The 144,179-nt window shown below is 40.2% G+C and overlaps 2 protein-coding genes across 4 annotated transcripts in view; both read right to left on the bottom strand.

The window, feature by feature from the left end:
* Positions 1 to 17,640: 17,640 nt before the first annotated feature.
* FBLN5 (fibulin 5) lies at positions 17,641 to 95,534 on the bottom strand. The gene is made up of 11 exons (XM_089522408.1): positions 95,293 to 95,534; positions 88,061 to 88,115; positions 84,943 to 84,994; positions 81,505 to 81,753; positions 51,553 to 51,675; positions 50,053 to 50,169; positions 45,836 to 45,955; positions 35,879 to 35,998; positions 29,175 to 29,301; positions 25,615 to 25,807; positions 17,641 to 23,768 (listed from the first exon to the last, which is right to left on the bottom strand). Exons 1-11 carry the CDS (start codon positions 95,307 to 95,309, stop codon positions 23,607 to 23,609), a joined length of 1,335 nt encoding a protein of 444 aa, XP_089378534.1. The 5' UTR covers positions 95,310 to 95,534; the 3' UTR covers positions 17,641 to 23,606.
* Positions 95,535 to 114,437: 18,903 nt separating this feature from the next.
* TRIP11 (thyroid hormone receptor interactor 11) overlaps positions 114,438 to 144,179 on the bottom strand; it is a 59,039-nt gene continuing 29,297 nt past the window's right edge. For 2 of the 3 annotated variants that reach the window (XM_089522398.1, XM_089522397.1), the window contains 10 exons: positions 142,481 to 142,621; positions 142,202 to 142,395; positions 137,946 to 138,109; positions 137,663 to 137,766; positions 137,216 to 137,315; positions 125,045 to 125,126; positions 122,389 to 122,503; positions 121,365 to 121,487; positions 119,162 to 119,306; positions 114,438 to 117,013 (listed from right to left, as the gene is read on the bottom strand). In XM_089522398.1, the coding sequence (XP_089378524.1) occupies positions 116,793 to 117,013; positions 119,162 to 119,306; positions 121,365 to 121,487; positions 122,389 to 122,503; positions 125,045 to 125,126; positions 137,216 to 137,315; positions 137,663 to 137,766; positions 137,946 to 138,109; positions 142,202 to 142,395; positions 142,481 to 142,621 (1,389 nt within the window). In that variant the 3' untranslated portion in view covers positions 114,438 to 116,792. Of the gene's footprint in view, positions 117,014 to 119,161; positions 119,307 to 121,364; positions 121,488 to 122,388; positions 122,504 to 125,044; positions 125,127 to 137,215; positions 137,316 to 137,662; positions 137,767 to 137,945; positions 138,110 to 142,201; positions 142,396 to 142,480; positions 142,622 to 144,179 lie in introns of those variants that run through there. The other variant, XM_089522399.1, reaches the window with a different exon arrangement.

Consider the following 144,179-nt stretch of genomic DNA (forward strand, 5'->3'; position numbering starts at 1 on the left):
CCCCTCAGGGGCCATCAAGCTCATAATTATAATAATAATAGTAATGGTTCCCTCAGGGGCCATCAGGCTCATAATAATAATAATAATAATGGTGATGATAATGATGATGGTTTCCCTCAGGGGTTGTCAAGTTAACAACAACAACAATGTTCATTACCCGCCTCTCCCCATGGATCAAGCCTAGGAACAACAACAACAACAATAAACTTATTTATTAATGGCCCACCTCTCCCCATGGATCGAGGCAGGGAATAACAACGAAACAACAATTGCAACAGCACCAATTATCATTATTATTGTTGTTGTTATTTCTTAGCCACCTCTCCATGGATTGAGACAGGAAAGAACAACAAAAACACCAACAATAACACCAATAATAATAATAATAATTTCTTATCTGCCTCCCCATGGATCGAGGCGGGGAACAACAGTGAATCAACAATTGTGACAACAGCAATAACAATAATAACAACAATATTTATTTCTTATCCAGCTCTTCTCATGGATCAAGGCAGGGAACAACAACAACTCATGGATGGAGGCGGGGGGTGGGGACAATAAATCATTTAAAAACATCAGTTAAACACATTACTTAAAACATGCAACAGTTTAAAAGGAGAAATAAAACATACACATTTTAAAATAGTTTTTATTTAAGATGATGATGATGATGATGATGATGATGATGATGTAGTTTAATGAAGCCTAAGAGCTTTCCCAAAAGGATTCCCAAAGCCCCTCCCTAAATAACAGCATCATAACACTGTAGTGGTATTAGATCTCCAGAGTCATAGTCCAATGTTCAAACCACTACAACACCACGCTGGCTCTCATATTAGCGTGTGTGCTGTGCGCCTTCAAGTCATTTCCGACTTAGTGGCAAATCTTGCCAAGAAAACCTTCTCAAGAAATGACCTGAAGGCACACAACAACAACATCCTATTACAGGGTAAATTAGGAATGACATAGATCCACGAAAAGCATAGTAATACTAAAGTCTGAGAAAGAAAAGAATCCATCAAACTGATTTGTAAGCTAATTCCTACCAAGGGAACCGATCATGGGGTTTTCTTGGCAAGTTTCCTCAGAGGGGAGTTTGCCAAGGCCTTCCTCTGAGGCTGAGAGTATGTGATTTGCCCAAGGTCTCATGGCTGAGCTGTGAATCGAACCCTGGTCTTCAGAGTCATAGTCCAACCCTTAAACCATGACTTTCAGCTTCAGAGGATGGCAGTGGCAAACCCTCTCACTCTGAAGAAACTTGCCAAGAAACCCCATGATAGGGTTGCCTTAGGGTTGCCATAAGTTGGGAATGTTTTGAAGGCAACAACACAGAGACACACAGATGCACCCATGACGATCAGGGCTTACGCTGGGTCTTTTTCTGCCACAAGCTGCGCACCTTTCCTATGCCATCCATGGCTCTTTAAACTTGTGCTTCTTTCTCCCATCTTTGAGCTCAGTGGTCTATATCACTGACTATTTTCTAGTTCTCTCTTATTCGCACAGCTTGCTTTCTGTTCCTACAGGGCAGATTTGTCTGATTTATCCCATTCCCCCATTGTGGCTCCTGATAAGCTGGACCTCTTCTTTCCAGTCTTTGTCTCCAGCCTGAGCCTCGCTAAACAAACTGGCTAGAACTTTTTCTTGTTTCTCACTTCTGGTAAGATTTGTCCCACACAAATAATAGAGCAGGTTTTAGGTCGGTGCGTGCGCCAAAACAAAGAGCTCTTCTTGCACAAGACAGGGAACCCTGGCTTCTTTTCCCCAAGGGCTGCAAGAAGGTGCAGCAGCTGCTCTTCTTCCTTTCTCAAGCTGGTGCCTCAGAGGCACGAAACTTGAACTTTCTTACCTGCCATGGGCTGTCTCCACATCTTTTGAACTGGATGCAGTAGCCTTTCCAGTGGGCCCAAAAGTCAGAGAAATATTCTGCAAGTACTGGAATTTCGAGGTCTGCAGTAATTTATTCATTTACAGAGATCTTGTAGCACTTTGGAGACTAACTGAAAGAAAGACGTTGGTGGCATGAGCTTTCGTAGACTTCAGTCTACTTTCATTGTACTTCCTCAGATGCATACTAATATGGTTATATCTTTGAATTGTTCATTTACAGGTTTATCAGGAGCATGGTAGAGGAGCCAAGGAATTTTCCAATTAAATCCAATTTGTCAGACTGAGCTTAGGGGGCTTGGAGCCTGTACTGCATATAAATGTGTTGGTTAAATAAATATCATTAGGAGAATAAGAATGAACGTCATTAGTAGATTTTATTTTATTTGGGTATCTGTCCACAAGTGAAAAGATATTTACACCAAATAAACAAAAATAGCAAACTCATAGAAAGGTGGGTTGTCAGCAACACTCATCTAGGGGAGGTGCTGGGTTATTTATAGCCCACTCAGGTCTTACAATTAGGTGCTCCCTAATTGCAGCGTGCTTCCTATACAAATGCTCTGGATGTCTGCAACTTTCTTTGTCTTGACTTCTCTGCCGTGGGAGGCTTAGATAAGTCCTCTGCTGGGAACCCTGCTTCTGTGGCTCCTGGGGCCTCTGTTCCTGTGGCATGTCATCTGGGCTCTCAGATGTTCTATCAGAGCCTTTGTTCTCTCATTCAGAGTCCATCCCATGTCCTGGAGGCAGGGCATGATACCCCCCTTCAGACTTTTTTTAAACTCACATTTTGCTCCCTATCTTCCCGAAATACCCAGAGCCCTCCTTTACAGTTCTGGGTGACTGTTTTTCCACTGTACCATTGGTATTAGTTCCTGTGTTTGCCTTCTTGTACTTACAATACAGCAATACTATTTACATCACCTTGTTTGCTCTGCCTCCTGTGCTATAATGTTCATTAAAATAAGGGAAGTCATAATTGTGCAGTTATGCAGTTTCATAAATACATAATAATGTAACACTATTATGGAAGCACCGCCATTCCTGGCCCAGATTGAGAAGATGAACATATAGCCCATCATTCCACCATTCTTTTCTATACTGTCCCCTATGTACCAACAGTTGCCTTGTGGTGCTTTCATCTTTACACTTTTGTATAGTTACTCTTTATAGGCAAACCTCCATTAACAAAGCCTCTGACAAAGACACTGCTTTTAACGAAGTTATTTTTCTGCCTGCCAAGCCTATACTTTTTTTCCTTGTCCTCAGTCTACTTGGGAGCTTATTTTGCAGAATCAGTATTGAATTCTGGGTGGCAGCGCCACTGGGGTGACCTTGAGCAAGTCACATGCTCTCAGCCTCAGGGAAAGCTGTGGCAAACCTCCGAACAAATCTTGCCAAGAAATCCCCATGATAAGGTCACTTTAGGCTAGGGTCACCATAAATCAGAAACAAATTGAAGGAAGACAACAACAGCAGCAATAATTAAGAACAACATTAATGAAATTTCTATTATGTAAATTTGAATTTATCCAAGGATTTGATGCTTCTGTAACCATAGCCTATTAGATCCTGAAATGGTGATCTTTTGGTTTCCTCTCACTTTCTCGAAAGTTTATCAGATTACTCATCTTACCGATGACTTTCAGTTTTGAAGCCCAATTATGTGGCAACAGACACAACAAAAAATGCTCCTGACAAATGTCTGAAAAGACTAAAATAAGGAAAGGGTATGACAAAAATAGCACTGCAAATCAGGTAGAAGGTCATTCACAATAGCTGGAAAATGTTACTTCCTCATTTTGTCCACTTCACTTTGAGACAGTCATGCCTCTAAGTATGTTTCTAGTTATCTGGAAATAATACTCAAACCTTGGTAGCAAGTAACTACCTTACCTGTAACTATTTATTTATTTATGTATTAACACTTTATTGATTACTGAAACAAATGATTGCTAATCTCCATCACTCACAGCACATTGTTGCAATACCATTTCACATTTTGAGATATAAGAATATAAACAGATACAATGATATTTTAGAAAAAACTAAAGAGGTTGACTATCACTTATCCAAAATGCACTTATCCAAAAGTGTTGCATATTTTAATTTCCCCCCCAGATTTTAGAATACTTATATTTGCATATATGTATATAATGAGGTACCTTGGAGATGAGACGCAAGTCTAAACATGAAATTTACACCTTATGCACATTGCCTGAAAGTAATTTTATACAATATTTTTAATAATTTTGCACATGAAACAAAGTCTGTGTACACCGAACCCTCAGAAAATAAAAGTGTCACTATGTCAGCCTCCCATGAAAAAAGTTTTAGTTTTTTGAATATTTCTGATATCAAAATTCCAGATAAGGGAGGCTCAACCTGTAGTTAGTGGGTGTGTTATGGTATACATAACATTACTCTTTGAGTAACTGGGGGACAATATTCGTGTTTTTTTCCAAAAACAATGCAATGACTGGTAGTGTTCTTACTTTTGAGGGTATAAGCAATAATGTTCATTCCTCCTAAAAATTGGCTTTTGCAAGGGAATGTTTGGACATTTTTGTAAATGTAAATTGTATTTTTTAAAAACAATTTAAAAGGAAACAGAATAGGATATTTGCAAGAGTAATGCATCCCCCCCCCCCCCCAGTGTTAGCACATGCAGGGGGTAATCCAGCTGATCTAAAACAAATCTGAAAGTCTGTAAAATGCCTAAATACCTTGAACGCACCAGATCTTATCTCATCCTAGAAGCTAAGTAGGGTCAGCCCTGGTTAGTACTTGGATGAAAGACTGCCAGGGAATACCAGGTGCTATAGACAATATTTCAGAGGAATGCTATGGCAAACCACCTGTGAGTACTCTTTACCTAAGAAAACCTCATGAAATTTATAGGGTCGCCAGAAGTCAACAGACTTGGAAGCACACACAAACACACATACAATGTGGCAATACCTTAAGAGGTCATACAAAAAGGCACAAATATTCTCACTGGTAGCTCTGAGAACCAAAGTTTCTCAAACAAGCAAATATATCTTAAAAACATGCAGGAGGAAATTAGGAGGTGTGACAATAAAGTTAGAGTCAATCATCTATATATTATCTTCAGATGGTGTGTACGAAAGAGTCACAGATGTAGCGGCCAATGGGCCTTAGCTCACTAGGAACCAAAAAAGAGAGTAAATAATGAGTGATGGAAACGGTGATAAATATTTTTTTTAAAAAATAATAATAATGGCCAATGTGTATTTAACCACTTTTTAAAAATAACATCACAAACTCTGAACTCATTGACTATTTGCCGCCTGATTTCTAGGGCATTTTAATAAAGTTTTTATTGGTGATAATAAAAAAAAATCAGGGTGCACCTAATCAAAGAGTGTCTGGCATCTTCATCCGCTTTCAACTCTTAAAATTAGAAACTGATGTTAATGTCATAGCTTTATGGTGTAGATGTGCTTTGCAAAAAGTAAAAAAATCATATTAAATTCTTAAGTACAGTAATACATCTGAGAGTTCACTGAGCCCCAGCCCAACCCAATATTTGACTTAAGCCTCTTACATACAAACAATTTTTGATGTTTCAAACCTAAATTAGGTTAGCACATATTTTATTTATGTACTTTAATATTCTGGAATGAAATGTCACAATATTTTAAACTAAATTGCTTTACAAAAACACACATTTCATTTATTTTTTGGTTACTATCCTGGCAGATGGGCGTTATCTCAAACGCAAAAGGTTGGATATCTAGAGAAACATTAATTATGATATTAATAATCTTTGTTGTTGTTTGTAGTTGTTGTTGTGTACCCTCAGATCGTTTCCAACATATGATGTCCCTATCACAGACAGATGACCCTAAGGCAAATTTATCACATATCTTGCCAAGGTATTATCAGAAGGATTTGCCTTTGCCTTCCTTAGAGGCTGACAGAATGTGATTTGCCAAACATGGCTGACTGGGGAATTGAACCCTTGTCTCCATAATCATAGTCCAACTCTTGAACCACTACATCACACTGCCTTACCTACTAGAAATCTAAACTAGAAATGAATTAAACATTTGGATAAAGGTCACACTATGGCTTTCAAGTAATAAGTGGGGCTGTTTTTTGCATTCATGAATCATCTGAGAGATTCTGGAAGTATTTTTTTTTTAACTTTTGAAATGCAATAACCACTGAGAAGTAACAGTAACAGATAAGCCAGCCCACTGGCCCTGATCAGTAACCAGCATAGAGAATCAGTTTTCAAAGAGATGGGCATCTTAGTCTAGAGATGCATCTACACTGTAGAAATAATGCAGTTTAACTCCTGGAAAGCAAGACAAGAGGCAGCCCCCCTCCCATTATAGATTAATAGCCCCAGAGTGCATCTTTGCAGTAGAAATAATGCAGTTTGACCCTACTTTAAGCACTATTGCTCCATCCTATGGAAACTCGGTATTTGTACTTTTACAATTCTTTAGCCTTCTCTGCAAAAGGATATGTATACACAGGGGAAAAGGTCTGTGCTTTCCCTGGTCTTGCGTCATCTTGTATGGACAACAAAGGTCATTGGCCTTGGGCTGTGATCAGCCAGTCCGGATACTGATTCAGAATTTCCGGCCTGATCCTGGCCCAAAGAGACCTTGTTGTTGTTGTTATTGAATGCCTTCAAGTTGTCTCTGATTTATGGTGACCTTAAGGCAAACTGTCATGGGGTTATCATAGCAATATTTGTTCAAAGGAAGTTTGCTATTGCCTTCCCCTGAGGCCAAGAGCATGTGACTTGCCCAAGGGCACTCAGTGGGTTTCATGGCTGAGCAGGGAATTGAACCCTGGTCTTCATAGTCACAGTCCAATACTCAAACTCTAACCCATGGCAAAAAGACCAGTGTTTGCTGCAGAGTTTCCTTGAAAGTCCATGGCAACAGAAGGCACACTGCATAGCTCCACATGCCCATTATCTGCCTCCACCATCACATCTTCTCAGAAGACCCCATCATGGCTTGTGATGTCAGATAGGAGTGCCAGGCCACATGGGTGTAGCCAGGTGCCCCCCTTCTGCCCTTATACAGGCTGTGAAGATGGTCTTCTGAGAAGACACATTGACAGAGGCAGGTAAGAGATGCACGGTGGCAGCAACTTTATGGTGTGATGGCGGACAACATGTAAACACCCACCAGTCACCACACCAGCCCAGAGCCTAACCCGGGTCAGACCCAGGGGAAAGAAAACATGGGCTTGGCACATGCTATTCTGCCCATTCCCTTAGGACTAAAGAGTGCTGGTGCCTCACACAACTAATCCCAAGATTCTGTAAGAATGATCCATAGCTGTTAATGTGATGAAATGCATTAGATGCACCCTAGAACAGCATTAAAAAAAGTGTGTGGGAGTAATCTAGTAGCACTTTAAAATTATATTCCTTATGGGATGCTACTAGATTCCTCCTCTCCTTTTTTTTTCCAGAATACTGAATGTTGTTTTTTTCCTTAGAAAAGAGAAATAGAAAACTGAAGGATGTGCCTGAACTCCTTGCAAGTTATCAGATCATGGAGGATGGTATAATTGGCTAAAATCCCGAACAGAACGTCAAGTGAACATAAACAACATTTGTTCCCTCTAATACCTAACCTAAATGGTTGAGTGGCTGTCAGTTTGGAAGCAAAATTGGCTGTGCAATTGCCTTGTAGCCAGTTTAGCCTCCAAACCAAATAGACACACTTAAGTTTGGCATTTATATATCATTCCATTGCTGCATACCATAAATTAAACAGGAAACGTCACACCAATGTAAAACAGTCTGATAGGAATCTGTGAATCTCTAGAATGAACAGATTGTTGATGGGACATTTGTAAGTTGGGGGCAAAGAAAAGGAAAAAGAGGAGGAAAAAAAGAGGGAATTGGCTTGCTCACATTCCTAGCAACTATTTTGTAGGGCAGGATGGGCAACATGAAACCCTGGGGCCACATGCAGTCTCTAAGCACACTCCCAGATTTCCTCAACCCCAAGGCTTGTCTTGAAACTGTCTGGAAGCAGCTGTTCATCTTTTAAATAGGTTGCAGGGCACCGTTATACTGGTTAATATATAACTTCTTTCCCCCAAAAAATCCAGAAGTAGATTTCCATCTACTCCTCTTTTTCAGCGGAACTACTGTATAGTCACAAGTGTAGAATGCTGACTTCCAGACCTACCAAAGTTGTCCACACTTGATATAAGGAGATTAATGTTGAAGAAATGTGTTCTACAGGATTTAAAATAAAAAATCCTTGATCTGCACTACCGTATATTGGAATCTTTCAAAAGAAAGTATTGGGGGAAATGCACTTTGCATACGGCCCAAAGTTTAACACTTCCTTGTCATTGGGAAGCTTTTGTTGATCTGGTTCTTGGCTGGAATCCTCTATGGCGGTTATGATTGTGTGACCATGTAACACACTCATTTCTGTTACATATTCACATTCTCAACACAGACACTACTTTAGGGGCTGTGTAGAGTCCGTGAAAGTCCCTCAGATGTGTTCCTCTGTTGATCAGGAACCATCTGACTGATATTCCCACCACTTCCCCTCTCATGAGCGATCTCAGACACTTGAGTGATGTCCAGTGCAAGTTGGAATTGCAACACGAACCCTGAGGCTGCCTGTTTCACTGGATATTGCCCACAGGAGGTGCGGAAATGACAGTCAGATGCTTCCTGAGCAACAGAGGAACAGACATCCGTTGAATGCTGGCCGCTGCTTCCCAATAAGTGGGGATGGGGTGTGTGTGTTGGGATGAGGTTCAGTACATAGCGAACAACAGCAGACAGGTACACAACGTCCAAAGTAGAAATTACACATATGAGAAAAAACAGAAAAAACATTATCTTTCCCATATGTGTCATTTCTACTTTGTATGTCTGCTGTTGATCAGTAGTCTTCATATATTAGGGGTCTTTTGGTGGATCACGGTGGTGTTCAAGCCATGGTATTCCCCGTCACTATGTATGGATGTGAGAGCTGGACAGTGAAAAAAGTGAATAGAAAGAAAACTCATTTGAGATGTGGTGCTGGAGAAGAGTGCTGATAATACTGTGGACAGCCAAAAAGATAAACAAATTGGTCCTGGAAAAGATCAAGCCAGAAGTATCCCTGGAAACCAAGATGGTTAAATTGAGGTTGTTATACTTTGGCCATGTCATGAGACAGCAGGACTCATTAGAAAAGCCAATAATGCTAGGAAGGGTAGAACATAGCAGAAAGAGAGGAAGACTATACACCAGATGGCTGGATGGAATTAGGGAGGCCACGGTCATGAATCTACAAAACCTAAGCAGAGCAGTGGAAGACAGGGGGTCTTGGAGCGGTCTCATCCACAGGGTGCCCACGAGTCAAGGTTGACTTGAGGGCAGCTAATAAAAACAAAGTGTTGTTTACTATGCAGCACCATCACTACAGGGGTCACACATACATAAATTCCATTCCAAATTCTGGCTATCATTATTACTATTGTTATTATATTTGCTTTTATATTTATATTTTTGCCCTACATTTTTCCCAGTCTGGGAACATCTCAAAAGTTAAAACAGATTCCACTTAAAAATATATAATTAAGCTATCAATAAAATTAAAAGCAGTTACAAGCTACTCATTAAAAAGAACAACAAATGTAAACACCACAGCTCCTGAAAAGTCATTTCCCCTTGAGCAGTCAGTGCTCACAGGCCTGCTGAAAAAAAGTTCTTCACCTTCTTTCTGAAGGATAGCAAAAAGGATAGACTCATAGAGGGAAGTGTGGCTCTTTGGGGGGAGGCACAAAATGAGGCCTTTGTGAGCCCCCATAAGAATTCTGTTTCCTCCAAATGAAATGTTCCCGGTTCCAAATTGTATTGCAGTCCCTTGAAACTTCAGTGGAGCATGTAGAAACAGACTTTATACATCCCAAGCAAAGGGGCATGCAAAATGACCAAGGGAATATGAACCGAGAAAAGTGAAGATTTGTAGGTGTGAATGATTTTGACTTTGTCACTCTTCAATTCTCCCAATTTATAGTAACATTTCATAGGGGACAGAATGCTTATTTGGGTGGGCCAGTGCCTTCATATTGCCCCCTGCTGCACAGTTATAGCACTCCATTTTAACTATTCCATTTTAACTGTTGGGGTTCCATCTTATGAAACTGTAGGATATCTAGTTTTGTAACAAGGTGTCTACTAATGTCCCTTGAACTACTGTACCAGATTTCTCTAACAAGAGACTTTTAAGTACATTAAATACAGTACCCAGGAATCTCTGGAATGGAGTCAAATGCAGTAAAACTGGGACCAAGCTGCAATTTGCTTCCATCTGTAGCCAGAGCAGTTTGGTGCTGCACTGACAGGCTAGACTGCATCCTACAGAATCCTGGGATTTATTCAGGCTGGGAGAGTGTGACTTGCCCAAGGTCACCCAGTGAGGTGCCCATGGCTGAGTGGGAATTTGAACCCTGGTCTCCAGAGCCATAGAATCGTAGAATCATGTACCCCATGCTGGCTTTCACATGCCTGCACAATCATAACATACACAAATCTGCCCATGTAGTAGGGTGGAGCTGCATTCTAAATGCAGCTCCATTATCATGGATGTGAGGGCAGCAGATCTGATTTTAATCTTTTGCATGTTAGCATAAGGACTGGGCTGCAAACACGGCAGCTTTTGTGTTCTAAATGACTGGATTCTTTGAAAGCATTGTCAACCCTGAGGGATCCACTGTAGCTGGACAGAGCTGATTTACCAGATTTAATAAAGAGGGGTGCTATGACTATGATTGTGCTCTGGCTAAGAAACAAAATTATTTCCTGTGAAATGAGCAAACACCCCACTACCTAAGGTGTATTCCTAACTATTCAGTTGTCAGAACTATTTTCATGCCTGGATGTAACAAGAGCCAGTTTTTTATTCAGGGAAGAAGAGGAACTTCATTTGAGATCAAGCTAATTTTCAATGCATGCCTGACCCATGATATAATGCAAAATGTCTGTGGGTGTTGAAACATTAACTCAATCAGACTGAGAAAAGAATTTTCTTCATACTCCCTTTAAGGACTTAAATGACCCTTTACTGCCCGTCTCTCAGTCTCTCCATCTGCTTCTTTACAAGTATAGCTTACACCTGATTCCTAGCCAGAGCACAATCATAGTCATAGCACCCTTCTTTATTAAATCTAGTAAATCAGCTCTGTCCAGCTACAGTGGATCCCTCAGGGTTGACCTTGGGCAACAGTAGATCTTTTAGAATTAACATGCAAAGTCCCATAATAGCATGTTCCAAAATATTTTAAGTTGAACTAGAAACTAGTCATTTGCAAGAAAACACAAAAGATTACCTTTGGGTTTTTAGTTATTTATTTAAACCAAACATATATATTTAGGAAAGGTTATACCTCTGTGATAGAGGACTTGAGCTATGCAGAAAAGATTCCAGGTTCTATTCCAGCATATCCATTTTAAAAAGGCCTCTTTCTTGAGGCTGCCAGTCAGAGCAGGCAGTATTGAATTAGGTGGACAAATAGTTTGATCTGGTATCAGACAGCTTCTATACGGTATCTCATCTCACCAGCAAAGCCTCGAGGCAGCTAATAAAATATACACAATTGATAACAATAACCAATCTCAGCAACTAAAAACAGCAGGTAAAAATGAGTAAGATAATTGCATCAACTTCTGCCCGATCTTGGAAGCTAAGCAGGATTATCCCTGGTTAGTACTTGGATGGGAGACAACCAAGTAATACCAGGTGCTGTAGGCTAAATTTCAGAGGAAGGCAGGGACAAACCATTTCTGGGTATTCCTTGTTTAAGAAAACCCTATACAATTTATGAAGTCATTATAGGTTAAAAGGTGACTTGAAGGTACACCCAACCATCTAGAACATTTGGTAATTTGGCAAATGTACATCCTTGTTTTTCTCTCTGAATTTACACCACCAAATTGATCTCTCCTATCAGTCTCCCTGGTCACTAAGTTTATTGGATGAGGCACTCATGATGGTCTCCCATTGTCCTGGGATCTATTTTGAAAGACTGTGAAACTCAAAATGTTCTTTGAGAGTATTGGCTCCTTCTCTATGGCAACTTAAGTTAGGCATGAACATGGGTTCTGTCCTGAACCCAGTGCTACTCAACATCTTTATCAATGACTCAGATGATGGAATACAGGGCATACTTACCAAATTTGCAGATGACACCAAATTAGGAGGGGTAGCTAATACAGTACTCCAGAACTGAACTGAATTGATTTGAATCAAGATTAGTAGAAAACTGCAGTAACTTGATGGTAGGATACAAATGCATGCATAGTCTGCTTTCCTCGAGATTCCTAATTGCTCAGTAATTCTGCAGCTTTTAAAATCTTCCTTGGCTCGGGACACTTTTCCTTCAGGATACTTTTCCTTCAACATGGCTCTAACTTACTTTGGCCTTATGTCACTTCTGACCTTTCCATTTCACCAATATCTTGACAAATTGATGCCTCCTTCCTCCATAGATTTGTCCAGTCTCCTTATAAATCCACCCAAGTTAGCCTCCATCATTAAATCTTGCAACAGTGAATTGCATAGCTTAACTGTGCATTGTATGATGTACCTCCTACTATTTGTTTATTATCTGTTGCCCTTCAGCTTCAGTGACTAACATCAGCTTCTAGTATTATGGGGCTGAGCAGATGGGCCAAGAGAGGATGGACTGAGTGTGTGCTATTCTGGCCTAGGTGCTCAGCTGGGTTGGTCCCTGGGATGGTGTAGGGATGGGGGGGAGTGTACACACCCTCCCCGTGCTGCTCTGGGTCCCACTAGCAGTGTGAGCGCCTTACTTTGCCATGCCATCACTCCTACTCTGCAGCCCCTCCCCCCCCCCCATTACCATGTCTCATGCAGAAACATGGCACCTCACTACAGCCACATTTCTACATCAGTCATGGTGACAGGATGCTTCACAGTAGGAGCAACGGCATGGCAAGGTAAGGAGTGCAGGGGCCATTTAAACAGCTAGGGTTCCAGGAAAACTCTGCAGCAAACTGAAGTAAAGGTTGTTTAGCCCAGGTTCAGGCCAGATCCACTGGATCCGTGTCTGGACTGTCAGGATCTGGCCTGATCCTGGCCCTGGGATTTCGGCATCTAAACAGGATGACATCCCGTTCAGACAACCCCTATGAGAGAGAGATAAATCTCCCTATCCATTTTCTCTAAAGCAGACATTATTACATATACTTCTATCATTTCTCCCTGTATTCACCTTTTTTCTAAGCTAAATAGCCCCTGAAATTGTAATCTTTTATTGCAGAGGAGTTACTGCATTCATGCCTTGATCATTTTGATTGCCTTTATTTTTTGCCCCTTTTCCAGCAATAATCATTGGGGTTTTTTTTTCAGATGCAGTGATGAGAACTCTACAATATATTCCAGGAGTGAAGTTGTATTCATGGTGGATTTGTGTAACATCAGTATAATATTGGATTCCTTTTCCAATTATGCCTGACATGGAATCTGGCTGCTTCTTTTTTTCTTTTTTATGGCAGATTCAAAATGGGGCTGGCACATCCCCAAGATCCCTTTCCTGTATTGTTGCTTACTAGCTCAGATCCCATCAGTGTAAATGTGAAGGTTTTGCTCCACTTTTAGCGCCTTGCTTACTGTGAACCAATTTCCTGTTTTCGTACCTGTCTTGAAGATGACCTTTCAGAGCTCTTCTTAATCCATTTTTTGTTTGTTTGAAATCATTCTGCATCATCATTAACCATGGCTACCTCATTAAAAGTCAAGGTCATTTAGAAACAAACTGAAAAGAACCACTCCAACACAGTTTTCCCCAGGGATGCTACAACTTACTTCCTGCTATTATATGTTTTATTTGCAGCACATCCAGATACAGGAAGAGAGTTCAACCTGTCACTTCTTACTCCCACCTCAGCAAAAAAATTATTTTTAAAAAGTTGTAATTAAAAAACGATGGGGTATGTGTGAAGTCGAAGGTTTTCATGGCCGGCATTCATAGTTTTTTGTGGGTTTTTCAGGCTATGTGGCCATGTTCTAGAAGAGTTTCTTCTTGACGTTTTGTCAGCATCTGTGGCTGGCATAAAGATCCTATAGAATTCTAGGATTTGCAGTTTAGGGTGGGACATTTAGGATTCTCAGTCAGAGAACTCTAGTACTTGGTAAACTATAGCAAGCATAGCTCCACCATGCCTAGACCCTGTCTGGGAATGCTGCCAACACACACTCACATGGCTGATAAGAGCCTGCTCGGCAAAAGGTAAACAAGCCGAACTGCCAAAAAGCAGTTCCTCCAGCAACAGTGCCAAACGAAGTCCGAAGAGAGTAAGCCACAAGCCAGTCCAAAGTTCAGGATTATAGAGACCAATACTACCAGTCCAGTCTGAGGTCAAGAATACCAAAGAGTTGGTCAGTGAGTCTGGTCCGAGGTCAAGGATTCCAAGGCAGTCAAAGGTCTAGGAGGCAAGGAGTCAGATCCAGCAATGTTCGCTAATGAGAACAAATAGTCTCTGACAAGGGAGCTCAGCGTCTGCCAGGTGTCTTATATCTAGCTACCTTATCACAGCTGCTGATTGCCTAATGAGCGTTTCTCAGCAAGCCTCTTGGAATGCCAAAAGCACACCCTTTCTGATCTCCTCTGGCTAAAGGTAGGAACCTCAATGCTCTGCTGCTCTATGTCTCCCAAGTCTGGCACTTCTACTGAGGCAAGGCTGGGCTGCTGAGCCCCAGACTCCACTGGAGGAAATCCCACAGAGCTAGGGTCTGGCTGAGCCAAATCCACTGGGGCTGGGAGAGCAGAGCTGGGACCTGGCAGGGCAGAACTGGGGCCTGGCACAGCCTCAGGTTCTTCCTGCACCTGAGGAGCCGAGTCCTCTGAGTCCTCCTCCGAGTCTTCCTCGTGGCTGGCCATGACAGGTCCAGAAACAGATGAAAGCATGTCCCTCAATGCCAACAGCCACTGCCCTGGCCTCAGAGGGAGAGAAGAAGAGTCAGTATCTCTGTGATTTAATCCCTTCCCACACTGCTATCCCCTTTTCCTTTTGTATCGTGTCAAGTGTCATGTGCAGTGATGGCAAAATAAATAATAATAATAATAATAATAATAATAATAATAATATAGCCTCTGAGATTCCATAGCCTGTTTCATGGCAGTTAAAGTGGAATCATAGCATAATAATTGTGTAATATGAAAAAGCCTCAGTGTTTTAATGGAAGAAGTGAAATTTGTGTGTTAAACCAAGAGTGAAATATGGGGAAGAGTAGTGTGGGTGTGAGTTTCCTGAGTCAGAACTCAAACTCTTAGCTATTATACTAGCTACAAATTAACTATTTATACTGAAAGAAAACAAATTAAACATTCTTGAAACCTTTGATAATCAAACACATTTCTATTTATAGATCTGAAGCTGACTTTATAAGTCTATCTTTAAAGGCATTCAACTTTCAACCTTTTAACTATGGGATACAAGTGAGCAGTAATATATAGCAGGGGAAGATCATTAGAATAGTTGGTTCTGCATATCCGGATTGTTTTAAAGAAATCCTTCATCAAGTGCATGATTCAGCGTTAATATGTTTATTGTGTAGTATAGGAGAGGTTGTTGAACATGGGTGGCACTTGAAGCTAGCAACAGGGATGTTCATTTGTATTTGAAACCACTAAAGATCCTTATCAGCATTGTGAATAACTTGTAAATCCAACATATCCTGATCACTGTCAGACTGGCAAGGCATATGTTATCACAGTCACGCATGCAAGTTATCTGGGGAGATGTTTTTTTAAAAAATGACAATTGTAGAACTAGGGTTTTTTAGTGTATATAGAAAGGCAGTAAATTTATGAGTTCTGGTGCATTCCAGGTTTACTCTAATAAACCTTCAGACAAGAGCATTCCACTGAAAGAAATATTTAGAGTGACTATGTCTGTCATGCAAACAAACTGGAACTAGTACTACTAGTACTTGCTAAATGTAATACCACGAAATAAAGAATAACAATTGGTTAATGACTGAGTTTTCAGAAAATGAAATAGGAATTTGTGATCCTCAGATTGCATATCCCTTATCTCCAGACAGCATAAAGTGATTCAAAACTACTTCAGCTCTGAATGTCCCAAGGAAGACAGGTCCCAATCCCAACACCTTAAAGTTTAAATTGCTTTCAAAGGGACAGGCAGCCCAAGCCTACCCACATATATGTGTTTTACACACAAACACACACACACACACACACACGTATGTATGGTTGGATACAGACCACCCAAAGCGGGCGGTCTCCTGCCGCCCTAGTTTGCTTCGTGGGGAAGCTATAGCCTCCAAACCGTGGGGCTTCCCCACAGAGCAAAAAGAACCCTTAATAATTGGGTTCTTTATGCGGCGCCATTGTGACGCCGCAATGCACCAATGGCGCACTTGCAGCATCACAATGGCACCGGGATGTGGGGATGCTAAGCATCTGCCACGTCAAAATGGCAGCACCCATGTGTACTGAGTGCCGCCATTTTAACGTACAGATTAAGTACTAGGGTTGTGGGGCGTATATTAGCAGCGCCCCGGGGCAACCCTAGTACGTATGCAGGCCGGTGCTTTCACCGGTCTGTACAGTACCTATGTTATATGTACTCAAACACAAGCCTGGTTGAGTTCATTGGGGCTTTTTATCAAGTAAAGTGTGCATGGGGTTATAGTACAGTGCGATCCTAGGCTCACTCTAACATAAGTCCCAGTGTAATGAATGGAAATTACTCCTAGTAAAATGTGCTTAGAAATGCAAAATTACTTGCAGTTAATTTTAGTTGGTTGTTTTTTGTGTGTGTGTGTGTGTGTGTGTGTGTGTGTATGTGGCCATGTTGTAGAAGAGTTTACTCCTGATGTTTCGCCAGCATCTGTGGCTGGCATCTTTAGAGAAGATGCCAGCCACAGATGGTGGCAAAACATCAGGAATAAACTCTTCTAGAACATGGCCACATAGCCCCCCCCCCCCAAAAAAAAAAACCAACACAAAAAACTATGGATGTCGGCCATGAAAGCCTTTGACTTCACATAATTTTAGTTTGTTTGAAATGATCAGTAGACTAATTCAATACGTTGACTGAGCTATCTAATCTTAGTTGGACTGAAGTTACTTGGTTGGACTGCAACATTTATCTGTGGAAGTAAATAAGCAGTAGCTGCCTTGATGTCTTCACCTTCTTCTCACTGCTCACTGTCACTTTCCTCTGATCCCTAAATAGGATCATAGGGTCTTTAGGGGACTGCTGGGAAAGAACAAAGTTACAGAAATCAGGCAGAGAAATCTTTGAGTAAGCTGTCTCTGGCTGGTTTTCTGCAACCTTTGTCTCCCTAATCAGACCTAATATTAAGAGCCTTATCCCACAAGAAAACAAAGCTGAAATGAAGCTGGACAGTAGTGGCTTTCCCCAAGTCATACCACACGCCATCATAGCACTTATGTTTTCTTCCCACAAGAGACAATCATCAAGGTGGCTTTTTTTTCTAGCCAAAAAAATCAGTTTGAGAATAGATTCGCTTTGATGAACATCTCCTGCAGGAAGAGAAATTAAGTGCTACGATGTCATGCAGAAGTCATGGCAAAAGGCACTACTCTCTGGTTCTGGTTGTGCTTTCTTTTCTTGTGTGATAAGGCTCTAAGTGCAAAACACGTATTAGTGCAACACACTGAAATACTGCACATGTATGCATTATTAGAATATGCTTTGCTTTTAAAACAGTGTTCATAACAACAGAGCTCACTTATAATTTTATTGAAAATGAAATTTTCATACTTTTTTTTACAACAGGTTTAACAAACAGTCCCACATTGACATCTTCAATGCCGTGTTCCTTCACAATCTTTTAAAAAAAATAAGATAAGAATTTTTAAAAGTTTGGTTTCATATAGAAATTAGTAAGGCGTTGTGCATGAAAGAATCAGAAACGTTGAAGTCACCTCGCATAAATTACACGATCTCTTTTGTGATGCAAAATAATTAGGGAAGAAAGGAAATGTGAGACAGTCTGGATTATGAAGAGGGGGAGCTGAGAACAAGAAAGAGTAGCCAAGGCTACCTTGAGGAAGCATGAATAGTCTGTTCTGGTAATAATAACATGGATATCAATAGCTGGGATCACTTGGGACCGGGAATGAATGTATCCTCCATGCCAGTGTCTTCCCATTGCACCCCTTTCTTTTGTCCCATCTGAGGAAATAATCATTTTGCTCCTGTCGGGGAATAAAGTGCTATACTGGGGACACGTATGTTGGGGGATCTCCTGACATCTGGTGGTCTGGTTCTAACTAAAAAGAGTGCGTTGGAGAGGTATAATTCCTTCCAGGTATATATCCTGCCTGTCTTAAAGAAGGCTATTGTGCTGTTATTCGTTAATTACCAGACTTGCATTGGAGCAAGGAAAGTATAGGTTTCTTTTCCTAACAGAAGTGCTTGTGGATCTGGAAACCAGGCCTGTTTTACTGAGTTTGGTTGGCTTGTTTGTGGAAATAAAATTAATTTCACAATATCTGCCAAAATTCCCAAAATTGAAGGGGTGGGGGAGTTCTGCTGTCAAACTTTCAATGCCATTGCAAAAATGCCTTGGGACACCAGAGGGCATTCATCAGCGTTTGTCTAACTGTTAGTCCTCGCTTGTCCAGAGACAAATGTACACACTCTATTTGATACAGTGAACAAATGCCTAAGTTGCCCAAAGTATTCTAGTAGTGATCTACTATAAAATGGCTGGAGGTATAGAATTGTATACTCAGGCTACTGATGAATCTTTGTCTGAAGAAAAAAACAACTCTCTAGCTCACCAATTTTAATATTTAACATTTTAACACTGGTTTTATAATTAGTTTCCTTATAGCAGAGCTTATTGTAGTTGACAAGGATAGCTGCTAGACCTTTTTTAATCATTCCTAGCTTTCTGGTGTAGAAGTAAGATTTCTCCTCTTGAAGTATGGCTTTTGACTCCTAGACTGCACCCACACTGCAGAAATAGGCAGACACCACTTTAACTACCATGGCTCAATGCTATGGAATTCAGGGATGTTTTTGAGATATATTTAGCCTTCTCTGTCAGAGTGCTCTGGTGCCACAAGAAACTACGTATCTCTGGATTCCATAGCATTGAGCCATGGCAGTTAAAGTGGTGTCAAACTGGATTATTTCTGCAGTGTCAATGCAACCCTAGTCTCTATTGTTTCAAACAATTAGGCTATGATTTAAATAGTTCAATATTCTTGGCTAGCTTCAGAAATCTAAAACAAATTATAATACTGATAATGGCATGATCTGGTTCACTGTGGGCATAATGCACACAAAGCATCATTCTAAGATTCAAGAGTCCTGTATCACTGACTTCAACATTTGTGGGTGCACATACATGCTTTGTGATTTGTTCTTAAAACATAGGCTTTGGGTTGAAATGTTCTGCAGTAGCAATTTTTAAAAAAATTCCTATTCTTTTCTGGGTCTTCAAAGGGAAAGAAGATGTAGACCTTTCATAGACTTGGTCTACTTTCTCAGATACATCTGAGGAAGTAGGCTAAGCCTGCATCTGCACTGCAGAAATGATACCACTTTAACTGCCAGGCTCAATGCTATGGGAATCCATCGTTTATTGTGGCACCAGAGCTCTCTGACAGAGAAGGCTAAATATCTCACAAAACTACAACACCCAGAATTCCGTGGCATAGACACATGGCAGTTAAAGCTGTGTCAACCTGGATTATTTCTGCAGTGCAGATGCAGCCCAAATCTACAAAAGTTTATGATCCTTTTGCATGCTAATGTTCCATACTAACACAGCTATGTGTCTGATTTTTATGGGTCTTGCTATTACAAAGTTCCAATTTTTTTCTTTAAAAAACCCCATTAGATTCGCATACAATGAGAACATACAAATATTGCTGATATGCAGCATAAATATATTACAATTTATAGTCACTGTATATCAACAAAAATTAACTGAGTTCACACTGCAGCAAGACCAAAGGCACAGGAAAATCTGGTCTCTGTGGTTGAAATAAAGAAGTACAAAGACATGTTATTTTGGTTTTATAGGATGCCCTATATTTTTTAACTTTTAAATTCTGTCTAGACACTTCAGAATCTTAGTGGGAATGAACTAATCAGTTCTTCAGATGTTTTTAGATTATGAATCTGAATGGTGGCTGCGTGTTTTAAAATCAAATTCAAACAACTGGACAAACATACTAAGGATAAGATACAAGTCTTCACAGTTCCAAGATGAAATACATCTTGGTGACACAGTATGTTGGTCTGTATAAAGTACTCTGATGAGGCCTATCTGGATACTCTCCAGATTAAGTAACTATCTAAACTGTGAGAAAGATAAAAGCTCAATAAGATACTGACAAAGCACGAACTCATGTCTCATGGTTTTTATAACTGTACGCAACCAGCATGATCAGTTGAGCAATTTTCTTTCAGAAGTCCTACAGAAATGAATTAGGACCATCCAAGTGTTCAAATGTATTTTATTTACTTACTGATTTCCATGTGTTTTTTTTCAGGGAAGTTTTCACAGAGGATTCACTTGTGAACTGATAATATCTTCTCCATAATTTCATAAGAACATTTTACCTGGAATTATTATGGCCTTCTCAGGGGACAATGCAAGAATTGTGTCTAACCATCTGCACTTAGGTAGTTCTAGAAAGACTTGGATTCTGTTATGACAGTCTGTCATCCTATAATACAATGAAAGGGAGTACCTTTATGTTAATCATTGCACGTGTTTGCTCAAAAAATGAATTTACCCAGTTATTGCAAATGGCAAACTGAGAGTTGTGGAGTTGAAAGCCATTTCACAAGCAATGGGTATGTATGTTGATGTTACACAATGAATTCACAAAGACCTAAAATGCAGCTCCAAACTATGGTTTAAAATGGCAAGCAGAGGTAAAAGGGAGCCACCTCTGTTTCTAAGCTAACCAGTTCCTTATTTGCTCTGAACTAGTGAAACTAGTCTTTAAATTGTAGTTTAATAACAAGCCAGGAGTATAAAAAGAGTTTTCTCCTTCTTTGTATTAACAAACTATAGGTTTATACCAAGAAGTGAATCCTTCACATCTCTTCACAATCCCAATGGAGGAGAAGGCAAGGGGAAGTGCATGAGCCCATGGTTGCCAGCTCCTCATGCACTGAATGGTAAAACTATATACTGTTAAACCCCCAAAAGGCATAAATGTGGGAAGAATCTATAATAATGTCTCATGCTTCTTAAATTCATACCAGTCACTTCCATCATATGTGAGTTATATAAACCGTCCTTGATGTGTTGGTTCAACAATGTGTTTATGCTAAGACATTTTTTTATGAAACCACATTTAATTGCTTAAGGTGGAGGTTACTCAAAGTCCAAACCTGTATCTACCCAAACAGAATCTCCTTATTTCCTTTTGATTTGTACATCTTTTGCTTGCTTCAAATTAGAGCTTGCTGAGATGAAAAAAATGCTGAAGCCAAAACAGAAATTGAGTCCATAAAGATTAACATGTTAAATAATGTATAGGTTAGGCATAACTGGATCAGAACCACAATCTGTTATGTGATCACACTATTCAGGGCTTAGGGTAGGCAAAGAACTAACAAGGATATAGAACTGTCATGAACCACTTAAATGCATATAGTTTGTTGATAAGTAATCTAGTTCTGTCAGAAAACAGTTTACAAACCCAAGTAAAATAAAACAATTAAAAAATCCTGAGTTCCCAAAGTCACTGAAGGAATCTATTATTTTTACTGAAATCTATTGAAATGATTTAATATTATATATATTCCTACTGATGCTGGAAATCAAATCTAAACAACAATGGAAAGACAAATGTTGTGCATAAGAAAGAAGCTGTAGTCACAAATGTATTCCTTATATGATTCATTTCAGGTTTTGCTTCTATAAACATGTCTCCAACTTAGGTTTTTCTAAAATCTAGGAGCGTCATTGTCTACATCATCATATCTCAGTGGGTTTGTTTTCAAGCCCTGGATGCATAGGCTGCTGTGCTACCATTGAAATTCAACCATTTTAGATGTGCATTCAGAGACTAAACTTACATAATGCATAGCCAGTTCATGTTAGCTAAATGCTATGGTAGCTCAATCACAACAGCAGTCTAATTGAATCAGAAGAATGAAATGTTTCATGTGAACTCACAGCAAATAAATGTTATGTGATAATAATGGCTTGTTTAGGGTATAAATTATTACATATAAATGTATATATAGAGCTACAGAACTTCTGGCTCCCTTCTTCACAGAAAAATGTTCTGTGTACATGGCTTTGTATGGGCATAGAGTATTTCTTTTCTGTGAAGAATTGAACAAATAAGTGTCTTATATTAAGTCAGATCACTTAATATAAGCTGTTTTATACTAAGTCCGACCACCCAGGACGCACTAGATTCAGGCCGTAGCCTATTTCCTTCAATTCTACTTATCCAGAAGAAAGGATCTTTTGACCTTCCAGAAGCTTTGGCCTGCAATTCCCATCAACTCCATCCAATATGGCTATGGGAACTGTAGTCCAGAACTTCTGCACAGCCAACATTCCCATCTGATAATTAGAGAATCTGGAAACCTTGGTTATCTCTTTTTTCATATCACAGTTGTTCCTACTCACAGAAGAGAACAAAGAAGAGCTCTGAATGCAGAGCATGTCTATAGCAGTTGAAAAGTGACCTGTGGCTACATGTGTATTTTCATGCACTACAATAAAGCTCAATATCTAATTGCAGGCTGCCTTGTGGTTGGCCATTTGGGAGCCTGAAATATAAATGGATTATCAGGCCATATAGATTTTGCAATAGGTATGTTCAATGGACTTCCCAATTTCTCCCCCTCAGAAATTAATGACTTTATTGCTGTAATCTAAGGAGCTACTTAATGTGTACCCAACAGCTGGGATGGGGTTGTTTAATTTTTAAAACTGAGCATCAAACCTGTGCCATATTACAAACTACTTGTGATTTTTTTCCATTTTAAAGAAAAGTAGGTCCTCATTGCATAGGTAGGTTCAAAAAGTAAACGTCTTAGGTATGTGTTGGTACTATGGATCCTCACCAATGATTTCGGGGATTAAAGAACCCAGACTGAAAGGAAGGATAATTTCTTGGAGATGTGCAAACAAAAGAGGGCCAATATGAGACAGTTTTTGATTGAGATAACATAGAAGGATGAGAAATGAGAATTCCGGATATTTTTGAAAGAGTGGCTGATGATTTCCCCAATTCCACAGTTGTTTTGTTTGCATTTTTGCCTTCTGTTAAAGGAAGGAAAAAGAACAGAGCCAAAGCTAGCTTTTCCCATGGTTTTGCTGGTGCTTTTGCTAAGCAGCATTGCCGTTATAAAGGTGGAGAGCTTCACAGTTTAAGCTTATAATCACACTCTAAAAAGTGTTTGGAAAGCAAGACAAAAGCTTCTTAAGAGCACATGATCAATGAAAACAAAACAAAACAAATTGCCTAAAAAATCCATTGAGATTTAAAAGCTCAGGCAGTTTCAAACCTTGAGGAGGCCTGGGCCATCACTGTAACATGAGCCACTGTGACAACTTTTAATACTGATTTCATGTTGAGTTATTAGATGCACTGACTCCTGAGAAGAAAGTTTTGGCAGAAAAGGGATGATGTCCTTTTCGACTGTTAATTTTTCTTTCTTTCTTTTTTTTAGGAAAGCAATGAAATTCTAAAGTTTAGAAGGGATACTGTGACACATATATCCTCAGGCGAATGACAGAGCTTCCTCTGAAGTTGATGACAGTGTTAACAGTAACCATCTCCAAGTCCAACTCAATCTCACGTGGCCCCTTCAAAGGACGAGTCATCACTAATGTGGCACTGATCGGTCCAGTTTGCTATAAGGGAAACATATAAAAAAGAGATTGAGTTTCTCCACACTTGGTACAGTCACTGAAACACATCTTTGTAGGTTGAATAAGAACTATTTGATAATATCCACATTTTCATGGGCAGAGATGTGTGTTTGAGTTGTTTTATTTTGTTTTGGATAGCTATAGAAATCCAGTTTCCTTGAGAGATCATCAAAGTTTGAGTGCAAACCTTTCATGGAAATGACTTAAAATCTCTTTATTTAAGGTTTATGTTTAATAATCAGATTACATGGAGATTATTTTCCACTGTGTTTCAGATCTTGTCTTTGGGACCATAAAACAGGTTACATTTCTGAATTAGTGGATTAAGAACCATGTCTGTAATGATGACACAAGCTTCTAGGTGATGCTTAGGGAGCCCTGATGGTGCAGTGATTAAATGCGGATACTGCAGCCACAATGTTGTAAATTAGATCCTAGAGGAGGGCTCCAAGGTCCACCCAGCTTTCCATCCTTTCATAGGTTGCTAAAATGAGTACCCAGCTTGCTGGGAGCAATTGGCTTACACATTGTAAACCACTTAGGGAATGCTAGTATATAAATGTTTTTGTGGGTTTTTTGGGCTATGAGGCTGTGTTCTAGAAGAGTTTGTTCTTGATGTTTCACCAGCAGCTGTGGCTGGCATAGTATAGAAATGTACTTACTATTGCTATTGCTAGGTGGACTGACTTCCTGTTTTTGGAACATTCATTCATTACTTGTCCTAGCTAATCATATAAACATGAATTAAAAGCTATTGCATTGGACTAACTAAAGGCTGCAGATCCTATCTGATCTTGGAAGTTAAGCAGGATCAACACAGGTTAGTATTTGGATGGGAGACCATGAATGAATGCCGGGTGCTCTAGGCTATATTTCAGAGGAAGGAACTGCTGCAACCCACCCTGAGTATTCCTTGCATTAGAAAACCCAGTGAAATTCATGGGGTTGTCATAAGTCTAAAGGTGACTTGAAGACACATTAGGGAGCTTATCAGACAAAGAAATAATCCATCTTACTTCTTCCGTATTCAATTCAGGCTCCGGGATGCCTCTGGATGTTATCAGACCTAAACTGCCATTGATTTAGCTGTGATGCCACCACCTGGATGCATCCTGAGTCGAAGCCTTTTTTGAAGTTGGAGCCAGGCTTTGACCTGGGATGCATCTGAGCACCGGCATCACAGCTTGATTGACAGCAATTTAGGTCTGATAACATCCGGAAGCATCCCAGATCCTGAGTTGAATTTAGAAGAGGTAAGACTGCTTATTTCGTCGTCTGATAAGCTCCACACCCACACCACCACACCCCCCAGAAGATGCAACACAAGTTTTGAAAGTCCAATCGGGGCTTTTGAACTCCAGGGCTTTAGTGCAGTTTTTCCCGAAAGTTATTTGTCTAATTACATGTGGCAAGCCAAAATAACCCCTCTGTGACCAAGTAAGAAAGCAGCAGCCACATCTTCTGCCATCAGACCATTAGTATTCTACACGTAATTGACAGGCTGCAGTCTTATATAAACCAACCTGGAACTTAATGGGATTTACATCTGACTAGTCATGCACATAACTCTGCAGTTACTGATGCATGGCAGGTCAGCTCTAATAAAGCAGTTTGAGAACTACTGTATTTGTTTTTACAGAATTTACATGTTTGCAAGGCTGTATTACACACATATATCATGAAAATTATAGACTCTTTGGTTACTGAAGAGCTAAGTGACGGAACATCACCTACTTGCAGCTTGATTTTATGATTTCATGTTTTATACAGCATTGTCCTAAAATAAGTGAGTAAATTAAGTGAACATCGTGTCCCAAATCAGACTCACCCGCATGTAGAACTCTCTGCCTTCATTTCCTGATTTGATCTGGAAGATGTAATAAGCACCAGGGTAGCGGGAAGTGGCTTGCATTTGAAATATATCAGAGGGCACTGTTCGTCCCGACACATCCATGTCTCTGTACAAGATGGTGAATGGCTGATCTCTACAACCAGGATTCTCAGCTGGACACATACAGTGACTGGAAGAGCAAAATCATCATCATTGTCATTTTCCTCATCATTATGATCATTATCATTAACAACAAAGTTCAGTGGCACCCTCAGCTGCAATTCTGTACATTAGCATTCCCCTTCCTAATGCCTACTAGATGTGTTAGACTCTAACTCCTGTCATCACAGCTGGTGGTACAATGGGAGGTGCAGTCAAACACATGTCAAGGGCATGGGATTGGGGAAGGCTGCTGTACACAGTTATTTGACAGAAAGTCCCATTGAACTCTGTAGAAGAAATGTATAGATACATTCTTCCCTCCGTATCCACAGATTCTTTCTCCGTGGATTCAAACATCCATGGTTTGAAAATATTTTTTAAAATATATAAATTCCAAAAAGTAAACCTGGATTTTGCAATATCATATAATGAACATCATTTTACTATGCTGTAATAATGAGGAGCCCTCTCATTATCAGAGCTTTCTCCCCAGGTAACAAAGGATTAAATATGAGAGGATATGCAGTTACAGTACATTTTTATGAAGCTCAGCATCATGGAGGTAACAAGATAGCAATTGCCCAGTGAGAAGACCTGCCAGGCAGAAGCGGGAAGCTTTGTGAGGATTCTGAGCAGATGTTATTTAAAGTGCAAGGGCTCTTTGTCTCCGACTCTCTCACTAAACACCATGGAGTGCTGAAACAAAGGAACATCTAAAGCAGGGGCTCCATTTTGAGTCCCTGTTCCCAGCTATCCCATGAACATCAAAAACCACAAATCCCATCAGATCTGTGAGTAAAATTAAAAGAATGTACAGCCAGTCGCATGAGGATATTTTGATTCTTTTCTTGATTTGGCTGAAATGTTTTACTCTGTACCTTATACTTTCTAATCTGTGCCTGAAGAAGGAGACAGTTCTTCATGTGAAGAGATAGTCTTTTATATAGGATTTTGTTACTTAGAACATAGTCTTCCGTTAAAAGTACTTTGTCTCTCTCACACTCCTTTTCATGACCCTGAGCTCAGTCTGGCCCTTCCCCAGGATTTGAGAAAGGGAGGGAAGCATGTCTGTAGCATCATAGACAGAAAGAGCAAGTGGAATTCCCAGCAATGTCCTGTTGCTTTGTAAAGAGGGAGGACTCAAAGCAATAGGTGGTGGAGGCGAGAGTTAATTAGACTAAAAAGATGGTCTCAAGAGGTCCCATCCAGCTCAGGCAAAAGCAGGAGGGGGGCCCAATGGAGCCTCACATATCTCATTGGACTTAATGAGATTTTAGCATCCATGGATGGTCCTGGAACCAAACCCTAGAAGATATCAAGGGCCCATTGTATTAACAATTTTATTATGTCAGATGCTTTCAGAGGTTAGTCCACATCCTCTTGTAATATAGAGTCAGTTTGTGTGTCAGATGTGTGTTGGAGTGGGTAGATTTTATGCTGGTTGTACTGCTTTTGTTTTAAGCCTCTTCTGAATTATAAGTTTTGCACATTGTTCAAAGGACTCTGTTAATGAGCAGTATATAAATGTCATAAAATGATATAAAATATCCCCTTGGTTCTGTACTTCCACTTTTTACAACAGTATGGCCTGTTACAGACTGCCAAAATAAAGCTGCTTCAGGTCTCTTTGGAGGAATGCTATTTAAATGATGCATGGGTCCTAAGAGTCCGGAGGTCGCGCCAAAGCCACACTCCATTCCTAAGCACTGGAGTGCAGCTTTGGTGCAGCTTCCGGATTCTTAGGATGCATGCATCATTTAAACAGTATACCTCCAAAGAGACCCGAAGCAGCTTTATTTTGGCAGTCTGTAACAGGCCTATGTATCCTATCACACTACACAAAAGATAGTCAATACACCTGTGAGGTCACTCATCCCTTAATTAACAAGTGTATGATAAATATTACTGCGACTCATATCAAGTTATATTCCACAGTAAATCTTATCTAAACTAATGCATGGACATCATTTATTCTTAACTATCTTTAAATTCATTATTTGGGACAAAGCCTTGCATGTGTGATCAATAAGCATTTTATTGAATATTCCCATGACTAAAGTGACTTTACATTTCTAGTCACCGAGAGAATCTATTCACATAATTACAGTTGATCTGATTGTACTATATTGACATTCCACAAATGTCTCCAGCCCGTGCCTTTTATATCCAGGGTTTGTGAGTGTTTATAGCTTAATGGGAGAACACTTGCTTTTAAAATGTCAATGTTATGTACTACCTCTAATATATATATATATCTGCAGAGAACCAGTGTGGTTTGACTAGGACTCCTGAAGACCAGGATTTGAATTCCTGTTCAGCCATGGAAACCCACTTCAGCAAGTCACATGCTCTCGGCCTCAGTAGAAGGCTCCCTCTGAACAAATGTTGTTTTAGAGTCACCATAAGTTGGAAATGAGCCTCCCAGCACCTGTTTTTCTGCTGGAGGGAAGCCGCAGCCGCCAAACTGTGCGGCTTCCCGCTGGCGGAAAAAGAATCCATGAAAAGCGGGGTTATTTTACGCCACAGTGGGGCACTGGTTATGCAAGCCCTGCGCGGCACTTGCGTAACAATGCTCATGTGTACAGGGCGCTGCCATTGTGACACCCTCGTCACGTGCTAGGGTTGAGGGGCAATGTGGGCGGAGCACCCCGAGGCAAACCTAGCATGGGATGAGGATGTTGCAAAGGACCGGTCTGTACCGGCCCAATGTTCGGTAATCTCTCTTGAGTCCCAAACTAGGGAAAAGGCAGGATGATCAGGATGGTGGTGGTGGCAATTAACAACAACTCAAGACTTGTAACTGATAAATGAAGAGCAGAAATGGGAATCACTTAGCTCTCCATATGTTGTTTTATTGCAAGTGTCAGAAATCCTAGTTAACATATTGAGTGGAGAGTAATGCTGTGAACTGTAGTACAACAACATCTGGAGGGTCACATGAATACCATGTATGATGCAGACCATGGTGGGTATGAATTCTGAGCATGATGGATATGCGAAGTGACTGAAAATATGCAACACACTTCATGCAGACCAACATCTTATATATTCAGAATACAATTTCAGGTTTTACACCATAAGAATTGCATTGTATGCAATTATGTAAGTTGTGGTCTGTTCATACATTATAGCAAGAAACCTGAGTTGACCACCAAGTATGATCTTAATAAGGACTCACAGCTAATCCTAACTTTCTGATTAACATAGTCATGTGACACCCATTTGTTTGTCACATTCTCATTTTAAATGTACACATTTAAAAGTATTGTGAGAAGACATTCTAAAATCACTATTATGTACGGTCAGCAGCTGTAATTAAGATCTGGTAAGTATCCAATAAAAACATGTCCCATCAAAAATGGCAAATGCCCTTCTTCTTCTAAGATTTTACTTACTTTTCACTGATCAAGATATAAGGTTCCTCACATCTTACTGGGTTTAGGCATTTGAATCCCCCTTGAATGTTGAAGCATGTTTGCTGCAAGGTGCAAGTGTGGTTCCCAACCTCACATTCATTAATATCTAAAATGGAAAAAAGGTTTTTTCAATTATGTATTTTAATAAACCATTTAGCAGTTATAAAACTATTAATAAAAGATCTTGTAGCACCTTCAAGACTGGATGAAAGAAATTTTATCATTAGCTTTCATGGACTTAATTTACTTCAGATGCACAGCTATGTCTTTGAAAACTATTGATATAAATGAAACCATGCAAGTAGAGTTGCCAGACATAAAACTGGAGAGGACTCCTGTACCTTTAAAGGCTGGGTAAAAGTGGGAATTTCAGCATGCGTAGTTTGTCATGCAAGCAGGTAACAAGAAGCAATACTTCTTCTACACAACCATTAAACGTACAAGAATCATCTCAACTTTTCACTCTGGCAACCTGATTTAAAGGTTCTGCTTCTGCAGTATACACAATCCCACATACAGCACAGTATGGTATAGTGGTCAGAGCATTGGATTAGGGCCTGGGAGATGCGGGTTTGAAAGACTATTCTTTGTAAAGCTCAGTTCCCGAATTGAAACCCTCAGCTGAATCTACCTACCAAACAGGATTCCAGGGAGGAGAAACAGAGTAATTAAGCCCTGATCATTTTGAAAGAACATGATTTGCTGTAGCTGTTAATGGCTGTGAAGTCAACTTCAATTTATGACGGGCCTTTTCATGAAATATCTCCAGACTCAGGGTCATGGCTTCCTTGATTGAGTTTAGCCACCTGTAATGGGGTTCCTCTTCCCTGTTGCTTTCTACCTTGCCAAGTATCATTGTCCTTCCTGGTGAATCATGTCTTCTCTTGATACCGCCAAAGTACTACAGTTTCAGTTTAATCATCTTGACTTCTAGGGACAGTCAAGCTTGATTTACTCCAGGATCCTTATTCTTTTCTTCCTTCCTTCCTTCCTTTCTTTCTTTCATTTTTTTGCAGGATACTGTCCCTGGCTTCAGTCCAAAGTTCTCCTAGTTCCTGGTCAGTTAGGCTTGATAGTGCAAATCTCTTTTTTACACTATCTTTAAATTCCATATAGATGTTCTTCAGATTGTATTTTGAAATGATGATTGGTTTATTGTTCCGCTTTAGCTTTACTCTAATTTTTGACATTAGCAGTTTATGATCTGTGTCACAATGTGTTCTGGTATTGTTTTGAGCTTCTCCATCTTCTGCTTCCAATTATGTATTTTATCTGCTTTCTGTATTGGCCACCGGGTGATGTCCATGTATACAGTTGCCTCTTTAGTTGCTTGAAGAATGTGTTTGTGTTGAAGAAATTTTTGGCTTCACAAAATTCAATCAGTTGGTTTCCTGATTCATTTCTTGATCCCAAGCCCAGTTCTCCTGCAATGTTTGGTTCTGCTCTGTTTGCTACTTTTTGAGCTCCAATCACCTAGGATTACAAATATGTCCTGATTTTGTGTATGAGTGTGAGCAATTTCCTCCTGGACTCCAGTGTAGTATCTTTCAATGTCCTCATCTTCTGCCTCTGTCGTTGGATCATAAACCTGAATTATGGTTATACTGATGGATTTTCCCTGAGGTTTTATTGCTATGATTCAGCCAGACCTTGCATTATATCCCTTGACTGCTTTTGCTACATCTTTCCTCTCTCTTAATGCCACTTAATTTCTTCTCAGATTTTCATTTCCCAAGTAAAACATTGTGTAATGGTCTTACTCAAAATGTCCCATTTCTGTCCACTTTAGCTCATTCATCTCAAGTATTGCAATGTTTACACTTTCCATTTCTTGTTTTGCTATGTCTAGCTTCCATTTATTCATGCTTTTCACATTCCATGATCCTTTAATATATGTTGTGCAAATCTGGACTTTCATTTCACCTCTGAGCATGCCAACAGCTGGATGTCCTTTCCACTTAGGCCCAGTTGCAGTATTAGCCACTGTACTACTTGTACTTGTCCTCTGCTCTTCCCCAATAGTTCACTGAATGCCTTCCAACCTGGGAGTGTCATTTTCTGGTACTATCTCTTATTTTGTTTTGGATTGTCTCATCACAAGGTTTTCAAAGTAGAAGGATTCAGAAGTGGTATACCATTGCCTTCTTCTGTGCATTACTAACAAGTGTTAGCTATAGCATTGCTACTGTATCGGTACCAGTGCCTCCACCAGTGTAAACTCCCACTGCACCTGCTACCCAGTAGCTGTTTGGCGATTTAGTCTGGCTCCTCAGCAAAAGCCTGTCTGACATGGGAGACCCTACCAGCAGCAGTGATACCAGCAGCATAACCTCTTGCCTCATAGGAACACACAGTTTTATCATCATGGAAAGATACTGCCATGGTGGAAAAGATATGATAGAAAGCAGGAAAGGGGGATAAACCAGCCATCTATCGCACAAAATTCATTAACTAAGTACAGCCTCGCTTTGCTTTTATTTTTAGAATGCGAAGGAATGCCAAAAATTAAAATCAGCTAGGAAAAACTATGCAACAGTTTCTTATGGCATGTACCAACAGTGTGCCAAAACAGTGTGGGAGACTAAAAGGAAAGAGAGTGATTATTTACTTATTAATTTTCAGTGACAACTGATTGTATGGTCCATGGTGACTGATGCTATTACCAACCAGGACACATCTTATGGTCAGGGTGAGAGAGCAACAAGATATCTAAGAGTATCTGGGAGTGGCAGATGGCAAATACTTTGCACAGAGACAGTGAGTTTAGGAAAAGAAGGGGTAAAAGGGTTGTTTTTTTCTTATAGGATCCCAGTGGAAGTTGCTGGCTTTTGAGAGAAACCAATATTGACTTAATGACTAATACTGTCTAGTTACTTGCTTACTCTGCCATGATCAACTTATATATTTATACAAGAAAGAAAGAAACTTATGAAAATGCTGTAATTTCCATGTGATCTCTCTCTCTCTCTTATCCAAAAGGAAATTAAACCCTCCAGCAACAGCACCTGGGTTGCTTGGACAGTGGAGAGTACCCAACAATGCAGTTTTTGGATGCTGAAATTAGACAGCACTGTGGCCAAAACAGGATTGTTAACCGCTAATTCCATTTTATGTTTCTGCCTTAGCTGTGAAGAATTCATGTGAAGATGGTAATCAGATAATGGGCAGAAGTGAGCAATGATTTTGCCAAAATATCTATATTAATCACATATCACATCTGCCATCTGATTTTCTCATTTGGTACGCCAGTGTAGATTTGGCCAAGAAACAAAAATGTTAGTCTGGTTTTTGCCATGTGTGGCCCTGAATGTATCCAAATGGAAGGAAGAAAGGACAGTAAAGGCTGTGATGATCCAGCATCCTGCAAATGTGACATTTCCATATGTCATGAAATTTACCCCTGACCAGTTCAAAATTCAAATTTTATTTCATTAAATGTACAGAACTTAAATAGAGGGCAACAAAACAAGTGCATGATTTTGAAGTCTCTCCATGATTTTGATTTCCATGCTACACCTAAAAAGGTGAGCACAGTTCATGGAAAATTATTGTTCTTAGAAAGTTACAAGGGCATGATAGGGGAATTTCAGCACAGAATAAGTAAAGAGATAGTAGAGGAACACCTTGTTAATCTAAATGAATTTAAGTCTCCGGGACCAGATGAACTCCATCCAAGGGTATTAAAAGAACTGGCAAAAGTAATATCGGAGCCATTGGCAATCATATTTGAAAACTCCTGGAGAACAGGAGAGATCCCAGCAGACTGGCGAAGGGCAAACGTTGTCCCCATCTTAAAAAGGGGAAAAAAGAGGATCCCAACAATTATCGTCCAGTTAGTCTGACATCAGTTCTAGGAAAGATTCTGGAGCAGATCATTAAACAGAGAGTCTGTGAACATCTAGAAGGCAATGCCATAATCACAAAAAGTCAACATGGGTTTCAGAGAAACAAGTCATGCCAGACAAATCTAATCTCTTTCGTGGATAAAATTACCAGCTTGGTAGATGAAGGGAATGCTGTGGATATAGTATATCTTGATTTCAGTAAGGCCTTTGACAAGGTTTCCCATGACATTCTTGCAAACAAGCTTGTAAAATGTGGGCTAGACAAAGGAACTGTTAAATGGATCTGTAATTGGTTGACCGGCCGAACCCAAAGGGTGCTCAACAATGGCTCCTTTTCATCCTGGAGAGAAGTGACCAGTGGGGTCCCACAGGGCTCTGTCCTGAGCCCAGTGCTATTCAACATCTTTATCAATGACCTGGATGACAGAATTGGGAGCATACTTATCAAATTTGCAGATGACACCAAATTAGGGGGAATAGCTAATACCCCAGAGGACAGGATCAAGATTCAAAATGACCTGAATAGACTAGAAAGCTGGGCCAAAGCTAACAAAATGAAATTCAACACAGAGAAATGTAAGGTACTGCACTTAGGGCGGAAAAATAAAATGCACAGATATAGGATGGGTGACACCTGGCTCAATGAAACTACGTGTGAAAGGGATCTAGGAGTCCAAGTAGATCACAAATTGAACATGAGTGAACAGTGTGATGCGGCAGCTAAAAAGGCCAATGCTATTTTAGGCTGCATCAATAGAAGTATAGTGTCTAGATCAAGAGAAGTAATAGTGCCACTGTATTCTGCTTTGGTCAGGCCCCACCTAGAATATTGTGTCCAGTTCTGGGCACCACAATTCAGAAAGGACATTGAGAAACTGGAGCGTGTCCAAAGGAGGGCGACAAAAATGGTGAAGGGTCTGGAAACCATGCCCTATGAGGAACGACTTAGGGAGCTGGGGATGTTTAGCCTGGAGAAAAGAAGGTTAAGAGGTGATATGATAGCCCTGTTTAAATATTTGAAAGGATGTCATATTGAGGAGGGAGCAAGCTTGTTTTCTGCTGCTCCAGAGAACAGGACCCGGAACAATGGATGCAAGCTACAGGAAAAGAGATTCCACCTGAACATTAGGAGGAACTTCCTGACAGTAAGGGCTGTTCGACAGTGGAATGCACTTCCTCGGAAGGTGATAGAGTCTCCTTCCTTGGAGGTCTTTAAACAGAGGCTGGATGGCCATCTGTCAGGGATGCTTTGATTTGGATTTCCTGCATGGCAGGGGGTTGGACTGGATGGCCCTAGTGGTCTCTTCCAACTCTACGATTCTATGATTCTATGATTCTATGATTTGGCTAAAAGAGGTGGGATTATGCCCTCTTTCATCTTTCCTGCCCTATGTTTTCTGCCCTAACAGATGAATGTTGTTAGCCTTTGTTAGACTGTCTATTGCTAATGATAGCTAATAGACCATAATTGTGAAATCATTCATCTAAGACTCATTTGTGCTGGTTCCTTCCATGTCATTGCAAAAATATACAACATATAAAGTGGCAAGTCTATAGAATCATAGAGTTGGAACAGACCACAAGGGCCATCCAGTCAAACTCCCTGCTAAATAGGAATACACAGTCAAAACAGTCCAGAATATACATAATGTGAGTCAACAAGCACTTCCTTGAATGAAGCTGTACTTTTCATCACAAGGTTTATACTACTGTTTCTCCATCGTGCCATGTCCTTGCATGTGCAATAGATTGTGTATAGAATTAAACTTGTGTTGATTTGTTTTAAGACTTACCAGGCTGGCCCAAGATATTTTACCAAATGGAGGCAAAGGACACGGTGATTCCTCATCTCTAGTCCATGTACAGAAATGAGTGGAACAGCCACTGAATCTTAGTTTTGATGGGATAGTACCTTCTACTACACTTGATAGAGCAGGCTAGTTTAGGGACCCCGAACAGAAGGTGTGACTTACATAGCTTTCCCAGTCAGAAGAGAAAAACAGCCATAGAGTTCAAGAGAAAAAGCCAAGGGGGTGCCACTGCTTCCTCCACAGTATTTGAGTTGGTCACCTCACTCTAAATTATGATAGAATCAGCTTGGATGACTTTTCTACAGAGTCCATTTGTTTTCAGACTAGGAAAGGAAGGAGACTTGCTAGTCTTGATATTTCACCAAGTAGGTTCTTAGGAAAATTGGGGACTTCTGGGACATAAACACGCAAATATATTTAAATAAGAGTACTTTATTTTTATACCCATTTTAAATCCTGTATAGAGCACAATGGAGGAAAAACCTTCTGAAAAGGAAGTTGCAGAGCAACAGCTTAGTTCTGCCAAGTCAGTCAGTCAACACCTCTTTTCAATTGCACTTGCCAGAGGGAAATACTCATAGATACACAAAAAAACAGTGTCCTAGACTTGAAACATGGTTACTTGGTAAAGTATTTTAATACTTTCACTGCTGTCCAAAGCTCAGTAGTAAACAAGACCATGTTTAAATACAGGGTCAGCTTTTTCTGTTAAGTTAATTGGGAGGTTTGCCTCTTTCATAGTTGGAGCAGAAAAAGGAATTGTCATGGGACCTGTTGTGTAACCTTTCATTGCACTGGAGAATGGTTGCTTGTGCCAGAAAGCCCATTAGTTTTAATGATGCTGCTCACATAGTTGCACAACAGCTGTAAGCATGTATTTCTTACAATAAAAATTGTGCCATTACTTAGATTTTATGTTGCAAAGCCTGGTGACATTTTTGCTTCCTTTATCATCATTCTCTTTCTTGAAAAATGGCTAATGCGTCCTTTGTTTGTTTTTAAAATACAGTTGGTAAAATATTCTTACCCTGGCATCGGGTATCATCAAGCAGAACATAGCCAGCAGGGCAAAAGCAGTAGTAACTGCCTGGCTGGTTGACACATTCATGCTGACAAAGAAATTCTGAGAAGCTGCATTCATCCATATCTGTAAATTTAAAAATAGAAAAGGGTAATAATTAATTCACAATATGTTCTTTGACTGTTATAGTCAATGTAAGCAAGTGTTCTAACTTACATTTATTTCCTATCATCTTCTACAAGCCCAGTATTATGATAGTTTTGGCATTGCCTTAATACAGGAATGGGAATAATGCAGACCTCCAGAAGTTGCTGAACTGCGATTTCCAGCAAACCTAGCCACATAACCAATTATGAGAAAAGCTGGGAGTTGTAGTCCAACATCACCAAGAGGATTGAATAATTCCTACTCCTGCCCTAAAGTCTTGGGTTTTAGTAGAGGCTGGATGTACCACCAGCCGCAACCCATCCCACAAACACAAATCAGCTCACATAGACAGAGTAGCCCATTTCCCATCACCCAAAATAGTGACCTCATATATGTGTCCCATCATACACAATTGTTGGAATAGCTGGTTTTGTGTGACAGGTGTATGCTGCCCTTCAGAATTTCTCCATTCTGTGTGTGTACATGCCTTCAAGTCACCTCTTGATGTGGTGGAGGCTCCAGTAAAGACTGTTGAGCTCCAGTAAAGAGTAAAACGTGAGTATATAACGTGTGGAATTTGTCTGTATGAAGTGTCTGAGATTTGTGGGTTTTGCAATCTGTCCAGTGTGTACTTTTAAATCCTAATCCTATAGTGTTTGCGCCTGTTGAAATTGTGCTTGTGGTCTTTTGTTGTTTTGTGTCTAAGGATGGCTGAGGGAGGTAAAACTCCTTTGGATTACATTAGGAAAGGCATGGGGAAACGTTTGAAAAAGGAGCGATTAATCTTTTTGTGTAAAGATGTTTGGAGTCAGATTTTGCGAAATTGGCCGAGAGAGGGTAGTATAGATATTGACATTGTCTTGCAGTTGTATTCTAAAACATTGGAGCCAGAAAGAGGGTTACTCAATGATTATTTGTATATTTTCTATTGGTATAAGACTGTTGGAAAAAGCCCACCTGGGTTGAATAATTGCAGAGAATTGGTGTTTAAAAAGGATGAGAGATTAACTAGTATTAAAGAAGCTGTGTTCAAGGTTCAGATTGATTTGGTCCAAATTGTGGAAGAGATAGAAAAGATAGAGATAGACTCTGTAGAGAGAGGTGCAAATCAGGGAAGAAGGCCCCCACATGACAAGAAAAGAGGATTTTGAATTAGCTTTGTGTGTTAGACAGTGGCCAGGAGCAACCCAGAGGTAGAAACTTGTTGTTTGGGGAAATTGAAATTGTTTAAATTATAAAAATTGGAAATTGCCTTTGTGTATATTGTAGATAAATTTTGGAAAATTGGTGTTTTAACTTGAGGTTTTCATGATTTTAAATGATCAGTGCCTTTGGGAAAGTTCTGCCCTAAATTTGAATGCATACCCATTTAAAGCCAAAGGAAAATCTAAATTGAATTTTAAGCCTGTGCCTTCCCAGAGACATTGCAAATTCTTTTGTCAGTGAAAGTTTTAAGAAGATGGGCAGAAATAAGTGCTTTATAGTGTTGTTGTTATGGCATAGTAATAATAAAATAGTGAGTTTTAAGCTTAGCCAGTAAGCTTCAGCTGTGGCCTGATTTTGTGAACTGGACTGTGGTTGGAAGTTATCTAAGAGTGGAGAAAATTGTGAGAAAGATAAAAGAAAGTGTTTGAAGGTATGAGGATGTGAAAATGATGGTGTGTAAAAGGAGAATGGTTTGGATAATGGTTGGAAAATGTTTACAGAGGAAAGTATAAACAAGGTTTGAATTGAAATTGAAGGCTCAAGAATGTTGCAGAAGGTTTGAGTATGTTTAAGTGGCTGAGAAAGATTTAGAAATGAGTTTGGTGCAGATGGACAAGCGGTTTGAGTTCTGGCTGGAGTTAGAGAGAGAAAGGGGGGTTAGGGAAAGCCCACGGTTTGCATTTTAAAACTTTTCCTTTGGCTAAAGCTAAAGCAAAAGTAGAAGCTATGTTGGAAAGAAAACCTGGAATGGAGTTTCGTGTTGCCAATCTGGTGACTTTCACACCAAAATGGGTACTTTTCAGAGCCTTTGGTGTGATTTCGGTGATTGGTTTTAATAATAATTTTGAAAGTTAAATATTTGGTGAGTTTTGGCCAAACGTTTGGGGAATTATCTTCGAGGCTTGTTGGCTACACTGTTTGTGAGAGGTTTTTTCCTGGCTGTGGCTAAAGGAGATGGAGCAGCACAGCGTTGTAAGTTGTAAGTTCAAAGCTTGTTTTAAAAAAATGTTTCCTCTTCCCCTCTGGCTTAGACTTTTGTAGACTATTTTTAAAGGCAAAGGATTTTTTCTTAAGTTCATAGAATAGATGTTGTGCTTTAGACTTAGATGAAAAAATAGTAAATGTCTTGTTAAGGGTGATCTATGAAGATGCTTGTTAAAAGAGATTGCATTAAGCTGGTTTGTTTTTCTTTGAGTGGAAAGTGTGTGTGTTTGTAGAGAGAGTTCATATTACATGAATAGCAGCCAGACTGGATTCTATCTGACCAGAGAATGCAAGCTTGTTTTTGATATTTTTAAATTTACAGGCAAGCAGCTTTTTGCTCAATATTTTGTTTTTATTTTCTGGCCTCAAGATGCTCTCATGGGTTTTTAAAATGAAGTTTAAGTTGTGCCTTTGGGAATTTATATATGTTTTTTTTAAATGCAATTGTTTTTCATTGTGCTTTTTGGGTTTTAAATTATTGACCTGCAATCTTCTGATTGGCAATCCAGCTAAATTATTTTTCCAATTAAAGTTGATAAGATTAGTGTGTTAGGCCTGAATTCTTTTGAAGCCTGGGGAAAAGTTAGGATGTTTTGGTTTTGTAAGGCTACAGCTGTGCTAGGCTGAAACAGCTGTTGCAATCGTGAGCATTCGCCTGAGGTCATGCAAAGTTTTGCTGCTGCCTGGTTAGAATTGGTTTATTTTTTTATTTTTTGAGTTTTAAGTTGTGATCCATGAGTTTCCTGGCCTATTCCTTGGCCTATTGAATTTTCGCTTTTTCTGAATATTGTGTGCTTGTTTTGTACTTATTTCAACTGCTAATTTTTGAGGCCATAGCTTTTGTATTTTTGAGCTCAAAGATGCCTGCAAAGTCTTACCAATGTCATGTTAAATTGGCTTGTTTTAAATCATTTTTTTGTTCCTGGTTTTAATTTTTAATTTTGCTCTTGAATATTTTGATTTGTTTTGATTCTTGCTTATTGACTGCAATAATTTTTTTTTTTTTTTAATTTCTGGCCTAAAGTTTTTGAAATGATTTTTTGTTATAACAGATGCTGAGAACTATTTTTATATTTTTAAGTTTTGAGAATGGCCCATCCATGATGTTTTTGGTTTTGTATATTGTTTTAGCTTTAATTTTTATTTTTATTTTTATAATATCTAAATGTATTTTTGAAAGCACCCAAAGTTTCTTTTTGTGATTTTGGAACCCAAAGATCCAGAATATAATTGTTATATTCTGGTTAATTAGTGATTGTCAATTTGATTTACACTCATTGAAATTTATAATTTTTGTTATTTTGAAAAAATAACATGGCGAGCCAGTTGATCCTATGTTGAATTATTATGTGGTTCTGGAATGGAATAAAGAACGATATGAAAGTATTAAAGAGATTGGTATTCTACTATATTGTAGCAAGAGAAAATTTGGAAACATTTTACAAATTTAAATTCTGGTTTCCACTGCCAGATTTATCTTAATTCCAAGCTAGAATATATCATTTTGGCCTGAGAGGAGTGACTAAAAAAAGAGCATGAACTGATTTTTTGAGTCCTGAGTAAAAAGTAAAGAAGTCACTCTATCATAGTTTTGTTTTTCCTGTTCCCTGTTCTGTTGTCAAACTGTTGTGGATTCAAATGAGATAAAGCTGTGAGTACATTGGGTCAGAGTTAAAGTTTCATATTCAGTATGTACATGTAAATGCAGTCTGTAAAATTAAGGTTACATATGTATTTAAAAAAAGCATTCAAAAGGTCCAAAGATGCAGGCATAGATAAAAACCTAAAGCATAAAGAGCTCAGAATGACCCAAGAATGATCCAGGGGATCTGTTGTTAGTTAGAGTTAGCAGTGAGACATAAATTCTAGAAGAGAAATATCTTAGCAAAGCCTATAAGAGGGGAGTTAATGAAATGTGGCTAAAGTATACCTTTAATGTATTCATAACATTCTAATAACTTGTCAATTAGTATTTTTCAGTTTTTTGCTTTTCCTTTGCCTGGGAAAAGGGGGGGCACAGACAAGAGGAACGAAGTTTAAGCCCCACTTACAACCGGAAGCTGAGTGGGCTCTACTTCGCCATCAATCAAGAAAAGCTAGGCTGCACCTTTCCAGGACTTCAGGTGCTCTACGCCAGTTCCTCTGAAAGAAAGATTTCAAATGCTCTCTATCACCCCTTTTCTCTTTTATGATTTCCTATATGTTTGTTATAAGTGATGCACAAAAATAATAAAAAGAATACACATACAGGTGCATGTCCCATTTTCACACCCCGGAAGCTGAAATGGGCACCACCTTGGACTTCAATCAAGTTTGAGCTGAAGCGCCATCAAAATATTATTTTTTTCAGAGACATTGCCTCTTTTTCTTGTCTATATTCCTTGTTTGTGTTCTCTATTCATGTTTCTGTTTGTTGTCTGAGGTTTTTATAAGTGATTAATGCTAAAAGTGATAAAGTTCAATCATACATATTCTCAAATCAAATCACATCCCAAAACATAAGCCTACATATACATGCACATATGTTCCTGACATAAGCAATAACATATGATTTTCACAATAAAGTTAATAAAGCAATCCTATTAAAAAGAAGAAATAAGCTCATCAAGCTCCATGATCAAAGACATAATTGTGTTTGTCGTCAGGATTCCTATTGTTAACTGTGGAATTGGCATGAAATTCAAGTCAAGCATGGTAAGTTTTTTCTCAGGACGCTCTTTGAAAGGAGGGAGACTTTTATACATCTGGAGATAGTCTTAAAGTGTGAAGGCCAGATCTATTCTGATTAAATGGCATTACACAACAAGAGCTATTCCATAGTGATCTCCCTGAGGAAACGTGAGATGGAAGATGCCCCTGGAGTGGAGGAACATCTGAAACATGGTGGCACCCTGGGCATTCCTATTCTGTTATGAGAGTAGTCCAGAGAGGCATAGTAACAGTTGCTTGGCAAGAGTCTGTAATATCAGGCTAAAAATTATAGTTTCTCAATGAGAGGTGATTCTGACAGCAGATACAATATTCTTTATAGTGGAGTTTTCCTACTGAATCATGAAACAAATACACAATACATCACTATTAGAAGATTAGCTTGGTGGCAAGAGTAAACTCCAGAGAATCAGATCCAACAAAAGTGTCAAAGGGTTAAAAGCAATGAGAATATGTGTGTTTGACTAATGCTATACACTGTCTTTCTGAAATTGGACCAACTGGAAGATGTTATTGCCTGGTGATGGTAAGAATATTAATATTTTGGTAACTGCTAGACAGGTTTGTTTTGTTCTGAGTTTAGAGTGTCATATAAACATAGTTAATAGTTGATAGTATCATGCAATATGAATACTGATGAAACATCAAAAGGGGGGAATGTGGTGGAAATATTCCTTGTTGAAATAAAAAACTATAGAAAGATGGAGTCACCTTTGTCAGCCAGAGAGATGGTTTTTGAAATAAAGGCTTGGAGTTTAGAAAAACTAGAGCAAAGGAATAATGAGTGCATCTTGACCTGGATGGAAGCTGGCACCAGTAAAAAAGACATAACATAAACTACTGAGATAAGGACATTCAGAAGCAAGGTTAGGAGGAAAGCTACTGAATTCCTACAGGAGAGGGTAAGGAGTGATGATGCAGTTTTAATGTATGCATGTATTTCTGTTCTGATTGTAAGAATTCTGTATGTTTAAATTGTAATTAGCCAATCAGGTGTATTGAAGAAGCTTCTTTGTCTTGAATAATATAGAAAGAGCCATTTTGTCTTGTTCGGGGTCTCAGCTTTTGGAACTTGAATTCCACTGAGTTCATTGTTTTCCTTTGTCGACAATTGGAAATAAACTTATGGATTTTCAATTACTAGGTCCTCTTGCCAATCCTATTAGGTTGACCCCTTGAATTTCATAGGTTTTTTTTGGAAGGAATATAATATGACTCCCCCATATCCATGAGAGATATGTTCCCAGACTTACACCAGATAGTGAAAATTGCAAATCCTGTGTTTCTGGCAGATGGTGACCACAGTCATCCTGGAGAATCTCCAGATGCTTAGACAGACCTCCCCCCAGGAGACAGGTAAGTGAAACCAAGGGTACCTAAATGGCTTGGGCCGAGGGTACTTGGAGGACCGCCTCTCCCCATATAATCCGCCTCGCACACTCAGAACTTCCGGGACTAAATTGTTGGAGGTCCCTAGGTCTAACTTTGTACGGACCTCACAGAGTGCTTTTGCTATTGCTGCCCCTTCATTCTGGAATAAGCTCCCTGCAGAGCTTCGCTCCGCCGCCTCATTAGCTGTCTTCAAGAAACAAATCAAAATGTATCTATTCCGGCTGGCTTTCCCACCTTAGATTGTCTGTTTATTTTCCTGCCCTCTTTTTTCCCTTTCGACCCCGGACCGATGTAAACTAATCTTCTCCTTTTCCTTGCCCTTGACATGTGTATTTTATTGTTTTCCTGTTCCTGTTTTTTGTAGTAATGTTTTTAACTGTTATATTGAATTTTTATCCTGTATTGAAATGTTTTAAAAATTTGTAAACCGCCCTGATCATATCTATGGAAGGGCGGGGTAGAAATAAAATTTATTATTATTATTATTATTATTAAGGGTACCAATTGCACAAATAGGGGCAGTCATACTGTACTCAGAGGTGGTTTGCCATGGTCTTCCTCTGAAATATAGCCTATAGCACCTACAGCCCACTGGCCTCCCATCCAAGTATTAGCCAGGCCTGAACCTGCTAACCTTCTAAGAATGGACAGAAGCTGGTGCCTTCAAAGTATTTAGGCCCTGGCTCACATCTAAAACCACACATATGAATCACTCAGACTTTGTGTGCTCATCTCTGCCCATGCTTGAAGCTTACCTTTGCAAAGAATCTTTTTCTTTAATGAAATATTCTGATTTCTTCTTGTGCCAGTATAAACACTCCCCCTCCCATCCTCATATTAGAACTGGATTGTGCAAAATATGACCATAAAATATGACTAGTTACATTATCATGCTAGTCCAATAAATTATTTCACAACATGAGGATGATGAAGCAATCTTTTAAAACTTTTGATTGAAACCAGATTTAAATGCATTTGCTTGACACATTTGAGAAGATGTGCAAAACTCTTAGCTCCTCAAGAAGTGCATAGAACCAAAGTCATTCTGAGGAGAAGGCAAGCTGCTTTGTAACTAGATATGTTTCTGTCCTCCCATTGCTGTCAAAAGATCAAGTTATAAAGCAGCTTGCCTTCTCCTCAGTTTAGCTTACTCCTCCAGTAACTAAGAAACAGATAGAAACTCACTCTCCCTACATAGTTTAATATTTATCAGCATACCATACTGGAAGCACTGTAACTGTAACTTTAAATCCTTAATTTAAAAGACTGAAACTTTAATTAAATTCTTATTCTCCTTTTGGATGACAAAAAGCAATAGTTAGATTAAGAATTAGAGGACCAGTGTGGTGTAGTGGTTTCTGCATTATTCTAGGATTTGGGAAGATCATGGTTTGAGTTTCCCTTCGGCTATGGAAACCCACTGGGTGATCCTGGCTTCCTCTCTCCATCTCAGAGGAAACCAGACCTCCTATGAACAAATCTTGCCATACCTATACATATTTTAGTTTGTAAGTATATGACCAAAACATGTCAGTTTTTTAAAAAGTATAATACCTAGCCATTTTTGGCATAACAAGAAGAACAATCATGTCAGAATTTGAGCTTAGCTCTGAAGAAATTTAGTGCCAGTACTGTTCACCTTTTATTTCGTTCTGTGCTCCCTGCAAATATTAAATGAAGTTGGATTCTGGACAAAAGAACATAGCTAGTAATGATCACAGTTATGCTGTGCCAAATTAAGAAAACTCATTGCCAGATCCTCAGGTAATGTGCCAAAAGTAAGGACCGGGGATGAGATATATGTACTCTTGAGACAGCACAACATTACAGGAAAAAGTGCTACTGTGGGGAGATTAAGACCCAGACAGAAGGCAGCTGTACCTTTTTAGATGCTGGCTCTTCAGTGTTGGTTTCCTTTTTAAAACTAGCCTAAGTGGTGCTACCCTGCCCCACTGGATCGGGTCCCCACATACCACATGTTCTTTTGACTGTTAGCTAGGCAGTGTTGCATTTCCAGGAAAAGATTTATTTTTTCGAGAGCCTAAGTAGACTCCCTCATTTAACTAGGCACAAGGGACCTTTTCAGAACAGAAAGAGGCTTAACTAGTCATTTTCAAATTAAACCAAGTGCTTAAAGTGATAAAACTGGACAAACATAAAAGCACTCGCTACAGTCACATAATCTTTATTGCAGCCATATGCTTTAAATCATTGCCTGCTGTCATTACAGTCATTACCACTTACATATTTGTACATTCTTCATTAATTCAACTGTGAAAAGCCAAGGAAACTGTAGTCTAGCAAGGTAAGCATAACGCATATGGCTACCTGATACAGTCCAGACTAGCAGCTAACTTTTACATCCATGCATTAAAAGAACGATGTCCTTCACTAACATACCAGAGGGCAGCAGGCTAGCAGAAGGAATGAATAGTTGGTCACATTTACACAAAGCACACATAGATCTATTCTCCAACAGCTCACCACTATTTGTCACCATTTCTTCTGGTGCCTACTCATTGTCCACTCAAACACACAATACTGCAGCAACAATGTCACTTCTGTGTGAGCAGAGAAATGTATGTAGGGCGCATCCAGACTGACTGAAAACTCCCAGATTTTGTTCCTGTTCATCCCTATTTTATTGTTGTTGTTGTGTGCCTTCAAGCCACTTCTGATCTACTGCATCCCTAAGATGAACCTACCATGGAATTTTCTTGGCAAGATTTGTCTGGAAGAGGTTTTCCGTGGCCTTCCCCTGAGGCTGAGAGCATGTGACTTGCCACAGGTCGCCTCGTGAGTTTCATGGCCAAGCAGAGAATTGAACCCTGGTCTCCAGAGTCATAGTCCGACACTCAAACCACTAAGCCATGCTGACTCTCCGTGTGTGTGAGTGTGTGTGTTCAAAATCCTGACTCACAGACGCCAGCTCAAATAAAAGGCTCTTAAGATGCTCCTGGCAGCCTGTGACAATCTTACTGTTCAGATCTGAAGAACAAGTATGCTCTCTGCACTATACAGTATTGGCAATTGCTGTTGGATACACAGAAGATGTCCACTCAGCTAAACTCTCAAATGTATTATTTTACTTCTGACTGTATAACTTTTGCTGACCACTGAGCTGATGATGGTAGCAATTGTCACATATTGTGTAATGCTGCTGTGGCTGCTGCTATCTTGAATCACACCACATATTTGCAATGTCCAAAGAATGGTTACGGAGCTTGGAGTTTGTGCAAGATTGCCTCAGTTGAGGGTTTTTTTTTAAGATTTAGTATTTGACTGTTTCTTGGACAGTTTGCCACTAGTAGAATTTTTTTTTTATTATTATTATTTGGCTACTTAACTAATTGTAATAGGAATTCCCATTGTAGTCTTGTGGAGACGATGTTCTTGCCAATCTCTCAGTTACATAACTGTTATCTTCTACATAACGATCATGAGAAATAAATATTAAGGGGATACGAAGAAGTGTATCTTTCCCTTCCAAAATCCAAGGTAATTGTGACCCACAGCTTTACTTACCACTACAACTAATGCCATCGGCTTCCAATTCATAACCAGGGTCACAGCGGCAAAGAAATGATCCATAGGCGTTGACACAGTTTTGTACGCAAGGGTTGGTAGTTGTACATTCATTCACATCTGTGGGAAACCAATACTTAGAATATCAATTCTTACTTTTTTCAATTTGCATTTAAAATACAATTTTAAACAGGAATAAAAAAAAAGAACAAATAAGCAGAATATCGCACACATAACACTGACAAAATAATTATATTTTTATCTTGTCATATCCCAGGATAACAATGTATTTAAACAGTACAAAATATGAAATATTTAAATATTAAAACAAAATACCATCAGTACACCAGCTACCGTGTGTGTGTGTGTGTGTGTGCGTGCGTGCGTGCACCATGTCATTTGTTGACTTATGGCAGTCCCATGAATTTCATGGGGTTTTCTTAGGCAAGTACCCACTTTCAAATATTATTTCCAGAGTATGTGCCAATAAAAGATGTGAGCAGAGCTGTGAACATGTTAGAGACATATATATTTTAACCAGTATATTCTCCTTGTCCATTTGATTGCATTCGTTTGGTCTATTTCATGTATTTGCTGAGCAGACTATATTTTTCAAGAGGACAGTGCAGATTGTTAATAATTAATATTTACATTTTATAGTATTGTTTTAACCTTGCTATAGTAATATTTTATTAATTTTATAATCTTGTTTGTGGTTTTAGATTGTGCGCCGTAGGCAGGCTCTCTTTTCATTTTTGGATTGTTGTAAAGCCTATGGCGCTATATAAATAAATGTAATAATAATAATAATTGTTGCACAGAACATCATTTTTCATAAAAGAAAAAGACAAAAGAGATAAAAGAAAAAGATTTGTCAAATTTTGTTTAAAGAAGTGACTTTATAAATCCAAACCAGTAACTTGAATGGCTGCCAGAAGCCCATTGGAAGCCAATAGAGGCTCTGGAGAAGACCTGAGTGGCTGTGCAAGGATACTGTTCTAATCACAATAACCAGTTCATACATCCAGTTTTGATTATTAAACAGGACCTTATAATTCAGACCACAGGAGATTTTGCACAGGTAGCCTGAAAGATGTCAGGTGAAACTCTGCTCAAAGCATCATCATCTAGCTCTGGCTTAACTGAAAGAGAGCTACCAGGAGACCAACAACCCAAGCCAGATTCTTCCTTGCATTAATGAGCCTGAGTAGACCTTTATACTTTATGACACCTATGAAAACCTTTATCAGGTTGCCCATTGAACACTTAAGATATCTATGTCTTAATAGTTGCAGACCAGCTTTACCTTGTGTCCCCTTGTCCTCAACTGTATAGTAACAGATACTACTTTGTATTACGCTAGAGAACTTCCCAGTCAGAGGCCCTTTAAACTGGAGATTCTAGGGACTGAATGCAGGACCTTTTACAAGCAAAACATGTGCTCAACTGCTGGGCTACTGACCCATGACAAACAGAAAAAATTGCTGGTTTTTGCTGAAGTATGCTCGTGGAAGATGATTATAACACCCTTCAGATGGAAAGTAAGGGAAAATGTATGAGTCGCTTGGGCATTCTTTTTACACTTCATAGAAAGTAGGAATTCATCCTGCTTTTCTGTGTCAAAATGTCTCTGTATGTAAATCCAGAGTTCAATGTACTGCTAAGAGAGATACAGACAACAAGTCACCATCTACTAAAATCCTCAAAAGTAGCACTCCTCACACCATAGCACACCCGAGACTCTAACAGACAAACAAAGCTTCAGTACTGTAAAAGCTCAGTTTACCACTGTAACATCTTGAAAAGATTGTGCTTGCTCTGTTTGGGATCAGACCAATATGGCAAACAAAACTGAAGTGATTCCTGCAGGTGCTTCCTTGTTTATCTACTAATTTTAAGGCTCCAACTGTTTTAATCATAACAAAATCTGGCCAAAAGCAGCAGGATGAAATGAGAGAGGAAAGGGCAATTCATAAAGGCTTGTGACTGCTATGCATTGTAGTCTTAACCCTCAAGATCATCTATTGTTAACAGATTTCCCCACCCCTTAGGGCAGCTTTGATAATTTTGCAGCTGAAGAGCCAGAACAAGGAATTCCATCGCCCACAAACAAATAAAAAATCACAATAAGTTGTCTGCAGCAAAACACAGAAACAGACACATGTTTTAGGGCTATATATAACTTGTGTTCACAAAAGAGGATAATGAAATTGCACAGAAAATGAAAGAATTCTTTTCATCTTTCTCTCTACACTGCAGAAAATACAAGGCAGATACATGTGTCTGACCAAATAAGTCTGAAGGGTGGGCAGTCTAATGCTATTTTATGTTACTTTTTTGGTGGGGGGAACCTAGGAAATGCCCATTGTATTAGCTTACTGCCTGTTCTGGAAAGCATTTTTAAAGTTAAAATTATCAGCTGTATAGAAGAACAAGTCTTGCTGGAAATAAATCAACATGGCTTCTGCAAAGATAAATGATTTTTTTGAGAATGGCAGTAAACATGGGCTGAAGTGATAGACCTTGTCAAAACCATTTTGGACAAAATCTCTTGAAAAAGTCTGATAATCAACAGAGAAAAAAGAGATCCTTCTATGTATAAGTAACTGGTTTAAAAAACTGAAAACAGAAATACAAATAAAATAGCAATTCTTGCACTGGACAGTTTCAAAGAGTGGGGTTCCTCAAAAATCTTTCTTAGGACTAGTGTTTTGTAAGTTGTTCATAAATGATTTAGGGTTAGCAGCAAGTGATGAAACATTCAGATTATTTAACATGGTTAATACAAAAAGGAGATTGTGAAGAGCACTGAAAGTGTGTCTCCAAACAAAGCTAATAAACATTAAAATGACAAATTTAGTTCAGTTTCAGAAACTGTGAAGTTATATTTACTGGGGCAAAAAGTCCCCACTATATATTTACACTGATCAGATCAGAGCTGGTGGTGACTATAATTGGTTTGACAGTGCAGTGTAAATGTTGAACTTCTTATGGCATCCTGTTAGTAGCATATGCACATGTAAACCAACCTGCAGTCATTTCCTGGCCAATATGGAAGCTGGTATTTCTCTTCCATCTTCCACACCAACCAAAACTTTGCCCTTGAATGACCATAGACCTGCTGCAGCCCTGCCTCTTGGCCACTGTTTGCTTGTTGGAGAGGTAAGAAAATTGGAGAAGTATCTGGCTGTGTCTGCACAGCCAGATGCAAAATGATTACATCATTTGCAGAGACATAGACAGATGATTTTCTCTTGCCTCACTCTACTTTCTACCAGCCACAGAATGGCTATGGAGGGCTGCACTGACTCAGTGGTAAGTCTGGAAGGTGGTGAATGTGCAGCTGTAGCATAGTTTGTTGTTGTTCTTATTCAATGAGTCAATCTCGACCCGTGGCAACCCTGTGGACGAGGTATCTCCAAGGAGTTTATTTTTGGTCCATTCTGGGCTCAGTAAACTGTCGGCAAGCTGTCACCATGCCATTGCCCAACCATCATCCATCCTTGAGCTGGGCTACCCTACTTTGCTTTGCCGGAAGCTTTCCGACAGAGATAAATCAGGTGGCTGAGCCTGGCCCAGGGATGGGTGATGGTCGGGTGGTGGCATGGCAAAGGCTTGCCAACAGTTTAGCATGTGATAAAATCCATTTCCCCTTGCTCACGCATGTCCCCAACATCAACCCATACCCAGAACGGACCAAAAAGTGCATGCGATAAACTCACAAAACTCCCTATCCTCCACTGCTTTGCTTAGTTCTTGCAAAGTCATACCTGTGACCTCCTTAATAGAGTCCACCCATTTATCTTGCAGTCTTTCTCTCTTTCTACCTCCCTCCACCTTTCCTAGCATTATTGTTTTTTCCAGTGAGTCATGCCTTCTCATGTACGACAGCCTCAGTTTTGTCATCTTGGCTTCCAGGAAGATTTTTGGCTTGATCTGCTTTAGGACCCATTTGTATGTCTTTTGGGCTATACAATTGGCATGTCTTTAAAGGGGGATTAGGTAATTTTTGAATATTCGCACATATGTGTCAAGATGGCTATATATCATCTCCAGTATCAGAAGCACTACACTTTTGTAGTACAGAAGGGTACTATACTGAGTACAGAAGCACTCATGTCCTACTTGTGAGTTTCCCACAGATATCAGGAGGGATAATAAAGGAACCAAATGTCTTTGTCCTGATCCAACACATTTCTTTGTTATATTCTTAATACCTTGGCATGATCTTCCATCTTCATTCAAGATAAATCCTGGATTGCATGTACAGGAGTAGGAGCCAGGTACATTGGCACACAGCTGGTGACAGTAACCAAAGCGACATTCATCTATGTCTGGAAAAAATGTGAATTACAAGTAAGACTAGGAGTTCTATTTGTTGTTTTTAAACAAAACTGATAATAAAGCTGTTCGCAGACACATCTATTAACATCTAATATTTTCAAACAATGTCAACTATACATCTTATCAGTGTTCAACAAACATCTTATTCAAACCCCTCAGAAAGCACACATTTATTTCCCAATAAAACCTTGCCCTCTGTCTTTACTACTGGCATGTCCATGCAGGTTCCAGAGGCCTTTTTGCTTTCAGCACAGATTACTCCATCAATGCAGTGGTCACATTTATGCCATCACACTGTCTGAATTTTTCACTTGAAGCTGAAACTTTGTGCACCACTTCAAACCTTCAAAAGGTACACTGAATAGTAGCAAGATGTTGGAGCCTCTGACATGCAAGCTGCATTGAAAAATGAAACGGTCCTTAAATTAAAATCTAAACTCACTGAACAAGGACGGTATTTGCCATTAGTGCCTCCAGCCAAATTGCACACTACATCAAGATGTACTTAGCAGCTATGTCCTTTCCTTTTTGTACTATGTGCAGGAGTTTTATTGGGACTGGGAGACACCTACATCCCTACACTGAGAGATAACGCTTAATACGTGTCACCTATTCAGCTGTGATTTTACTAGGAATCAACAAACCCCCTACTTATTTGGGAGTCAGTGAGAGGAATTCTCATTTGGTGCTTTCTTGGTCTTTTTACATTGCTCAAATTATATAATTATTGAAATGTAAATTATTAATTTACATTTCTCAAAGAAAAAATGACAATCTCTTCATGAGGAGAGGTTTTAATTTCTTCTTTGGCAGGAGGGGTGTGGGTGGCCAGAAGCCAGCTTCTCCCTGCCCCTGCCAGCCAAAGAAGAAATGACAATATCCTCTTCTTGGCATTCTCCTTTCTTTTTTTGGCAGGTTCAAAGGGCTTGCAGAGGTCAGAAGGCAGCATAATTGTGGCGGTGCAGAAATCAGATCACACAGCCTGGCTCACCAAAGCAGCACTAAAGTACTAATGCAGAAAACTTGTGAAAAAGATTGATACATGACCAGTATGCTTCTGTTATTAAACTAGTGCTATTGTGGTGAGACAGTAGGTAGATGTGATAACATCCTCTCTCTTTTTTTGGTACTTTTTATTTGTTTTATTTGTTTATCACCTTGGGAGCCCTTGTGGGCTAGAAGGTGATACAGAAATACTATGAATAAACAAATAAGTTCCCTTCTGTTTCATCCATTTTACTGACACTAGTCTCCTTACCCCCTTATGAAAGTATGATGGTCCAAGTCAAACGTTATCTCCAACCCATCAAATAAAAAATGCAAACAAAAATTTCAAAGAAAATTAATTCATTTCACCCTACAGAATACCATACCTAAGCACTGGCCTTCTAAAAGCCAGTATCCATCAGTACAGGAGCAAGTATATCCTCCTTCAGTGTTGATACAGATTTGGGTGGGGTTGCACTGGTGTGATTCTGATGCACATTCATCAACATCTGCAATACAGAAAATAATAAAGGATTACATTATTATTCAGACACAAATAGCATTTGCTTTAATTGTGGGGTTCCATTCCTATGATCAAGCATATAAACCCTGCATCTGAGAAAGAAATCAAGATGAATGCCATTACAGTCGCCCCTTCTTATCCACGGATTTTTTATACATGGATTCAAGCATACACGGTTTGAAAATGTTCAAAAAAAAGTATAAATTTCAAATATCAAGCCTTGATTTTTCATTTTTTTATAAGGGACACCATTTTGCTATGCATTATATATAATGAGACTTGAGCATACACGGATTTTGTTATACACGGAGGATCTTGGAACTGAACCCCAGCGTATAACAAGGGTCCACTGTATATCTTTTGAACTGTCTTAACCACAGGCTCTAAGGCATTGAAAATAACAGGCTATTGCACTTCCCATGTCAAGGTATTGAGTGGATAAAATCACTGGAAAATCAGGAGAAACATGTCTGCCCAACAGATGCTCCTTCTCTTTCAGGGCTGACTCAACAACAGAGGTTTCTTTGGTTTCAAGTTACATCTACTGGTTGCTTTTCTGGTAAATAACATTTCTGAACTCATACCAACTGGGAACCATTAATAAAAAAAGCCTTCTCTAATTAGACATTTCATTTGCCTGCTCTCCAGGGTATTAGGGCTATAGTCCCAAACATATTTCTGGCTGGATGCTAAGCATGTTTCTTAGAAAGAAATCCCCCGAGTTAAATGGAATTCATAAAAACTTTTTTTGTATGTTTACTAATGATTTTCTCTGCATTTAGCAGGGCTTACCTCCAACTAAGTGTGCACAGAAATGAAGTTTTACTCTTTAGTAAGTGCATGCAAGTCTGCAACCAAAAATGAAAATTACATACATGGTTAGGATCACATTAGATGATACTTTAAATTTAGATCCAAAGAACAAGATTCAAAAATGCTTTTCAAATGTAAGTGCATTTCTGAATTCTGTTGTTTGGATTTTCAATATCTTTTTTAAAAACTAAAGATAGCTCTGGGAATGCTAATTTGGCTCAGAACTACAAGGGGAAAGGGATAGTTAGCTGTTTGCCCTGTCCAGGTTTTGGTTGAAATTTTCCACTCCTATTTTGTACCTCCTGGCTTCCTGTCCACGGAAATTCAAGACTATGAATGGGAAGCCCGCAAACTAGGAGGGACAAGTGTATTTGCATATACATGATGAGATATCTTGGAGATGGGACCCAAGTCTAAACATGATATTAATTTATGCTTCATATACACCTTATACACATAGCCTGAAAGTAATTTTTGCATAAAATCTTTAATAATTTTGAGTATGAAACAAAGTTGATGTACACTGAACCATCAGAAAGCAAAGGTGTCACTATCTCAGCTATCCATGTGGATAATTTTGAGTATTTGGGATTTTGGAATTCCAGATAAGGAAGATTCAACCTGCATAGAAAGTGGGTGGTGATTAGAAGAGATACCTAACCAGTATGCTTCATAATGTAAATAATAAACATGGCTATCTAAAGTCCCATAAGGTCAGGAAATCCTTCCTATGAATGATGAACCTGTGCTAAACACAGTGCTGTATACTGTAACTACAAAAAGAAGACGTAGGAGGAACAGAACGATGATCTGCAACTGCTGCTGAACCTTTTTCTTGCCTCCTTACAGAATCATAGAGTTGGAAGAGACCACAAGAGCTACCCAGTCCAACCCCTTGCCATACAGGAACTCACAATCAAAGCACCCCCAACAGAAGGCCATCCAGCCTCTGTTTAAAGATATCCAAAGAAGGAGACTTCACCAGCCTCTGAGGAAGTGTGTTCCACTGTCGAACATCTCTTACTGTCAGGAAGTTCCTCCTAATATTTAGGTGGAATCTCTTTTCCTGTAGTTTGCACCCATTGCTCTGTGTCCTAGGACCGGAACAGACTGGCTCTAAAAGCCAGCTTTCTGGTGGCTTGGGGCGTGGCATTTAGACACCACTTCCCCCAAGACGTCTTGAAGCTACCTTGCTGCCCAGACATGCACAGTTTTATGATGCTCCGGTGGCATGGCATTTACATGTCGCATGCTGCCAGAGCATCATGAAGCCACCATGGGAGAGCGGCGGGATGGGAAAAACAGGCTGAAAAAGGAGCAGATCTTTGCTGCTCCTTTTTTGGCTGGCTTCAAGGCAGATTGGGGCCGTGGCATGTGTTTGCTGCGGCCCCAATCCATCTTTGAAAAAGGCAGCTTCAAGCCACCCCTTCCGCCCATCTGTTTCACCCCCTAGTCTCTGGAGCAGGAGAAAACAAGCTTGCTCCATCTTCAGTATGACACCCCTTCAAATATTTAAACAGGCCTATCACATCACCAGCTCCCTAAATCACTCCTCATAGGGCATGGTTTCCAGACTTTTCACCATTGTGGTTTTCCTCTTCTTGACACACTGGACAGATGTAACACAGATATTGTACATCTGTCACTTTATAATGTCAAATCAAAGTAGGTGATAAAGGTGAACCAAAACATGTAACAGGAAAATAGTAGAGATGCCCATTCTACTAAAACATAGCATCATGTTTTAGCCTTACTGGCTACATTGGACCTTGCAGGGGAAAACATATAAGTGCTCCAAGGACATTCTTTGGCAAATATTTTGTTCCTTGGAAAATTACAAGCAAGAGTAAACGGGCTACGGGGTATTGTACAAACATCACTTCCCTATTCAATTGCATAGTATATTATACAAATATGGGAATAAACTGCTTGGTTTTGTGCAGCCAAGTTCTGTTGAACATAACTGAAAGATATATCCAGAATAATGTTTAACAAGTTTCTGCTGCTTTTCACCTTCAGTATCTTGGATAAGGATGAGGATTAAGTAATGTCAATGCCAATTTCGATATGTCCCATGGATAAGTCCAGGGTATAACCTAGCAGCATGTAACAAAGGATGTACAGGATGAAGCAAAGGAAAATGATGGCAAAAACTTGCAAAATTCCAACAGGTATAACTGGCTGTGGTTACCCTAAAGGCTGAATGGATGAGGAGGGAACTATGGTAAATAATGGCTATCTGATGTGTGGGGAAGCTACCAGGCACAGGTAGGGCTACAACAATGTACACACATCACAAAGGATGCATATGCAAAGCAAAGAAAATGGTGACGGCAAATGATTAGCAGTGATTATAACCTTCAACTTTAATGTGATAACTTTGCCTGATTTTAACCTACAAAACCTGACAAACATACACACATCTCTTATCCAGATCCTTCCAAGATCAATTTCTCTCAGCATTCCTTTGAGAGGAAATGCCAAAGAATGATCCACCAATATTCATGGGCGTAAGGTGTAAGTTCACTCTGTGCCTGTTTGTTCTGTTCCTAGGTGTATCTGGTGTGCTATAACAGACTATGAAGATCATTGTATTCGCTTCACTGCCAGGATAGACCCGGGATGTAACTTTCTTAAGGCAGATCTTATCACATTCACCCATCGCTGGGAAGTATGCAGCCCATATACACCCTGGGCTTCTCCAGACGTGTCCTGCATCTTTTCAAGAATGGGAAAATCCCATTCTCGAAAAGCTGTGAGAGAAGCCCAGCATATGGGCTGCATACTGCCCAGCAATGGCTAAATGCGATAAGATCTGCCTTAAGGAAGTTACATCCCAGGTCCATCCCAAAATGATGAAGTCTGATTGAGCAGGGGTTGTTCCCTATGTGTTCTCCCTTCTAGGAAGCTTAGAGAAATCATTAGTGGAAAGACAGCTAGTCAATTTCTCCAGATGGCTAGTCAATTTCTCCAAATGGCGATCAGTTTACATTCCCACTAAGGCATAAAATTCTTGATGGTACGTTCAAACTGAGTCATTAAAGACTTTGTTCCAAGCCTTTTGGAAGGCCGACATATTACTGAATGCATTTGAGAGCACCTTTAAATTGTTTGCACTGCTCTTAAAGACATTACATTTGTCTTCTCATGTATAATATAGCATCATGATCTGTTGCATTTTAAATTTACATCTATCTGCATAACCTGAAACTTATATAACAGGAACAAGCTGCAAACAAAAAAGAAAGCCAGCGGTATCCTTTCACAACAGGAGCAAAACCTGTACAGCTCATTGCAAGAAATGCCACATCAAGGATTAATGAGGGAATTATTAAGATATAGACAGACACTTTTCTTAGTGGTAAGTAAGTAGAAACTACTGTTCTAACCTAACAGTTCGAACTGTGAACAAAACAGATGGTATATGGGTGCATGAAAATAAATAATTTATATGGCATTTGAATACAGGGCAGATCTATAAATGGCTATTAACTATATGTTTTGTGAGACATGCAACTATGTGGAGTGCTCTCTCCAGCAATGGCATTTTCTAAAATATTTATTTCAATTCCATTCAGGACACTCTTTTTCCAAGTATTCTGGTCACACTTGCTCCCAGTGAGTTGGTATTCTGTGACAAATGAGCATGATTAGTCTTCACTGAATGTTTGGAGGATAACTATTATACTCCTGTCCTTAAAAGTCTGTCAAGTCCTTTCTCACCTACCCCTTGTTTATGGATGGTATCAGTCTGGCTATATATGCATCATAAGAGAAGGCTAAATGTCTCACAAAACAGTTCCCAGAATTCTCTAGCATTGAGCCAGGGCAGTTAAAAACGGTCTGAAACTGGATTATTTCTACAGTGTGTTTTGGACTGGACCAGACGGAGAAGATAAATTCACTGTTCACATATATGATAACTGAATTGTTGCTGTGTTTTTATGCAAGGGTTCAGAGAGAATATTCATGTAATTCACTCCTTGCTTAGGAAAGAAGAGACTACTATTATCAAATGAATGGTTTATTTGTTCAAACCCTGAAATGAACAGTATGTTGATATATAATAATTGCTATTTAAATACACAATTAAGGCTGTATTCAGACTGATTAGAAAGATCAGAAAGTCCCAGATTTTGTCCCTGTTCTTTCAGATTTTGGAGAACCATACAGATTTTGTTTGCCCTAGGTCCTAGTATGATCAGAGACTTTTATACCAGCTCCCTGGTATCGGTTTACTTTAGCCAAGTAGGAAAAGGGAAAGAACAGGAACAAAATCTGGGAGTTTCAAATCAGTCTGGATGAGCCCATTCTAGTGATGCAATCCATTCCTAGCCCTCTCCTCTACATGTTGATGGCTAGAGGTATGTTCGTATGTTGATGTGTCTCTGCCGATCTCCTGAGGAAATCCACCAGCGATTCTCCAACTCATAATATAAGAGCGAGAAAGCACCAAATCAGAGGATTCTGTGGAAAGGTTGGGTTAGAAGATTATTTTTGACCTCCTGCATTTAAAACTGCTAGTTTCATGGTGAGGATATTAAAGTATCAGAGGTCCTTCTCAGTGGCTCTTCCCAGGCTGTGAAGTTCCCTCCCATGGGAGACTATGCTGGCCAACTTTGTTCTCCTTTCTTTCTTTTTTGTTATACTTTATTTTTCTTCAAACATAAGCATATCTATCCAATAATATACGTTAGAATTTACTTAGTAACATAAAACACTACCGCTAAAACACAACTTCCTCAATGTCTCTTGCAATGTCTCCTTTCTTCCCGACCATGTCTATTGGAATTTATTGTTCTTTTATTCTTTTATGATATATTCCCATATATCTCAGTAGTCACAAAGTTTTATACTCATGTGATGCAAGGGATTTTTCTTCCCCTTGCAAGTTCATCTTATTTCTCTGTCATCCTATTACTCTACCTATAGTTTAGTTCCATCCGTTCTTGCAAAACTCATTTTACCATCTTTCTTTTTCAATTACGTTCATACCTTTCTGATAATTTTTCATTTCTGATAATTTTAGCAGCCAATCATCTATTGTCAGAAGGTCATTTTTTCCCTATTATTGTGCTACCAAAAGTCTTGCCACTGTTATCATATAAAGTAAAATTCTCCAGTATTTCCTGTCTATATAAGGTGGGATCTTATTTAGTACATTGAGTAAATAGATTTCCAGTCTGAGTTCATAGTTTATTTAAATATCTTTTCAATCATTATGTGTATCTTTTCCCAAAAGACCGTTAATTTTGGGCATCGCCACCACATATGAAACCTCCCTTCTCTTGGCATTTCCAACATTCATTAGAATTTGTCTTACAGTTGGCTCTCCTTATAGGTGGAAGATCAAGAAAGAAAATGCCCATTGCTCACCATTAATGGAGCAGGAGCAGGTTAAGAAAGGCTTGAAGATATAGAAAGCAGGAAAAAGAAAGCAGAAAAGAGGAGATAGATAAAAGAAGAAAAGTAAACAATGAGTTAACAATGGAATTATAGACTTTTTAATAGGGGTCTGTCACCCATCTGGAAACAACAAGCTGATACTGTTACTGAATAAACAACAATGGTTGTTGCTTAATTCCTACAATGTCTAATTAATTGTAATTGGGTGAAGGATTTTGTGTGTATGCACCATATTTGAAGGCAGCAAATTCTATTAACTGACTGTCTCGTGTGAAAATATATGCCATTTTTTCATTTAGCTCCCCATCAGCTTTACTCGATGATGTGACATTCTAGTAATATATGAAAGGGAGAAAAAAAATACACTCTATTCACGTCCACCACACCAGTATTTTAGAAATGCCCTCAGTGCCCACTTTGGGACACAAGACTGTATTGTAGTTTTGCACAGTAAAGAGAATCTCTCTGAAGATGCCAGCCACAGAAGCTGGCAAAACATCAGGAATAAACTCTTCTAGAACATGGCCACATAGCCCAAAACCCCCACAAAAAACTATAGATTCAGGCTATTTCCATTCCTTTTCACCAATAGTTAGAAGTTTTTTTAAAAAATAAATGGCTACAGGGTAACTTAAAGGAACATGAATCAGTGTGGGACAAATCAGCAAATGTTGTCAATCTGGACGATCCCCCTAAATGCTTAGGTGGGGTTAAATGAAAAATAAATGCTTCCTCCCTAGGGAGTCTAGAAGCCCCCCCCCCCCCCCCCCCATGGTTATCCAGCTGACAAAGATCTTAATATTCAGACAGGCTTTTGGCAACTGACTGACTCTAGAGGAAGGAGACTTTAACGAGTGGGTGTTGTAGTTTTCATTTGTTTGATTTTAAATTGTTCAAAATGATCTTAACATGCACAACAAATATTTCACCTGTTGCGTGCCATTTAATCCAGCATTGCACCTCACTATAGCCTGCTACTCTTCCTATGTGCCCTGTGCTCTGCACTCTCCCATATTTGCAGAACCTCCTTTCATACCTTGTTCCATGGAAGCAACAATGGAAGCCAACATGAAGATAAGTGGCAATGTCCAGGCCTTTCTCAAGTGTTACCACGTGAAGCAGTCAAATTAGTTGTTCCTGGTAGGCTCCTGCACCCTTGCCAACTTCAGAGCAAACAGTTATTGAACAGGTGAGGATGTGCTTAACAAAGAATGATAATCATGATGAGCACATTGCACCTACAAATCTGTTGACTGCTGAACAATTGCACAAGGCAAGAAAGTCATTCTCAGATCTCTGGTTGGTTAATCAATAGCACTTTCTGGATCTCTCTCGTCCTGAGTACTGTGGGCCAAACTCATTTTACAAAATCTCTCTATCTGTCATGCCCCACTTCCAGAACATGAAAATGGACTCTAACTCAGGGACTGAAGCAGAGGACATGGTGGGACCTACTGTTGAACCAAAGCAGGACTAAGTTTCAGAACCACAAGTCTTAGATACAGACCAGCGAGCAGTACCAGCTCTTGCAGAGAGTCCTGCCATTCAGATACATAACAACTTATGCACAGGGGCCATGCTAATCTTCTCTGTATCTCTGAGGGCTTAAGGAGGGCTCAGAGAATTTATAAGTAGCAGCAATTAATTAGGCAGCAACTATAAATTCTATAAATGATCTATAAATTCACAGCCCTGCTCTCCAGGAGTTGTCAGAGGTTCTTGAACTCTGTGTTTGACCTGGATTGTGTTTGCCAACTCTAAACACCATTTTCTTGACTTGGACACTGAGGAACTCTCTTGCTGCACCAGAAACTTGTGAATGAATTTTGTTTGGGACTTAAGGTTTTTGTTTATTAATTAAAAATTATAAGCTGTTCTGTTACTTTGATTGCTCATAAGCTGCGTCTCTGCTATCAGCTGTGTAGCAAACAGACTTTGGTTGGTTGCCTGGACTGTATGTGGAATGGAACAGTATCTGGACAACAGGACCTCTTTTAAACTCCACCTCCTGAGAATGGAAAGAGAAAGGAGAGTGACTGCACTGGGGCCTCAAAGGGCATTTGACACCTGTGAAGGGGAGCAGTGAGCAAAGCCAACTCAGGACACAGCCAACACTCAAGACACTGACTGAGTCCGCTTCACTAGCACTTCTTTTCCCTTGTTTTCTGACATTCTTTTAGAGATGAGGTCTCCACACTTATACACATCATTCCACACTCTATAGTGTTGACTTTGGCCAGGCTCCCCAGTAAAAGCGAGTCTTCGGTTGAGGTGGTCTCAGATTGTCCACCTCACCTTGTCTGGGTGACCTATATACCTCCAGTCCATCAGTCCTAAAGCTTAGTTTACTTCAATTATAAACTCTTGAATCACAAACTGTATACTGTATTCTGTAAAAATCTAATGTACTTTCCCACTATATATCAAAATGATACTAATACTGCACTTTGGAAACTGGCTAACATTTTTCTGGTAATGCATAATCCCCAGACATTGGCATGAAGGATCTTGAAGAATTATGTTGGAAAAGGTGAATTTGTCGTTGATGTCTGTGATCACACCATCTTTGCCAGTTGCCTCAAGGGAAATCCTGACTGGCTCTGAAAAAAGAAGGCTGCCCATTCTTGTTTGGCCAGGGTAATGTGATCTTTGGCCTTGTGGAAGCCAGGCAGTTTACCCAGAGAAAACAAATTGCTTTTCAAATTTCATTCAATTTTTGGGTCTGTTCCTCAGCCAGATGTACTTCTAGTGCAATCCTTATAAAGCTACAATTATTCTTCTCTAGGAAATGTGACTTTGGAGCTTCTTTAAAAGCAAAGACATTGTGATGGATAAAAGCCAGTCCTGGAGAAACATCCTTGAAAATCATTGGCTTGAAGGTTGTAACATCTGTGTCCTCATTACCATTAAATGACCCAAAGCTGTGCAATGTTCCTTTCAAACTTACACACTACAAAGCCTTCTCCTTTTTTTCCTTTCTGTTTCTCCCCATCCTTTTTGTTTTGGCTTGTTTCAAGTGACATTGTCAACTTAAAATGCCTTCAATCCCAGCTCAAATAATAGCTCATTTTAGTTCAAATGTAGTATTTGTTCATTATAAAATGCTGTTCCACTTTTGAAAAACTCACAAATAAATGAAAAAGACCCATCTACATACAATACACCGAGTTCCCTTTTGTTTACCACTGATTTTTTTCCATTTAGCTTACTAACAAAATGCAACCACAGAGGTTGCAAAATACAGCCGAACATTGCCATGGGCAGGGCTTTTAGAAAAGAAGCTATATGGATTTTTCATTATAACAACACAAAATAGCACCTCACATAACATTTGGGTGAACATTGGCACAACCCTCAATAGCCAATATCCTACTCTAATAGGTCTATAAAATAAGTACAACTGTTACATCATTTCTATTTATGTACAGATACAATTAGGAACAGAAGAACAGGGTGGGCAACTTGTGGTCCATCAGGCTTGGACCATAACTCCCATCAGCCTTGACTGTGGACCCCTGTTCACCCTCATCGTCCTTCTGTTATGCCTCTGCATCAAACTGTAAGTCCATAAGGGGTATGAGGTTTTTTGGTTGCACTGGCTTTTGGTAAAATGTCACAAACCTAATGGCCTTCCATGAAACTTACAATAACAATGCATAGCTAGGGCTGCCAGAATGAAGACTGGAGAAGGCTCTTGCACCTTTAATGGTTTTGTCGAAGAGAAATTTTCACCAGGTGGTGCTTATTACCTGGTTGCATGAGAAACAACACCTGCTGAAAATCCCTGTTCTAATCAATCATTAAGGGTACCTATCCCGTGCCAGTTTTCACTTTAGCAATGCTAAATACTGTTGGTCAAACTACATGTTACAGTGAGCCTCTGCAATATTAGCCCAACAGCATTTCCTTAATTGCATCCAGAAGCAAATGATGTTCTTATTCCTGCCACTCTTAGCTGTTTTCTCCCTGTAACTCCTCAATAGGTACTTTTTAGTTCAGATCTGTGATTATCTCATAAATATGGATCAGACCCTGTGAGAATGTACGAAGAGCCATGCAAGATCCCAGAAACAACTGGTTGCATACCTAATCCAGCATTCTGTTCACATTTGGCCTTATTCGCTTACAGTTGTAAATTGCTTAGACACTGTTAGTTCAGTATGAAGAGGTATATAAGTGAAGCTGTTTGTTTTGTTTGTTTATTGTATGACAAAAGAGAGACGAGAGACTGCGAGATAGACGTGGCTTTCTGCTTGCCTTCCTGCATGACATCGTAGTACTTCTGTTCTCCCTCCAGAAGGAGCTGGTCATCAAAGTATGGCTTTTGTCAAACAGATTTTTCCAGCAGGACAAAAGGCATGTGTTTACCATCATCAATCTTGGCAGTAGAGTGAAAGTGCTTCATGAGCACGTAGGAAGGTAAGCTAGAACCTGCTTCTATCTTACTGCCTGTCATCTTTCTTTTGTAATGCAATAAGGCCCATAGTAATCAACTAGTTGTTTATAGGAAGCCTGGCAGCAGGATATTAGAGCAGCTCCTCCACTTTGCATTCCCTCAGTATCTGGAACATCTGCTTTTAATACTGAAATAGGGGCAGAGACAAGAAGAAACCTGGAGAGATTGTGGAAACAGAGTATTAGACACACCATTCTATTCTGTTCTTTCTCTGCTAAAGACACTGTTTCTTGCAATGCAATGTATTTGCAGGAGAAAGGGGACTTCTGCTCAATCATTATACACAACTGTAGTTTAACGTAGTTGCGTTTATAGTCTATACAAAACAGCAGTTAAAATCTGTCTGCTTTAGCACAAATGTTAACTTTCAGGTCACAAAGGGTACTTTAATATATTTATACAGTATTATAAATAAATGGATTAATAATGTAATATGTTCTGAAACAAGACAGTGAATGCCATTAGGCTTTGGGCCACAGTTAATCCACATAATGATGGGAAATATAGCCAGGAAACAATGCCAAACTGCCTCAGATTGAGCCAGAAAACAATCTTTTACAGAAACATTTTCAACACTAATATGATCCTATCAACAAGTACTTCAGAGTTAATAAAGCATTGAATGCTTGACTGCAAAAGATGTGAGGGAAAATACTTGGGATTTACATCTCATTTGTGTGCATATCCCAGTCCTAAACTATCATATACTAACTGGAGAATACTATGTAGAGAGATCTTGTAGCACCTTTGAGACTATCTGAAAGAAAGAAGTTGGCAGCATGAGCTTTTATAGACTTCAGTCTACTTCCTCAGATGCTTCCTCAGATGCTCATGCTGCCAAGTTCTTTCTTTCAGTTAGTCTCAAAGGTGCTACAAGATCTCTCTACATACTGATTCTACAGACTAACATGGCAGTACCTTCGGAGGATACTGCATTATTTACTGAAATCTTCACAAATGTCTGTCTTTTTGAAGATCTATGACCCCATTGGCCCACTATGGACATGGGCAACTGTAGGGTGGCAAAGACACATACATGCATCCCAAGATTGAGTAGTAGTGCTTGTAGAATTCAACATTCAATGCAAATTGTGCTGGCAGTGTTCTCCATATTTATTTTGAAAGAAACAAACTTGATTCTCCCTTTCAGGTAATTTAGCCAAAATAAATAAAGTGATAGCTGTGATTGATATTTAGTAAAGTAAAACATGGCTAAACCACTTCTAAATGTTACTTGAGTACTCCTTAGCATTCCTGAGGCAAGTATTCCTTGCCTAAGAAAACCCTAGGACATTTATGGGGTTGCCATAAGTCGACAGACAATTTGAAAGCACATACACATAAAGTAGAACCAACCATAACAGCATTTTAAATCAGACAAAGCCTAGAGTGCAAACCCACAGTCTGGAGAATCTTTAAGCCCCATTCCCACACCACCCTCTTTTTAAGGAAATGATTGCTGCTACAGATAGAATAATCCAATATTTTAGTGTACCTGTGATTAGGAAATAATTAACATGTTCTGGGCCTAAATACCCTAAAGGCAGCAAGTCCTGTCTGATCTTGGAAGCTAAGCAGGGTCAGCCATGGTTAGTACTTCGATAGGAGGCCACCAATTAATACCAAGTACTGTAGGCTATATTTCAGAGGAAGGAACTGGCAAAACCACCACTGATTATTCCTTCCCTAAGAAAACCCTCTGAAATTCTTGGAATCACCATATATTGATAAGCAACTTGAAGGTACATAGACACACACTCACACTACATAGCAATAAATGATAACAGATAGTCATTCTAACTTGGGTTTTATTTCATATCCTTCTTCTCTGTTGTCGTTCCCCCCCAAAAAACATTGAAAACATTAAAACAATTTGCTAGTTTTATTAGCATATAACCACATTGCAGGGGAGATATTGGTGGCTAACACCAACAACCCTACAAAATAGTGCAGTGTTCATATCCATTTTCCTGGTAGAATTGGTGGGAGTATTCTATGAAAGTCCAGTGTCGCAAATCAGTCCCCTCTTGTTTTTTTCATTAAAGAAAATGCAGCTGAAGGAGAACTGTGTGTCCATGGATAAGACTGATGTTTATTCTCACTATTATGGAGGAAAATAGTAGACTCTGGTAATAAGTGTGGGATTGAGTTTGCAAGAACAACTTGAAGGATGAGGGTCAATCGTCCATCCTCCACTACCACTGTTGCAATAACCATGGCAGAAAGATTACAGAGCAAAGCAAATCGAGGAAAGTAAGTAAAAACAAGTGTTTTGCATATTAAGATTTTTACTTAGATTTTTATATATATATATATATATATATATATATATATATCCCCAGACAAGAAAAAAAGGCCACTCCAGCTTAATGCAAAACTTCATGGTTGGAGCTTTATTCCTGAAAACAAGGAAGCCTAGAAATCGATCTCCCCGTGCTAACCTAAAACATGAGCTATGGTGTGCCTTAGTAGTTTTGCTAAAGAGAAAGGGAAAACTCTTCTGATTTAAAGCCAGAGTCAAAATTGTGGGGTTGCACGAAACCCCACCAAGGAAATTTAGCCACATATGTCTCTCAAGAAAATACTAGATTTGGGCACATTCATGGTCCCTGCTTCCATCTTCCACTTTTGCAGGTATAGGTCTAATCCTTTCTTTTTTGGTTTAAACTCAAGTTTTTACAAATTGGTTAGTTTTTCCTATTTCTCTTTGATCCCTGGTGACCTTTATCATCCAGCTAAAGTGGAGTGAGTTTTGGACTATGACTCTGGAGACCAGGGTTCAGTTCCCCACTTGACCATGAAGCTCACTGGGTGACCTTAGGCAAGTCACATGTTTTCAGCCTCAGGGGAAGGCAATGGCAAAACCTCATCTGAACATGTCTAGCCAAGAAAACCCAATGATAGGTTCACCTTAGGGTTGCCATAAGTCAGAAATTACTTGAAGGCACACAGCAACAGAGCATCAAGAGCACAAGAAATGGCACATATTTTCCCATGTTCTAATCCAAGCAAACACAACAAAAGCCAAATAGTAACATTTCATATTTAGTGCTCATCCCAGCTACAGCATCCAAGTCATTCAAGCCTCAACAATTCTATGCCCAAACATTTCGCTAAATTGTCACAGTAGACTTTAATTGATTCAGCATCTGCATTTGATGAAGTAGTTCCAACAGATTGGAACAGTTCTGCTGGATGACTTTTTGTGAGTGGAATGGCAGCAGTGAAAATAAATAAATGTTTTTGCCATCCTCACAATGGCATGATCCTTAAAAGGAACTCTGTGCCACAGTTGCTCTGACTCATCCCATCTCACCAACACCCTTTACAGTAAATGACTTGCCGACGTACAGATGGTAAACACACCTGCCATATAAAGTGTGAACTGGTCCATAACTTCCTTCTGTATTTGTACATACACAGACCTGAAAAGCTTAATCATAACTTTTATTACTGTAGACAAGTAAAAAAACAAAATAGGCCGGAACATCTATTTTGTTCTGTACTAGAACGATCAGATTTGCCAAGCAGAGACCAAGGTTTACCAAGCAGAGACATACCAAATGGTTGTTCAGGATGTGAACATGAACCAGACAGTGATGTGAGATACACACACACACACACACACACACACACACACACACACACCGATCTACAGGTCAATTCTCACAAAATAAGCCTTCTTCTCAAACAATAAGTAGTAAGAATTACCAGGGAACTGTTCATACTACATAATTGTAGCACTATTATTCCACTTTAACTGCCATGGAATCCTGGAACGAAATGTCTGGTGAGGCACTAGATATCTGTAGCTGAGAATCCTAAAGGCCACTCCCTAAACTGCAAATCCCAGGATTCCACAGGATGGAACCATAGCAATAACATTTATGTTTCTATACTGTTTAATAATGAATTAAGCACTCTAAATGGTTTACAATCTGTAAACCGGTTGCCCCCAACAACCTGGGTACTCGTTTTACCGACCTATGAGAGGATGGAAGGCTGAGTCAACCTGGAGCCCTGTAGGACTGAACTCACAACATTGTGCTGTGGTACAGGCATTTAACCACTGCACCACCAGAACTCCTTATAGCAATTTGAGAGTACTTATAGTGGATTTATTTATTTATTTATTTATTTATTTAATATGACGCCTTTCTCCAAGAAAGGGATTCAGAAAGGGACCCAAGCTGGCTCACAGATAATAACACTATTATCCTGAACTGTGTGACTGGGGGCATTATCACCCAAGTCCTATTCTCACCGCAATCATGCTACTTTGTGAAAATTCAAATACACCAGTTTGAAAGCAGCCAGTCTTGCATGTCTTTGCAATTGAAAGGCTGCAGCTGCTGCTAGCAACGCACTCTCCTGTGGACTCTCCCTTAACCTCTGCCCTATGCACTACCCAGCATGCCTTTCAGGTTTATTAAACTTTATTTTTAACTTTTTATTAATGCAATTCTGCAGTTCTGCTGATGCAATTTAAGTTTTTAAAAGGAAAAGAAAGGCAATATAACTTTTAAAAAAGGAATCAGGATGCTTGGGAATAGTGAAGGGGAAGAAGGAACAGGGAGAGAGAAGGAAGCTATGAGATCATGTAACTGCCAATATTGTAACTGCTGTGGCAGTGATTTTTCACACATGAGAATTATGGGTCTGCCGTGCAATTGGGAGCTATTGACAGGTTTTCCTTGCCTGAAACAAAGGACAGTGGGGTGCCTCTATCCCATACAGGAACCAGTTAGATTGGTAGATGAATCTTATCACACCTGGTCCATCAGACTAGACTACAGGGCCAAACAGCTGAAATTGGTCTTGTCCTGGACCTAGGCTATTTTATGTAAAATTCACTTTAGAAAACTTAATTTCCATACCCTACACATCTACCCCTTGGGTTTGCCATTAAGCATACATACTCAACAGAGAGGTGCAGCCTATCCCATATGTGTGTATGTGCCTTCAGGTTACCTGTCATCTTGTAGTGATCCCATGAATTTCAGATGGTTTTCTAGGTAAGAAATAGTCGGAGGTGGCCAATTCCTTCTTCATACCCTTCAATATTTTACAGATGAAAAAAACTGGGACACACGTGGCCAAATGACACCCAGAGTGTGGTCAAGATTACAAATGTTGTTAATCAGGAAGAATGCACAAGCTAAGCGAGGGTTCAGCAGTTTCCTTTTGCCTGAGCCTACAGGAACGGGTAAGATTCTGCTGCCACCTCTCCTCCCTGCTGAGACCATTGAGTAAAAGTACTTTCATACTTTGGAATTAAGTTTGCAGCAGTGGAAGGAAGCAGAGGAAGAAGGGGCGAATTGGGCGAAGAAGAGAGAAACTGGAACATTTTAAAAGCAGCTGAAAATGTGGGACAAAAGAGAATTAATTAGGATTATCCCCCGTGTGGACGGGCGCCGCCATTTTGTACGGACTCAGTCCGTATTAGGGTTGAGGGGCGTCCGGAAGGGATGCCCCTTCTCAACCCTAACACGCCCCTTCGGCACGTCTGTAACACGCCTTAGTGTCAGAAAAAAGAGGTCTTATTCACATGCAATGCCTTTGGGGAGAGGGAAGAGTTAACTAACAACCCTGCAATATGCACACTCACACAACAATTAGTCTTAGGAAAAAATTCACAATGGCTGAAAAAGAATAGCATGATGTGACCCTGTTTTTCAGATGGATATAAACAATAAAGATTAATAACATCCTCCTGAATGATCTATCCATTTATACAATTATGTAAAGATAATTGCTTGTCATTAGGTCAACAGACATATTTTGTTAGGAGCAGCCAGGAAAAACTACTGCTACACCAACATGTGGATAAATGCCAATTATCTTGAGGTGCTAATAGTAGTTTATCCCAGGGTCATGAACACATGTTCAGCACAATACAACACCTAAGTATCTCAAAGTCATTTAGTGATTTGTAAAAAAAAAAAATCCTAATGGGCTAAGTTGATTTGTTCATTCCCTGCGTTCTTTTAACCAGCATGAAAAACAATTCCCATGCCAAGTTAAATTATTATCATAGCAGACTGAACTAACAGACACGTACTGAATTTAACAGACTTGGCAAATCTGAAAATGAGAGGGGAAAAAATAAAATAAACACAGTACAAAAGAAAATGTGATGATAGTAATCAGTGCAGACAAGAATTGCCCCAGTGGCCTGATTTGGACATAACACTAAAATGTGTTTTAGCTAAGTATGGCAGAGAACATTCAAATGTTCTCAGTTTCAAGTTCTTCCACTGAATGTATGGAGAAATTTAGGGATTTTGATAAGTGTAACTGAGTGAAATGCTTAACTAACCAATAGCTTTATGTATCAATCATTATTTGACTGACATATAGGTGCATAAAAATGAAGCACTTGGGAGGGGAGGAAAAGGAAGTGGTAAACCTTATTCAGGGCTTAACCAGAAAACGTGAGTGTGGGGCAATCCTTGGAAGTACCAAGACTTTTCCATTCTTTTTGTTTTGATTTTATGTTAATATTCATAATGTTGCATTAAAACTCTTTCTTGAAATATCCTGAGTTTCCTTCACTCCTCCTACCGTTGTGCACTTCCTCGTCTCCCTCCCACTGTTCACGTGTTACATCTAGATGCAGGAGCTTCACCAACTTCCACTGAGATCTTTTTAATGTTATTCTGGAGTTATAGTCAACATTTTAAAGTGCTTTAGCTATATTGCACTAGTTAATCATTCGGATAATTTTCTCTTTATTAATCATGAAAAAAGTGGCTAAGAAGAAAATAAATTCATTTGAGATGTGGTGCTGGAGAACAGAACAGAGGATACTGTGGACAACCAAAAAGACAAACCTTGAACAGATCTCCCTGGAAGCTAAGATGATCGAACTGAGGCTATCATACTTGGGACATTGCATGAGAAGTCATGGCTCATTAGAAAAGACAATAATGTTAGGAAAGGTGGAGGAAAGCAGAAAGAGAAGAAAACAACACACTAGATGGATAGACTTTATTAGGGAGGTCATGGGTATGTATTTACAGGACCTAAGCAGAGCAGAGGAGGATAGTGGGCTTGGAGATGTTTCCCACAGGATCATTATGAGCTGGGATTGACTTGAAGCCAGTTAACAACAAATTCATCTTTCCCTCTCCATTTGTTTTGAACATTAGTTCCCATAAACCCCAGCCAACATGCCAGAAGTCAGGAATTATGGGAACTAAAGTCAACATCATCTGAAGGACCAAAGTTTGGAAACCACTGATCTAGAAGATAGCAAAAGGAAGGAGGCGAAAAAGACGGGGGCCTGGCATATGACTTGCCACTTAGTCTTGCGGTTTTGGCAGGTTCTCACTCTACCTATAGTCCATGGCAAAACTGTTCCTTGGGAAGAGAGCCCACCTATCTACCTGCCTTGTCACTATTACAGCAGGAATAGCTGACTCATGCAGCTGCTTCATGCTACTTCTTCTGGGGAGATTGCCCACACCTGACAACATTTGTCAGATTATGAGTTTTCCAAATCAACATGAAATCAAACACCCACCCTTTGGGCATCCAGATGGGAAAACTTGTCTATTACCAAATGCAGAGCATCCTTTGAAAGCTTTTGAAATACCAAACACTGACCATCCTTAAAGAGGTATGCTGTGTAAAAACTTTCTGAAGCCCAGAACATTATCAACATTTGGTAGGCACTATAGTGATCAAAAGGAATGGAGGGAACTTTTCTTGTTTGGCCGTTGAGCTGTTGGGAAATCAATGACCCAGAGCTCAAGAGTGCAAGCTGTAAACAGGGAGAAAATATGCTAAAAATAAAGCTTTCCTTATGATTTACTCCATAGCCAATAAGCAGGTAGTACAATAAGCAATTGCTGTCAAGGTCATGCATGGTGGGAAATTAATGGCCGATGGCCAAAGAATGTGTACGTGCAACTCAGAAATGTGTGCCCTGACAAAGCTTAGGAGAGAACTGAGGAACTCTGCTGTTTGCTCACTACCCCCTCATTAAGTTACTTGATTAGCTCAAGTATTTCATCCCTAGAAACCAAAATATTGACAGTGTACCTGACAATGGTAATGGGGAGGTTGGATAAGATCCCTGAATGCAAAAATATTTTACTGAATACCAAAGTGAGGATAATCTAAACCATAGTACAGTACTCCTAATTTCTATGTATGGATGTGAGAGCTGGACAGTGAAGAAAGCTGATAAGAAAAGAAATCAAGTCATTTGAAATATTGTGCTGGAACAGAGTTTTACAGATACCATGGACTGCCAGAAAGACTTGAGTATACTTCCTCAGATGCATGAAGTGACCACCATGAAAGCTTATACTACCAACTTCTCTCTTTTAGTTAATCTCAAAGGTTCTATAAAACCACTTTGCACAATAATTAGTTAGTGATAAGTCAACCGATTAAATTGTTTAAAATATTAGTATTGGTACCAATGATTTACTTTCTAATTTCTAACATTTAAAATTTTCAAATTAATTTTCAAAGATAACAGTTCAAGTTCTAAATTGAGGCAGCATCACTGTAGGATTTAAATGAAAAGCCTTGCCCAGCCCAAAGTAGAGATGTGAAATTTCTTGAAATGTTGAACTAATTGGGGGGGGGGGGGTTGCTTCTTTCTGAAAACAGAAATCTTGACAACAACTGAAATCTGAAGTACAAGAACATCCACAAAATCCACAAAACAGCAATATCCATATTGGACCAACCGAAATGCACAAAATACATACTTCAAGCTTTCAAAGCTCCATTGGTTTCTTCATCAGGCAAAGATGTGAAAAATCACACAGAAGGAAAAAAATGATGACAATGTTAGTCACAAGTCTCAGGGACGTAGCCAGGATTTTAGGGATCCAGACTAAGCGCCACCATTATAATGGGGCTTGGGTGCGGCGGCGCAGCAGCATGCACCATTCATTTTTCTAATGGAAGGGGGGGTCCGGACCCCAAGAACCCCCCCCCCCCTTGGCTACGTCCCTGCAAGCCTGCATTTTATCAAGTTGTGGCTGTTCTCAGTTCAGGTGGTATTGAGGGGACATTCATGCAGGCAGGCACCTCCTCCTTCCAGCCATGTAGTTACTCCAGGAAATAAAATGTAAGAAGTTGTTCACTTATATTTAATTCAGTTGTGAATATACTCTTTGCTCCAGCTTAGTTTGCTCCAGTTTAGAGGTGCATTTTTATTTTTTGCTACTGGCACTCCATCTACTATGCTGTACCTTTGATCTTCATTATAGTCTAGGAAAGTAAGCCAACTTCAGAAGTGAAGAAAGAGCACATACACTTGAGGATTATTCACATAATCCTACACCATTAATATAATATTTAAACCAGATCAATACAGAGTAATAGATAGACAAGGGAGATGTGGATTCAGATGTCTCCTAGGCCATTAAACCAGCTGGGTCAGACTGGGCCACCATGTCTCTATCTAGTACTATACAAAGGATTCTTGTGAGGATCACAGAAGTAAAAGGGAGAGTCTTTATGCTGCTCTGAACACCTAGAAGGAAGAGCTATAAAGCTCTAGGAGACAACTGAGTTCTCAAAACTATAAGTGTTAATTTAAATCTTCCAGTGTCCACAGTAGAGGGGAAGTTGCAGATTTGGACTAATGATGCTTTTCTCTTCCTCCTTCTCCTTCCCCATGCAATGGAGGAGCAAAGCTCAGTCCAAGGTGAATTTCTGGTTGGAAAGGCTCCACCCAGTGTTTCCACTGTAGACTTAACTGATGTGAAGAGGCAAAGCTTTCACCTCCTCCAGATCATAGAAGGGTGTCGAAGGGAGCACCCAATTTTAATTCCTCACCCAATATAGATTATACATCTTTTAGATAACAGAAGTCTACCTCATCTTCGAATGAAATGAAAGAAGCCAGAGAACTAATTTTTATCCAATCTATGATGACGCAAATGTGACTGATCTCCTGTGTTTTTTTAAACAAATTTATTTAACATGGAATATAACAAACTCTTTCTCATACATTTATTGGAATGAATAACCTGAAATAGAGGTGCAACCACAAAATACTGTGGTTATATTTTAAATGTACCTGTGGTTTGGGATCTGAAGGTGCTTTTACAGCACTAAAAACTGCTATAAAACTAATAAAATGTAACAACTATTTTCTCTCTCTCGTATCCCCTCTCTTCTCACTCCCCATTTTTCATTTGCTAACTTTATTCCCGTTAGGACAATCAGGAAAGAAAAACAAGTGGAGAAATGTTGGGGCCAGAGGACAGGGTGTTACACTTGGAACTCAGATACCTAGTTCAGATTCCAGCTCATCTATGGACTCATTGGGTGGCCCTGGGAAAAACCATTAGGCCTCAGCTTCAGTTTCCCGTGTGCAAAAGCAGGAATCAGAATTGCCTTCTTCAAGTGCTGGCTGAGAAGAAGGATCAGAAATGAACCATTAAGTACACTATAGTCTGAAAAGATTTCTATCAAAATGTATACAGATTAAAGGTCTTGGATTGCTAATTGACTGGAGAACTTCACCATGCCAAAAATGGAATTAGAAAAATTAAGGATTTTTGCCAGGAAATTGAGAAGATATGTGAGGAGAGTGCCCTAAGCATGACATAATGAATGCTGATAAGGAGAAAACGAAAGGGTCATTCAGATGTGGGGTTTTTTTAGTGCAACGGTGCAAATCATTTTTCTCACACATTCCAAGTTTGTTATTCACACTATGGAACTTCATCGATGCGATCTATGCGAGTTAGGTTGCTCACATGTGCAAGCATTTGAATAAAGATCAATGCAAATGCATTTGGAACCCATTCAAGGCATGCAGAGTTTTATCCTGGGTCTATTCAGCTCTATTCACATTGGCTATTCACACTACCGACATAGCTGATCTTTTTAGAAAACACGGGGGGGGAGGGGCGGGAACCCGATATCGATTATCCTGGATTAAGTGGGGGGTTGGTGCACACGCACGCACACACACACACCATTTAATCGAGTGCATTTGGGATGTGTGTGAACAATGGAGATTCAACCTGGATTCATCCTGGATTATTTTCAGTGTCAATAACCTCTCCATCTCCTGTACCTACACTTTCCCACCTTTCCATAACTTTTAAAACTGTAGTGTTCTTCTGTTTTTTTCTTTGTTTATTCAATAGTCAAGTGCTCTGAAAAGGGCTATCAGCAATAACTAAGAAAGTTACAGGGTTGTTACCTTTTTATTCTATAGCTACACTGGTTGCATGGCAGGAAGATCCCACCAGATGAAACCTTTTCCACCACTACACCTTCATGCCACTGGATACTTTAGGTAAATTGTTTATACAGGCATAGATTTGCAAGCATAGATTTACAATTTATCTGCATAAATCTTCAGTAATCTCTTCTAATGGAAAAAATAATCTTATAAAAGGTTGGCAGAACTTCCTTCCTACCACCTGGGGAAATAAAAATGTAGGACACTTCTTTGCTGCCTTTGATCTTTTGTTCCTGTTTTCTGTATTTTGCTTGTCTTAAGGTCACAGATTCTTTTCATATAGTTTCTCTCACCTCTTTCTATATTTCCATATAAATGCTTTTTCACTCAGCTCTTCTGAAGCAAGTACTCCCTGCATGTGTTAAACTATAATTACCATCATCCCTAGCCAGCATAGCTGTCCTGTGTGGATTGGTGGAACTTGTAGTGGACTACATCTGGAGTGGAGGGCTCCGAGTTGCAAATAGATGTGCTAAAAAATTTAGCAGTAATGAAAAACAAAAAGACTATCTGTTGCTTTTTGCTTCTAACAATACCAAACAAGGATTATGAAAATCATTATGAAGCAGGAAATCGTGGGGTGGAGTGAAGGGAAATTGGAAGGATCTTTCAGTTTATGAATGTGTAATGAAAGAACGTGAGGCTTTGCTTCAGTCAAGATGTGCCAAGGGTTACTGGGACGAATTCTTTCAACAAAGGGGGTCATTATTATGGCTAAGCATTCTAGAGCTTGAAAGAAAAACAGCCAAGAAATGGAATGAGTTAAAAGGGTCAAAGCCAGATCAAAAATGTTGGCATAGATTTGGTACTTTATGCTTTGCTCCAGGAATGCAATTTACTCCCACCTGGAACTGTGCAGTTTCACAGCAACTGCATTTGCTATGGGTCTTTCCCTCAGCAGAAATGCAAAACATGAGCAAACTGAGTCCTACCATATCCATGCATGTTCATTACATGTGGATAAGAGACCTGACAGCGATGTAGTTCCTCGGCGTGTGCACCTGGATGTTTACACAACTTTTGTTATTCCCACTGCAACTCTGGTGTTGCTCCACAAACAAACTGAAGAGATAATTAATGAAATCGTCTGGAGTGTATGCAACAATTCAGGGCAGCCCAAATACTTTTGGCTACCTGTGATGAAGCTAAAGCACAGAATGAACTCAGGCTGGCTAGGGAGGTTAAGAACAACAAAAAGGGCTTTTTTGGGTATGTCTGCAGCAAAAGGAAGAAGAAGGAAACGGCAGGGCCACTGCGTGCAGAAGATGACAAAATGCTAATAGGGGACTGAGAAAGGACAGAATTACTCAACACCTTCTTTGCCTCAGTGTTCTCAGAAAAGGAAAAGGGCGCTCAACCTGAGGATAATGGAGCAGAGGACAGAATTGGGGAATTTCAGCACAGAATAAGAAAAGAGATAGTATAGGAATACCTGTTTAACCTAAACGAATATAAATCTCCGGGACTAGATGAACTACATCCAAGGGTATCAAAAGAACTGGCAAATATAATAGCGGAACCATTGGCAATATTCTTTGAGAACTCCTGGAGAACAGGAGAAGTGCCAGCAGACTGGAGGAGGGCAAACTTTGTCCCCATCTTCAAAAAGGGGAAAAAAGAGGATCCCAACAATTATCGTCCAGTTAGTCTGACATCAGTTCTAGGAAAGATTCTGGAGCAGATCATTAAACAGAGAGTCTGTGAACATCTAGAAGGCAATGCCATAATCACAAAAAGTCAACATGGGTTTCAGAGAAACAAGTCATGCCAGACAAATCTAATCTCTTTCTTTGACAAAATTACCAGCTTGGTAGATGAAGGGAATGCTGTGGATATAGTATATCTTGATTTCAGTAAGGCCTTTGACAAGGTTTCCCATGACATACTTGCAAACAAGCTTGTAAAATGTGGGCTAGACAATGTAACTGTTAAATGGATCTGTAATTGGTTGACCGGCCGAAGCCAAAGGGTGCTCAACAATGGCTCCTTTTCATCCTGGAGAGAAGTGACCAGTGGGGTCCCACAGGGCTCTGTCCTGGGCCCAGTGCTATTCAACATCTTTATCAATGACCTGGATGACAGAATTGGGAGCATACTTATCAAATTTGCAGATGACACCAAATTAGGGGGAATAGCTAATACCCCAGAGGACAGGATCAAGATTCAAAATGACCTGAACAGACTAGAAAACTGGGCCAAAGCTAACAAAATGAAATTCAACACAGAGAAATTTCCGCACTTAGGGCGGAAAAATGAAATGCACAGATATAGGATGGGGGACACCTGGCTCAACGAGACTACGTGTGAAAGAGATCTAGGAGTCCAAGATCACAAGTTGAACATGAGTCAACAGTGCGATGCGGCAGCTAACAAGGCCAATGCGATTTTAGGCTGCATCAATAGAAGTATTGTGTCTAGAAGATCAAGGGAAGTAATAGTGCCACTCTATTCTTCTTTGGTCAAGCCTCACCTGGAATATTGTGTCCAGTTCTGGGCACCACAATTTAAAAAGGACATTGAGAAACTGGAGCGTGTTCAAAGGAGGGGGACTAAAATGGTGAAGAGTCTGGAAACCATGTCCTATGAGGAACGACTTAGGGAGCTGGGGATGTTTAGCCTGGAGAAGAGAAGGTTAAGAGGTGATATGATAGCCCTGTTTAAATATTTGAAGGGATGTCATATTGAGGAGGGAACAAGCTCGTTTTCTGCTGCTCCAGAGACTAGGACCCAGAATAATGGATGCAAGCTGCAAGAAAAGAGATTCCACCTCAACATTAGGAAGAACTTCCTGACAGTAAAGGCTATTCGACAGTGGAACACACTCCCTTGGAGTGTAGTAGAGTCTCCTTCCTTAGAGGTCTTCAAACAGAGGCTGGATGGCCATCTGCTGGGGATGCTTTGATTTAGATTTCTTGCATGGCAGGAGGTTGGACTGGATGGCCCTTGCAGTCTCTTCCAACTCTACGATTCTGTGATTCTAGGAAGAAGACTCAAAGGCTGTGGTTTCTGTCCCTTAGTATCTGCTGCCTGAGGCAGTTGTCTCACTCACTAGTATGACTTGCTCTGGCAGTGAATGCCTCCTGTCCAATTGCTCCGACGGTTTCTTCACTGTCTCTTTTCTCCAGGTAACTGTAACAAGCAAAACTTGTCTCTAACTGTATCCCACTGCCAAGAGTATGGAAGAGTGGGTTTATGAGCTGAAGGACAGGAAGCAACACAAGTGTTGGACATTCTTTTCCAGACTTTGAGTTCTTCAAGTGCAAACAAAACCTCTCTGATCCCCATTTTCCTCTGACACCATGGAGTTTCTTCTGTTACTGTGAATGCATAGATATATGGAGTTGCCTTCTCTTGCCAGATAAAATTCTCTACTCACATAGCAGGGATTTTTCATGCCCTAAGAGTGCAGCCATTCCCAGCCCTGCAACCTGAGGTCCTTTTATTCTGGTGGCTCTAGAAATTTCCATAGTTGTTGATTTTGTTAGCCAGTCACTTGTTCACATTTGGTTGTCATACTAACTGCCATATCTGAGGACAGGAAAGTATTTTCACCTGCTAGTTTGGCTACAGACCAAGTGTCAACAGAGTACCTTCTGCTGTAGAGTTTGAATTGGCAATTCGTTTAAGGCATCTAGATTGTTCATACTCCCCCCCCCCATTTGACATACATATGTGCTATGCTTCTGTGTCATGACCTGGACTGCCCCTGCCTAGTCTTGTGATTCTAGGATTCTAATACTGAATCTATTCCCATATATGTTTTTGCACCACCTTTCTATTTTTTCCCAAAACATGAGGAAATTATTACCTATTATACTACAGAATAACCTCTTTGAAATCATATGTTTTCGTTGCAAAATCATTGCAAAATCACAATTACATGGACCCTGGTTTAAGCCTAGGCTGTGAGGTCTGACCCCCCCCCCCAAAAAAAAAATCACCTCAGCTACATTGGACCACCTCAGGCTCCTCAGGCTTTTTAAATAAGGAGTGTACTAAATGAGGAAGCACTAAGAAATATTAATATGGTGACTTAGTAGGAATAATAAAGGCTGTCTATCCTATGCACACTTATTTGGGAGGCAGTTACACAATGAACTTCTCTCATGAACACAATGAGGGCACTTCTAAGTAGGCATTGTGCCTCGAAGGAGTCATTCAGATGTGGAATTATTTTAGCATGACAATGCAAATCATCTCATGCATTCCAGGTTTGCTATTCACACTATGGAACTGCATCGATGTACATCTCTTCAAGTTTGGTTGTTCACATGTGCAAGCATTCAAATAAACACAGAGTTGATGATGCAAATATATTTGGAACCCCTTTTTTGGGTATGCAGTGTTTTATCCCAAGTCTATTTGGGTCTATTCGCATTGGTTATTCACACTAACAATGATGTGGATCTTTTTTAAAAACTTGGGGAAAACCCTGATATCAATTATCCCAGATTAAGTGTGTGGGGGGGTTGATACCCCCATCAAACTTAACTGGGTGCATTCGGGATGCATGTGAACAACAAAGATTTAACCTGATTCATCCTGAATTATTTTCACAGTGGCCCTTATCACATGTGAAATTGGAACTCCAATCCAAAGCCATTCCGAAGGGAAGGGGAAGCAGAGTCAATTCGAATCAAAGCCAATTCACGTGATTAATTATCTCACGTGAAGAGCAAAATTGTGGTCATTCCTGAGGCAAAGCAGAGCGAGTGCAAAATAAATTATCACACCAGAGGGATTCAACTATTTGAATTGGCACCCTTACGCATGCTCAGTGGGGCTCTTAATGCATTGAGAACCTTTGCACTTCCGGGGTGAAGAAGAGGGCCACTTCCTGGTGCCAGTTTCACTTGAATGCTAGCCTCCCGTGAATGATAGCTTCATGTTTCTTCTTCCCTTCTATTTTATTCATTTTTTTACTCTATTTCAACAATTTAGCCATGTGTGGTCTCGAGTATACATACAGCCACATCCAAATGTGTCCTGCGTGCCAGTCATCCCTTCATCCCTCCGTGTCACCCATCCCTAAATACCCCCTGCTCCCTCCGAATGTGTCAGCCTTCCCTACATGTCCCCTGCTTCCTCTGAATGTGTCAACCTTCCCTACATGCCCCCTGCTACCTCCAAATGTGTTCTCCGTATCAGCCTTTCCTGCATCCCTCCCTGAAACATCTGAATGTGTCCTCCATTCTTGAAGGAGTACCAGAAGCAAATGGAGCAAAATTGCAGCGCTGCATCATGGGAAATGTGGCGGGAGGACCGAAGCAAAGTTGCATTCCACACCAAGACCAATTTGAATTAGATTCAGATTGACCTTGGAAAAAGATTTTTGAATTCACTAGTTCACCAAATTCACCTACATCAGGAGTGACTTTGGATTGACTTGGGATCGGGCTCATAATGACTCTTCATAGAAAGCAATCATATGTGATAATCTATCACATTATAACATGAATTTGCATGGTTGGGCCTGGAGTGGCTTCGGATTGGAGCTGCAAAAACCGTCATGTGATACGGTCCAGTGTGAATAAGCCCTAAGAATCTTACTATTTAAGGCTGTGTGGTGAAAATAGATAGGAAAAGTAATTTGCCCTTCCCCTGCAAGTATGTACAAGCAGGCAAGATTAACAACAATTTTCCTACCAATATTCAGCTCCTTCTTACCTTAAAAACAGTTCTGGTGTCCATGCATGATAATAATGAATTTCAGTTTGGATAGACAGAATGTTCATGCTGATGACATCTTCCAGTTTTTCAGTATTAATTTAGAGTGATTACTACGTGCACTTAAAGATATAAGAGCTGCCTTGCTAGATTAAACAGTGAATACTGTACATGAAATCTAGAATTCCGTCCTGGGCAATGGCCAGTTGTGTACCTTGGAAAGTTCACAGGGATGATGTAATAGCCACATCCATTGTTGGAATAGGATACAATGCACACTGCCATGGAGTAGGAGCATTTTCCTTTCTAGATACAATCTTAAAAATCAAAGAATGAGTTCTTTGTTAACAGTGACCTAGAAACCAAAATCATTTTCTTTATCTGCCAAGTGTTTGTTTTTTAACAGTAGGAAAGAATCTTTACTGAGAGGTTCACTTATAACAACTAAACATAGCTAGTGGAAATCTCTCTAATGCAAAGGCAAGAAATGCTTTCATGGATATTTACCATATGAAGGAGGGAACAAAATGTACCATACATATGTCAATAACAGCATGTAATGTACTGCATACTGGGTATATGTGTCTCAATATAGATTAATAAAATACACATTTTAAAACAAAACAGAACAAAATAGAGATTAAGAACATCACACACACAAAAAGAAGTCACACCACAGGTCATGATGCAACACATGCATGAACAAATGTAGATGAGCTAGACAGAAAACAACTTGTGTGCCAAATATTTTGTCTGAAAGCTTAAAGCAGCTTTTGGCCCCAGAGAACAATGACTGCATAATGCATCATTGATTGGGATGAACTATAGTTTCCAAAAACACACAAACAAATGGAAGACCACAGCCCAGTAAAGCTTGCACTCTCGCAGTCTGTTACTTTCTTCCACATTTCCCCACAAATTCCCAATGATTAAAAGCTTTTAATTCCATGCATGCTTATAATTGACTCCAAAGTAATATTCAAAATGAACATATTTTAGCTTAAATTATACAGGTCACTGCATTGCCAAAATAAGCAAGTATATTATGGTCAAAGGCAAAAAGGCCAGTGTACTATTCTGAAATCAGAAGCAGGTATAGAGGTGATCACCCTGGTAGAGCTGTGTTAGTTTGTTGCATATGCCCTAGAAACAGCCAAGATGTAAAGCAAGTATTAATAACAAGTCATGGGATAAACTGGACCCTTCGTATCCATTGGGGATTGAGTCCAGGACTCCTTGTGGACATCAAAATCTGTGGATGCTCAAGTTTTATTATATACAGTGGGGTAGAAAAATGGTGTCCCTTATTTAAAATGGCAAAATCAAAGTTTTCTTTTTGGATTTCTTTTTTTAAAAAATATTTTCAAACTTGAATCAATGGATACAGAATCTGTGGATACAGAGGGCTGACTTCATAGTTGCTTCAACATCATGGAATTTTCAAGCTTTATGGAGCCAGGAACATCAGCACAAATATTTGAGACAGTTGTAAGGGAAACAAAGCTTCCCTATGATAAATTTGACCTTCATGTCTATGGGTTGGTGCATGGCAAAATAAAAGAGCAAAGCTCAGCGCCAAGGGCAGCCAATGGTTCCCATGTCAGACATACAGTGAATCAACTGTGAGTTTATTCCAGATTTTAAAGGAGCTATCCAAGGTGCTGAAACTAACTTGCAGCTAGCATTCAGCACCTTGGATAGCTCTTTAAGAGTTTGGAATAAAGCTGCACCCCTGACATTGGAACCAACAACAGTCCCTGTATGGTAAAAATGCCACCATGCAAATAATTACTTTGAAGCAGGAAAATGTTGCCATATACTTATGTAGATGTGCTCACTATTCTTCAAACCTTCACAGCCATGCACACTGTTAAGGTTTGGTAGGCTTTTTTTTTTAAGACCAGCTTGTGGCAAAATATAAAACAATGGCAGCTGGTGGCTCTGGTATCAATGGGGCAATGAATCTGCTCCAGGTTTTAGTGCAAACTTTAATGAAACTATACAAAAGCTGGATTTATTTCAGGGACAATGTTCAGCTTCTTGAATAAATTGATTAAGGATCAGACCAAAACCCACAGCAGATTTGCTATGCCATTGGCAATGGCATCACTAATTGCCACTGAGTCATATGAACATGTAAAACTGGTTCAACAGCAGATATTAATGGCCTGGGGGGGGGGGGTTTGCACTGCATATAATAATCATAACACAGCGATCATAAATCTATAAGATAATTTTCTACTTACCCACACACTGGTTGCTGTCACTCATTTGATAGCCAAACCGACAAATGAGAGGAGTTCTTGCAGCTGTAGGGTAATTGGGAGGAGGAGCTGGGGCTGGAGGCGGGGGATATAAACTAGCTGCATAAGGATTCATATATGGTGTTCGATAAACAGGGTCTGTTCGTGGAGCACATAAATAGCCACCATGCTGGTTGACACACACCATATCTCCTCTGCAAGCTTCAGCAATAGTCCGACATTCATCGACATCTGAAGGAATGTAGACACAGAAAAGTAATCTGTTGTTGAAATCCGTTAATAATTAATTACTCTACTTTTAATCAGCTGATAACTAATTAATTAATTAATTACTGGATTACATTTTCATATCATTAGAATTTCAGTATCAGTCCCTTTTGGTGGAACGTTATATTATATAATAATCATTGAGGGATGATGACTCTACCATTCTAAAACACACTCTGCTAGAAAGAAAAAATATTGTTAAGATTCCATTCCCTCACCAATAATCATTGAATATTAACATTAATCAGGTCTTATTCAGTTATCTGAGCAGATGTACACATAAGATTATGGTTGCCAGATGAAATGAGGGACATTTCCTCTAGCTTTAATGGTTGTGCAGAGGAGAGAATTTCAGCAGGTGAGCAACACATGACCAACAACACCTGCTGAAATTTGCACAGCTACTGAAGCTACAGGAGTACAGTATTGTCTCTTATTTCAACTGAGAACCTACACACTATACATTGTAATCCCTTAGATCCCCTTTTTTATCATATTGCTACACTACACTAACACTTAAATGATGCAGTAAAATGCAGAGACCAACTGAAATGAACACATCCACATCACACATCCACAATGAGATTTGGCTAAAAATAGGCATCACAAGGAGTCCGTCTAAGCTAGAGGTGGGAATCATGCGGCCTGCAGGTGCTGCTGATTCAGACCCAATCACCATAGCTAGTGGTGAAGAGTTGTGACGTTTCCAGTTCAACATCTTAAGCGCCACATGGTAGCCACCCTTGATTTTATCACATTTTAAAATGACTTGCACCATATAAGATAGGACACAAAGACAACCATCAGTGGAATACCCACGGCCCAGCTTTCTTTCTTTCTAAACTGCAGTTTCATTGCTAATTACAAACATCCACCCTGCCTTTTCAAGTGACAGCACTGAGATATACACATTAGGTTATTGTGTTATCCTTCCCTCCTGCCCCTACACTTGGATGGTTTGATGTGGCAGCTGCGAAGCTTGGCTTTTGATCTAGAACTCCAGCCTTTTTTATACTCTTGCTTGTATAAACATAGATACAGGATGTTAAACTCTGAGGATTGTTTTAGATCTCTTTTTAGCTCTTCTTGATATTTTAATGTTCTTTTATGCTGTGCTAAACTGACTTTGAACAAATAACAATATCAGAAAATGTCTGCCATTTAGGGAATCCAGATTGTTTCCCTTCAAGAAATACTGCCATTTTGTTATTTCAGAGAGAGATGCTGATTAGATTTGTGGGAAAGATGGCAGAAAGTTGTCTGTACCCAAGTAGCATGGTAACAGAAAGTCATGGTCACTTACCATATAATTTAGAAACTCTACTATCCTAGAGTACCCTTCCCTAATTTTGGTGCTGTGGACTACAGTTGTTGTTATGTGCCGTAAAATTGTTTCCAATTTATGGTGACCCAAAGGCGAACCTATCATGGCATTTTCTTGGCCTGATTTGTTCAGAGGAGGTTTCCTATTGCCTTCCTCCTAGAATGAGCATGTGACTTGCCCAAGATCACCCTGTGGATTCCATGGTTGAGATGGGAATCAAACCCTGGTCTCCAGAGTCATAATCCAACACTCACACCACTACGTCACACTGGCTTGGCCTTGGGCTATACCAGTACTTCTCAAATAGTGGGGCGCGCCCCCCGGGGGGGCACGAGGCTCCATAAAGGGGGGCTTGTTTGAGGTGTACTTATAACAATTTTATAGACAAATGATACTATTTACAGTTGCGAGGGGGGTGCGAAATGTTTTCTTCTTCCTAGGGGGGGCATGACAGAAAATAATTGAGAAGCACTGGGCTATACCGTCCATCATCTCTAACTGTCATGATCATTGACTGGCTGGGCATGATAGGAGCTGCAGCTCAGGATGACTTGGGAGGAACTGTTTTTGACAACTACAGATATACCTGTCAACGCAGCCTCTAACAAAAATCTGCTTTTTACAAAGTCTTTTGTTGCCTGCCCAGCCTCCCCTTTTCTTCCCTCCAGCTGGATGTTTTAGCACCATTGGCATAGGAAGAATGACAAAGGCAGACTGGAGAAACACAGTCTTTCAGTGTTGGGTTGCAGCAATGTATCTGTAATAAACAAAGCAACAGACAAAGCTTGAGCCAGGAAACAGTGAGATTCGACTCTAGCTGATCCTCACACAGCCATGTGTGCCTGCCTATAACAGGCAGGGTAAACAGCAGCTTAATCCAGAATCCTTTACAGAGCAGTATGAACAGCAAGACAGAGAGAAAGGGAGAGAGCAGACAATGATGCCTTATCAGCTACCCCCAGCATGTTAAAGAAGCATAGATCTCTAAGTCTTGTACAAACAGGGAAATGGAAAACATAAATGTTGGATAGTGAAAGAAAAATAATAATCCCTGAATGCATTTTGTACGTGGCTTTCAGTTGGTCTCTAGAAAGTTCCAAAGGTTTTTATATATTTACGTAAGGCTTATCTGACCTGGATGTTTTATTTCAAATTCTAAAGTTTGCTGGAAATTATTCGACTCTTCTTCTTTCTTTGTTTTGCTGAACTGCTCTTTTTATTTTGTGCTGTAGGAACCTATTTCTATTCTCTCCAGGTAAATTCTGCATTATTATCAAATCTTCTGTTACAGAAGCAATGCCCAGGAACACCATCTACTTCATTAACTAAAGTGTATCTATATATCAAGGTCATATTATCTGAATCATTGTTATCCCAGTCTCCCAGATAGCAGAGCAAGTTCTGATTGTGAATACAGCAATTAGGCTATTGGAGAGCTACTTTGAGTGGCAGATTTGAAAGTACCATTATAGGATAGAAAACTGCCAAATGTTGGTTATTATATTTTGATACTTACTGATGAATATACTGGGTGCCATTAGTTGACCAGATATATTCATCTAGGAAGTGTGGATTTGAAACCAGGCCCATAGATTTCAAATCTAGATGCCTACCTGAGCATTTTCTCTCCACATCATAGCCAATTGGCATCATATTTTCTGAAGCTAAGCATAACTAGATTAAAGTCGCAGATATAATACCCTAAACCAAACATTTCCATAGTGTCCATAGACAACCATACACAAAATGCTTTCACCTTCACCTAAGACACTGAATGTAGTAGGTTGTGAAATTCCAGATTAAAGTGACTGATGCAATCAGAGTCTTACCTAAGCATCGGCCTGATGTACGGTCCACCTCAAACCCATTTGAGCATTGTTGCTAAAAAAGAGAAAACAAAGAGCACTCAGTTAATGGTACATCAGCAGAATAAAAAATTACAGACCAGAAGCTAATTCTCCCAGCTTCCCTTGTACGCTGAGTCCAAGCATGTGCACACAGCTCAGAAATCCATAAAAGAACTTGGGTGAACCAAGTACAGGCACACGCATATGATGCAAAGAGATCTGCCTTTGCTGAAGTAGATGTGAAATGGATCAAGGTACTTTATGTACTTTAGGTGGGCCACAGGTTGAACATGAGCCTGTAATGGGATGTGGCTACTAAAAAAACCCTAATGTAATCTAACAGTGCGTTAACAGAAGCACAAGTATTAAGATGCCCTCTTCAGGAATTCTGTTTGAATGCATGAGACTAGCCTTACTGACTTGACAACACCTGCTGGTCACAAATCCCTGCCTGATGCCTGGTCAGCTCAGTGTGAAGGGAGCTTCCCTGTTTGTATAAGAGGTGTTCCCAGCAGAGGATAGTAAACCTGCTTACAGGGTTCCCATAGCCATTGGGAAAAAATCCCTCACATATAGAAGAGACTTCCTTAAGAGTGAAGCAGTTCACAAGCTGGTAGGTTGTGTGGCTGCTGCACAAAGTAACATCAACAGAGAAAGGCTGGCCCTGCATATTTCTGCTGATTCCTCAATTCCTACATGATTCCTACATGAAAGGTACCAATTCTACAAACAGAATTATAGTTTAGTGACTGTTACATCACATCTGGTGTACTGTGTCTTACGTCACATCTGGTGTACTGTGTCCATCTCTGCAGCAGAAGCTGGATGGCCTCTGGAAGGCCATCAGCCAAGGATCCTGGAGCTGCATGCTGTATTCTAGCTCCTGCACTGACTTCCAGTTCTAAAATTCTGACTGTCCTGCAATTCTGACATCCTGAATATGAAACACTAGGCACTTGCATTAGTAAAACCTATTATCCCATTTAGTTGGGTTAAGCCTAAGTTTACTCTTGTGATTAAGTGTGCATCTATGAAACTAAAAGAAGAATCACTGCAGAATTATCCCACATAGTTTGAGCCATCAAATGACTCACACTGGGTTTTTGAAAGGCTGCCAGCATTTTGGTGTTCTGTTAACTGTTGTATGCTGTTTAGAGAAAAAGAAGGGAATGGAAGTTTGTAAAAATGAAAATTTAAACATATGTTGTAAGCTTTAAAAGAATGTTGCTAAATCTTGCTAACATTCAGTATAATTCAAAAGACCAGGTGGCCCAACTGAAGTGATGGCTTCTGTTTCTTTAAATTCCATTCAGCATCTTCTGGCAGAGTATTAGAGGATCTTGCTGCGTGAACATGAGGTCTTTCAAATACCACCTTCTTTTCTGTCTCTTTCCCATATTACACCAACATTTCCCTAATGTTGTCTGGGCACATGTATACATCAACATTGTAGAATAAATTTTCAGGAATATAGCAACATATCCAAATTACACTGTAGAATTCTCTTCCTATATTAACATGTGTCCAATAAAACAGGCTGTTTTGTTCAAAATGCTCTTCAATTCAGTTAGTAATAGTTTTGTCATATTTAAAACAATTTCATATCTCATTCTGTGAGCTTACTATTGTAGCTGCTATATCTTGCATTTGGACTCTTTCTTTGTACAGTTTTTTTTAAACAAAGCATAACTCTCAAAGTTTAATATGTAACAGAAATAAAACTATTGGGGCCGTTATATTTTCTGTATGTCTTCCTTTCATCTATAGGCAGGACATCATTTAAGAAAAGTAAAGAAGCAGTCCGCCATTGAATTTCAATTATTGTAGAATAGTAGTTATATTTCTAGTTACTGTATATCATAGATTCCAGTTAAATCAAGTTAAGAAACAGTCATAACACAAAGTAGTTTTTCAGAAGAAAAAATGTGATTATATCTAAAGCTAGGGATAGAGAACTCTGTTTATAATGATTTTGGTCAGTTTGTCATTAGTTTTTATTTAATAAATAAATAAATAAATAGATTTGCTGAAAAATTTGTACTCATTTTCTCTCCACATATCCCTTAATATATACCTGACTTGTGTACTCTTTAACCTACTATAGGCACTTACGCAAGCAATTCCCCTAATATAATGCATTTTGGTGTATTACATTTACAAATGTATATTTTTGTGTGTGCACCTGCAGACCCTCTTGGGGTGAAGGTGGAAGAATTTCAGCCAACTGAGCAGTGGCATCACTAGGGGATGTGTGGAGTGAGGACTGCACAGGGTGACACCTGGTTAGGCATTCCTTCCGCTGTGGGATGTGCATGCGATGCTTCTGCTGGCACTCATCCCTTTTCTTCTGCCCTCACTCTCTTGGTCAAGGAAGGCAAGGCAACAGAGGAGGGGTGAGTACATGCACATCTGCCCCACCACCTGCCACAGGACCTTAGCTGGTCTTGGCAGGCAGCTGGGGCACAGGGCATGTTGCTGTCACCCCCACCCCCAGCAACTCCAGGTGCCTGCACCTTGTGACATCAACACTGGGAATACCATTGCATATGAGGGCCTTCCAAGGATGTTAACCAAGAAGTGAAGCAAAAGTCTTTTAGAGCTTTGTATGTGCTGGAGAATTAGTTGTTGTTGTTGTTTTTAATTCAAAACATTTCCTCTCAAATGGGCCACACTTTCCCCGCCCCTGCATTAGCATAATCTTAATCTTATACTATTTCAATCTTATGTTTCCTGCTATGTCTCTCTGCCAGCCCACAATATGGATATACAAAATAGAAAAGGGGGAAGAATTCAAAAGGAGTCTTGCAGCACCTTTAAGATTAACTGATTTACTTCAACATAAGCATTCATGGTCTATGACCCGGGCATGTCTCCGCTGATGGGAAAATCTATTTTACCTTCAGGTTACACTGATCTGCAGCTATGACAGGTTGTTCTATACAAACTGAAGTGATTTTGAACACACCCTAATCTAATAAATTGCAATATGTGTGACCACATGGAAGTGGCCACTGCAGATTTTTTCTCCACCTGCCCCCTCCCATGCATGCAAATGTATATAATTTATGCATGTGGAAAACTAGTTCTATATTTCTCTCACCTGTGTCACCCCATGATTTACGAGGCAGCCAACCACCATCAAAATGGTCACTATCCTGTAATAAGAACAAAAATTTTATCATATTTAATATCTTATATGGAACTGTTAACCAACCATGGATAAGTCCAAAACATAGCAAATGATGGCCTTCAACCCAAGCCAAGGTGCATAGATGCCAAAGTCAGCCACATTATTTTGACACACAAAGCAAGGAATTCCACAGGCATCTCTCCTGATTGATGCTACCAGGTCGAAGGAATTTGTTTTCACTCTTTTACATCCTGCTATTTTTCTGCAGAGCTAGCATAGTGTAATGCTTTGAGTGTTATTGGGAGACCAGGGCTTGAATCCCTGCTCAGTCATGGGAACTCATTGGGTGGTCTTGGGCAAGTCACATTCTCTCAACCTCAGAGAAAGTTAAAGGCAAATCCCCTCTGAACAAATTATGCCAAGAATACCCAGTGATAGGATCACCGTAGGGTCACTATAAGTTGAAAATGACTTAAAGGCAGACAACACACATATGTTTTTCTGTTCAACACCCCCCCAGCTGTCCTTCATTCCCAAATGGAAATGACAGATACCTATATTCCACCACCACCCCCATAATTTTCTAGATGTTAATATGGCTGATTAATCAGAAATAGCTATGAGGGATGAGGTTAAACAGCCCATCATCCCTCAGTTGAAACCCTCTGGTTTTCAGAAGCTGCTAATGGTTCGGTTTATAAAAGAAAGCAATTTTTAAAGAGAAAGATACATTTAGGACTCATTACACTATAAACCGATTGCCAATCCGCCTTCGCTACGTGTTGGTAATTGATTCCCAAAGGTCCATTGTTCCTACTGTGAAACTGGATCTTATCATTATTCCCTTGTAATTGCTTTTTTTTTTTTTGCATGATTGTCATCCCTACTAGTTTGCACTGCTTTAAAATGCATGTCAATCATTTGTGCATCATCAGTGACATAATTGGATAGAAGACGTGATTCACTGGTCTTGCACCTACTTTTAACTAGAAAGCTGGGCCAAAGCTAACAAAATGAAATTCAACACGGAGAAATGTAAGGTACTGCACTTAGGGCAGAAAAATGAAATGCACAGATATAGGATGGGGGACACCTGGCTGAATGAAACTACATGTGAAAGGGATCTGGGAGTCCAAGTAGACCACAAGTTGAACATGAGTCAACAGTGCGATGCGGCAGCTAAAAAGGCCAATGCAATTTTAGGTTGCATCAATAAAAGTATAGTGTCTAGATCAAGAGAAGTAACAGTGCCACTATATTCTGCTTTGGTCAGGCCCCACCTGGAATATTGTGTCCAGTTCTGGACACCACAATCCAAAAAGGACATTGAGAAACTGGAACGTGTCCAAAGGAGGGCAACTAAAATGGTGAAGCATCTGGAAACCATGTCCTATGAGGAACGACTTAGGGAGCTGGGTATGTTTAGCCTGGAGAAAAGAAGGTTAAGAGGTGATATGATAGCACTGTTTAAATATTTGAAGGGATGTCATATTGAGGAGGGAGCAAGCTTGTTTTCTGCTGCTCCAGAGACTAGGACCCGGAGCAATGGATGCAAGCTACAGGAAAAGAGATTCCACCTCAACATTAGGAGGAACTTCCTGACAGTAAGGGCTATTCGACAGTGGAACACACTCCCTCAGAGTGTAGTGGAATCTCCTTCCTTAGAGGTCTTCAAACAGAGGCTGGATGGCCATCTGTCAGGAATGCTTTGATTGAGAGTCCCTTCATGGCAGGAGGTTGGACTGGATGGCCCTTGTGGTCTCTTCCAACTCTATGATTCTATGATTCTAGTGAGGCAAGTAGTTGCAAAACCAATGAATCACATCTATCAATTTTATTTTTTCAAAATTGATAGAAGATGCGATTCATTGGTTTTGCAACTGCTTGCCTCATTGATTGCAAGACTAATGAATCACATCTTCTGTCAATTTTATTTTTTAAAAAGAAACATGCATCCATAAGTTACACCACAAGCACAAAGGCAGTGCTGAGAGGGTGGGAAATGGTGGATCTACCAAAAACTGAGGAGGGATGGTAAACACCCCTCTGTCATTAGTCCCTCCCCTTCAGAATGATGCAATTCAGATCTGACATTCCCACTTGTTGAACAAACTTCGGAATTGATTCTTTTCAAAAGAACCGCTAAGAAATCAGTGTCTGGAAAAATCTGGGTTTTTTGTTTGCCTCGCTTTATCACGACAGGAATTGATCAAAGTAGGATCGAAACCAGTTTCAAATGGGAATGACGGTCATCTAAACCAATCAGTGATTCACTATAAATCATAGTGGGAACGCACCCCAAGATGCCTTTTGTTTCTAGTTTGGCCCCTCTGAATTGGAACTACACCATATTTCATTATGGTTTACTTTGGAATATGTAAACATTAGCTGGCTTCCTGTTATGAATGTATGATGTTGTGAACCACCTTAGGATTGTGTTTAGAACTGCAGCACTGGCCAACAGTTATATCCCCAGAAAAAGAGCATCGTAGCTGTTCCACAGAGACCACTGCACCAGAAGAGTGAGGAGTCTGGCTACTGTGCAACCACAGTGATGTCCCACGCCCCCACCCACAGTGATTTCGATTAAACATTAAAGCAATGAAACAATAAGACAATATAACCATACAATTATACCATTTATCTAACACTCATTACTTCCTTGTTTGCATCTTTAGTACATTACACAAAAAAAACATTAGGAGGAACTTCCTGGCGGTAAGAGCTGTGTGACAGTGGAACACAGTCCTTCGGAGAATGATTTAAATAGAGACTGGATGGCAATCTGTTGGGTGTGCTTTGATTGAGAGTTCCTGCATGGCAGGGATGGGACTGGATAGTCATTGGGGTCTCTTCCAACTCTATGAGTCTATGATTCTGTGTTCTATGATTCTATGATGATCTCTTCAAAAGGAAAATCATATATGTGTTTCTAAAGTCTAGTCAATCACTTGGAATCAGGAACTTTTGAAAGTTATGCTTAAAATATACATTTCACTACAATTTGGAAAGCAAAGTATCTCAATGTGTTTTTTGTGGGTTTTTCGGGCTATGTGGCCATGTTCTACAAGAATTTCTTCCTGACATTTCGCCAGCATCTGTGGCTGGCATTTTCAGAGAATTCTCTGAAGATGCCAGCCACAGATGCTGACAAAGCGTCAGGAAGAAACTATTCTAGAACATGGCCACATAGCCCGAAAAATCCACAAAAAACTATGAATGCCAGCCATAAAAGCCTTCGATTATCTCAATGAGATTTGGGGTTGGTCTGGATGACCCCTCAGGATTCCTTCCAACTCTTTAATTTTTGATAGTAGTAGCGGTTGGGAAATTTGGGTGCAGGGCATTGCTTCTGTGGCTTGGAGCAGTGCCATTTTGGGACAGACTGAATTACTGGAGCAAGAAGTTAGAGTGACTGGTGGTGAAGGAGGAGCAGTGGCAAAATGGAGCTTTCAAATCTGAGACTTTCCTTAAGGTTTGGGAGCTTAGCCAGGACTTGGCTGGCAGGTTGGAGCTGCTCTGCTGCTCCTGCTTTCCTTCATTGGACAGTGAACAGGAGAAACAATGGCCTGTTACAGACAGCCAAAATAAAGCTGCTTCAAGTCACAGTGGAGGTATGGTGTTTCAATGATGCAAGAGTCCAGAAGCCACACCAAAGCCATGCTCCAGTCCTTAGGGCTGGAGCGTGGCTTTGGTGCGATTTCTGGACTCTTAGGACGCATGCATCATTGAAACACCATACCTCCACTGTGACTCGAAGCAGCTTTATTTTGGCTGTCTGTAACAGGCCAATGTCTGCGGGTAAGGCGGGATACCTGAAGCTCTATGGGGAAGACATGTCTCTAGGGAAGGAGGGGTAGAAGTATTCAGTGTTGATTCTTGGAAAGAGTCATTCACCTTGGAGTGGCTCCTGTAGTTTAAAAAAATATCTCCTTTTCTCTATCTATGGGTCTAAAGAGACTGTCTTGAAGCTCTGGCATGGGGGCGTCATCAGAGCGTAGCATTTTGACACCACATGCCCTGATGCCTGCATCACGCCGCACACTCAGCCACATGGCACAGGGCACTAGGGTTGTCCCCCAAGAGGAAAGCGGGTGGTAGCCCAAAAAAGGTTGGGACCACTATTCTAATTTATCCATTCATAATTAACATAAATGATTCTGGCCAACATCAATATAATATTGTTTAGTGATCTATTTTTCAGGTAAGCAGGTTTTATACATGATCAGACAGAATCCATCAATATGTTCCTCTATGCTAGTCCCTATTTCTCTCTCTCTCTCTCTCTCTCACCACAAGAGCCAGGTAGTTCAACAAATTTTGCAAGACAACTCATGGGTTGTATCCAGAAGGATTTAGCTATTATGCCTATTAAAGAGATTACAGAGCAATTACACTGTTCTCTGTGACAGGAGAAAGACTAACCACTTCATAATCTAATTTGATATGTTTTTAGGGAGATCTTCACTTTTAGAAAACTTTTACTATTTCCACTTCCATAGTTTTCAGTTCCCAGTTTCTAAGTAGATGCTAACAAAATGTTTGTTTGATTTGCATATATTTAGAAGAGGAAGACAAATCTGTTTACAGTTCTAACAGTAACTTCTCAAATCATTCAGAACAAGTCCAAGAAATAAGGCACAGAAAAAAAATAAGCAAATCTCTCAGTCATTGATTGCACCACAGAGATGTTGCTTTGCTTGGCAGAAAATGAGAATCGTTCCCTAGAGCCATTGCTCTAGAATCCAACGCATTACATTTTGAAGTCCTGCAACATCCACCATGCATCATGTTGTCTATAAATCTCCTAAAAAGCTTTCTGAAGAGGTAGCACAATTTCAACAGTGCAATGGTGCAACTACTGGCCTCCCCAAATATGAATTCTGTCTTCCTATGAAAATCTCCTTCAGTCCCCACATTTCTAGCACTGCAGTAACGTAAAATTTCAGTTGAGAACTTAGAAATACTGGCTGAGATCATATATTGTAACTACGTTCAACAGTGCCTATCTCTTAAATCAAGCAGCACTCTGATTGGGGCACTGGGAAAAGACTACTGCACTGCTCTCCCAGTTGTGGGGTATTATTGAGACAGTCAGCTGGAGTGACCCTTCAGAGTCTTGCCACAGCTGCTTCTTTCAATGTGCCCTTTGACCAGGAGAAAACTGCAGTCAGCATTATCCTGTGCTTTGATCAGCTGTGCCTTGGTTTTCAGGGTGATGCTAGGTCATTATTGACCCTAAATATGAATCCCAAAAGGTTTGAGATCATAAGTCCAGCTTGTGATCTCATAAATACTGAACAGGATGCCATCCACACTTTAGACATCCAAAGTACACTTTAGGCAGGCAAAGGGACCAAGGGAATTCGAACACAGCCAATATAATTTCAAGTGTGAACAAATTTTCACTGTCTCATTTTCTACTCTAAAGTGTAGAGTCACAGCAAGGATCAAGCATTGCAAAACAGCAAATGTAGGCTTGGTGCTCAGCCTATACCCAACAGCTGCAGCTGTGGCCACTCCTGGATCCTCAGCAAACATACCTATATGACACATCTGTTTGCAAAGCAAACATTGAAGTTCCTGATGTGCCCAAATATATGATGTGACCTGGTCACTGCTTGGAAATGTTACTTTTGCACCACAATTCTCATAATCACTAGCCAGTAGCCAGTTAATCCAAAAAGGATTTTTCCAGCCCTGTTGGATCATGTGGAGAGTTTCATCTAATCCAACATCTTCTTTCCAACAATTGCCAGCCAAATATATTCGGGAATTTCAAAAGTTAGGACGTAAAGGCAACATCCCTCCCCTCATCCTGCTTTTTGACTTCCAAATTATATTAGGAGGTGTATGGCCACAATATGAAGGCTCTATTTAGTCATTATGGCTATTAGCCACCCATAAACCTATACTTCTGAAGTGTGGGCAGTACTATTTTCAAAGTCCTGCTGCTAGGTCCATTTGTACTGCCAATTGACATTAGGTGCAGGGGAAAGGCAGTTTTCAGAGGCACCAGTCACAGCAAATGAGCAAGCAGGCAATTAATAACTGCAAATTTAAGTCTTATAATCTTACGTTTTCTCAGCCTCTACTGAAACAAATGTCATTACCAGACTGACATCTTCTAGTGCTACTAATTACATGGCAGCCTGTTTTATGTTTCCTACCTTAATATAATATTTTCTGGTAAAAGAAAAAAAAATGGAATGAAGGGAAACCACAAGAAGGTCATCACCTGGACCCTTCCATAGCCCTAAAATTCACATATAAAATTCCATATTCAAGGTAGGATGGATTGCAAGATTTTGACCTGAAGCACCCAAAGGCTACTTTCATATAACTATATATATTATTTTTTCCCTTTGTATTTTTCCCATATTCTTTTCTTTGTTTTCTCTCCTGTTCAAAATTTCAACTGTAAGTTCCTTCTGGCAGGGATCTGTTTTGCATATCATACTCTGTAAATCTCTGTTTGCTGAAGAGAAGGGACACATGTGGACTTGTAAGTGTTGAATGGCAACTCCCATCATTGCGTCCCATTGGAAATGTTGGCTAGGACTGATGGGATTTGCAGTCCTACAACATTTACCAGGCCACATATTTCCCACCCCTGACCTACAGCAGTGGTGAAAAAGGTCAACAAATGTTTGTACTTTCTCACAGACTTTTTCCTATTTGGTTTAAAATATGTTTCCCAGTTTGCAAAACAATAGAGGAATTTCCTTTCATATGAGTTAATCTGCAGTCACTTCTTCAGGACACATACTCTCAAGGATAATGGAGCATAATAGGCACAACACATGATGGATCAATACACTTTCTAGCTAAAGAAGCTAGAAACCTAGCTAATAGTTGAAACTGTTAATTAAATTAAATTAAAACCAAAAGAGCAAAAATGTATCACAATCATTCCCAAGTTTTCAGGCTGAAAATAATGAACTGCTAATGCCCATTTCAGCAGAAAAAGTTCCAAAGTCTCTGAAAGTTTCTGAAGCTACAAAGGGCGGAAAACAGTGCAAAGAATATGTTATTTCTATATGGTAGATCATAAAATAATGCAACCACATCCACTCTCCCTGCTTGTTCCTTTACAGCCAACATGAGCAAGTGTGATGGGATGAGCAACCTCAGGGACTGACAGGGACTTGCACTCAGCAAACAGGTTGGGGGGGGGAACAGAATTTAGAGCATCCACCTACCTTTTCAGTCCTGTCATGTCCAAAACTGATGAAGAAAGCTGAGAGAGAGAAATAGTGTCTGAACAGCTGGATAGCCAAAAGCAGATCTGTACCTTAAATCTTTTGCTAGAACTTCAGTCCTACCATCATTTTTATTCCAGAGAATGAAAGACCAAATCATAGAGAAACAGAGGGAGACAGACAGAAAAAGAGGGAGAGAAAAAGAGAGAGGGGGAGAGAGAGAGAAGGGGAAGGAAGGAGGAGGGGAGGGAGGAGGGGAGAAGAGGGAAGGGAGAAGGAGAGATCTGCTCCTCCTCAGACACTGGAGAGAATACAGCAAAAAAGCACCTGGTTTTGCTTAGTTCTCTTCTGTAATTCAGCATTAAACCAATTGGAGGAGGAATGTTAAAAATGAACACTTCATTTTCTAAGTATGTTAAACAATGCAAATGGGAGGCCTCAGTCTGGGGACAGCTGGTTTCGATTAGAGCACTCACCAACTGGCTAGACTCCCCACAACACTCTTGAGGAGCTTGCCAGGATTCAAACACACACACAACACACACACTCCACAATTTGAAGGGAAGCTTTTCCTGTTGCAAATGCAACACAGGAGTGTGCAGGAAAGGGAGATAGTCCTGGCACTGGATAGACAGAAATCATTCTGTCAAGAAACTGCCAGACAAGTACAATAATGTACGTACAAATGCCAGGGTCCCATACCCTTCAACGTTTCACAGACGAAAACCAGGACGCTTGTGACCAAGTAACGTTAGAGCATGATCAAGATGGCAAAAGCAATTAATGTGAAAGAAGACACAAACTAGGAAAGGCTGCAGCAGTTTGCTTTTACCTGAGTCTACTGAGAAGTACAACATTTTCCCTCTTCTTTTCCTCTCCTGCCCTTCTGAGTTAATTTAAGTGCAAACTACTTTTGCATTCTGAACTCAGTTTGTAGCTATTGAAGAAAGCCAAGGAAAAGTGGGGAGGAGGAGTAAGAAAATTGAATATTGTAAAAACAGCTGGAAAAATGAGATGACAGAAGAATAATCAGGACTTTCTCTGCCAGACTAGGACAGTTGAATGTCAAAGTTTTTCTTGCTTACATCTTGTTCCTCTGTCCACCCATTGTTGTAACCATTTCTTTTTGATGGCATACATTGATGTGAAGATGAGCCATTGATTAATAAGGAGTGCAACTTCATAGCAATCAATACAACCAGAATTATATATGACTTTTTAAAAATGCATTAAAATTTAAATAAGGCACAAAGGAACAAATTTAACTCTTGCAATGTTGGCATCCCACATCTTGGAATTCCTCTGCCCCTAAGTTCACATTTCTGTTATATGTCAGGGTGAAACCTTGCCAAGAAAACCTCATGATAAGTTCACCATAAGGTCACCATAAGTCAGGAATGACTTGAAGGCATACGACACACATACACAGGTGTAACACATCTGTATCCACACTCTCAGTTCATCCTGCTGTATTTTGGGACAATACCACTGATGAAGTTTGGAACTGAGTATGTGACATTTGTGAGAGCTAGCGTGGCTTTGAACATTAGACTCTAGAACTGGAATCCTCACTTGGCCAAGGAAACTCACTGGGTGTCCTTGGGCAAAGTCACACTCTCTGAGCCTCAGAGGAAAGAAATAGAAAACCCCTTTTGAATAAATCTTGCCCAGAAAATCCTGTGATAGATTCATATTAGGATCAAATGACTTGAAGGCACAGAAAGACAGCAACAACAACTTCACATGGCAGTGAAGGCTGCAGTTTGCCAAGATAGAAGGTAATGGTCAGGACTTATAAAGCCCTATACAGTTTAAGTCAAGACTATCTGAATGACTGTATCTCCCTATATGAACCTTCCAGAGTCCTAAGATCTGTAGGGGAGGACTTTCTCTTGGTCCCACCACTATTACAGGCTCACTTGGTCAGGACATGAGAGAAAGCCTTTTCAGTGGTTGCCCCCACTCTCCCTTCTGTGAGACCTCAGCTGGTCTCCCTCTCTGCTTTCCTTTTGCCAGTCGGCAAAGTCTTTTTTTGTTCAAACAATATTTTAATGTGTAATGGCTCACAGGTAGGGATGCCATATCCTGCCTGCAGGCGGGACAATCCCGCTTTTGGTGGTGCTGGCCCGGTCCCAGTCCAGTTTCCCGCCAAAAGCGGGACTGCCCCGCCCACGGCCACCTCCGCCCCGCGTGCGCCTTCTTTGTGGCCGCGGCTGCTCATGCAGCCAGCTGGCCACCCACCTCCACATCCGCCTCCTCCTCTGCCTCCTCCTTCTCCTCCACAGGGGCCTGCCGGGTCCCACTGCCGCCGCTGGCACCAGCAGGGCCTGCGCATGGCCGCTCCTGCGGCCTTTGCGCTGCACTGTATGCAGTGTGCGCAGTGCACAGCATGCCGCCGCTGAGGCCGCTGCCGCTAAAGCCTTTCGCACAGGCCGGCGGCTTCCTGTAGCCCTGCGCACGCCTGCAGGGCCGCGCGCAGGGCTAAATAGGAGGAGTTTCTCCTCCTGGGGCTTGCTGGCTAATGGCTGCTGGCAGGGGGCGGGCTGTTGGAGCTCCACTCTGCCCCCATTGGCCAGTCAGCCTCAAAAGGAGGAGCTCCTCCTCTGGTCCCCTCGTGGGCCAGCCCGGGCCCAGCTAAGAGGTGGAGGAGGAAGGAGGAGGAGGAAGAGGGAGGAAGAAGAAGAAGAGTAGCAGGAGGAGGAGAAAGAGGTAGGAGGAGGAGGAAGAGGAGGAAGAAGAGGGAGGAAGAGCAGCAAGAGGAGAAAGAGGGAGGAAGAGGAGGAGGAAGAGGGAGGAAAAGCAGCAAGAGGAGGAAGAGGAGGAGAAGGAGGAGAAAGAGGGAGGAAGAGGAGGAGGAAGAGGGAGGAAGAGGAGGAGGAGGAAGAAGAGTAGCAGGAGGAGGAAGAGGAAGAGGGAGGAAGAGTAGCAGGAAGAGGAAGAGGAGGAAGAATCATAGAATAATAGAATCGTAGAGTTGGAAGAGATCACAAGGGCCATCCAGTCCAACCCCCTGCCATGCAGGAAATCACAATCAAAGCATCCCCGACAGATGTCCATCCAGCCTCTGCTTGAAGACCTCCAAGGAAGGAGACTCCACTACACTCTGGGGGAGTTTGTTCCACTGTCGAACAGCCCTTACTGTCAGGAGGTTCCTCCTAATGTTGAGGTGGAATCTCTTTTCCTGCAGTTTGCGTCCTTTGCTCTGGGTCCTAGTCTCTAGAGCTGCAGAAAACAAGCTTGCTCCGTAGCAGGAGGAGGAGAAGGATTTCCATTCCATTTGTACAGGTCTGCTTTGTTTTAACAATAATAGTGGTGATGATGATGATGAGGAGGAGGATGATGATGACAGTCAGTTTCTCAGGCATGCACTCACTCTGTCTGAAGGCGAGACAGTGTGACTTTCCAAAGTGTGCTTTCTGTGTATTTTTGGAGCTTTTAATGCTAACAGGTCTGCCTTGGATAGTGATGATGATGGTGGTTATGATGATGATGATGATGATATCAGTCAGTTTCTGAGGTATGCACTCATTCTTTCTGAAGGCGAGACAGTGTGACTTTCCAAAGTGTGCTTTCTGTGTATTTTGGTGCTTTTAATGCTAACAGGTCTGCCTTGTTTTAACAATGATACTGATGATGATGGTGGTGGTGGTGGTGATGATGATGATGATATCAGTCAGCTTCTGAGGCATGGCCAATGTAAGTTGCTCTGATTTTTACAAACTCATGTGCAGTGAAGAAAAACCACAGTCCCTTGACCAAGTACACACTTCTGAGACGCACACTTGGTGCAAGAACTGTGAAACCACCTTGACATGTTCAATATGCATAGCCATGTGAACCCATGTTCAGTGTGAAACCCAAAGAGTTTGGTTATGCAATAAGCCTCTGAAATATGCAAGATGTTCAATGCCCAAATGTGTTGTTTGGAATGTGAGGGGGGGGGGGGGTTGGCCAGAAAGGGAAGTACATTTCTGCCATCTGTCTAGGAATAATGCCAAAATGTCCTCCATTTTGATCATGGCTAAGAAACATGCATTTATATTAACATTTTAAAAAAGTGTCCTGCATTTGAAAATGTTGTCCTACATCTGTCCTACATTTGTCCCGGTTTGGAGGTCCTGACTTATGGCAACCCTACTCACAGTGCAGCAGCTTATTGGGGTGTGTGCTTTATATATTTTTTTCAATTTTAATTCTATGATTTTAATTGTTGTTTTAATGTGTTTTATATGTGTTGTTAGCCACCTTGGGTCCCACTTTGGGAGAAAGGTGGGATAAAAATAAAATAAATAAACAAATGTTAAATAATTTTACACTGTTTTAATGCAATCATTTTTCATTGCTTTTAAATTTAAATTTTATTGTTAGGTTTTAACTGGTCTTTTTGTGAGCTGCTGTGGGTTCCACTCTGGGAGAAAGATGGCAATTAAATAAATAAGATTATTGCATCTTCTTTGCTGCTGCAGTTTGTTTCAAAGCACACATAACAGCATTTATCTAATGCAGTACGAATCCAAAATGGAAGGTCCCAGAGCAGTACAGAGGTTACAGAAGACTTGTACTTTCAAATGCAGAATCACAGTACCATGATTCCACTTCAGTTGCCATGGCTGCATCCTATGGAGTGCTAGGTTCTGTAGTTTGATGGGTTCTCTGACTGAAAATTTTAAATTCACCTTCCTCAGCTGCAAATCCCAGGATTTCACAGGATGTTGTCATCTTGAATATTACAGTATAATTGTGTCAATTGTATAATTTCACAAACTTTCTCAATGGGTCCAGTTGGCCTCTTCTCTGCTCCCTTTCCCCTGGCAGGTGAAGGCTTTTTTATTCCAGCAGGACTTGGAGCAGTAGGGTGTGTGTAAAGTGGTGTGCTGTATTTTTAAAAACATTTTATTGGAAATTATGTTTTAAGTGTTCTTAATTGATTTTAATCACGTTTTTAATTATTATTATTATTTTTAACTTTTGTAAACTAGTGTCTGGGAGCCAGAGTGGTTTGAGCACTGGACTATGACTCTGGAGACCAGGGTTTGATTTGTTAGGGATGATGGGAGTTGCAGCTCTTCTCCTGGCTTTCACTCTCACCCCCCTGGTCAGCGGAAGAACAACCAGTTTGACCAGTAGCTCTGAGAATTGGCTGAAGATGTCTTCCAATCTTCTCTGGAGTCTGCTGGTTCTTGTTCAGCTCTCAAGACACCAGTCAACACAGTAGTCTTCTATAAAAGATCTACTTTTATTCTAATATATACGCTATGCACAAAACAATTCACTACTCACAAAACTCACACTACTATACTCCTCAATACCCACAAAAATATTGCCATACATTATTGCTTATATAGGCATTTGTCTCTCCATTCATTATACAGTTGCCACCTCCTGGGCGTGTACATACATTATGATTGACATATCATACTTGGCTCAATCTTTGCCTCACATTGCATCATACATTCCTGTCCACTGAATGACTTTCAGGTGATATCAATTTGCACCTTTTCACTTTGTCCTTGCCACATGTGTCCTTGGCTTTTAGGAACTTCTAATTACATTATATGCAACACCTATGTGCCATTTCAATAGCTTTTGCTGTGTCATGTTACTTTCAAATACATTCATATACATATTATATTTCTTGTGACTATATATCCCATGTTGCTTTTTCCTGACATGATTCCCAACTTGAGCATAAAAACCCACTGGGTGACCTTGGGCAAGTCACATTCTCGCAGTCTCAGAGGAAGACATGCCAAACCTCCTTTGAACAAATCTTGCCAATAACCTCAATATTTTTTTAAAATAATTTGTAAGCTGCCTTGAATCCCATCTTGGCCTATGAATGAGAGACCTCCAAGTCACAATAACCTTGCTCAGGTCTTGCAGACATAGAGACGTGGCTTTCTCGATTGAATCTATCTACCCGTAATGGGATTTTCTTCTTTTCTACTGCCTTCTACCTTACCAAGCATTATTATCTTTTCTAGAGAGCCGTGTCTTCTCATGATATGTCCAAAATATGACAGTCTCAGTTTAGTCATCTTGGCTTCTAGATTTAGCCTTGACTTGCTCTAGGACCCATTTATTTGTCTCTTTAGCAGTTGATGGTATCAGTAGAACTCTCCTCCAGCACCACATTTAAAACGAGTTGATTTTCTTCCTATCCCCTTTCTTCACTGTCCAGCTTTCACAACACCTATACATAGAAATGGCATGGACAATCCTAACTTTAGTATTCAATATCTTTACAACTTCAGGATCTTGTCTCATTCTTTCATAGCTGCCCTTCCCAGCCCTTCCCAGACTGCAGTATCCATTCTCTTCTATTTTTAATCCAAGGTGTGGGCAATCTTTGACTAATGTGCTCTAGGACCCATTTATTTGTCCTTAGCAGCCCACAGCAAATGTAGAACTCTTCTCCAGCACCACATTTAAAATAAGTTTTAAAAAATGAGATTTAAAATTTTCTTCCTGTCCCCTTTCTTCACTGTCCATCTTTCACAACCATACGTAGAAAAGCAACGGATAATCCTAACTTCAGTGTTCAATGTTATATCTTTACACTTCAGGATCTTGTATAGTTCCTTCATAGCTACCCTTCCAAGTCCGAGTCTTCTTCTGATTTCTTGGCTGAAGTCTCCATTCTGATTAATGACTGAGCCAAGGTTGGTTAATGTAAAGATGGATGTGCTAATGTAAGCATTGCACTTTCTCAACTGTTATGTAATCTCTCTTTCTCTCTCTCTCATTCCCTCTCTCTTTTTCTTAGTCCAGTTCCTTTCATGCATCTCTCCAGCTAAGTTAAATCCTACAGTTGGAACCAGCTCTTCCAAGGCTGTCTCCAGGATATTTGATGCATTAGTAGAAACTGAATAGGTCTAAGCGGGCAGGAAATAGTAAAGCCAGTCTGGAAGATGGAAGATTAATTTTTGAAAAAGTACGAAATCCCAGAACAATTAGAATGTGTGAATTAAAATCATAGGTGGCTACCATACTAAGTTCCATTTCATAAGAATAAACACAGATTTTGAATTTCATAAATCTTGCTGTAAAAAAGGCAACTTTGCATATGCTGAATAGCAAGTTATTAACTGCTGTCAAATCATCTTGGATTTAGGATGATGAGAGACCTCCAAGAGCCCTTCGGAGGTTTTGCAGCAGGCTATGCACTTTATAGTACAGATGAGAAATCTGTACTTAGGACAAGAGGCTACAGTCAGAACACAATATGGAGAAACAGAATAGTCCCCAATTGGCAAAGGAGTCAAACAGTGCTGCATCTTACTTGTTCAACTTGTGCACAGAAAATATCATATAAAGAGCAGGCTTGGACTCAGAAGAAGGAGGAGTAAAGATAGGAGGAAGGAACATCAACAATCTGTTATATCAGATGACACCATACTAGTAGCTGAAAAAACATCAGACTTGGAACAATTATTACAGAAGGTCAAAGAAGAAAGTGCAAAGGCAGGCTTACTGCTGAACATAATGACCATGGAGGATCTACATAATCAACCTAGATAAAGAGGAAATCTAAATAGTTAAAAGACTTTCTGTACCTAGGATCAAACACTGATTGGAATGGACAATGCAGTCAAGAAATAAGAAGAAGACTAGGACAACTATGAAAGAATTAGACAAGGTCCTAAAGTGTAAATCCAGTCTCGAGGTTACCAGGGCATGTACCACAGTTTCAAGGTCCCTCTGGGCCAGGTATGGGCGCAGCTGGCGAATAAGCCGAAGCTGATAGCAGGTGCTCTTGACCGTCGCATTCACCTGAGCAGTCAGGCGAAGGGACGAGTCAAGAAGCACCCCCAGACTGCGCACGGAGTCTCTCTAGGACTCCGTGCGCAGTCTGGGGGTGCTTCTTGACTCGTCCCTTCGCCTGACTGCTCAGGTGAATGCGACGGGCAAGAGCACCTGCTATCAGCTTCGGCTTATTCGCCAGCTGCGCCCATACCTGGCCCAGAGGGACCTTGAAACTGTGGTACATGCCCTGGTAACCTCGAGACTGGATTTCTGCAATGGACTCTACATGGGACAGCCCTTATACCAAACCCGGAAGCTTCAAATGGTGCAGAACATGGCTGCTAGGCTGGTCACTGGCACGTCCAGGGCCAGCCATATAACACCGGTTTTAAAAAACCTCCATTGGCTGCCCATTCGCTTCCGGGCACAATACAAGGTGCTGGTAATGACCTATAAAGTCCTAAATGGCTTGGGCCCAGGATACCTGAAGGACCGCCTCTCCCCGTACATTCCGCCTCGCACCCTCAGAACATCTGGGCAGCAACTCCTTAGGGTCCCCGGGGCGAGGTTATCCTCCACCTCTAGGAGGTCTTTTTCCATCGCCGGCCCGGCCCTTTGGAATACGCTGCCCATAGAGCTCCGCTCAGTTACCTCCCTGGCCCAATTCAAACGGGAGTTGAAGACCTACCTGTTTCAAATTGCATTCCCCGATTAAGTCCCTATAGGCCCCCCCGCCGCAAAGGCCGCACAGGCAATGGTTGGCTAACCTGGGGGCATTTGTTGTTGTTTTTATTTTTGTTTTTTGCTTTGTGTTGTAGTGTATTGATGTAATTTTTGATATGGTTTTTAATGGAATTTTTTGTGTATTTTTAAATGCTGTAAACCGCCCTGATCTTATGGAAGGGCGGTATACAAATAAAACGTTTATTATTATTTATTAAAGATATACAACTGAGTGCTAAAGTTAGAATCATCCAAGCCATTGCATTCTCTGTCACCATGTACAGCTGTGAAAGCTGGGCAGTGGAGAAAGCAGAAAGGAAGAAAATCAACTCATTTGAGATGTAGTGGTGGAAAAGAGTGCTGAGGATACCATGGACAGCCAAAAAGACAAACAAATGGGTTCTAGAACAGATCAAGCCTGAAATATCCCAAGTAGCCAAGATGACAAAACTGAGGCTGTCGTAGTTTGGCCACATCATGAGACAGCACTGAGTAATTAGAAAAGACAATAAACTAGGCAAGGTGGAGGGCAGTAGAAAGAGAAGAAGACCACATGTCAGATGAGTAAACCCCCTTGGGGAGGTCACGGTCCTAAATCTACAAGACCTAAGCAGAGCAGTGGAGGAAAGGGAGGCTTGGAGATGTCTCATTCATGGGGTTTCCATGAGTTGAGGCCAACTCAAGGGCAGTTAACAGCAACAACATATAGTTGCTAAAACAAAACAGCACGGATTTCCAAGTTTCAGAGATCAGATTGTCACTTTCCAAATTCTTTGAAATCTTATTTGTGTAAAATAAATATTCTACTGATGAGATCTATGATGACTATCTCAGTGATACTGGACATTTTTCTTTTCTTCTTGGGCCAAAGAGAGGAATAAATAATCACTTGTCTATTAATACATGGATTTAAATGGTCTACAGAGGACTCCCACTGAAAGCAGGATACAGTTCTTTCTAGCTTCAAAACCTATTAACGTTGCATTATATTACGGAAACAATGTTGCTCACCATGTCGATGAAGAATTATATCAACAAAATGTCTTTCTGGCTGTGTAAGAAAAGTTGGCCAAAGAGGAGATCGTTTTCCTAGGAAACCATCCATCCTTTGTAGCTTTTTTATTGGCAAGAGATACAGGCCTGTTACAGACTGCCAAAATAAAGCTGCTTCGGGTCTCTTTGGAGATATGCTGTTTAAATGATGCATGCACCCTAAGAATCCGGAAGCTGCACCAAACCTGCACTCCAGTGCTTAGGAATGGAGTGTGGCTTTGGTGTGATCTCTGGGCTCTTAGGACCCATGCATCATTTAAATAGCATACCTCCAAAGAGACCCGAAGCAGCTTTATTTTGGCAGTCTGTAACAGGCCACTGAGAATCATTAATTGAATCAAGTGGAGAGAGTAGCAGATGTTATCTGACGTAGTTTGAAATATCTCTTTATAAGCTCTGCAGTCCATGCTCTTTCATTATGAATTGTACATGGTTTTCTTAAGAAAGTGTAATTCCCCCTTATAGTCAGAATAAATTAGTTTAGTCTATACAATAATTCTATCAACCACAATATGGGCAGCTTACAAGGAGAGAGAAAAATAGCATGTTCTGTTTCTTGTTCCCACTGGCCAATTTTCTCGGTGCTTAACACCACATTATATCAACTGAATGGCTAACATCCCCATAGGTCTTTTAAATATTAAATCCTATGCATTTGTCATTGTAACTGCAGCACAAAAGGAAGTTTAAGTCCTCCCTTTACAGCCATATTTCTGTCAAAAAGCACCATGCAGTTTCACATACAACGTATCCTGATCCTCCACACCGCAGAAATAATGCAATTTGACACAATTTTAACTACCGTATATACTTGACTATAAGTCGACCTCATGTATAAGTCGAGGGCAAGTTTTCAGGCCACAATTATGGATTTTGCTATGACCCGTGGATAAGTTGCGGGTAAAACTTAGGGACATATAGCAAAGGATGTAAAGGATGAAGCAAAGCAAAACAATGTGAAAGAACTTATAAAATTCCAACAGACATAGCTCTTTGTGCTTACTCTTAAGGCTGGATGGATGAGAGAATAGAGAGGGTCAGTGCTTCACATATTATAATCTTGCTTTTCACCAGGAGATGGTTCCTTCTTTTAAATAAGAATTAAGATACAGTACTTACATTGACTCATGGATAAGTCGACTCAAGTTTTTTGGGTCAATTTTTCGACCTAAATTTCTAGACTTATACATGAGTATATATCTTGGCTCCATCCTGTGGAATCCTGGGATTTGTTGGTTGGTGAGGCATAAAGGCTGGTCTGTCAGAGAGCTCCAAACTACACATCTCAGGATTTTGTAAGATATACTCATGGCAGTTAAAGTAGTGACAAACTGCTGGATTTCTGCACTGTGGATACACCTTTAGCCTTTGGGAGTAGTATCCAGTGGCACCAATGGGAAGTTTTCTCCTTCCTGAACATTCACCATTTTCCTCTTGCTGTATCTCTGGCCTTAACATTCAGCAGAGTGAAGACTGAGGTCTCTTGTGGACATTTCCTCAGCGGATGGCAACAAAATGTAGAAAAAACTTGCTATGGACATTATAAGGCCAGCCAACACTGCCTATCTTCCTGTTATTCTAAAGTGAGATGGAGCAGCACTAAGTTCCAATGAGGTAAAATTCATCTGCTGATCTAGTCAGGTTTTATACATGGAACAGTAGGCAGGAGGGTCATCGTGTTCTTTACTTCAGACAACAAATGTGTCAGGGCAGCCAGAGTGGTGTAGTGCTTTGAGCATTGGACTGCAACTCTAGAGACCAGGGTTGGAATCCCTGTTCAGCCATGGAAACTGACTAGGTGTCTTCAGGCAAGTCACATTTTCTCAGTCTCAGAGGATGGCAATGCCAAGCCTCCTCTGAAGAACCTTGCCAAGGAAACCCCATGATAGGTTCACCTTGCGGTTGCCATAAATCAGGAACAACATGGAGGCACGCAACAACAACACAGCCCTGTAAAGTTCCCACAAAAAGGTCTGCAGAGTTTTCTCCACAACTCAGGCCTTGTCTACATGGGTAATGTACTCTTGAATTCCCAGCAGGCTCACTGAGTCCTGCTTGCATGACGCAGGGCCAAATCAGGAGATTTACAGAACCTGGCATGGTGGTTGACATTGTTGTTCTGTGCCTTCAAGTCGTGCCAACTTATGGCAAGCCTTAGGCAAGCCTATAATGGGGTTTTCATGGCAGGTTTCTTCAGGGGGGGGGGCATTGCTATCCTCTGGGGTTGAGAGAGTGTGACTTGCCCAAGGTGGGTTTCTGTGGCCAAGCAGGGATTTAAACCCTATTATTCAGAGTCATAGTCTAACATTCTCAAACCAAATCACCACAATAAACTGGTAACATTAGAGGAGGACATTTTGATACTGGCTACTCTCAAAAGAGGGGCTGGGGGGGGGTCTTTTTTAAAAGGCTTCCCCTAACAATTTTTCTCCCCAAGTATTACAAAGCTTAGCATATAATTGTTGTCTGGGAATGGTAGGTGTCCAAAGCATCTAGGAAGTGTCAGCTTGGGGAAGGCTGTCCCAAAGCAGCGGACTTAGAATCTCTTCAGTTTGTCACTCTGCAACATCTCTCTTTCCTTTCCACTTCTACCAGCATGGACACTTCACCCACTGTTCTAATGCGCTGTTATTTAAATCCAAATAAGGAGTGGCTTATTTCAGCAGTTGTGGTGTAATGGTTTGAGTATTGGACTACAACTCTGGCGAACAGGGTTCAAATCCCTGCTCAGCCATGAACCCCCCCCCCCCCCCCCGAGTGACTTTAGGCAAGTCACTCTCATTCTCAGAGGAAGGCAAAGGCAAATCCCCTCTGAACAAATCTTGCCAAGAAAACCCTATGACAACTTGGCCTTAGAGTCACCATAGGTCAGAAATGACTTGAAGGCATGCAACCATAAAGATCAGTTAGTAAACCAAGAGTTAAGAATTTTTACTCCTAGGTGTGTAAAGAATTACAGCTTTAACTGTTTATAGATCCTCGATACACGTTATTACTCTGTAACTTAAAACCATGTCTATGGACCATTGATGAGATAATATAACCCCGATTTTAATATTGCCCTTGAATTATAGAACTTCTCAAGGATGTAATACTTCAGCATATGAGCTTTGGAATAGCGGTATATAAATAAAACAAATTATTATTATTATTATTATTATTATTATTATTATATTCATCAGTCTATATATATTTTAATTGATGTAGCTGTCAACGTCCCACTAGCTAACAATAACCATGTGTTAAACTGCTCACAGAGCCACTAAAAATGGGATGCTACTTTCAATATTTTTTCCCATTTCCTTCCTCCAACCTATCCTCATGAAAATGCTATTATGTAGTTACTTTCCACAGCAAAAAACATTCCCATGATTTAAACCATTGACTTCAGATAGAAGCCTGCTTACATGTGTAAGCTTGTAGCAATTTCATTGTATTAAACCACTCATGATTTGTCATTTTTGGCAGCTGTAAATAATCTGTGCAAGGATCATAACTTTTTTTTTTTTTTTTTTTTTTGATTTAAAGATTTTTTTCCAGCTTGCCTTATCCTGGAGACATGCTGATAAAGGCTAGAATTCAGATATGCAATATCTGATCCAAATCTTTTTTCCCCCTATGCACAAATTGATGTCATCTTCTGGAAAAACTGAAATAAATCCAAATTGCTGGAATACAACACATTCTCCATGCAAAAGTAAATTACAGTGAGAAGGCTTCTGTTCAGCTTGAATGAATTAAAACGATGATTTGACATTTGATATGGCGAAGTTGTTTCATGTGTCTTTTTGACATCCAATTTTGATTTGTAACTTTAATGACAATTGCTGAAAATAATAATAATAATTATTATTATTATTATTATTATTATTTGTATACCGCCCTATGGCAAACCAATCCGGGCAGTTGACAACAGTAAAATATAAAATATAACAATTAAAAACACTTTATCCCTCCCCCCCCTTAAGACAGTATTAAACAGTATAACATATTAAAAACACAATATCAAAGCATTGTACTGCAACCGCGGGAAGAAGGGGACGGGACTGCAAGCCTCAGCTGCAAACCCTAGTTCACAAAGTTATGTAGTAGAAAATAGAATCAGAACAACGATATAACTGAACATAAAATACATATGGTGGTAGAATGCAAGGTATAGCCATATTGGTCTGGAAAATCAGTACACAAAGGGATCTTGTAGCACCTTTGAGACAGAATGGAAGAAAGAAGCTGGTAGTATGAGCTTTCGTAGATTTGAGCCCACTTCCCTCAGGTAGATGGAGTAGAGTGAAGAGTCCAGGGAAAGACCAATATAAGCAGGCAGTATATGAGAATGTCCATAGATATGCAAAACTTAGGGCTCATTCTCACTTACATTTAAACCGGTTTGGGCTTCGCCTTTGCTCCATGTTGGTTAATCAATTCCAAAAGGTCCGTCATTCCCACTATGAAAGCAGATCTTTTCATTATCCCCTTGTATTTATTTAATTTATTTATTATATTTATTATATTTATTTGTATCCCGATCTTTTCCCAGGACTGGGACTCAGAGCGGCTTCACAGCATTAAAAACAGTACAATTAAAAACATTTAAAAACAACCCCCCCCCCAAAAAAACCCCAAAAGTACATTAAAAAGGAATTAAATTATTACTGTGTTAAAACAGATAGTTATTAAAAGAATAAAAATATTTTTAAAAATAAAACTATATATAGAGAAAAAACTCTATATACCCTTGTAATCACTTCTTTTTTGGCACGATTGTCAGCCCCACTAGTTTGCGCCACTTCAAAATGCATGTCAATCATCTGTGCGTCATCAGTGATTTAAGTGGCAGCCTGGCCTGAGAACTCTCTCTCTATATATATACACACACACACACACACACACACACACACACACACACACAGAGTAGAGTCTCGGTTAACCGACCTTTGGTTAACTGATACTCTGGATTATCTGACAAAAGTCCCTCACCTCGCCTCCTCCCTCTGGGAAGGGGCGGGACTTTCGGCTGTCTAAAATCCCCAGTGGGCTTTGCGGCCAGAAGTCCTGCCTCTTCCCGCCCTCCCAACCAATTAGGGAGGCCACCGAGGGGAAAGGGGCAGGACTTCTGGCCGCAAGGCACGCTGGGGCTTGCAGTCCCGTCCTCTTCTTCCCGCAGTTGCCTGGCAGCCCCAGGGAGGAGGAGGTGGCCCCCACCCGCCCCTTCCTTCTCATGGGTGCTTGCACCCACGGGAAGGAAGGGAGAGGAGGCGGCGGCCCCCACCCACCCCTTCCTCCTTGCACGTGCCTGTGCCAGCACGGGCACTCGCAGGGAGAAGGGAAAGGAGGGAGCCTCGCCCCTTCCCCTTTTCCCTGCGTGGTGCCTGCTCCAGCACTGGCACCCGCAGGGAGAAGGGGAGGGGGCAGGCAGGGGGATTCCCAACCTGGCGACCCCTGAGAAAGGGGTCGCGACCCCCAGGTTCGCGACCCCTTTCTCTGGGGGTGCCAGGTTGGGAATCCCCCCGCCTCCCGCCTCCCCTTCCTGGTCTGGATTATCCAACATATTCGGTTATCCAACTACAAGCCGGTCCCGTTTATGTTGGATAATCAAGACTCGTGTGTGTGTGTGTGTGTGTGTATTGATAGAAGATTTGATTCATTAGTTTTGCAACTACTTGCCTCATTAATACTTGCCTAATAGATACTTCTATCAATTTTATTTTATTTTATTTTTTAAATCATGTGCCCATAGGTCACACCAGAAGCACAAAGGCAGGGAATGGTGGATCTGCCCAAAACTGAGGAGGGATGGTAAACACTTCTCTGCCATTAGTCCCTCTCCTCCAGAATGATGTGATCCAGATATGTCGTTCCCACTTGCTGAATATGTTCCAGAATCTATTCTTTCCAAAAGAACTGCTAAAAAATTTGTGTCTGGAAAACCAGGGTTTTTGCATTTGCCTCGCTTTATTGCGACAAAAATAGATCAAAGTAGGATCAGAACCGGTTTCAAATAAGAACGGTAGTCACATAAACCGATCAGCAATTCACTTTAAATCATAGTGGGAACAAGCCCTTAGTGGGTATGGAAATGAGGTGACAAGTTCAGTTTTAACAATGGTCCATCTGGGTACAAAGACAGGAGGAAGCATGTTGCTTAGGCAACAAATTGCTACAAGATACCTTTGCATAAAATACTCCCCCTTCCCCACAAAGACTATTCTCAAAGTAACAGGAAAGAAATAGAAATTTTGTTTTCAACCGATTCCTTGATTCCCACCCAGAGATCCCAGGTTAAGAACATCTGCTCTTGATCTTTCCAGAACTTCAATAAACTCTCATCACTTGAGTGTCCAGGGCTTAAGTGGTGTCAGAATAGAGGTGTGGAAGATACACAAGAGGATCCATATTTTTGTCTGTGAAATACTGGAAGATGCACAATTCAGTTATGTTTCTTCTTCTTGCTGTTGTGTGAAGTAGTTAATACTTGTGCAAATTAGGATTTTTAAACTTCAAATAAGGAAGCATAATGTTTTTATTGACTGTTCTGGATAGAAATCTTACAGTGTTCCTCTTCTCAGCCTATATATATAGATCTGTGCTGAAGTCCCCCCCCCATTTTAACTGGTATACTATTTAAAATTTGTACAGTAGGACCTTCCTGTTCTGCACCCCCCCCCCCCACGTAAGGGAAATACTGTGCATGCTCAAGCTCCATTGATAACAATGGGGCTCGTGCATGCAGTGTGGCACATCACAGGTGCACACTTCATTGCCTCTTCCAGTGCGCAACTTTAGTGTAAGCTGAAACTATGCCTGCATATGACGTGGGCGCACTGTATTTTGTCATTTTTCAGCAAGAGAAGATCTAGTTTGAATGTATCTGTTCATCAACATTATGCATTAAAACAATGTTTCCTTATACCATCCTTTTTACTCACCTCCTCATTACCAAGTATCATTCCATTTATTATTTCCAACTTTTTCTCTTTCTTATGAATTTACAAGTGTATCCGTGTGTACCTTCAAGTCGCCTGTCAATTTATGGCAACCCCATGAATTTTTCATAGGGTTTTCTTAGGCAAGGAAGTGTCTAGATCAGGGGTAGGCAACCTGCGGCCCGCGGGCTGGATGCGGCCCGGCAAGGCCTTGAGACCGGCCCCAGCCCGGTCCTGCCGCCGGAGCCTTTGGCCTCTTGCGTGAGGGCGTGGGGCCTTTGACCTATCAGGAGGAGGCGGGCAAGGGGGGGCAAGCGGCAGGCAAGGGGGGCAATTGTCTATAGAAGCCTCCGAAACATGCATTTATATTAACATTTTTTAAAAAATAAGCAATTTTTTTTGCATGTCCTCCAATTTTTTTAAAAAGTGTCCTCCATCTGAAAATTTTGTCCTACATTTGTCCCGGTTTATTTATTTAATTAATTTTTAAAAAATTATTTATTTCTTTTTTGGCTTCGGCCCCCCAGTTGTCTGAAGGACAGCAACCCGGCCCCCGGCTCAAAAAGGTTGCCTACCCCTGGTCTAGATCAAGGAAAGGTATAGTGCCACTCTATTCTGCTCTGGTCAGGCCACACCTGGAATACTGTCTCGTTCTGGCCACAACTCAAAAAGGATGTTGAGAAACTGGAGCGTGTCCAAAGGAGGGTGACTAAAATGGTGAAGGCTTTGGAAATCGTGCCCTATGAGGAGTGACTTAGGGAGCTGGGTGTGTTTAGCCTGAATCAGAGAAGGTTAAGAGGTGATACAATAGCCCTGTTTAAGTATTTGAAGAAATGTCATATTGAGGATGGAACAGGATCTGGAAGAATGGATGCAAACTACAGGAAAAGAGATTATACCACAACTTTTGGAGGAACTTCCTGACAGTAAGAGTTGTTTGACAGTGGAACACACTCCCTTGGAGAGTGGTGGAGCCTCCCTCCTTGGACGTCTTTAAATGGAGACTAGATGCTTTGATTGTGAATTCCTGCATGGTAGGGGGGTTAGACTGGATGGCTCTTGTGGTCTCTTCCAACTCCGATTCTATGAATACTCAAGAGGTGATTTTGCCAGTTCTTTCCTCTGAAGTAAAGCCTACATTGCCTGGTGCTCATTGGTGGTCATCCATCAACCAGAGCAGACCCTGTTTATCTTCCAAGATCAGGCAGAATCTAGCGCCATGACAAAAATTTAACTAAAACCAGAAATGCAATTTAAAACCATTTTGAGCACTATCTCATTTGACATGCACAGCTGAGAGAAGAAGGTTCAGCCCCCAGCTGGTATGAAGACCACCAGTGGATGAACAGGATTGGCCAAGTGTCCCACCAGGCTGCTATCTCTGGGGTGGGGTAGTGGCTTTGAGCTAAGCAGGAAGGAAGCATGAAATGAAGGAATTGAAGGAGGGAGCTCTTTTCCAGTCTCCTTCCCACTCCTTCCTTAACTTCCTATGGGTCAGGAAGAGACTAATGCTGTCTGGAGGGTGCCTTAATGCATGCACCCACTGTATTCCCAATAGCAAGGAAGATTAGAAGAAATGAAGGGGGTATTTGGTACTTGGAGCTGGCTTGGCAGGACATGAATGACTTTGCCCCTCTGCTTCCATGGTCAAGCCACTTTGCTTGGTGGCTGCAGGACAAAAAACATATGCAACATTGTTGGGCCCCAGACCACCTTCCAAATACCAGGCCCTTTATTGGCTTTCTCCTTCTCATGTTGGTCCAGTGGGTATGTAAACACCTTCAAGGCAACAAGAAAGAATTGCAGTAATCCAAGAGTCTGCAAGCCTTCTCCCTGCAGAATTATCTTCAATAATTTTGCCTACAATTTTACAGTATTTTAATTATTCTTATATTTATCAACGTATTTATCAACTACCTCCTGGCACACCTTGTTGCAATTTTCTGTGCCCCCTCACATAGGTTTGGGGATTCTTGTTCCATGTATAGGATAGATGAGACGTGCTGGGTGAAGGAACCATTTTGAAGATTACGTTCATATACCACTTGCATAGTGTGACATATTAAATGTGTCCACTCTAACTTACACAAAGGAGGATTTTGAAAATAGGTTGTTGAAGAATTTACAGTGGAATACAGTTGCCCCTTGACATTCACGGGGGTTAGGGGCACAAGACTTCTGTGAAATTCAAAATTTGTGCATAAAGCCATGGGGTGAGAGCAGTGGGCACATGTGTGCCCCCATCTCCCTTCTGAAACCTCAAACAGCTCCAGCAAGCTCTCCTAGGTGCTGGAAGGGCAGGGGAGTGTGCATTCACAGCTCCCTCCTTCCCTTCCAAGGCTTCAGGCAGCTCTCTGAAGCCTCGGAACGGCACAAAGGAGGGCACATTCACTTTCCCCAAACCCCTTCCCAAGACAGAGAGCTGCTTGGGGAAAGAGGCAGTTCTGCATCCTGGAAAGGGGCAGAATTGGCGCAGGCATCCTCCCTGGCTTCTCTTTCCTGGGCTTTTTCTTTCGCCAGGGGAAAAGCCTGGGAGGGATGAGGAGGAGGAGGGGGTGTACAGAGGCCTTGATCCTTTAATAATCGAAACTGTGAGTGTCAAGCCGCAAATGTCAAGGGATGACTACATTTCCAAACCTTGCCTTGCCTTCATATTTTCAATAAACTATCCCTTTCTAAGTTACAAAACACTAGCTTCAGTTATGAGAAATCAGAATGCAACACTTTATTATGAACAGAAATTCCTGAAACTATTCCAGGTATTAATTTATAAGGATTTAGATAATTTTAAATCAATATATGTAAATACAAACAAAAAGGCTCTTTGCATTCATTTATTTGGCAGCTTCTAGGCAACTATATTTTCATGATTCATTCCATACTCAAACTGAAGTCAAACTACAGGGTATTAATTAAGGGTGCATCTATATTGTAGAAAGAATGCAGTTTGGCATCACTTTAGCTGCCATGGTTCCACCCAACAGAATCCTGGGTTTTGTAGTTTGGTGAAGAACCAGAGCTGAAAGACAGGACTGAATAACTCACCAAACTACAAATACCAGGATTCTGTAGAATAGAGTCATAGCAGTTAAAATGGTGTCAAACTGCTTTAATTCTGCAGAGTGGACACACACTAAGAGACACTGGAGAAAATGCTCTAAGTTTGAATATAGAACTTGCACTGTAGGCAAAATCTATGTTAACCAAGAGTGCTTCTGCTTGAGTTAACAAGACCTACTTTCCCCTCTGGAAATCCTTACACCCTCCCAAAATGTTCTCCAGAAAATCCGCCAAATATCCAGAACAAATTTTTGAAGGCATGAGGGATGCACGGTGGAGAGGACATTGGTCTTCCCTCTTCTGCTGACAGAGCTGTTCCACCAATGGAAGGCATTAAGTTTTGGATATAATCCAGTTTTACTTTTAACACAAACTACATGAATAACAGTATAGAAAAAGGGTAGGCTCAAAGAGATGCTGTGTCTCAAATTATCTTTTCAAGGCATCAAGAACACCTTCTAGTACTTGGATCAATAGTTTGATGACACATTCAATATACACTGTACAAATCTGAGCAGCAAATTTACAGAATTCTATTTGTTTTATGTAGACCTATTTACATACTGGAGTAAAGCATAATTCACTTTAGGCTTTATACATATATTCACACTTCAAAATGCCAATCAAATTTATGTGTATAAGCAACCATCTCTTAAATATACACCTTGAACCATTACAGTATTGCATATTTCAACCATACTTACACTATGAGTATACAAATACGATGTCAGGTTTGCAATTAGTGGTCAACTGAAAAATTCATTAGTAGATTTAGAATATTTGTTACATTAAATAGCTTCTGGAGTTAGAAAATCCCAACTGAAGCATTGCCCAGAAATAAAATTTGTGAGACACTCTTGTACCAATGACTTTTAAAAACTTACAACTAACCATTCTCAAAGAAATGTAAGCTGTATCCTGTTTGAGACTTACTGGTAAGGTGTGTGTGAATGAAAACAAACAGCCCACACTTCGCAGCACTCCCATTCTATTTAAGTGCATTATTTGGCAGACACAAGCTATTTCCTGGTCACCAAGAGACAACACTGTTCTGAGCATAATGCCCACAGCACAGCCAGACTTGGTCAGCTAATGTCATTCCCTTTGGAGTTTTATACCTGTACACTTTCTTACACTTTCACAGAATCATGATAAACTGCAACCCATGCTAGTTTAATAGAAATCAAAGAGGAGACCTGAAAGCTGAGAAATAGTCTATATCTACCCTACATTGAATAATGCAAAATTGTTCCATCCTACTAATTAAGAAGGGTTGCTCAAGATTGAAGACGTAAATCTGGGTTAAATCTGACATTCTGTAAGGATTGGGAACATATGGTCCCCACAATCTCTCAGCACACAAAATAGACTGTACTTTTTCCTCATTTTTCTGGGCTTCAGAAGTCATGGACTGGGAAGGCTGAAGTGATATTTGAACTGTCCAGATACTTCCCCCAGGCCATCTAGTGCCAACCCCATTGTCCCCGATTGCAAATATACATAGTTCTTTCTGGATTTGTGTCCTTTTTAACATAGTCTCTCAGTTAGATGACCCCAAAAGCAGCAGTCCAGACATCTTTTGCGAGAAGAAAAAGGGAAAAAAACTGTCCATATGGTCAAAATAATACTGGTGTTAAAATAAATGTTGCATGGTTGAAAGGCTTTGGAGAGAACTGTTAAACCTCTAGGGTTTTGTTTTGTAGTTTCGGTTAGGATTTTTCCACTTGAAAGTGGATTCAGCAAACTAAGATAACAAGAGCTATTTCTTCTTTGATGGTGACAGCATCTTTAAAAAAGCAATGGATAGGTAAGAAAAGCACTTTGAAAAATTTGGGAATGGGGAAGGATGGGTGAGAGGTTAACAACTTAAGAGCAATTGAATATGAACAACTTTTTACAAAAGGCCTCTTTGTGGTATATTATACAAACGCAGTGTTCTTTTCCCCCCATAAAGTGCTATTATCATCTTCATCATGACCATTGACTTAGAACTGTCTATTGCTTTAACAAGTCTTTTAGTACTGCACCAGCACTGGCATCTGGTGCTACCGGCAGTGGTGTGAAAGTGGGCAAGGCATCAGAAATAGGTTTCATAAGCAGATGCCCAGCTCCACCAGTTCCAAGATTAGCTGGGGTGATGAGTGGGACTGCTGCGGACCGAGGTGCAAGGAATGGGTTTACATCTGGCCTTCTACTGGTTCCTGAGCCTGTTGGATCTGGCAGAGGAAACAAGAAAATATTGCTTGGTAAATTATTTGAGATAGCCTTCTCAGCAAACTTACACAGAATTTGCTTCAATAGTTTTGTCTACAGTCTTACACCATTTAAGCTGTTATTTGACTAACAGCAAAACCCAAATCCATCCTCTCCAAGGATGCAATAATGACTGTACATATGTCAATTTATAGAAATTATTATCATTACAATAACAATGAAAAACATATTGTTTACTTATCAGCAAATTATCAGCAAATTGCAGCATAATATAATCTGTCATTGTTTCACAACTTTTACAAAGATATAGACTTCACACAGATACAAAGAAATTTTGTGAGAGAATAGGAGAATATTGCCTTGTGGTAAAAAATCACTACAACAATGGATAGTCAAATCGAATTTTTTAATACTCTCATATCTGCTGATCTGGTGAAAGCTCTCCATTCCATCATAGTCTAGCGTTCTAACCTTCCAAACGTTTTAACATGACGACACAAATGTAAAATTTGATTTGTATTTCCCGATGTAAAACTAAATCTGGCTTTGGTACGTAGAGAGACCTTGTAACACCTTTGAGACTGATTGAAAGAAAGAAGTTGGCAGCATGAGCTTTTGTAGACTTAAGCCTACTGTGAGCTTCTTTCTTTCATTTACTCAAAGGTGCTCCAAGATTTCTCTACATACTGATTCTACAGACTAACACAGCTGTATCTTTGAAATCTGGCTTTGTTCTTCCTGTCACCTGCATAGAGAAAGGGTGGGAGAGCATTTTATATTCATGTTCATTCAAGTTGCTTATTTCACTACAGCAAACTCACCAAAACCTGTTTCAAGGCCATGGCAATCACAACTTTCCTCAAGGGAATATTTACCACCATGCACCAGATCCCTTCTAATCTTGGAAGTTAAGCAGGATCAGCTCTGGTTAATACAACGAATACCAGGTGCTGTAGGCTATATTTCAGAGGAAGGAATGGGCAAAACCCTTTCCAAGTATTCTTTGCCTAAGAAACCCTATGGAATTCATGGGACCATCATACATCAACAGGCAACTTCAAGGCACGCACATACAAGCACACACACAGACACACACATTAAAGTATAATAATTTCTTTTCTTTGTACTCTGAGCCATGGAAAAGAACATACTCTTATTGTTCAAATGAACAGTGGTGCCACAGTCTTATGAAAAGAAATTACTGAAACAATTTTGCATTGGATTTGTGAGCAATCATGAAATAAGTATGGGAAATGTTGTGTCCTGATAGATTGCCACATGGAGTTGTAGTTCACCATCATTTTGAGCAAACCAACCTTTTAAAATATTTTTTTTTCATATATGAGAATGAGAACAGAAACTTTTCAAAACTGAACTGAGACACTTAGGAGTTAATGTATATCATAGTCCTAGATAAATCTATCATTCAGTGAGGCCAACCTGAGAACTATGTATTTATGTCTGTTAATCTATTCTTTACATTTTAAACAAAATCTGAAATACCCAAACAATTAAGGGATACAGAATGCATGTCTGGTTTTATAGGGCAACAATCCAATTCAGGAATAGCCACAGTCCCTCTGAACGTTATGTCCAGACAAGAAAACTGGGTGTCTGCCAAATAAAATAGGGCACCTTCACAATTATACCATAAATGATAAGAGAACAAAAGGCATATAAACCATAAATTTATTGAAAATATAAACTTTCAAAGATAAGCTTTCAGACTGGAAATTTCCCAGCTCTACAGTGACAATTTAAAGCCAAGTATTCACAGTGGGAAAACTTTCAAAACTTTGCAGGAAGAAACATTCTCTGTGGAGAGGCAAAGTTTTCATAGTTGAAAAGGCAATGTTTTATGAAAAGCCACATTCTATATAACCATTTGTATTATACCAAATGATTTGCTACTGCTGGAAATGGAGTTCATATGATTTGCAGTAAAATAGGAATGAAATAGTGGTTTTTAGACTGTATTTACTACTGCTTTACTATCACCATGCCTTGGTACCAGGCTGAGACCATACAAAAATATGCTTGTGGAGTGCAATTAACTTAATACAGCCTTGAAAGTTTGTATTCAGATGTTATAATGGCATTACTCAAGTTCAATATAATATTTCATACCTTCTGAAAATAAAATGCATTACCTGTCATGTTACTGGAAGGATTAGCACTGGGTTTGCCAATTCCTGTTGCTCCTAAAGGCTTCATGTCATGAACAGACAGTTTTGGTGGAGGAAGAACTGGACGGGATTCTGTTTCAAGAAACTTCACAAACAATTCTGAAAAAGACTAAAAAGGTATTGACTAATTAAACAAATGCAAACAACATTTTTGGAGATATGTAACACATATTTGGCTCATCAGTTCAAGATGCCCTGACTTAAGTACTGCAGAACAATGCTAGCAGCAGTATGAATTTATTTTAACATACCACATTATTTGACACCAGCTTTAAGGTTTAACTGTCAACAGATTCAAAGAATCACAGTTCCTCAATGATTTTGGGTACAGTCCTAAGGAGGGAATGTACAACTTATCAAACTGTCCAATTTGCTTTCAAAGGCCAACTAGGTATGAAATTAGATTTTGCATGTATAGTGAGATTAGTAAAGGACCTCCTTAACTGTTAGAGTTTTCTAGAATGTAGAAGATCTGCTATTTAACAGTTTAGGGTAGATCATAACAATCAGAATGTCCTGTATAATATACTTTGAAGATCTATAATTTCACTGGTGTGGGCAGTCCCTCTACCAATACAGACTGCAACTATTTTACACAGCCACTATGTTCACAGATGCTGTGGCCTATTTGTCACCTGGGGCCAACTTTCTCATGATAAGCATCTCCATACTTAATTTGGCCAGTCGTCAAATGAGAGACACATTCTGCCCCTAGGGCCATAACTGAATCCTAATCAGCATGGCACAGTTTCCAGAATATATGCTATGCTGTCATAGAACCAAGGGTCAGCACCACAGTAAGATGAAGCAACAGAGTAGGACACTGTGAGAAACTGTGATAGCCTTTATAGGTATGGGTTCTTTAGACATAAAATTGGTATTGATTCCACCCATCCATCCATCCAGCTGCACATAATACAATTTTCTAGAATGGCTCAAATGGATGCTGTTAATGCAATACAGATTACACTCATGTCCTGTAGTAGTTTCCTTTTAGCCAGAAGGTATTATTTGAATTTACATTGTTTCAAAAAAGAATCTTTTATATTAACCAATTTATAACCGCTCAATTGTTGTGACTTAGGAGTTTGATACACAATATAAGCTGGTGTTTTTGGAGCCCCTATAGTTTCTGAGAGCCAGTGTAGTGTAGCTGTTTGAGCATTGGACTATGACTGTGGAGATCAGGGTTCAATTCCCCTCTCAGTCATGGAAACCTACTTGGTGACCTTAGGCAAGTCACACACTCTCAGTCCTAGAAGATCCTGTGATAGAGTCACCATAAATCAGAAATGACTTGATGGCACAGAGCAATAATAGTTGCTGAGAGATATATACTTTAAGGTTGAAATGATACACACTTGGCATCTACCATTCACCTGGCTAAATATCTCATTGCCTTATCTGAACATGCATCCTTAGTTGTGATTTTTTCTTGGACTTCTTTTGAACACATGACTGCTTACATTAACCTATATGATTAATCCACACTTGCTTAATCCTCTCTATTATTATTATGAACTGGCTGTGTGTCTTTTTGGTGGGTTATTTCACTCTTACCTCCTTCTCTCTCCCTCCCCTCACTTTGATGTTGGATTAACTTTGGCTGGTACAACAGCTGAAGATGTTGAAGGATTGAATAGCCTGCCTGCAGTCCAGACAGCTGGACTACTGCGTAAGCTATGCTTACATAAACTGAGTTGGTACAGAATGCTTTCTCTAGACTTCTTACAGGGGACAGCCTACTGGCAGCATGTTAACACCTCTGTGGTAGGAACTGCACTAGCTACTGTGTATTTGCTGTTAGACAAGGTTTATGGTTTTATTGTTTGGATACTAAGCCCTAAACAACTTTGGATCTAGTTACTTGAAATAATGTCTACTCATGATTCTATTATTATGAATAATGCAGATGTTGTATATTCAATTTACACATTGTCTTATACTGTAAGCCTTATTATTTTGCTCACCATTTACAAATCCATAGCTGTAACTGGTTTTAAAATAGCTGCACATAAATAATAAAAAAGACAATATTCCAAAATGCTGGGGTGGAAATGTCAATAATTTCGAGCTTTCTGCAAAGGTAGTAAGTTAATATTGTCAGCACTTAGTAATATGCAAGACCTGGATTTTCCACACAAAAGGAGCCAAGTAAAATACTTACGCTGTTGAAAATGGATTGATGGGTTGGTCTCAGAGGTGTGTTGGGGACACTCTTTGATCCAGCACTTCCTCCAAACCATCCAGTCACCCATCGAGTAACGCCTATTTGATCTTCTGACAATAACTAGGGAACAATTTAAACCAGAAGAAGACATTAAAACCTGCTACCACCTCTCATACAACAACTGGCAGATAAATCCAACAACGCATTGGTGGTTGCAATTTCTTCCCTGTCCACTACAACTTTCTACACAAGCAGAAAACCACCACTGGAGAACTACACATGTTCTTCAGTGCTGGTTTTGGAAGCACATGAGAAGCTACAAGGAGGAGAAAGATACTCTCCTCCTTCTGGTTTCACTTGGCTGTTGTTGTACCAAGAGAACGCTATCAATCCTGCCCTTATGGATACTATTATATTTACTATTCTATAATTACAGTTGGCCCTTCCCTTATGCGGGGGATCAGTTCTGGACCCCACCACGTAAGGGAAATACCATGTAAACTCAAGCCCCATTAGAAACAATGGGGATCGTTCCCGCGGCATGCACCCGGCACGTCCCATTGTTTCTTCGAGGGCGCGGGAGAAGCCTTTCCGGCACGGCTTTCAGCAATTAACTTTTGTGTTTAAAAGACTCCTTTTCATTTTTAATAACAAGTAATCCAAAGTTTTATAAAACAGCTCTATGTTAATAGTTCAGCTAGACCCAAAAATGTTCAGTTAGTTTCAACAGGGCAATTTTGAAAAAAGGTGAAGAGTTGAGTCCATGTGACCAACAATAACTGAGAGTTTCTTTATTCTAAGACATGAACCATTAGCAGAAAATGACTCAGTCATTTTAATTTTATGACAGTAAAATCAGGAAAATCATCATAATATGCTTATAAAGCCTGTTTACACCGCACAATGGTAAATGGCCAATAGACTGACTATGCATTATGTTTAATCCAGTTTACTGGAAGAAAAACTGCAGGACTGTTGAAATGGCCATCAATAAAAAACAGATGCAAGAAGTTGGTATTACCTGATCAAGTTCCTCCTTTTTTATTCCTAGGATACTTCCCATTAGCCTTAGTACCTCATGACGTTTATTCTTTGGAGTGTGGAAATGCCCAATGAAAAGGTTCCTCATCAGGACTCTATCATAATGGAGATAAAAATCAAACATTACTTGACAGTGATAACAGTCTAGAATATCAGTATTTAAAGGGATCTTGTAGTACTTTTGAGACTAAGTGTGAGAAAAAAGCTGTAGGATAAATTTTCGTAGATTTGGTCTATTGCAGACCTAGGCTGTATCTGCGCTGCAAAAAATCCACCACTTTAAGTGTCATGGGTCAATTCTAAGGAATCCTGGGAGTTGTAGTTTTGTGAAACATTTAGTTTTCTCTGTCAAAGAGCTTTGTTGCCACAACAAACTACAATTCCCAAGATTCTATAGCATTCAGTCATGGCAGTTAAAGACGCGTCAAACTGGATTATTTTTGCAGTGCGGATGCAGCACTGGTCTCAATGTCTACAAGATTCCTTCGCATATTGACAGTGCTAATGATCAAGAAAAGGGATTAGACAACCCACAAGGCATGAATCTTGCTATCACTCTGCATCTCCCCTGACCATACTGTTTTAAGGAGTAAGAATATAAATAATAATTTAGATGCAATACACTGGAAAACAAGAAATATTTGATAGACTAAGGCATTTAGCTTAGAGGAATTCCAATCCAATTTCAACAAACTCTTTTGTGGCAACCACAGATGCAGCACTTCTACTCTTTATGTATATGTTTCTTTCATTCCTGCTCTTTACATTATGATCTGTATAATGGAGATCTGACTGTAAAAAGGAAGGGATAATACTTGCAGTACTAGGTGATGGAAAAGTCTGCTTTATGACACAAAATTGGACTAGGCTATTTTTAATCTCTCTCTTGATTTTATACTATTGCAACAATATAGCAAGAGTAAGGAATCACTGATGAAAATGTGTGGATTAAAGGCTAGCCAATTAATCTTTGTTTGTTAAATGAACTATTCTGAAGGAATCTCTTCATAATTTTCTTTTTTGTATATTTTTATTGTTAAGGAAAATGTAACATGGGATATACAGTAGAAGAAATAAAACATGTATGTGAAAGTCACTATGACTAAGCAAAAGCAATTAAGAAGCCACACAGGTGTAAAAGCTAATGTAATTTAGCAGTCCTAAATGCCAAGGACAGAAATGTAGAGTGTATAATTGAAAACACCTGAGAATCATTAAGTGTACAAGGTGAGATGATGAAATCATTAAGTATGGGTTGAACTATGAGAACCAATCAAAATGAGTGTACACGCCCACTGGGTGGAAACTGACTAAGTGGGTGGTGTTTGACAATGGCTATAATAATTGCTATGATTGCCAATGTATTTTGTGGGTAGTTGGAGTGTTTTGGGTAGTTGTGGAGTTTTGTGAGTAGTTTGGAGACTGTAGAGATTGTGATTTATAGGGCATATAGTATTTGTATATAGTAGAATAAAGTAGATCTTTTATACAAGACTACTGAGTTGTCTGGTGTCTTGAGTGAAGATACAAGAGCCAGCAGGATCCTGGAGAAGTCTGAAGACTTCTGTGGAAGAAGAGTGAGAGGGCTTGGAGAGTTTGTCAGGGTCTTCAGCCTATTCTCTGAAACTCTGCTGCTTTGGAGAAAAACATTAACCACTGGCCAAAACTGGTCAGCGCAGGTGCATAACAAGGTGGTGAGTTAGAGCCAGAGGTGAAGAGCTACAACTCCCATCATCCCTGACATTTATTACTAAAAGGTAAAACCATACAGAATTTTCTCTTGTGGAAGACCTGTCATGTGAAAAATTGCACAGAAACATATCATTGTCAGGCAGATTATGTTCACAGTACCATAGCTACAAAGTGAGCTCTGCAAAAGGAGGAAATGTGGTCATAAACACTTGGGTTGCCACCCAATTAAAGGAACTGTACTTAATCATATCAGTTTTAGTGAAGAAACCAAATTTGCATCAAAGCAGTAATTATGACAAAAAATTGCTTTCTGGAAGAGACAAAGTAAATCCTATTAATTTTAATGAGATTTACTTCCTCAGAAATTGGAAGAAATGGAGCCTGGTTATAACTACGTACTCTATTGTCTTACACCTTAGTACTTAGGGGTGACTAATACATTTTCCCCTTGCTAAGCCATCTCCTAGAAGACCAAAGTGAAGGCCAGCTTTAGTAACTGTACAAAATGCTCCAAGCTTCCAATGAAGTTGTTCTCCCTCTGCTATCTCCCAATTGGGATTCACGGGAAATATTAGGCACCAATTCAAATGTTAGTAATATTTCTTCAAAAGTGGTGCTCAATGTTTTGGGGGGGGGGGGTCCCTTGAAGGAAATAATTTGGAAAGTCTTTAATCAGTTGATTAATGATATATGCTTTAAGATGGTTTTAATTTTTTTGACTGTTTAATCTTGTTTTAACTTTTATATCTTGTGGATTTTTAATAATGTTGTCTTTAATTGTGGTAAGCTGCTTTGAGTCCTATTCTTGGGAAAAGGTGGGGTATAAATAAATGAAAGAGGTATTTCATGCCACAGCCACTATTTTGTGATATAAAATGTGTCGTTCCTCTCAAAAGAAAAAAAAATCCCAAATATATTTTTTTTCAATTTGGAGACTCACTTACTTGTCCACTTTTCCTTCTGTGCTGTTTATTAGATTCATTAGCTTGTTCTGTGCATCTTCTAACATTTCTTGCTTTAGTTCACCTACAGAAATAATGAGAATTTGCTGCAACAAGGAGACAACAAACAATGCAGATGTGCTCACAGAATATCTTACTGGAAGTATCAGTGGGTCTAGTTTTATTTTTATCTATAGATATGAATAAGCAAGGTCCAAAACTCCACCTCGGTGATATTTTTTCACAGAGAACCTGAGATTTTACAAAAGATACATTCTCCATGCTTTTGTTATAATGGCAAAGATAAGGTTATACACTAGTAATAGCTTGCTTTTTTACAAAATGGTTTTAAGGAATCTGTCCAAAATTTCCACCCAATGAAAAGGATTATAAGTTGCTTCAGAGAGGGGTGACACATGTGGAAAAAGCTTTACTTGAGTTAATACCTTTCAATTTCTGTTAAAATATCTGTCACATTAGTCTGACAGAACGGAAAAGTGAGCCAAAGCACAGATAGCATGATATAAATCCACCATTCAAGATGCCATTCACCCTTGGTTAAATTATATAAATCTAGGAAAACAAGATCTCCTAAATTAATTCAGCCTGTAATCCTAAACACATGTACTAGTGAGTAAACTCCACAGAACATAAGAAATCAAATGAGCATGGTCCAGACTGCACTGTTAAGAGTGATTGACCAGGGTCCAACACAATATGCTGACTGAATTCCTTCCATCAGTGGCAATGAAAAGAGGATCTCACCCTCTCCATTGCAACTCTTTGTGAACCCCAAAAGTCTGTTCCAGGGGTCTGGGAAATCACCTAGAGCTATTTACTGAATGGTGCCAAGGACTACAGGGGGGAAGAGGAAAGAAAGTAAGTTCTAGTGTTTGAGAGCACCACTGAATTTAGGCAAGCATAGTAAGATTAGATATTCTCACTTGAGAGATTTCAGTCAAGGCAGATCACAAATTCACAATGCATGCACTAGAACCACACAGAGACAGACAGAAAAGCATTCTTCAATGTTATTTTGGAGATATAAATTAATAAACCAATCTAGCTTCTTTTCAGGCAGCCACACCATATGCACCAATATTTCATAGTACTCATAGGCACATATTTAATCTCATTCCATAGTAAACATTACTATGGACCAATTTGGAGACAGTGCTGTTCTATAGGTTTGCATATGTAATGGGATGAGAAGAAAGCCTCAAGGATCTTATGAATTTGGAAGCAACTACTGATCTTGAGAATATACTGACAACAAGCACTTGACTTCATAGAAAACCAAATACATGCATTTGAGATTGTTTCTACCTATAGTTCCTTTATGGGACAGTAGAATTTACTAGAAAGTAATGTTGCCATTTTCAGAAAGAAAAGTCCACAGAAAAGTCTTAATGTCAATGAAATTTAAACTCAGTTTCAGGAAGATAAGATGAATTGTATCAGCAAGGCTATTCAAATGCTCTCTCTGTCTGAGAGAATATGTTTTTGATTTTAAAAAATGTGAATATGCATGCAAAATGCATTTGTTTATTTTAAACAGGTGTGGTAGAAAGTGCCCTTTTCCAAAACATAAGGGGTAAAATGGTGCTCTGACATCATCCATTTACACCTATAAGTTTAGACATGTCATTTGCAAAGGTAAAGCTTTAAAAGGATCAACAGTCATTTGGCAGTACTGAATGAAGCTTTTAAAAATATAGAACATAACTATTAGACAAAAAAAAAATGGAACAAGTTTTAAGAAAATTGAAGTTTCCCTCCACCCAGAAAAAAGCTTGCCACACAGTTGTTTCTATCAACTATGAAGGTTTGCCAAGGGTATTCATTTTACACTTGCTAAAGAGGGGGAAAGAGACACCAGAAATCATCTTGTTCTTCACTGCTCCTAGAAAAAGATAACTGTTCAAAAGAGAAGTCTTAGTATGCCTGAGAGCCAGTGTGATGTACTGGTTTGAGCACTGGACTAAGATTCTGGAGACCAGAGTTCAAATCGCTACTTGACCATGGAAACCCACTGAGTGACCTTGGCCAAGTCATACTCTCTTTGCCTCCGAGGAAAGCACTGGCAGCCCCCCTGAAAAAACCCTGTAAAGAAAACCCCGTGATAGGATCGGTGTAAGTAGGAAATGACTTGAAGGCACACAACAACAACAACAACAACAAGCAGGACACATCAGTTCCATCTTTTCATTTAATATAAATAAAAGTGTAAGTGACAGCCCTTAGAATTTCAGGTTAGAACTACTGAAACCAAGATTCCAATTACTATTCAGCCATGGAGCTCTCTCTGTGAGACCTTTAGTCAATTATTATCTTTCACTCCAACCTACTTCACCAAACTGTTGTAAGGATAAAATGAGATGGAGGATCACACCTCCCACCTTCAGCATTTTGCATGGAAGAAAGAAAAAAGTAATTTACTATTATTATTATTTCCTTCAACTAAGCCAAATATTGAATGCTCATCTATTTGTGCGATCAACTTAGAGCCTGCACAGACCAGCACTTTGTGCCGGCCTGCAGGCGAACTAGGGCGCATGGCATGATGACGTCTCTCATGCGCAGCGCCCAAACGGTGCTGTGCATGAGGGGCATCCTAACGCTGCACCAGGGCACTTATGGCCCCCCTTCTACGGCACAAATAGGAGCTGCATTTTGCAGCTCCTTTTTGCACCAGGTTGGGGGTGTGGTTGCCACGTCCCAAACGCCACACTTCCAGGGACAGCATAGAGCCTTCCCTTACCGGGCCTGTCTGTACAGCCCCTTACTCTGTCATTTTTCTTTGAAAAAAATATGAGTTTAATTAATGAGTATAAAAAGATAGGGCAGAGGTGAATTTCAGCACGGGCTCTGGAAAATTAAGACACAATATTCTCCTGCAATTTGTTAACCATTTATGGAAATTCGGAAACCTCTATCTTGCATGCCTTCTGTTTTTCCATTAATACAATTTTTGCTGCCAAAAAAATCCATTTAAAAATTCTTTCAGCAGTTTAGGCCAACAAATCTGTGTCTGGGAATGTATCTGGCCACTATTCAACAAGACATTATATGTTTTCCTGTGTAAATAACATATTCTGAATACAATCTCCTTTTTATTTTTCTTAAACTGTCACATTTGATGGGTGGTGGGAAGGGAGGAGAGTTCCAATTTCATTCCTAAATCATACTCAACACTTCACATCCACAATCTGTGCCAAAAATATGGTCTAAACGAGACTATTACATTTTTGATTATAGTGGTAGCACACCTGCCAAGATGCTGAACACCATTACTAGGTTAACCATAGAGGGAGATGGGGAAGGAACATTCTTTCTTCAGATCCAGTCATCCATGTTTTCTATAAATGAGGAAGCTACAATGCTTCACTACAGCCATACTGAAAAATGGAAGGTAAGAAGAAGGTGGAGAGTTTTATCCTCAGATTTTCCATCCATCCCTGAAGTTGCTTCACTAGTACAGTCAGGGCTTCCCCAAGTTTAGTCTTAGCCTCTGATTACTAAAAACTGACAACAGATTGTAGCCACTAAGAAATATAACAACATCAGAAGTTACTGAGCAAAACATGCAGCTAGTTTCAGGGAGGCTATGTGAACATTTCTTCCTACCCCATTGCTATGCTGTCTTATTAATTTGTGAGATCTACATTTGCTTTCATTAGAACCCTAAATCAACTTTCGTGCAAAAGACAGACACTTAGATGAATTTTAAGACAAAAAATGTGTATACTAGCAGTGAAGGAAGTTCAGAGTCTTTTCACACAGAAACTCTAATCTTTCTTCATTTTACTAAGATAATTCAAGGGTTAGCAGTTAAACAAAAGTGAAAAATCCTTGCCAGGCTACTAAAAATTTCCCAAAGTTCTATCAAATGATTCAGGTTTCCTTTCTGCCCATCCCTAACTTATATGGTACAAGGAAATGCACTCAGGGACATCCTTTGGACAGGGTTGAAACTGGTGGATTCTGTGCTCTGGTAGACTCAATTTCTGGGAAGAACAGGTGCTCCCACTCTTGTCTCATTTCAACTCAAACCTATTTCATTTTACACAATTCAATGATGGAATTGAGCCCTCAATCCTTATCTATAGGAATGTGCCTTGTGTTTGACTTCTAATTGATACCAGAATGTGACAGAATGAGAGGTTGGTATTCACCCTGAATTATCATTCTTGTATAACTGCATGAGCAATCCACATTCATGGCTTTTCTCCTTGTGGCAACGGATCAAGACAGGAATCCAAACTTCTCTCTCATTGAAAACCTTAACTCTACTCTCTCTCCGATCAATTTATTAATAAACCCTTAACACATATGTCTTTTATTAGGTATGTTACTTAAAATAGGTTAAAAATATTTTGTTTTGTGTTGCTTTGTTTTGTTTAGACATAAATATTTTGTTTTATTTTAATTAACATCCCAGGTGGGGATGGTTGCTCATGTAGTCATCTAAGAGTAATCATTTACAGTGAGTACTAATCTCTCATTCTTTGAATGAATACCTGAGCAATCCACACTCATGGGATATACCCAAGTACATAATCATGGGTGGGTGTGCTTCTCACTGTCACTGATCACTATTTGCAATACAGTCCTTCCAAATGCCTCTTCAGCAACTTTATATTTGTCTAATTTGTAATGCCTTATGAAAGTGGAAACCTCTTCCAAAGAAGCAGTCACTTGAAAAGCCCTTATTGTGGCCATCTATCTAGTTGATAAAACTGACTGGAGAGAGAGAGGCGAGGCAATGGAAAAGAACTTTGGACACCTGCCTTGATCACCTGGCACATGGGGAAAATCCTTGAGAGTGGATTGCTCAGGCAATCATCTAGAAAATGATGTCAAATAACAAATGTTAGGAACAGGCTATATCCTAAGCAGTACTGGATAGTATAACATATGAGGTCAATGAGAAAGGCCTTTCGGTTGGCTTTGGAATTTTAAAGGTAAATTAATTGATTTGAAATCCAGTACAAACTTGAAGTTACTAAGAGGAAGATTAATTCTACTACTGAACCAACATGAGAGTTAATGAGGCAATAAAAAGTCTTAGTCATTTTAGTATGAACATGGGTTCATGGGAATAATAAAAAGAATAAGAATAAGAATAATAAGAAGTTTATTTATATTTCCCGCCTCTCCCAGTTGGTCAATAAAACACAACAGTAATAATAATTTTAGTTAAAAACCAACTCTAACATTAATACAGGAGTAGTAAAATTACAAAGCAATCATAATCAGAGGAGTGGAGCACTATCTCTTTCTTGCTAAGGGTTAAAAGCCAACTAACATGAAATGTTTAGATGTGTGGTGACCATGAGCAATCAGCACCCGGAGGACGAAGCTGATGAGCTACAGCTGCTGATCATAGCAACAAGGTCATTCTACTGCCTGCATGCAGGAAGCCTGAAGATGAACATGTGTCTGTTTAGACAAGGGGACAGTTTTCTGTGTGGGACAGGAAGAGGCTGAGTTTGTAGGACCACATGGCATTGTGTCTATATAAGCTCAGGGACTTCCGGTAATTGTTGTGGGTTTGTTGAGAGAGGAGTGGATTGTGAGTTCTGTATAGTAAAAGTCGCGTTGGTTATTTGGTTTGCACTTTGTAAATAAAGATAAGCACTTTCGGGAGCTTGGCTTGTCTGGTCGTTAATCAGCAGAAGCCTGGCAGTGAAAGCTGGATAGTTCCCGGTGTCCTGCATTCCATCATTTCTGGAAGACATCCTTCCGCTATTATCTTCACTGAGGGCTGTGAACACGCTTCCAAGATTCGTCTGATACTCTGCTATACTCTGCCAATGGTTATTGGACCCAGCAGTTGTTGACATCTCTTATGTAAGATCGGGCGGGTATGCCCACTGGAAGAGATCCATCTTAATTGTCCCCCTGAAGGCATCCAAGGAGGTAATAAGACGAATCTCTTCTGGGAGGCTATTCCACAATTTTAGAGCAGCAACATAACAACCAACACCTTGTACTGTGCCCGGAAGCTAATCGGCAGCCAATGAAGAGATTTTAACACAGGTGTTATATGGTCAAACCTGGAAGAACTGGTGACCAATCTGGCTGCCATATTTTGGATCAGTTGAAGCTTCCGAACTTGGCACAAGGGTAGCCCCATGTAGAGTGTGTTACAGAAATCAAGACAAGAGATTACCGGTACATATACCACTGCTTCAAGGTCTTTTTGGTCCAGGTAGGGACACAGTTGGCATATCAACCGAAGCTGATAGTAAACATTCATGGCCATCACATCCACTTGAGATGACAATTGCAAAGACGAGTCCAGGAGTACTCCTAAACTGTGAACGCAATCCTTTAGGGGAAGGGTGACCCCCATCCAGGACCGGTTGATAAATTTCCTTCCCTGGACTTAGGGTTCCCATTGCAAGTACTGTACCTCCGTTTTCTCTGGATTCAGCTTGAGTTTGTTTTCCCTCATCCAGCCCACTACCGACTCAAGACAGCCATCCAGAGGAGAGATCCCATTCTTAGTCACTGCAGCAGTCGGAGACATAGAGGAGCATATTTGGGTGTCATCAGCGTACTGATAACACCACACCCCATATCTCCGGATGGTCTCACCCAGCGGCTTCATGTAAATGTTAAACAGCATTGGGGACAGAATCGCTCCTTGAGGGACACCTGATTTGAGCTCCCTCTTGGCCAAATAGCTGTCCCCAAGCCTCACCATCTGGAATCTGCCTGAGAGGTAGGACCTGAACCACTGCAACACAGTGTCCCCGATATCTAGCTCCCTCAGGCGTTCCAGAAGGATGCCATGGTCAATAGTATTGAAGGCCGCTGAGATGTCCAAGAGCACCAACAGTGTCACACATCCCCTGTCAACACCCAGACAAAGATCATCGACTAAGACGACCATGGCAGTCTCAACTCCATATCCTGCCCTGAAACAGGTTTGAAATGGGTCCAGATAATCGGCTTCCGCCAAGACAGCTTAGAGTTGGAAGGCAACTGCCCTCTCAATCGCCTTGCCCAAGAAAGGTAAAAGGGAGACTGGCCTATAGTTATTTCTCACCAGGGGGTCTAGGGAGAGTTTTTTCAGAAGCAGTTTAACCACTAAAGGATGTGTTAATTATAGATCGCAATAGTATTTTAACTGCATCATCTCCCTGGGTGGTCAACCATGATGGCCAGGGGCCAAGAGGGCGTGTTGTTCTCCTTAGACTACCAAGAAGCTTGTCCACTTCATCGGTATTTACAAATTCAAATTGATCTAGTTTAATATAGTCCACAGAGTCACTGGACATCTCTCTTGTTGTTTCTGTTGTAATGCAGATCAGCTCTAAGAGATTTTATCTGCAAAAAAGTCATTAAATGTATCACAGCAGGCTATAGTTGGTTCCAAAAGAGGGTTCAAGGTGGATGGCTGCTGAGTTAGCTCTTTAACCACCCTGAACAGCTCTGCTGGAAGAGACCTTGCAAACCTGAATGGTCAAAACAAGTTAATTCACTTCCTGGTTAAATGTCTGAAAAACGTTTTTTTTTTTTTTTTTAACAAAACAAGATTTTTGGCTTTGCACAGCTATACATGATTTAACATCTTGCTTGCTGAAATATCCAGTGGCCTTTAGTTCCAAGTGGTACTCCCAGCAACAGCTAATGTTCTTCTAGACCAGTTCTGTAAAGCGATTTACAGAACAGAGGCCCTGATCACGTGGGGAGGGTTGTCCCTGATTCCTGTGGCAAAGAGAGATGGCAAGTCCAACAAACTCCAAGGAAGTTCAACAAATATTATCCATCTTTGTCATGGATAATCCTCTTAGATTCTTATCTGGAGATACTTAAAAAATTGGCAAGCAGCCTGTAGGAGCAGCTTTGCTATGCTGCTCTATTTGTCTTCTGGCCTAAATACCCTAAAGTCACCAGATCCCATCTGATCTTGTAAGCCAAGCAGAGTTAGCCCTGGTTAATACTTGGATGGCAAGCCGCCAATGAATACCAGGCACTGTAGGCAATATTTCAGAGGAATGAACTGAGAAAACCACCTCTTAAGTATTTCCTGCCTAAGAAACAGCATGCAGTTCATGAGGTCACCGTAAGTCAAGAGGTGACTTGAAAGCACATACACAAACATATACATATTTGCTTCCTACCAGAGTAAGGCATGGGCATCAATAAACCTCACTTCCACCTTTGCTAACAAATGACATCATCATTAAATAAATTATCCTGCAGCTTACATAGTGACTTCACTGAATCGTTGACTGGCCAACAAACAATATTTGACCAGTCTGCAAACCCCAGAATTTTGTTTGATTATAATAAACGATGCAAAATCAAAACAAGTTACATGTGCCAAATCCAACAGAGCAATTCTCAAGGTAAAAAGAAGTATGAAAATGTAGCACACTGGAACTTGGCTGCAGAAGGTTGTGTATGCTTTCTACAACATTATCCCATGAAAGTAGACTGCAAACACACAGCTGGAACTTAGGGCAATGTTTATACAATGAAGCCATAACATTACAACTTCTTGTGCAATCAATGCTGCTCTAATCTAGCTAAATTCCTTTTCACTTTAGGCAAATCCCCATATATCTCATTGATCCCAAACACTATTTTCCCATCTGATGATCATGGCAGTACAGAAGCCACTGCTGGAGGAGAAAGGTTAAGTTCTTTATCTTCCTTTGTTTAAGGCAACTCAAATACAGGATGGATCCTTTGACACTTTGTATTTTGTATTACTTATGATTCACTGTAAGCTGCCTTGAGTTGCTTTTGCTAACAAGGAAGCATGATACAACAGTCTAAATAAACATCAAGATCCACACCCCTCTTTAAAAGACAAAGTAAACAGTGGGCCAATAATGCTGAGACTAAATGCAGAAGGCAATTTGGCTTCTTGCATGCTGACTTTTTTTGAAAGCTTTTCAATACTGAATGCTTAGTGAAAAGGCTAAAGTTTCCAAAAAATAAAAAAATAAAAAGGTATGTCATGAACTCTAAGGCAGGTGAGACAAGGCAGGGTTTAGATTAAATCCTTATCTACCTAGTACCTAGTGCAAGCTCCAGCCAACATGTCAGAAGACTTCCTCATAATCCTCATGAACCAATCCTCAACCACACACTCAAGCTATGTGACCATTATGTTGTTGCCTGTCACTCAGAAATATTCAGAAGGCTAAGAAGCTGTAAATACTACCAGTCAGGATCAGGAAGGGCTATATTTGTTTGCAATTCCAATGTGAAAGAAACAATTCCCAATAACATGGAATAATTAAAGGTCAGAATGGAGATACAATAATAGATTTGAATGACAAAAGTTCTATAGGGACTGTCAGTATACTTAGATTGGCTCATGCGGCTGAGAAACTTCACTCTGAAGTGTCCATAAGAGGGGACCGTTAAGATATATCTATGTTATAAATAAAATTCTTATTGAAAGGGCCTTAATTGTGCTTCAATAAAATGTTGAGAGATCATTATTTTCAAAACAGTTTATAAGGTGTAAGAAGGCCTATATAGCCAATCCCTGTATATTTAGTTTCAAGTTCTGTCATAGAACAAGAGCTATTATTCAAAAAATGTTTCTCCTGGCAAATCTTTCTGCTGTCAGGCAGCAGACAGTCAAGATGTGTTAAATAAATTACATTACAACAGTATTTCATCAACACTTTGGAGTGCTTAATCCCACAATAAAAAGGTTAAGTTTTAAGCAAGCACACTATGTAGTATTACATAATAAACAGCAATGTCAGTTGTGATTTCCTCTTTTCCAATTCTATATCCACGGGACATATATGCCTTTTTGTGTAAATTTCTCTTGGTATACATATTTTTATGTATCTATGCTTAATATGTACATTGTGCAAGCAGTTTGCCTACTTTAGTCCTTTTGCACATTATTTTCCACTAATATGCATCTGTGTGCACTTCTGATTCATATATACATTTTAATGCATATTTTTCCAAAATCAGAGAGCAGCAATGCAAATTTAGGCATGTGTGAATATGAAAGGACATATCTTCAGGAATTCCAAATTAAGTATGCTTACATTAAAACATGACCTGACCAAATTTCTCTCCTGTCCAGTCGTATTATTAGACCATTTTGTTCACTCCTTACATGACTGCACCATAACATGTGATTTCCGTGCTTGCTGCTGCATGAGAAAATTTGTAAGAGCAATTCATCTTTGTTTAAATCCAATATTTTTGCATCTAGAACAGGAGCTTTCAAGTACTGGCCCTCTAGATGTTTGAATACTAGCTGAGATATCAAGCTAGTTGTAAGGTAGGTCACAAGAGAAAAGTAAGAAAGCCAGTGAAGTTATGGCAGCTCCTCAGCCTCTCTGTGATGTCCTGCCAGGACTGATTGAAACTTTCCCCTGCATTTTCTTTCATTGGTTCAGGCCATAGTATGTTTAGTGTAGGAAAAGTTCTTTGTATTAGTTGTGGGAGGAGCTGTAGGATTCCCCTGCATTATTTCCAGGTTTGGTTTGCCCTTTCCTAGCATGCTCTGTTGTAGCTGGAAGCTTTTAGTTTGGAGCAGTCTTTGCTGTGAGCAGGCAGAGAGCTGTCTTTTTGGTGGCAAACAGGCCCAGACAGCCGGAAAGGGCATTTCTTACACGTTAGCCATTTTAGTTACCAAGTACTTTAGCCAATTTAGTTACCAGTACCAACTTTAGCCAAATTAGTTACCATCAGCAAGAAAATAGAGGAATTCAGGAGCTGAAAGACCCTGCACCAGCTCCATTGAGTGAGGAGAGCAAACCAACATCAGACCCAGAAAGATGACATCCGGAAGATTGCTGAAACTGTAAAGTATCTTTTGTTTAGAGCTGGGGAGGAGAAAACTCTTTATTTTTGTCCTTTAAATTTCCCCCCTTTTGAACTTTACATTCAGCTTCAGAGCCTTTTTTGGGTAAAGAGTTTGATCTCTCCAGGGTACCGGCGTTGCACACCCAAACCTGCCACCACCTTTAGTTGGGTGTGTCTTCACACTCTCTCTCTCAGACAGGCACACACACACTGCAAATAAACATAAAAATAGAGCAATATACTTTCCACATTATGCACTTTCTGTCATACAGGAAAGGCTACTATTCCACGCTTTTTGCTCCAACAGTGGCTGTTTCTCTTATGAGAAGAACAACTTCCCTTAGTTAAATGATCAATTTAATAACAGGAATAAAAATTCCTAACTTCAGCAATATATTAGGTTAGATACAAACCTGACCTTCTCCAAGTGAAAAGGCACTTCCATTTGTGCAAGATAAGACCCCACTTCCCTCCCTCTTTCTCACACAACCCTCTTGAGTGCCATCCCAAACTACATCAGTAGGCATGGAGGGCATCACTACAAATGAGAGGTGAGAGTTTTCTTGCATGAGTAGAACTCTGGTTTCAATCCAAAGGAGGATAATTAAACCAGCTAAAGGCACAGCTTCTAACATATCTCATATTTTTGGTCACAATTAGTCTAAATTGCCCCCTGGAGAAACAGAAGTGAAATTTTGTGGTTGACATAGACATGACTGAAAACATCAAGCTATCACAATGCTATAACACAGTCATAAGAAATGACTGAAATGTGGTCTGATTATACAACTAAAAAAGAATATCAGTTTCTTAAAGGATGTTGAAATGGTCTTGATTTTATAAGCAACAGAATTTTCATGAATCATCACAAAATATTGGAGAAAGTTGCCTGTTTTAACTACAGAAGTGCTCCTGCTACAATGTAATAAGAGACTATCTAGGCAGGATTGAAAATCCGTGAGGAAAAGCATTTCTCTACTGTCAGCATATTCTCTATTGAGTAGTCACTGAAGCATAACTCAGCAGGACTACAATACTTAAAATATGTCTATTTCTTCCAATGTCAAACTCACAAGAATGTGGATTTATTTTTTTTCCAACTGTTGCTTCACCAGAGAAAAGAGAACATGGAGCATAATAACAAGAATGTATCAGTGTGAGCCAGAATCCTAGAATAGAGCTAAAAGCAGAAATGTTGGTGCAAGCCTTTGGGACTGGGGATAGAGAGACTAATTTTTTGGCAATTATTGCAGAATGTAAAATGGCTTCTAAAAAGAACAGTCACTAATTTGCACAACTTTCTGCATTTATATAGCACTGCATTCATGGTAAACTATTTTTTGCAAAAACTTTAAAGAAGCCTGCTACCTTGTCTTTTAAGCTCCTCAATTTGCTCTTCTTTGAAATCCAGCTGTTCTGTTAGCCTTGATGCAGAATCTAGTGCTGCATTTGCTTCTTCTAACCTTTCCTGTTAAGGTGAGACAGATCATTATAACAACTCTTTTTCACAGTAGCATATCTATCAGCACAGCAAAACACATAAAATTCTCTTCTGTTTTAAGCCATTTGGACTACACATACCCCAAACCTTTTACAGAAGGTTTTTTTTTTTTTTTAAAGAAAAATGGATAGCAAGGTCAGGCATATTCTACTCCCTTTCCAAATCTTTTCCTTTCCTTTGAACTCTTATCTTTCTATTGGGACCATCCAGACTCATTAATGTCCCCTCCTCTGGATCTTTCTGTCACTGCTGTTGCTATTTGCCATACTAATTAAAATAAGAACAGGCTGAAGTCTAGATCCATCTTACCCTACCTGCAATAAAAACGTTTTCTCTTCTAGTTGCTCTGCTTTTTTCTTCCATTCTGCAATCTGCTTTTGGTGTTTTTGTAGCTCCGCTGAATACATGGCTTTCTCTTCTAAAGATAAAATAGGTACACTTAGCATATCCTACTGATGGACTCCCACCATCCCTTTAAATAGTAAATTAAAATTTTAAGAGAGTTACTTATTTGAAGATTTGTCACAAAATTGTGACATTTTAGAAAAACAAGGTTATTATGCCAATCTTCACTTTATGGCTGATGAGTTAACTTACCCCGCTGAAACTGCTCTAGTACCATCTGCAGGTTGGCCAGGGACATAGCATACTGTTTCACTTGGTCTTGTGAAATTGTAAGCTGAAGTACAGTTTCATCTCTGTGTCTAGTTACAAGATCCAGCTGTTCTTGCAAGGATTCCACCTGCATACTGGCTTGATGACTTCAAGTAAAAAAATAAAAATTATGTGTGTGTGTGTGTACACGTGTACATATAGAATCAATCATCCAGTACATTTTAAGGGAAAAAAACCCTCACTTTTGGGTTCTAGATATTTAGCAATTATCATAGAATCATAGAGTTGGAAGAGACCGCACGGGCCATCCAGTCCAACCCCCTGCCATGCAGGAAATCCAAATCAAAGCATCCCCAACAGATGGCCATCTAGCCCCTGCTTAAAGACCTCCAAGGAAGGAGACTCCACTACACTCCGAGGGAGTGTGTTCCACTGTCGAACAGCCCTTACTGTCAGGAAGTTCTTCCTAATGTTGAGGTGGAATCTCTTTTGCTGTAGCTTGCATCCATTGTTCCGGGTCCTGTTCTCTGGAGCAGCAGAAAACAAGCATGCTCCCTCCTCATTATGACATCCTTTCCAATATTTAAACAGGGCTAGCATATCACCTCTTAACCTTCTCTTCTCCAGGCTAAACATCCCCAGCTCCCTGAGTCGTTCCTCATAGGGCAAGGTTTCCAGACCTTTCACCATTTTAGTTGCCCTCCTCTGGACACGCTCCAGTTTCTCAAGGTCCTTTTTGAATTGTGGTGCCCAGAACTGGACACAATATTCCAGGTGGGGCCTGACCAGAGCAGAATACAGTGGCACTATTACTTCTCTTGATCTAGACACTATACTTTTATTGATGCAGCCTAAAATTGCATAAATATCACTTCAACCAAAACATAAACATAAAAACAGTTGCTGCAGATATTATTTTCCAGGAAGGATAGTTTAAACTATTCCCGCGATGGCGAACCTGTGGCACGTGTGCCATGGGTGGCACGCGGTGCGGTTTCGCCAGGTACGGGGGGCGAGGGAGAAGGCGGAACGGGCACGTGCCCGTTCCGCCTCCTCCCTGCCATTTTCGGCAATCGCCGTGGTGCCAAGGGGCCTCCTCCTCCTCCTCCCCGGCTTGGGAGGAAGCCTCGACCTGCTCCCAGGCCGGGAAGGGGCACGGGGGCTGCTTGGCATCGCAGCGATCACCGCGGTGCCAAGGGGCCTCCTCCTCCTCCCGGCTTACCTTGGCTCGCCGGGAAAGGGCTCCATGGGGCCCTTTCCTGGCGAGCGAAGGCCAAGGAAGAGGCGGCTGGGACATGTCCCAGCCGCCTCCTCCTCCTCCCAGCTTGCCTTCGCTCGCCGGGAAAGGGCTCTGCGGAGCCCTTTCCTGGGGAGTGAAGGAAGGGCGAGGGCCCTTTTGCCAGCCTCTGACAGCCCCAGGGGGGACCCTCAGGGGCCGGCAAACGCCGAGGGAGGAGCCAGAGGCTCCCTCCCTCTGAAAAGGGGGTGGAAGCCCCGCCCCTGGAGGGCGGAAGCCCTGCCCTGGCACCCAGCCCCCATCCTGGGGGTAGAAGCCACGCCCCCGGCACGTGACCTTAAAAAGGTTCGCCATCACTGAACTATTCTATTCTCAGTTTTTTGTGGGCTTTTCGGGCTATGTGGCCATGTTCCAGCAGAGTTTCTTTCTCTGAGCCCTGGTGGCGCAGTGGTTAAATGCCTGTACTGCAGCCATTCACTCGAAACCACAAGGTTGCGAGTTCAAGACCAGCAAAAGGGCCCAAGCTTGACTCAGGCTTGCATCCTTCCGAGGTCGCTAAAATGAGTACCCAGATTGTTGGGGGCAAATTAGCTTACTTGCTAATTAGCTTACTTGCTGTTCACCGCTATGATCTTTGGAATAGCGGTATATAAATAAAACAAATTATTATTAATTATAAAAAGCCCACAAAAAACTATGGATGCCGGCCATGAAAGCCTTCGACTTTACATATTCTATTCTCCCCAAGCCACAAACTCCACTTTTAAAAAATGCTAATCAACTTCCTGGCACAGATGTAAAGACAGCTGTTAGAAAAACAATGATTCTATTCAGGAAATAACTCTAGTTATATAAATAAGCATTTGCCTTTCGTTGCAACTTACATAAGGGAGGAAGGCGGAGGACAGATGAACATGACCAGTCTTAGCAGAAATTACAGTGCTTAATCTATGTTACAGTAACATATGAACTACATTATCAGATATTCAGCTGGGATCTAATGACAGAATATACTTCTTCATATGACTCTTTGCATACATGTGCCTGTTTCCCAGCCCATTAGCCATTGGTAGGCTGGCAGGAAAAAGGTTCTTCTGTGCTGCTAAGCAGTGTGGGGATGGCAATTCTGGCTGCAATCGGACTGCTGGAGATGGTAGGCCTAGAATCTCACCTTTCCCAAGAATCCCAAGGGACCCATATGGTGTTGCAGTCATGACATGGGGAGTAGAAGGAAGTTAAATCTTGTGTTCCCTACCATTTCTCATACAGGCAAAATCCTTCTTAGTGGAGAGACAACTGAACCAAGGAAACAGTACATTAATCTGTGAGATGGGGAGGAATTTTTGTGTCTTTGAAGATATACATCGGCAGGAGAGGAATGCAGGTATATCTATCCAGCTGGATGTGTGTATGTGGGGAGAACAGTAGTGAATGTGTGTGACCAAAGCAAAAAAGAGAGCGAGGGAGAGGGAGAAACATATACAGGTCTGTCCCTTGCTTTCAACTTCACCAAATGCATCTAAGGAAGTAGGCTTAAGTTTATGAAATCTCATGCTGCCAACTTCTTTCTTTCAGTTAGTCTCAAATGTGCTACAAGATAATAATAATAATAAATTTTATTTCTATACCGCTTTTCCAGAAGATCAAAGCGGTGTACAGAAAATTTAAAATCAATTACAACACATCATAAATAGATAAAACCAATAACAATATACAAATCTAAAATCTAAGATCTCTCTACATACTACTAATCAGTGTTACAGGTCATTCCAAGTTCTAGTGTTATGGGAAAAGACGCACTCTTTTAACCAGTTCCCCAGATCGTGCATACTTCTTTAAAGGTTTATCATGTCCTTCCTCAGTCACATATTTTTTCTAAATTAAAAACCGAAGACAGGGGCAATTTTATTTGTGAACAGGGAGCACAGTGTCTATACATCTTCTTCCAAACAGAACTGTGATCCTGTTGGCACAGTTCTACACTAACAGAAAGCAGGTGTTCCCTGTATGACTGACTGGAGCGGCCACAATCAAGTCTGTGGTAGCAAGGCACAGTCCCTGGTGGGTTCAAGATGACCCAATGTGACCTTTCATGCCAGAGAAGCTGCCAATCTCTGCTTTACCCTTTCTATATGCTTATTCAGGTGTACAGTACAGTTGAACCTTGCCTTACGCGGGGGATCCGTTTCAGACCCCCCCCCCACGTAAGGCGAATTCCAACTATGCTGGAGCCCCATTCAAGTGAATGGGGCTCGTGCGCGCGGTGGCGTGCGCGTGCCATGGACACGAGCCCCATTCATCCGAACGGGATGCGCCGCCCCTTGAGCCCCACACGCTCCTACACAGCTTGAGCGCATAAGCTCAAGACCACGTATAACACGGGCGCACTGTATAAATGAATGAATGAATGGAACTTTATTTCTATACTGCCGTTCCTACGATCACGGCGGTTTACAACATGTGATGAAATACAAAAATACAAAATACAACACAATAATCCCCCCATGTTAAAACAATACAAAAACAACATTAAAATCCATCATTCATTCCAATAGTTCAAACCAATTAAAAACAATAAAACAATCCAAATACAATCCAAAGCAATCACCCAATGTGAACACAGTGTGCAGGAGAGAATGACAATCAGGGCATGTGGGGGAAGGCTTGGCAAAACAGGTGTCTTAAGATTTTTCTTAAAAGACTTGAGGGAGGGGGCTGAGCGGAGCCCCCCTGATTAAGGTCTAAAATGCTTCTTTCTTTAAGTTGGTAATATTTCTGTCATTTCTTAAAGCACTGTTTAGTTGATTCTATCCATTCAATTTTGTTTAATTTTCTCTTCTCCAATTCTACCCTCTCCCTAGTTTTTAGGCATTATCCTGCTCATAAGCTATTCTGGGCAGGCTGGCATTTTCAAAGTAGATTCAATAAACTTCAACTAACCTTTTTTCCCATAAACTAAGTACTGAAAAGGAGTTTAAGAGTAAAGAAAACAAAGTATTACCTTGCATTTTCTACTTCAGTTGATGAAGACTGCAGCTTTTCCTCCAAAATCTGAACTTTCCTTCTGAGCTTAGATTCCCGATCCTCAGCTGCTAAAGCCTCACGTGTGGAGGTGTCTTCCCTTTCTAAAAGGTGATTGCGTAATCTCTCCAGTTCCTGATTTAGACGCTTCTCTTTATCACGTAAATGCTGCACCTGCATGTCATTGAGAGTATAGTTCTTCAGTTTTTCTTACTTTTGTATCACCTCCAAACTCTTTTATTTAATCGTCATTCCATACCTCATTCTGCAGAGCAGTTGTTTCCATTTGTTTCTGCTTGAGTGCCAACATGACTTGATCTCTCTCATGTTGAAAAGCAACTGCCTTCTCTTGCATAGACTTTGCTTCATTCAACAGTTGGTTTAACTCTCCTGCATTTCCCTTTTACAAACAGAAATAAAGAGAGTTCATGCATTTTTAAAGGTCTAACTTCTCTTACCATAAGAGAAAGCACTGAGTGGTGTCACTGTTGTCATCTCTCACCAAAATGAAATGGCACTACCTTTTCCTCAAAATGTTCATTATCCAAGTTATATGAATCAATCAGTGAGCTGACACATTACATGGAGGAAAATATAGCACAAACATAGCTAAAAACACATGCCAGAATAGTTCCACTTCATCTTTTTCTACATAAAAAAATCTGTGTAGGAAATTAACATGTAAGTTGCATTTCAATTAATTATGTTACATGTACATTTCCACAACATTTCTCAAAGTGGATACAAGACAGCTTATCGTTAATATATGTCTATATGTTAGGATGTACAAGGTTCCCAGATGTAGAAAAGATAAAATGTTACAATTAAACCAAGATTGCAACTCTATATTCAGTGGGCTCTTCTTATCCACAGGTTTGCCATCCACGGATCTGAGCTTCCATGGATAGCAAACCCAGTTGTTTTAAATGGACCCGTGTGCACGTGACGGCACAAGCAGCCACACACACATCACACAGCCATACGAAAGTATGGGACTAGAGCTCCCACATTTTTTGCTATCTATGGCGCGTTACAGACGGGCCCATGAGGCGCCGTCGTTACGCGCGAGGGGCAGCGCTTCCTGACGCGCCTTGCCCCTCACGCGTAACGAGTGTGTCAAAATGGCAGCAACCTATACATATGGGCGCTGGCAATTTGACATCGTGGACGCATAGCATCCGGACGTTGCGCGGCGGAAGTGATGCTGCAAGTGCGCGCCTTGCGCCTTGTGGCACCACTTCCGGGGCACAGAAAGAAGCACTATTATCATTAAACTTCTCACACTCCACGGTTTGGCTGCTGCGGTTCCCGGACGCAGCAACCGGCAGCGGTGCGAGACCACCCGTTTTGGGCTTTCTGTAACGCGCCTATGGGAGGCTCTGAAATGCAAGAAGGGATAACTGTATGTTTACTTAGGAATATGTTCCACTGAGCACAGAAGGACCTATTTCTGATTAAATAAGCAGAGAATTGCACTGTAAGTGAGACATTCACTTGAATTTACATTTTCCTTATTTACAAACTTTGTATTTTAAAATGCGGTGGACCCTTGTTATATGCTGGGGTTTGGTTCCAAGATCCCCCGTGTATAACAAAATCCATGTATGCTCAAGTCCCATTAAATATGACATAGCAAAATGGTGTCCCTTATAAAAATGGAAAATCAAGGTTTGATATTTGAAATTGATACTTTTTTGGAACATTTTCAAACCGTGTATGCTTGAATCCGTGTATAACAAATCTGTGTATAAGAAGGGCCGACTGTACATTAATGCTTTAAAAAATCAGGGGATTTTTGTTCCAGTATAGCTAAACAGAGTTCTGATATTTCTGATTAAGTAAAAAGATAAATAATATCCAATGAAGCTCAGAAATATATATAAAATATATATATAAAATATTTCAACTAAGCTCAAATATATATTTTGACCAAGAAAGTTTACATGGGCCTGAAACAG

The sequence above is a fragment of the Sceloporus occidentalis genome, unplaced genomic scaffold (genome assembly GCF_023333645.1).
Source record: "Sceloporus occidentalis isolate IW3139 unplaced genomic scaffold, rSceOcc1.0.p SCAF_4, whole genome shotgun sequence".
NCBI classification, from domain to species: Eukaryota; Metazoa; Chordata; class Lepidosauria; order Squamata; family Phrynosomatidae; genus Sceloporus; species Sceloporus occidentalis.

Excerpts from the sequence above, each read along its gene's own strand:
- FBLN5 (XM_089522408.1), bottom strand. Across the intron at positions 51,676-81,504 it reads TGACAGCAACCAGTGTGTGG|ATGTTGATGAATGTGCATCA; the intron begins GTAAGTAGAAAA and ends TCTGTATTGCAG. Across the intron at positions 45,956-50,052 it reads AGATGGAAGATCATGCCAAG|ATGTGAATGAATGTACAACT; the intron begins GTATTAAGAATA and ends GGTTTCCCACAG.